Genomic DNA, 141385 nt, shown 5'->3' with positions numbered 1-141385 from the left:
TTAACATAATTTATAATAACTTTAATTTAAATATTATATAGAATAGTGATTCAAATGTAAAAGTAGAGTGATATGGTTTTACGAGAGAAGAAAATGAGAGAGATAATTTAGACCATACATTAATAGCTTAGCACTAAAAACATTTGATGTGGTATGACTGAATAAGAAAATAGAGAAATAACATTAAATACATAGGATAGTACAAAAAATAATAAAGATATATAGTGAAATATTATATAAATTATGTGGGATGATGATTTAACATGCTTGGATTTTAAAAGTTCTAAATTAATAAATTATAAAAATTATAGATAATATAGCATGTTTGCATGACGTTTAATGTAATGATTGTTAGTGGATGATGATGTGGCAACGTACTAGTTGATGCTAATTTGACATCTTTGTAGGTTAAGCTTAAAAGTTAGTGGGTTATAACATTGTAATAAGAGAGGATATCCCTCTGGCCTAAAAAAGACCAATCCTCATTCATTGCTAGGATTAATTCTTTTTACGGAGTAGTACGGTACTATCTCTATATTTTAATGTACGATGACATTGACTTTTTATTAACGTTTATCCATTCGTCTTATTCAATTTTTTTTTACAAATATAAAAATATTAAATAGAATATTTGATGATAAATCAAGTTATAATAAAATAAAAAATAATTACGTATTTTTAGTAAGACGAATGGTCAATCGTATCTTAAAAAATCAATGACGCCTTACATTAAAATACTGAGGAAGTATTAACATCAAGCGACCTCTTACTTGTCATGCGTGAGCCGGCCAGATCATTTGGTACTTTATTTGGAATTTTCATTTGTACCAAGCACAAAACTCTAACATGTTATACACACATAGTTTGCAAAATAACATGAAACCATTTCTTTATTTATTTTTGTTTTTCATAAGCCTCGAAAAATTCCTAGCAATATGGGATTTGAAGGCACTGGGTGGAGCAATGTTCCAACTGTACTTCTCTAATTTGTGGTTGTTTTCTCTGACCGTGAATAAGTCGACGTCTCTGATCCATATGTGATCAGCATAGTTTAAAGATAAGAAACCATTGCATTGGTGGAGTGGACTAAGTTTGTTGGGCCTTAACTTAATTTAGTGGTGCAATTAGTGTTAATTTAAGATTAGACCTGAACATGGTACAGTCGATGTGGGGACCATATTCTTTAGCTTGTGGCATAGTTAGATCTTTTGCCCGTGAGATTGTGTTACTAGCGAGTACACTACTGCAGAAAGTAGTGCTGGTGTCAGTTGGGAAACCCTCGTAGGTGTCGAATTTATCAACCGGTACCACAGAGACGGCACTGATGACCCTAGGTTATTGGTGACGATTCCACAACTGGTACCTTTGAGAGGTACATGAGAAAAAAAAAAGAAAACGGCTCGATGCATCGAATCGAGCCAATGCATCGAGCAAGCATATCCTCGATAGATCCCAAGCTCCAAACCCCCAAACTCATGCATACATGAAATACAATGAATAATCCCCAAACAATCAACACATCTAGATTGAAGATCAACAACAGAACCACAAGAATCAACATCAACCATCACAAGGCAAGAACAGAATCACAAACATATAATACAAATCACTGATTTGAGAACTTCGCCATTGCATGCCCGCCACTGTAGCTCACCGAGGATGGCGCCTGTCGTCACCGGATCCACCCATGCACGTGCGAGCCCCGCTGCTATCGTAGCTCACCGGGGATGGTGCCCGCCGCTGCCATGATAGCTTGCTGAGGAGGGCGCCCACCTACGCTGCCGCTGTACCATTCCCGCTGTCAACGCGGATCTGCCGCGGGAACAGATGCTGACGTCGGATCCGGCCACCCCCGTCTGCTGCTGATGCCGGATCCGGCCACCCCGCCTGCCGCCGACGCCGGATCCAGCCACCCCGTGGCTCGCCTCCGAGAGTAGTGGCATCGCCTTGCCGCCTGCATCCGCCTCCTCGATTGGGGGAGAGAGAGAGAGAGAGAGAGATGAAGTTGCGAGAGAGATGGGCTCGGCCGCTCAGTAGATAGATAAGGCAAATTTAAGTGTGGTAGGTGTGGCTCGGCTCGGCTCCGCTTAAGATGGGTGCCGGTTTTATAAACTGGCACCTATAATAAATTATAGGCGGTTTTTCTTTAGAACTGATACTTATTGTGTCTCGGTTTTTGATTATTTCAACCCGTGCAGGTGGGAAAAAGTTTATAAGTGTCGGTTTTAGCACTTCTGGCATCTATAGTGCCGACATGTACGTTCCTTTTTTTAAGTAGTGGTACACTTTGTTGTAGAAACCTAATATTTTTATTTGCTTGCTGAAATCTCTTTTATCTAAAAAGTGTCGATTGAATCATTTAAAGTTTTATTTTTATATCATGGCATAGGCGCATAGCAAAACGCACGGTCCTGCTAGCTAAGATGGTCAGTGACACTGACATGCATTGTTGGGTCAATTAATTTGTTTGGATCGTTTCATTCATTCATTGGAAAATAGTGTGGACAAAGATATGTACATATAATGATTGAATTAAGCCTGGACAAAAGAGGAAGGCTGAGCACACAAGCTATACCTGTTCTCCTGCCACCATATGGAGACAAGGATATTGATTTTGATTTGCATTGAGGTGCCATGCGAAAGAAGAGATCTCAGATCTGGTGACAGTGTTGAATGGATGAAATGATTGATTCCCTTTAGCAGGTGTCTTAAATTTGTACTGTGTAGTACAATATTTGGACAGTACTATGACAAACCAACGGCATGCTTGTTTATATTACTCCTATATGTTCATAAAATAAATTCCAATCCATGTTTTGACCAGCTATCGTGTGATATTCAATATTGGCATATACGAGATGCCACTACTAGCTAGAACAACTATGGATGCATAAACAGAGATGAATTGTAAATTCTGAGTTGGATCAGCATCCAGATCACTTGTTTAAATTAATTAAGAAACAAGCATAAATTCGTTCTGGCTTTTGCTTCAAGCACTGCATTCATCTATCGACAATCCTTAAAAATCATAAAAAAAAGATTAGTTGTCCCTCTCGCAAGAGGGTAGAGACACTCCTAGCCTCAAGCTTTCAACCATCAACAGTACACCCGGACACTATATTGTCATGAATAATTTAGGAAAATGTTACACGACGATCCTGTTTAGACGGGATAATAACTTAGATGACTATCAAACGATATCTCAGATGCATTACCCGTACGTTCGAACGGGATATCAGCATACCTACCAGATAGTATCATCCTATACATCCGAATGAAATACCATCATGTAGCATTTCTCGTAATTTAACCACATAAATTAGGAGTAGTAGCACCGATTATCATACTTGTCGTATGCGCGTCATTTATCCGTCCTATATGCACCATAGATGCGGGAAATGTAGGCCATATATCATTGGACTTTTGACCTGGAATGGTGGCTAGGAGTAGCTCCAAAACACAGTCCCCATTAATTACTCCCTCCATTCCAAAATATAAGGCATAACCACCTTAATCTAAAGACCAAGAAATAATTATTATTATCTTATAGTTTAGATCATCCTAATAAATACAATACATGCATCCAATAGAATTAGAGAACATGAGAGTGGAGGATTTAAAAAAGGTAATAATTTAATGGAGAATGGTAATAGTTAATTGCCCACACGCATGCATGCCTTATATTATGGAACATCTAAAAAAGAGGTTGTGCCTTATATTATGGAATGGAGGGAGTAATTACTATATTTATGTCATAGCCGTCATGTCCCTTCAACTTTGGAAACCTTATCACACGGCGGCATGCAGTCACCGGGTACAGTACGGGCCATCGATCTGATCTCGTGATTGCGTGACATTCAATGCGGCCCTGGTACACACATGATGCGACGATGCCCGTACTCTCGTACGTGCACTATGCTCGTATTGTCCATGCATGCATCATGCATGGACGACGAAGCGCAGCAACAGCTAGCAAAGTGTGGTCAAATCGAACTATCCGTGAATGCAAACGTTCGTTGCTCCGTGGAGTCGTAGGTCGCGTTATTTTTTCCAAGATGTAGATTAAGATTATTTGTGCCATGCTCTTCAAACGGCTAAACGGTACGTTTCGTGCAAAAATATTTTATATGAAAGTTGCTCTAAGATATCATATTAATATATTTTTCAAGTTTTAATAATTAAAACCCAATCAATCAAACGTTAATATCACATTGTTTTGCTAAAAAAAACTTAATCTTCATTTTTAGAAGAAAAGAACACCACAGTATACTCCTATGTAGATATATGTCACGATGAGAATGGTTAGGATATGGATTGAACCTAAACCGTTTTAAGTGAGTTTGTTGATCCATGGTTTAGTAGGGTCGGTCCACCATGAGTCCATTATATCAATAGGTTATCCATGGATATCTAAATGGATCGGCTACTCTTATTACATGTGGGTAAAACTCGGACCCAAAATTTTTAAACTCGCGTTCACACTATAAAAACTTATCGAATTCAGTTGAATTTTGGTGGGATAATTTATTGCACAGAGAAGCAACTTTGTATAAATTTTGAGCCCTTTATACAAGTGGGGCCCACGATGCATTACTACGACCCAAAAATTCTAGTTATATGTGTGTAAAACTTTTTAAACTCGCGTTCACACTATAAAAACTTATCGAATTCAGTTGAATTTTGGTGGGATAATTTATTGCACAGAGAAGCAACTTTGTATAAATTTTGAGCCCTTTATACAAGTGGGGCCCACGATGCATTACTACGACCCAAAAATTCTAGTTATATGTGTGTAAAACTTTTTAAACTCGCGTTCACACTATAAAAACTTATTGAATTCAGTCGAATTTTGGTGGAATAATTTATTGCACAGAGAAGCAACTTTGTGTAAATTTTGAGCCCTTCATACATGTGGGGCCCACGATGCGTTGCTAAGACCTAAAAATTCTAGTTACATGTAAAACTCGGACCCAATATTTTTAAACTCGCGTTCACACTATAAAAACTTGTTAAATTTAGTTGAATTTTGTAGGAATGAATTATTATATAGCGAAGCAACTTTGTACAAATTTTTGAAATATTTATACATGTGAAGTCATATTGGATCGAACCCCTTGAACCTTAAATTCTAATGGTTTGATCCGTTTGATCCATTTATATTTTTGGAGCGACCCTACAAATCCGTTAGGATAAATTTACAGATATATTTAGTGGATAAATGGATTGACCCTAACCATTCCATCCTGAGATATACGGCTAGCTCGAAAGGACACGGAGGTTAAGTTTATTTATCGATGTGAGAAGGCGTCGTACGTACACCCGTGACGCTGCTGCGTGCTGCGATCTCATAAAACGGCACTGTTTTGCACGTACGCTCCCGTCGGCCGGCCGGTGTGGGATCTAGCTAGCTTGCTCACGTGTGCCTCGCCGGAAATTTCGCTCGGGGGACTTCCGGCTGTGTTGATGAAATGTACGTGCACGCGTGCGACGATCGCAGCGTCGGTACGTACGCTCGGTCCATCATCACGGCCTGCAGGCCAGATGCGACGTAATGCGTGAGATGGCCTCAAAAGCAACAGTTTCAAGTCGACGGTTGCATAGTGCATTCATCAAGCGTCCCTTTCTTTTCCCCTCTCCAAAAGATAGGAATACCATTCAATTGCCCTGTGCACGCACGGGTAAACGGGAGTGACTTCGCATACACGCGTGCATATGGTCCCCGGAATCGGCGATGCAACATCATACGTACGTAGTACTCCCCCTTTTCCATAATAGCTTAATACTACGTACGTACGTATGGAGTATTTTAAAGAGATATGACATATCTTAATAATAGTATTTTAGAGTCTGTTTAGATTTGTGGTATTTTAAAATCCCTATTCATACTCCTATTCATCTAAAATCCCTTATATTTTAAAACTACGTTTGTCTCAAATTAGTTGTCGCTTTGACTTTTTTTCGCAACGTTTGACCATTCGTCTTATTTGAAAAATTAGTGTAAATATAAAAATATAAGTCATACGTAAAGTGTTTTTATAATAAAGCAAGTTACAAATAGAATAAATAATAATTATATATTTTTTAATAAGATGAATGATAAAAAAACTTAAAAGTAACAAGTATTTTGGAACGGGTAGTAAGACGGAGGGAGTACGTAGATGTAGGGAAAATGGATTCTAATTACTCGGATAAACATCTATTCGAGTGATTGAATGATTAAAACAGTTTCCAGTTCGCGGGAGCGATTCGGGCCACGCGCATCCATCCATGGATTGAGCAGGGAACTGCCGGGGCATTAATTCCATGATGGTGTCGGCACGGATTAGATAGCAGCGGCACATGTGACGCGCAGCTAGCTTGTTTGTTTTTGTCGCGTTGGGGCGCCGCTTGCTGCTGCTGCTGCTGCTGCGGTGCCAGATCCGCATACTAGCTGAGACGGCATCGAAATCGTTGTTAATTTCTGGTCCACACGGCAGGTAGTAGTACTACACCGGTGCCCGTTGCGTGCGTCCGTGCCAGCGATCCAACGACCGGGCCAGACACGTCGACAGCGTCGTCAGTACGTGGCAGTACGCACAGCTGCATGAGCCCAGCTGACTACTCCACGGACGGAGGAGTGGAGTATAGTACTACGTACAGTACCTCAATTTGATTGAGCACTCTGACAAAACAAAAACCAACAGTATTATACAGAGAAAACAACAGTCCATTTTCACCTTGGTGATGGAAAGCCACAAGGCTGTAGAACATCGTCTGCAACTGAAGATCGTGAATTAATGAACGAACAGTTTCCTGGCGAAGAATGAATGAAGGTTAGCAGTACCACCGTACTAAAATAAGTATAGCTGTGATATTCGTGTTTAATGTTTCACCGTCCATCTTATTTAAAAAAATAAAAATAATTAGTCATATACAAATTACTATTCATATTTTATCATCTAATAACAATTAAAATATCAATCATAAAAAATTTTCAAATAAGACGATTAGTCAAACATTTGATATGAACAGTGTAAAACTGTGCTTATTTAGGACGGAGTAGAGGCACTAGGCCCGTTAAAGAGCAGCCTAGCCCGACCAAGCAAGCCAGCTTCGACCCAAATAGCCTAAAAAGCCAAAAATACAAATTTAGGGTCTGTTTAAATCCTGTCCTAAAATTTTACACGCTATCACATCAAACGTTTAAACACCTAGATAAAGTATTAAATATAGGCTAAAATATAGCTAATTACACAGATTGCGATTAATTTGCGAGACGAATCTTTTAAACCTAATTGCTCCATGATTTGACAATGTGATGCTACAGTAAATATTTGCTAATAATGGATTAATTAGGCTTAATAAATTTGTCTCGTGGTTTACTGATAGATTCTATAATTATTTTTTTATTAGTGCCTAAACACCCTATACGGCATCCTATATAATATCCGATATGACACGTTAAAACTTTACACCCCTAAATCTAAACACCCCTTAATAACCGTGAAATGCTACTTTTCAAGTTTTTCTAAACTAAACTAACCTGTAGATTTTTTTTCCGCGTTGATTTGTACGGTGTAATATTTTAAATATTGAACCGGGAGTGATATAAAACTCGTGTATCATATTTCCACCGGTAGAGTTGTGACAACATATATTTTAATCTTGGCCAGAAATTATAAAGTTTGGCATATCTATCTTGGCACGATAAGTATAATAATAATAGTAGTAATAATAAAGAAACAGCAGTAATAATAACCTATTTTACGATTTGAATAGTTATCTAGAAAAAGAAACATTTTCACAATGTTGGGTTGCACATCGAGACATAGATACTTTCCACACTTGTCGAGAAGAAACAAGCTAGTGAAATACAATTTCTTTTTCCTTTTGCGAAAACAAAATGAAATACATCACCCTATTGAAAACTAACAGATCAAATGTTACTATTCTCCATACGGCGGAGTGGCGGACCACACCACAGTGGCAAGAGTACAAAGCCTCGCGCTCGCGGTCGATCGATCGGCTCACGTCGCTGCCGCGCGCTGCGGCCCGTGGACGCCCATGATGCCACAATGGTTAGTAGTTCCCACGCTTCACAGAAACACGTACGCGAGACGCAAAAGCCACAAATGGTTCTCAATTCGCCCCCGTCCGTCCCCGTCGCCGCGAAAGCTACAGCGCCGCCCCCCCCCCCCCCCCCCCCCAACAGCCGGTGCTCGCTCGCGCGCGTCAGAGCACGGCACGGCGCGGCGCGACGCGACGACCGCTGCCGCTTCCGTCCGTCGCCCCCGACGATACCGTTCACACGCACAGTGTGGCCGATTCTGTCCGCCTCAGCCAAGCTCTGGCAGCGTCGCGTACGTGTAGCTTTCGTCGTTTCCGCTCGCAATTTGCTCGCCTTTTTCTCGGCGTTCGCTGGGCGCGCGCGCGGCCGATCGTATCATTCCTATCCCATGATGCAACGACCGCGACGCACATGAGAAGAGGGGGGAGGGGGGGGGGGGGGGGGGGATCAGGGGAGGGAGGTGATGGCGATGCGTGGTGCCAAGACGTGTCGTGTGGTGTGGTGCTGTGGTCCAAGCGACCGGTGTGGTGGTGGTGTCCGTGTTCAGTTCTGGGATCAGTACCGGGAGATGGGAGCCATGTGGGGGCCACGAACAAGATGCGGGCTTGGCCAAAAGTTCTTTTGGAGAAAAAACTGTTAGGGCCACATGTAATGTGTACCAAATCGTTACGTACTACGGGTCAGCTTCTAGCTGCTGCAACTTTTTCTAGAATTAGAAACTCCACCAAACAATCTATCTTTTGATTCAAATTCTAGGAAGCTGTAGTTGTATAATCCAGAAAATGAACTAGAAGTCAGAAGCTAGAAACCCAGCTTTTCCAGATTCTCAGAAGCTGGCTACCAACCAGCTGTTTCTCATAATTTTAAGCTCCTCCAAACAGGCTCTATATTGTGCGGGTTGTAAAAACCGTTACAAAGAAAACCATGTTGTCCAGAAGTTTAATATTGTACAAGGTAAAGTTTAAATAAAAAGGTCTTGATAGTTCAAGGTTGAATAAATTTTGGGTAGACTGTTTTCATGCTTTCGGTTATGAAATGTACTACCTCCATCTAAAAAATAAGTTTTAGAGTAGGTAGAATTAAATGTGAAGAGATTGTGATTGATTGAGAAGTGAACGTCTTAAAACTTAAAATTAAATTTGAATACCTTCATCTTACGATGGTTAACCAAACTAAAATTTTTCAGGATGTTTACTTTAACTGAAAAGTAGGACAAGGTTGAATCTAACAATCTATTATATTATTAAAGAAATAGAAAAAGGAACCTTCACGTTCGCTCTGATGGTCTAGAAATTCTCACATTAATTGGAGAAAAAGAAAAAATAGAGTCCATATAGAAATACAATTAGAAAATAGCTGAAATTCGAAATAAAAAAAATAAGGAATATTAGAAGAGGAGACTAGAGTCCATATAGAAATACAATTTAGAAATAGTTGAAATTCGGAATTAAAAAATAAGGAGTATTAAAAGAGGAGACTAGAGTCCATATAGAAATACAATTAAGAAATAACTGAAATTCGGAATTAAAAAATAAGGAATATTAGAAGAGGAGACTAGAGTCCATATAGAAATACAATTAGGAAATAGTTGAAATTCGGAAATAAAAATAAGGAATATTAGAAGTCGAGTATAGAGTCAATATAGAAAAACAATTATAAAATAACTGAAGATCGAAATTAAAAATAAGGAATATTAGAAGTAGAGTATAGAGTCCATATTGAAATACAATTAGGAAATAACTGAAATTTAGAATTAAAAATATGGAATATTAGAAGTAGAGTATAGAGTCCATATAGAAATATAATTAGAAAATAATATAAATTTGAAATTAAAAATAAGAAATATTAGAAGTAGAGTATAGAGTCCATATAGAAATACAATTAAGAAAAAAAATAGAAATTCGGAATTAAAAAATAAGAAATATTAGAAGTAGAGTATAGAGTCCATATAGGAATTTAAAACTAATTAAAATTTGGAATAAAAATAATAAAATTAAAAGTAGAGTTTAGAGTCCGTATAAAAATACAATTTACAAATAACTAAAATTCGAAATTAAGAAAAACATGTGAAGAAGAGTTTAAGGTCAATATAGAATACAATTTAGAAGTAACTGAAATTCGAAATTAAAAATTAAAGAATATTGAAAGATGAATTTAGAGTCCACATAGAAATACAATTATAAATAATAAAAATTCAGAAATAAAAATAAATAATATTGGAAGAAGAGCATAGAGTCTATATAGAAATACAATTTACAGAAAATTTGAATTAAAAAAAGAAATATTAAAAGACGAGTTTAGAGTTCATATAGGAATATATATAATTTACAAATAACTAAAATTTAATATTAAAAATAATTAACAACTAACACATATATAAAATATAATATGAATATTACACATTAGTAGTTTTGTAAAGTTATTGCAAAATTTAAAATTATGTTGTCATTTTAATATATTTGAATAATATAATGAGAAAACTTATATATTATAATATGAGAGAAAATATAATGATGCTAGCCGCGCAATCTGCGCGGACCACCATGCTAGTTCAAAATATACTAAAAAGGTTCATTATAACAATTACTCAAATTTTCATTAAAAAATCTATATAGAAAATTTAAGGATTCGTCATTCCTTATTGTGGTGCTCTTGTGCTCTACTATTCGCAACTTCATGTTTTAGTTTGATATATTATATGGACGAGTAACAAATCCCGAGACGCCTCAAATTTGATCAAATCCTTGTCGCGTTTCAGTTTCTTTACAAGATAGGTGTTCTAGACAAAAAAAAAAATGAAATAATGCTCTTTTAAAATATATATTCCGCTATTGGGTGAACTATTCTACAAAACATGTGGACATGATTTACATGTTTTCTGTCCTCCTAAAAGAATGATTTTTTTTTTTACTTTCACCATCCTTCTCTTTCTTGCATTTGTACACCTTATAATATCACGATACGGCAATACATTTCACAGTCATTGTTGAATTCGCAACACTGTGACCGCAAGAAAAGGAAGCACAATGGAAAAAATACCCGTGGCATGCCTATGTACACCTTTTTTTATTGATCAACAAGCCCTTTCAGCTACAATTATGACAGCTACCACAATAAAAACGAAATACAGCGACTTGCACTAGCAGCCAGTTAAGCCCGAAAACGATACGACAATTATATTGTTTTCACTTTCACCAATCGATCCCTTCCCGCATACTAATGTCGACGGGTCTGACAAACTACAACTCAGCTACACCTACTAAACCTCTCTTATCAACCAAACCAAAAAGCTACTATAGTACTAGTAATAAGACACATAAGCATGCATTTATCCGTAGGTGTGAATGACTTGATTAAGTGTGATTGACTAGGCACGTCACCCTTCAGCCTTTGATCGAGATGACCGAGCTAGAGGAGTACTCCAGCTAGTGACTTGGTGCGTGCCCCCAAAGTCTTTAAACACACGATGGAAAGCTGCGAAAACCACGCAAAATCCACCGTGTGCGGTGCAGAGAAACCGGAACGCGTCCAATCCCGGGTGGACGTGCAAAAGGTGGTCCATGCGTGTGCCTGTCGGAGCTTGTCGATCACACGTCAACATGGTTGATATGCAATCAAAGGTGGTGGAACGACGAGCTATATATTCATTGATTTCATTAGTAGCGTTAGGGGATCGAGTACCTGTCGATGCCAATATATATATTAATATATATATCTATCTCCCCATGTTGATGTGGAAGTATACTTTTCCGTCTGTGATTATTCGCGTCTTGATACTGTATACTGGTGATTAATGCCGTCCTTTTTCTGCTTAACGTGATGGCAACGTGGCAGGGGGAGGCCCCGGAGCATGAGCATGAGTGCTTTAATTTTATAGAATTAGAAAATCCCTACGAGTTGCCCAACTTGAGGTATAACGAGATATACATGACGAAAATAACATAGTTTAGTTGTAGTTTGCATCTATACGGCTATGAGTGTATCGTTATATCATATAGGTAGGTTGTGATATTTCATTGCTACAAATATAGGTTATTCTAAAATAAGATATGTCATTTAGATACTTCTCTTCAACTCCGAACTATTGTGATACAAATAATACAAATAGTTAAAATTAATTTTACAAAAGAAAAGAAGGTGGATTATGGGAGTGTGCGATCTGAATTATTGATTTGGCCATACAGATAGAGACTTATGGATCTGCCATATTAGAATTCACGACCACAGGTGTCTCTGTATCCAATCAACATGTAAGTCCCCTGTCTAGTAAAGGATATGCTGATTCACTTGAGGAGAATATTTTCTATGGGCGTTTCTCTCAAATCAATCTACATAAGCCATGGTTAAATCATTATCTTGTCACGCACAATTTTTTTATTATTGTCAGCATAATCTGTGTGACACGCTCACTTTGTATTCATATGACGGTCATGATAATGTAAAGTCCTAAGCAAATTTTCACCTTGTCTGTATAGCACACTATAAATACGCACATAGTTAAGGACATTATACATTCCCCGCAAAAAAGGAGACATTATATATGCATTTGGGGCACTCTCAAGTGTTTGTATGCTCAGGTAACTTTTGTTGTCTGAATGTTATGTTAGACTAATAATTACACAACATTTTCTTTAAAAATAAATACACTACACAAATAATGGTCAGTTTCACCCTATACACTGGACATGGGTACTTAAAGCTACATCTTAGTCATCAATCCGTAGGCCAGGACATAAGTATAGCGCGAAAGTGACAAAGAAACCACGGAGGTTGAGACACGGCACTGGCATCGCATCCGTCTTTGTCGATCAGTAGATGACATCGATGGGAGGAGCTCTCGTTGTTTTGTACTTCGTATGACTCTGAACAATAATATAGGCCTGACAAAGTGCATACAAAAAACCTGGCAGCCAAGTTGCTTAATTACTTTGTGACATGGACACGACCGACACTTGCGTCGACCGAGAGGTACGGTTGAGTTTGGAGGGAGTAGCTAGCCGATAATAGTCATCACGATCGATTGACTACAACAAATCATCTTATCGAGTGATGAGATGAGGATTAGTGACTTGACGTCTCATCCAAGTTGTCCACCGAATTATTCAAATTAGAGAGAGGCGATCGCATCGTTATCATGATAGTCAATCCTAATCGGTTTGCAGCAACCATCGAATTGATCGCATGAACAGAGATTGAGAGAGAATCAAGTCGATCGTTGCAATGACCACTTCAAGGCCCTTATGGGCAATTCGGGCCTCCCGGGCCAAATCTTTTCATTATGTCCCTTTTACTTAACTATACCGATAAGTGTTAGGGGATGTTTGTTTGATGCCTACACTTGCCATAACTAAGTTTAGGCTAGTTGTGGCATGGTGGCACAAATATGGCTTAGAAATAGTTGGCCACAAGTGTGGCATGCTTAGCTCTAAATTTGAGCGCATGACATGTGGGTCCCAAAGTTAAGAAATTGTGGCATAACACAATTACGGCAGCGAACCAAACACATGCCTAAAAAACTGTGGCATGACTAAAGTGTGGCGTGGCAAAGTATAGTAACCAACCAAACAGCCCCTTAGTATTCCACTATTAAGTCTACAGTTTACCTGTCACCTAGCTCGCTGCTGCATACTTCCTCCATTTGAGAATAAGATTATTTTTTTCGTTTCCCGTTTGTTTTTCATATAAATCTATTTTCTTTAGCAATCATTTAATCATATTTTTTAAAAGTGAGATAAATGAAAGAAATAATTATTGCGATTTGATAAAGTACGATTGTTTCAGTCTTTTAGTTTTGTATTGACTAGGAAAAAAATGCCCGTGCGTTACAACGGGTGAAGGTTATTTTAATGTTATTATTGTTATATGGTAGGTTTAGTTAAAATGATATTCACTGTAGAAATTCGCTTGGATATATATTTTTTCTAGAAAATCATGAGCTGCAATTAGGAGTCCGATCATCTCAATGAAGTTAGCATGCGATATTTTTAAATAGATAATAGTATCTTATACAACTCTTTCCGTATTTCCAAAAGAAGACGAATTTAAAACCCGACTTAAATACAAATCTGTATTTTTAAATCAAACGAATTTAAAAACCGATTCATACACGAATGATGTACCAAAGTATTAATAAAAATATCTTCAATTTTTATAAGAGATGTGCTTCTATACTTCTTAAAAAAAATTTGCACGAAAATCAAAGCACATAAGTGGCTGAGATTAAAAGTGGGTTAACAGTCTAATCCTCATTAGTGAGGGGTACTTTCGTCTTCGTCCATAGAAATTCCAGCCCACGACGATATCGTTCTCTCCTCGTCAGGCAGCGCTGCTGCCCGCTGGTTTCCTCTGCAGCGTAAGCGCCACCCGCGCGCTTCCGCTCCCTACCCCGCTAGACCACCCTAACTAGATCCCATCGATGGATTGATCGATTCGTGGTGATTTGAGTCGGCAGTTCGCTCGCAGCACGATGAGCTAGCGGGAGCTCCAGTGAATAATATGCTGCCCCGGGCCACAATGAAGATCGTCGCCGCCATGCTCAACAAGATCAGCCTCGAGCACGAGGACTATATATATAGCAACGTGAAGGCCACCACCGCCACATCGAGCACACCGCCGTGACGGCAGTAGTCAGGCCACCCCAACGACAGCTGCAGCAGCTTCTCGATCCGGTGCCATGATCTACCACTCATTTAAGGCCAAGTCACAATTCGATTGAACCAAACTTTAAACAGAAGAAATAACACAAAATAATCCTTTTTCTGTCTGCAATCGATTGAACCAAAGTAGCTGCAATGGCAAGTTTGATGTGACTTGTAATGGTGGTGAGCTGTGTAAATTAATGAACGGGGGAGACATGCATGTAGATATATACTGTACTTGTTTATGAGTACTGGCTAGCTGTGAGATGGACAAAATGCATGGAGCGTCGTGCTGCACCGCGTGACAAGAGGAAGACGAGGGCAGAGCGGCGGCGCTGTTTGCAAGAGGAAGCCGGCCGGGCAGCGAGGGGAGGAAGAGGGAGGGGAGGCGGCGAGGCAAGGGAAGCGCGGGCGGTGCTTGCGCGGCTGAGGAGCGACGCTACCCAAGGAGAGAGCATCCCGGACTAGCGGTCGTGGTCGTGGTCGTGGTCGTGGAGGAATCGGCATCGCCATTGGTAATTTGGGGCCTGTTTGGCACAACTCCAGCTCCACCCCTTCTGGAGCTGGAGCTCAGCCAAATAGTTTCAGCTCCACCAGAATTAGGAGTGGAGTTGGGTGGAGCTCTCTCACAAAATGTACTAGAGTTGTGGAGCTGGGTTTAGGCAGCTCCACAACTCCACTCTAGACTCAGCTCCTGGAGTTATATTTAGGAGTTTGAGCTGTACCAAACAGACCCTTGGTATTGCTGCAGAGTTGGACGGGGCTCAAAATTCCATGGACGAAAATACCCCTCGCTAATGAGGAATAGTGTAAATCCCTCTTTTAATCTCAGCCACTGATGTGCTTTGATTTTCGTGCAACTTTTTTTTAAGAAGTATAGAAGCACATCTCTTTTTTAATAGTAGAGATATGTGTGAGATGCATGAAAAATTAGCTTATTTTGAGATAAAGAGAGTAGCCAATATTGGAGTAATACTAAATAATTGGACTATACATAGTATTCACAATCCCTATGTTGGATTAGAATCCGCTCATGAGTGGTTTCATCGGATTCCACGGGATCTGTTGTAAACCAATAAAACCAATGAATTTTGGATAAATTTTGTTAAAAATTAAAATTTAGTTTGATTTTTAAAAATTTTAACTTGAAAATTCGAGTGGTTTTTAACTAGGCGCTACAGATACAACTGAAGAACCCTAGATTAGATTGAAATTTGGGGTTTGTGTTTTGATCCGGTCTAAATAGTCCGGATTATGTAAAATCCGAAGCAGATTTCACTGTAAGGACTTGTTCGGTTTGGAGGAGATTGAGAGGATTGAGGTGTGGAATAAATCCCATCCAATCCTTCTCTCAAGAGAATTAATCGAACAAGGTGTAATTGTGAATATATGGATACCGGAGCACTACTATTTGTGGAACGGCACGGGTGAGGGTGAGTGAACAATTTTGATCGTGGATGATCACGGGGTGGTAGCTGCCTGCGCCACCGAAAAGGCTGGCACCCGCGGCGTGTGGCCGCGCGCGCGCGCGCGCGGGGCTCGACGCCCCACCGCGCAGCGCACGGCACGGCGCACACGCCACCAAACCCATACTACTACATGGTGGCTTTCCTGACGCGCGCGCTGGTGGACGCGCACTGCGTGGGGGGCGGCAGGCCGTGCAGCTAGCCTAACACTCATCAGCGGAGCGGGGGTTCTTATGATTTTATCGTGCCCGTGCATGAGCAAGCGTGCATCTGTCTCTCGATCTCAATGCGGCTTTTGACCCTGACCATCATCTACTCCATCCATCACTACGGGTGATGACCGGAGACGCACGCCTGCCTGCCTGCCTGTGCCGGCCGGCACCCAGATTCCAACTCCATTATCCGGTAGTGCTGCTAGGCTAGCTGTCGTCGCTCGCCGTGCCCCCCCCTTGACGTTGTTGTCGTCGTCGTCGTCTTTGATGCAGCGCTGATTCAGCCCGTCGCATGCTCACATGGCCCCCACAAGTTACCGTCCGTTTTTATACTATCGTGCAAGAAATTAGAGAGAGAGAGAGAGAGAGAGAGAGAGACAGAGACAGAGACAGAGCGTGTGTGTGCGGCCCCAGTTGTTTATATATCCATCCGTGCGTGTTTGGTGTGGCCGGCATGGTTCATGGCGCGCCAGGAAACGTGCAACGCAGGTCCCGGTAGCTAGATGCCACTCCAAGCACTGGAGGACCACAGGTTGCAGATGTCCCGCTGCCGATAAGTTAATAGTGTATTGATTTACTAGGAAACGAGGTTCGCTGTCAGGACGTGATGCTGTGGTCCGCGACCGGCTTCGTGTATAGCTTTTGTCATGAAACAATTAAGCACTGTTAGCTACTAGTAGCTGTATTTTTATGAAATGTGCACTCACTCCACTTTATGAAATGTGCAGACCGTCGTGTGCGCGTACGGCGTACCTGGGATTCCCGGTCCGTATGGAGTATTTTGTGACTTTTCTTTGGAGTTTACCAGCGCAAAGATCCCTAGAGCAAGGTTTTTTTCTCTGTACTAGTATTAAAAAAAACTGAGAAGAGTACACACAGTATGTAATGTTGAGATTATAGGCATATAATGATTTAATCTATTCCATAAATAAATCATGACATTACAGATGAAAACTAGCATGAACGCATCATTAGATCTATACATATAAACTACACAGTATAACATGAACAGATCAAATATGCGCAACATATTGAACACGTACCGAGGTGACGGAAAGACCGGCTGCTTGGTCGAAACTTTTCGCAGGCGTCTACGAAGGCACGAAACACGCGAGCGAAGAGGAAGGCGAGCCGTCGCGAACGAACAGGGAGCAGTCGCGCGAAGCGCTTCCCAAAAACCTGTAGGACGTCGAAGGCAGAGGTTCCGGAGACCTGCTCTCCCGTTCGCCGGTGCACGCCGGCGAGCGAGATGGAGTAGTCTACAAGCGACGGCGCAGTACAGAGTAGGAGGCAAACCCTAGATTGATTTTGCGTGTGTTGCGTGAAGACGGCAGGTCGGTTTATATAGAGAAGGGTCGCTTGACCAGGGCGCCCGCACGATCTCTACTGCGCGTAACCGAACCGGATAAGTCGCGCGTAACTTATCCGGACTCCACGCCGTTTGCACGCACCGAATTTTTCGGACCATTCGACGCGTACGTCGTGCACGCGCGCCGCCTGCCAGGCCAGGTGAGCGAGCGCGCGTGTGTTTCCCCTCTTCTCTCCACCACACATGCTTCAAGTGGCTAGGAGGGCATCCTCCCTTTTAAGGAGGTCCCCCTCTCCTAGAATAAGCAAGGTGGTACTAAACTCCACATGCATGCCATCTCATGAGGTGGGCTTTTATGATTTTCCAAAGAATTAATCTTTGAGTGGGCTAATGCCCATTCATTAATTCCAACATGTAATACTCCTAGTCCTATCACTGCACTACGCATGTCGCAGTTGGAACAGAGCAGGACGAACCATGCGCTGCTGCTCCTCCTGTGCATCGCATCGATCGCATGCCTGTGCCCGCCGCACCGCTCCTACTGGCTAAAAATTCGGCCTGTAGCAGCAGGCGTAGCGCACAGCCTTTTTTACAAACCTTTCCCGGCTCCCCAAACGGCCACTGTTGGTTACTCGCAATTTACTCCTCGCAACAAGCCATCTGAAACAAACCACGCATCAGTCCGGGCAACAGCAAAGCAGCGGCAGCAACAGCAGCAAGCAGCGATAGTATCTGGTCGTCTGCCATCACGCAGACTGTTCATCCTCCTCCCCCCCTACAAACCTGGGCCCTGATGAGCCCCCTCCCTCTTCTCATCACAGAAAAGTGAAAGCGTATCTTTCTCTTTACTACTCTCACCAAACGACAGGGCGAAGCAGAAGTGCATGCACCATGCGTGGATCTGATCTGCCAGCTCTCCTCCTTGGCCCGGCCATTCCGCGCCTTGAGAGACGAGAGTTGCATGGTGGAGTAGGGGGGTGCATATGCCAATGTGATGCCATGCCTTCGACTTGGGCGTTGGCATCGATTGCAATAATATGGGACAGTGCCACAGTGGTACTGGTACGTCGTCTGCAGGGGGGCAGGCATTTGCAGTGTGCCTGTGCCTGTGGGGGGGAAGTACGGATGATCTGATGGCAACCGAAAAGGTTGAGAGAGAAAAGAGAGAGGACCTGGCTGCCAACCTCCTCCTGGGGTTGTGATGTCAAGCAACCTGAGTCCGTGATCCGTGAGCCCTTTTGCTAGTCCATGCTCAAGTCTAACGAGGCAAAAAAAAAAAAAAAACCTGTCGTTAATTGCATCATGTTCCAGGCCTGTGTGAGTTCACTTAAAATGAAGATTAAATACGGAAACATAAAATAAGAAAATTGCAACTCCCCGGTCTCATAGTATTAGAGATTTTGAAGGGATGTCACATCGCATAATTAATTAAATTTGTTTTTAATTTTTTAAACTTAAAATGAATGTATCTTGTATTTTAAAACAACCTATGAGTTTGAAAAGCGTATAACACAAATGAGATAAACTATGTATCTTAATTTTTTAAAAAATAGCCAACGGATGCAATTTTTGTTTAACTAGCCGAATATTCTCTCCCGTCATTAAGCTTATACTCCCAACGTCAAATACTATTAATGACTGAGGCACTACTATTCACTTTGATCTATGATGCATTGCTACAGTTTAAAAAATAATGTAAAATTCGTGTGCTCGGTTTACCAAGTATATTGTTTGGTTAACTAGGCACTGCTCGGAGCATATCCAATAATAATAGCACTCTCTCCGTTTCAAAATGTTTAACACCATTGACTTTTTAGTACGTATTTGACCATTCGTCTTATTTAAAAAATTTAAGTAATTATTTATTTTTTTCATATTATTTGATTTATTTTTAAATATACTTTCATATACACATATAGTTTTACATATTTCACAAATTTTTTTAATAAGACGAACGGTCAAATATTTACTAAAAAGTCAACTTTTTCAAGCATTTTGAAATGTAGGGAGCAGTAGATTTTTTGAATACGACCGTTCATCACGCAATGTAGGAGTATCGATATGTCAATATGTACGGTTATTCCATGTACGTACACAGCATGGACTGGCACGGCGCCGTGCCCTAGCGCTAGCTCACAGAAACAGAGCTCACGACTGGCGAGCTTGGACCATCTAGCGCTGGGTACGACGAGCCAAACAGGAAAACCTGGATTTTTTTTATAAGAAAAACTTATTTTATGATAATCCCCTGAAAAACTTGTTTTAGAAATTAACAATCTTTCTCGACATCAAAGCCATTAATTGGCGTCGACACCCTCGTCACTCCCTATTACCTAAGTCGCTCATATGAAGTGGGTCGATCCAAGGAAACCAATACCGAGGACCTATTTATATTCTTTTTCAAAAATGATTAAAAACTAAAATATTTTCTTACAAATAGACCTCAATGCTAGCCTCCATGATGCTGAGGATCTATTTATAAGAAAAGGTAATTACATAATGGTCCTTCTCAAAAAATATATTACAAATCTGTCCTCGGCTGCTAGGGGGGGTAATGGTGTTGGCACCAATATTTTTGGTGCCGAGACGTTAGACCTTGGTGTCAAGGGTTATTGTCGTTGAGAAATGGACCATTTTCAGAATAAGTTTTTAGAGAAAGGGTTTATTTGTAAAATAAGTTTTAAGAAAGGGTCGAAACATAAAAAATTCAGCAGCGTAAACAGAGAAAGCGCTGGATGCATATGCCCACACGCTGCGCGCCGATGCATGCAGTCGATAGGGCAGCAGCGCTATCCGTACGTACGTTCAGGTTCAGGGACCCTGCTTACTGCGCGCATGCATGATATAGCCGTCCGGACCAACACAGCACGAGCCATGGTCCTGAAAGGCTGAAACTGTGCAATGCAGCTGCCATATGGATGTGTCATGTATATATATGCGGCTGTTAAGCTAGCTGTGCACGACGCGGGCGCATATATACGTGACTCCACACGGCATGTGACACTGTTCACTGGAAGTATGTGGTACGTCTACTGTGATGTGGTCATGGGGCTATAGCTTATGTAAGCTAGCTACTATACTATAGCTCTCTACCCCGACGGCCGTGCATGCGTGTTGCCATTAGACTCGCAGATCTGGCCATGCTTTGCGCGCTACGATCGACTACTAGGAACGTACGCGTACGCAGTAATGCATGCACGACGGGGCACGCAGTACACCAATCCATATATCCATCCATGATGCGTGTGCATGCCTATATTGATCGGTTTGTCCGTGTGTTCTGGTGGACAGCCGCAGGTATACGTACTACTACCTCTATATTTTAATGTATGATGCCGTTGACTTTTTATCTAACGTTTGACCGTTCGTCTTATTCAAAAAAATTTATACAATTATCATTTATTTTATTGTGATTCATCATCAAATGTTTTTTAAACATGATATAAATACTTTCATATTTGTACGAAAAGTTTGAATAAAACGAATGATCAAATGTTGGTCGAAAAGTCAACGGCGTCATATATTAAAATACGGAGGGAGTATGTACGAGAGGGGGATCGGATGTGGGCGGGCTTTAATTTGCGGTAGCTTTCCCAGGCCGGCGGGGCCACCGACCGTGTGATCGAATTCGTGATGTCGTACGTGATCGAATTCATTACGGGCGGGCGCGCGATCAGATCGATCGGTCGGTCGCCGATCGACTCCCCCCGGAGACGTAGGCGCTGACGTACTCGCGCTGCACGTACACCGTACTACTACGTGGTAGCGCCACAGCGCATGATGCATCGCAGTTAGCAGATGACAGTAATACGGCATTACCGCATTAGCATATTGACAATGTCATGGATTACGTACGTAATGCAACGCTAACGCCTACTGGAGCACGGCTGACATATACTGTGTGTTTTTGCATGCAGCTGTGTGCACGGCCAGGCAGGCAGGCCCAGAGGCAGCAGTATATCAGGGTGCAGGCAGGGTGATCACGCGGCTCGCGTGCACGGCTGCTCGAATCTTAATGCGTGTCCCCATGCAATTGCATGCATGGGTAGTAGCTAGTTGGGTACAGCAGCTGCAGCTCGCGCGGGCGCGCGGTCCACCAGCCAGTCCTCCCCGGCGGCCGGCTCGACGGTCAGGGCCGTGCCGGCCGGTCGGTCGGTCGGTGCGAGCCATCAATATAATGGCGCGCGTGGCGACGACGTACAACAACAAGCTGCAGCCTGCGCGCGCGGTGCAGTGTACGTGCGTGGTGGATCGGAGTATCTCGCTAAGCTTCATCGGTGCCAAGACAAGCACGGACTGCGTACGCCGCAGCGCGCGCTGTACGTGCGATGTACGTACGTATAGCTGCCGCTGCTGCTGCTGTCACGGTGGGTAGATTGTCTTTGGATCGTTTTGCACTGCAACTGTGCGTACGGCTGCTTGCTCGGGGTATGTATAGGAGTACTATATATGCTGCTAGTTCAGCTCTGTTACGGAAATTAATCGATCACCGTTCTTGTAGTTCTAGATCTGGAGATGTGCTAGCTAGATCTTCGACGGATCCGTCAACCGTCAGACCTACATGTGGGAGACAAGGGGGGTAAGGTACTACTGTAATGAGGTATGCACGCGCCTGAACTAGTAGTAAACCCAATCCGCCAAAGGTAATTAATCAAAAAGCTGTATTGGCACGGGCAGCACAGAGATGTGGTTAACCACTAAATATTTCCGGGGTCACGACGAGTTAAGAGATCGCTCATCAGACAACGCTAGATCCGGTTATAATGCAAACGCAACGTGCCCATCCATTGAATTCCACGGTCCACTCCTCCCTGGCCATGATTCCGTTGATTAATTTGCGAGGCGTGAGGTGTGGGGGCTGGGAAGACGCTGCACAGTGCTGCGCAGCGTAGGCCTTAGTTTCAGAATCCAGAGAAGTTATTTTCTAAAATCTAAAACTATAACTTCTCAAAATCTGAATTAAAAGATAGGCTGTTTAGGGAGCTTTAGATTCTGAAAGAAGTTGTAATAGCTAGTAGCTCTCCAAACAAACAAGTCCTTAAGCTGCGCATCTCCGTGGCTTACGGCGGCGCCGGTTGAATGAAGCGCTTCGATCGCGTCGACCTCGCGCGCCTAGAAAGTGTCTGGGGCGGGCGCTATGCCATGGACTTCCAGGGAGAAAGCGGCATTTCACCGCTCACCTGTTTCCTACCGAGCGTACTCTGACCGGCTAACAAGAACACGTACATATGTACTGGATCTCAAAAGAAAAAAAGAACACACATACTGCTAGTAGGTAAGGCGTATTATACCAAGATAACAGGCAGGATACACTATTTCTTTTTCCTGAGACGTTTTCATTACACAAGACAAACGCCACACGTACATAAGTATATAACCACCAGTACACACTCTTCCAACACACATATCCTAAATCGGATAAATACTTTGTAAATTAAATTAAAGTGCTCGAAAATTTTATATTTCTTTCAAAATAAAAAAAATCATTCAGATACTATTAATGTAATCACATATCTAGATTTACAAATTTGTAAAGTTAGAAATATCCCTTTCAAAAAAAATTTGCATTTGAAACCGTGTCAAAACAAGCCTGAAACAATAATCCTCTGTCCTATATTAAGTTCATTTTTTACATGCCTTTATTTGTCTCAAAATAAATTCATCTTTTAGTAATCATTGCATTGCATTGGAGATTGTGAAATCAGCTAATAATCATATTGGAAGTAGATAAAGTAAAAAATAATTTCATTAGAATTTGATAAAATAGGTTTTTTTTAGTTTGTACTACCGTGGTTTTATACCAAGTTACTTCCTCCGTCCCATAATATATGGGATTTTTAGTTTTTGTTTGCACTGCTTAACTACTCGTCTTATTCAAAAAATTTGTGTAAATATAAAAAATGAAAAGTTATGCTTAAAGTACTTTGGATAATAAAACAAGTAAAAAAACAATAATTTTAAATTTTTTTGAATAAAACAAGCGATTAAAAAGTACAAACAAAAACTTAAAATCCCTTTTATCGTGGAACGGAGGGAGTAGTCCTTACCGTAGTACTAGTATTTTCACATATTGAATTTTTGTCACGCCTTTTGTGGCTTTGTCCTTCCCAGGAGCGTGTAATACGTGTCTTACCCACAACGCCACTCTTCACAGGCCAGTGAGCCACTGCTTCCCCAACCGTAGGAGCGGCTACATATAAAACGCTCGCCGCCGTTCGCCATTCGTTTCCACGCATCCCTTCCACTGACTCCACTGCTTCTCACCCAACTCGCGCGCGCCATTCCTTGCCTTCTCCGCCCTCTCATCTCATCAAGGAAAGCTCGCGCTCACGCATCGTGTCGCTGGCCATGGCCGTGCAGGCGCAGCGCCTCGCCCAGGCTTTCCCTTACGACCTCCACGCGGCGGCGAGCGGCGGCGCCCTGTTCCTGGACGAGCTCGCCGGCGAGTGCGCGCCGCCCATGGCGGCGGTGGAAGGGATCGGGGGCGCGGTGGTGTTCGGCGGCGACAACGGCGAGTACGGGTTCGTGGAGAGGAAGCGGCCGCGCGTGGTGGCGGGTCTGTTGGAGGACCAGCGCGCGGTCCTGGCGCACGCGATGGCGGCGCCGCTGCAGGGGATCTTGCCCTTCGGGGATGTGGCGGGCAGGGCGGCGTGCGCCGGCGCGGCGTCCACCAGCGGGAGGAGGATGGACGGTGCGGGCGGAATCTCGCAGGGCCTTCTTTCGCAGCTCTACCACCATGGCGTGGAGATCGACGCGCTCGTTCGGCTCGAGGTATGGGAAGAAGGCTTCTCCGTTAACCGTGGACTCCCCTGTTTGTGTTTGGTGAGTGGTGTTTGATCGGCGTCGGTGTTTGGTGGATGTTCGTGCAGGCCGAGCGGATGCGCGCGGGGCTGGAGGAGGCGCAGCGGCGGCACGTCCGGGCGCTGGTGGGGGCCGCGGCGCGCGCCACGACGGGGAGGGTGCGTGCGGCGGAGGCCGAGCTGGAGCGCGCGCGCTGCCGCAACGCGGAGCTGGAGGAGAAGCTCCGCCAGGTGAGCGCGGAGGGGCAGGCGTGGATGGGCGTCGCCAAGAGCCACGAGGCCGTCGCCGCCGGCCTCCGCGCCACGCTCGACCAGCTCCTCCTCCAGTCCCCCTGCGCCGCCGCCGCCGCCGCCTCCGCGGGGGAAGGCGACGCCGAGGACGCCCACTCGTGCTGCTTCGAGACCCCCGCCGCCGCCGCCGATGTCGCGGTCTCCACGGCGACGTCGTGCAAGGCATGCCGTGTCGCGGAGGCGTCCGTGCTGCTGCTCCCGTGCCGCCACCTGTGCCTGTGCGGCGCCTGCGAGGCCGCCGCCGACGCTTGCCCCGTCTGCGCCGCCACCAAGAACGCCTCCGTCCATGTCCTCCTCTCCTGAAGTCACACGAACCACAGCTATGGCGAGACCGAAACCGACCATCCGGCGTCAAGCAAAGCTAACAACAATCATCCTGTCCCAAGTTACATGGAAAATTCATGCCACGGTTCAGTGCATCGGTGATCTCCGGGCCACGCGAGTTTTTGTCGGTGGAAGCAACAGTGTTCGGTGCGGTGGATTGAATGGTTTGATTGCCGATCGATCTCATCTGCCGCAGGTACCGTTGCTTCAAAAGATTTGGCAGCAAGTGGGGGGCAGTCTAAAATGGACCTACTTCTACGAACACAATCCCTGTCCATAATTGGCAGTTTGGCACCGGCGTATAAATGCACTGGTTCACTTGTCGCCGTTGTCCCGGGTTACACGGTTCAGCTGGCAGATTAATTATCTTCAGAGGTGTGGTGTGAACTGTGAAGTGATGGAGGTGTTGTTCTTGAGATGAACAGAGACAACAAAGGGGGTTACAGTTACAGTTACAGTCAGACGAGATGCTATACAAATGAGAAATGACAGCAGCTGATGATGGCCGCTGCAACCCAAAGCTCCACGCATGATGGTCGAAAGTGCGGCGTTTCAGAAATCTGCTTCGGCTGTGTCGGCCACCATCGAAGTTATTCTGAACATAAATTGGTTTGGGTCAAAACTCTGCTTTGCTTTGGAGTGCAGAAAGGGAGTGTAGAGGCGCACTAACGATTAGGGGTCGAGTTGTGCGAGGATCCTGTACAAGAACAGCAGGAGATTTTTGCGCATGGAACATCGAAAATGCCTTGATCAAAGGCATAATTAGAAAGATTGTCTTGTAAAATTGGTCAAAGTTTTTGTTCCAATTCATGTAGCGATGTGTGATCCTGCGGTCCTTCAATCAGCAGGAATTGTTTCTTTTTAATTAAAAAGAATGACGATTCTTATCTGATCAAATCTGATCAAGTGACTATTTGACGTTTTATGCACGCTGTACACTCGGAGCTTTGAACATCTGTGGCATCCCTGGGTTTCACGTTACTTGCGTTAGGTTTCGTCTTGATCTGTCCATCTTTCCGTGCATGATTGCGTTAGTCAAGAATGAATTTTCTCGTGGAGCATTTTAGTACTGTTTCGTGTGCACGTGCTACTCAGTACACCCCATCATGTTTCGTTCTTTAAGCTCTTGTCTGAGAGATTGTAAAAGGGTTGATGAACAAGATACGGATGAGAAGATAGTTTGGTCACTTCCGTGTTCAAGTTGGCAACGCTGATCTGGATTGTATTTGACATTCGAATTAGAATCTTTGCAAGTTTGCAGGATGGGGATGCCATCAGCGTGGTCACTTGAACGGCGGTAGCTGTACCTTTTCTTAGTTTTTGTTTTCTTTCCGCTAGAGTTTCCTAAAAAAAAATACGGTAAGAAAAAAAAAAGAACATGTGGATGTGTTGGTCCGTTTAAATGTGTGATACATGGAAGGGTAAACCTGATCGGTAAAAAATCAATTGACGTACTACGGCGATTCTGACGCGGCCCTCCGGCTGGATTTCCAGTGGACACCATCCAAAGCAATTGGATTTGCCTTGGAGTACATATACTCCAAGTCTCCAATTACCACAAGATCCAACTCTCTTAGCTGAAATAATACCGATCCTGTGCTCCAATAATTGTTATGCCCACGTTGAGACCAAGCAACTGGATGACTGTACCACTACTTCTGGATTACGTGCGTCTTCTCGTCGTTCCTCAAATGCGGCAGCACGGAGGTTGCGTTGGCCCCCCAAACCCCAAGCTTTACCAGTGGTGGTTCGTGATGACTGATGACCGTGTTACGCTTTGACCAACACCCGCCCACCCGCCCGGCACGCCAAGTTGCGGATCGATCGCTCGCCGGCGGCCACCCTCCCTCCCTGCCTCCCGGAGTCCACGGATCCGCACGATGAACCGCGTGTTTTGACCGAGAAACACACGCACGGTCTGAGATGTGATCATCAGGGGTGTGCGCGTGTGTGGCCACTTCGGCTGTCGCGTTCGCCTTCCACGCGTGGAGCGCGGATGGCGCTGCCATGCGACGCAGTGCGCGCAGTGGTCGTCCTGCCTGCAGAGATGTAAAACAGCATGTGACCACGGTGCATGTGGTGGGTGCCGGCCGGCCGAAGACGCCGATAGAGGCGCGAAAGCCGAACGCGTGGGGGAAGGGGAGGGGGAGGGCGACCGTGCTGTATCCCCTGTATGTGCGGTGGAATGGAAATTAAAGTGGTTTGGCTGCCGTTGGCCGGGGCCGGAGTTGCTGACTGCGTGACTGCGCGCATCTGCGTGCGTGACTCTGGGATGATGGGCCTGGTTTTTCGTCGAGGTCTTGACGACTAGGTGCGCTTGGCTTTAGCTTTGACACCGGAATTGTTTGGTGCTACTACCAGAGTACGAGTAGGATCGCTGTTTTTCATTTTCCTTTTGTTTTGTCCTATGTCGTTATTGTATGATGTAGATATATTCATATATATATATATATATATATATATATATATATATATATATATATATATATATATATATATATGGGATGATAATACTGCGTACAAGATTAATTACAAGTGTGTAGTATATAAAGGGGTAGCTACGCATGCATATGCTTTGCAAATTGCGAGGGCTTGTATTTGTGACTTGATTTGGATGCTGACATGCAGCCATATGATATGGGCCATAGGCCATAGCCCATGGGCTATGCTTGCAAGTTTTTCTAGCTTTCCCACTCACAAAAGGCTAGCATTACTAACTGCAGATGTGCTTCGAGTTTATTATTATTATTATTATTATTTTTTACCTCACACAAGCTACACCATCACCAGGATCAAAACGTCCCAAACAGGATCCCATGCTCGATTCCTTTCCGACCCGGCTATATTCATCTCAAGTTGCTATCGGGGAAACAACAATCCCAGTGAGAATTTCTTGCACGAAAAGCGACCAACTTTGAGTCCAGAATAATTCCTCACCAAAACGAACAGGGTGAGAGCTAAATACTTGCAAGTTTGGAACTTAGGATGTGCTACAGACAGCCCACGATCTCAGTTTAGTCTAGTTGTGCGGTTAGCATCGTTCAGATCATTCAACAACCTACTTCAATAGACATTTGCGAAGCTCCCCCTAAAGCAAATTCTAAACACAAGGTTCACAGAGATTTAGGCTCTCTTTGTTTCGGCTCAAGATTATTGTAATATAGATTATTGAACCAAATTACTGTAAAGTGAATTATAATAAACCGATATAAAATAAGCTGTGAGCTGTTTGTTTCTCTGGATTATAAGCTGTTTGTTAGCTGTTAGCCACCCAATAATCTAAAATAAGCACATTTAGAGTGGATTACTAGATTATAGTAATCTGGCTTATAGATTATAATAATCTATCATAATAAGCTATCTATTTTTTCAGCTTATTTCTAATAATTTAGATTATAATAATCCTAAGCTGAATCAAACATGGCCTTACTCACTTCAATGCCGGGGCTCTGTTCATTGCTTTGGTTTAGTTGGCTCAACTACTAATCTTGCATTGCATCCATGCATAAGGATCGGTCAAAAATATACTCGGGCACATAATACAAGGCGTATGAATTGAATTACGAGATACTGACAAAAGACATTCAGTATGTAAATTGAAATCAGATGAATTGTCCGGGGAAAATGGAATGAATAAAATGATAAGAGACCTAGCAGCCTATAAAATGTATACAGAATATACCAATGAACAAATATGGTTTACAATCAACATGGATGTCAGTAATTTCCCTATGGGTATATATTCACAAGGAAGCAATCTCAAATTCTTTCAGTATTATAGTATAACTAATGCTGTATGTACTGTGGTGAGGAGTGCATCCGGCAAACCCATTCAGCGCTTCAAGGAAGAGAACCACAGAGGATTCCACTCTTCAGGGTTCCAAGCTCCAACTATCAGGAGGGGCCAAAAGGCCAAGCAATAAAATCCATGTCCAAAGCAAAGCTCCCGCGTGGTTACTAAAACAATAACCAGTGCTTCTTCCTAGGCTTGTATTTGCTAGGGAGATCTGCAAAGTAATGGGTATTTTCCTCTTATTAGGGAAAGGGATGTATAACAGTACAAGGCACCAAATCTGATAGCGCACTATAAGAAATGAGAAATATTTATTTTTTCTCACCTCGAGCATCATATAGCGAGTTATAGTGAACTTCCGACCAGAAACTTAGCCAAATTTCTGAAAAACACGAAGCTTCAGGGGTTAGCAACAAGCTGATTTTATCCTTTTAGTTATGTTTCCAGTTATGCAATGAGTAAGTTTGCAGTAATCAGGGGATGTGTATAAGCATATGTGCAACAAATCCACATGCAGGGGTATATAAGCTAGAAAACTGCATTATGCAAAATGGCACTGACTGTAATTAGTATTCTCCATGTACATATGCATAAAGTTTTTGTTACTAGTAGAGACAAGGATTTGAACCTTACCTCTCTGTGGTGCCTGATACTGTGGAACAATTTCAACAAAACATGTGTCTCTGAATGATGTTAGAAGGCATATTTTTGCAGCAAACTGCCAAAAGAAGGAAAAACATTAGGCTTCTTTAAGGGTTCATAAAACTATGGCGGTAGTTTGAAGTTGCCAAAGTATAAATTTTAGTGAACACGATGTAAAATGTCAAGTGCTGTACAAAGAGAGTGATAATCATAGAATGATCAGTCAATAAATGATTAACATTATATTTGAATATCCTGTTATAAACAAAAGAACGGACATCTTCAGTTCTGTACAACAGTAAAATGCAACAAATAGTACCAATTATGTACAAATGCTACTGTAACTTTTGTTGGACTGCAGGGAGCTGAGTAAGAATTTAGACGAGAAAAAGGATGATGGCAAAGAAAATAACTAACCTTATCAGCAGCAGCTTGCAATGTGACATGGTCGCCCCATTCACCAGATCTGGAATAGGCAAAATTTCAGTGCCATCATTACAGAAGGCAAAAGGTTCAGGAACTGTTTTAATTGAGGAAGCTAGGTCAGCCTCAGAAGTACATACTTTTTCATCTTCTTGCAATAATGTTTATATTTCATTGGAACATAACCTTCATACAAAGAGTTACATGCCTTGAGCTAGACAAGTAGAAAAACAGCATGGGTAAGAATGCATGTATCTCTAACAGGAGTTTATCAGCATATAACTACAATATATTGATGAAATTTTGTTTCTTCATTCATCACCTGGAGAGAAAAAAATGCAATAACTAGAGCAGAGAATGACAGATTCATTGTGTTACGGCATCTGATAAAGATATTGCAGTTTAAACATATGAGCACAGTAATATAAACTAAAGACCGGTAATTCCAGAAGGTGATCTGCTGTACCTGCTTCACTATTTCCTTTCGAACATGCTTGTGATAATCGGGTGATCGATATAGCTGGTCTGATAGTGCACGGAACTACAAGACAACAAACAACTGTTTCCTTACATAAACACACAAGGAATTAACAATAAGATATAATTCCATTAAGCAAACAAAGCATTAATCAATAAAATTATGAACCTGACAATTGCCATCGCCAGAAACTCTCACTTCATACAAGCCATAAACATTTAGCCTACAAAAAGTATTAAGTGAGGAAACATATTGCTAATCCATCTATTCACTCAAATAAGTTTAACATAGTTCTAAGTTACTTTTATATATAATTACTGAAGAGCATGCATGGGAATGAGGTTTGTTTTAGTATCATTCATGGAATGATAGAAAATGGCTAAAGATTGTGTACATAAGAAAATACAACATTAATTTGGAATGTCAGAAAGGATAGGGTAGTATGTTTTATAGATGGGAAGGACATGATGAGGAATGGCAACTAAGTAAAACCTTGCAAAATTTTAATTTAGCCATGCAGTTTTATCTAGTGTCTTCCTAAAATCCCACATAAAATCCCCAATGTTAAAATAATCATGCTTTAAGCCTTTGCAAAACCAATTCTTGACTATCAATGATTTGCTTGTCCAAACATTTGCCATAAGATTATGCAGGCAAGTGTAGTTATTCAGGATCTGCGAAATGTTAATGCACAAATGATTGTAGAATTAAAATATTTATATGCTAAAAAAATGAAGGCCTAACATTGCAAGAAATAAATGTGAAGAATTAACAGGTAAAGCAAGCGAGATCATTAAAAAAAACCTATCGAGAAGGCGATGATGGTCCATAGTGGCATCACTGTATGTCGGAAAGTATGTGTTTATTCGGGGGACGTGCTGTAAAGGTTCAGAGGAAAAAACAACATCATGTAAGAGGCATGCCTATCAGCTGCATCAACTCAAAAAAATATGAGCACAGCAGAAAAGGAATGGAATACATAAAATAGAGCTTGCATTAATGTATTACAGGAATAGATGTTAAATTCGAGAGCCGCTTGGCCATAGCACCATCTAACTTAGCATATTCTTCCGAAAGAACCATTGCAATCATCCTGTCATCATCAGTCTCGCTCTTCTGACTACTCAGAGAGGTTGAGCTGGACGAGGCACCATCATATGGAAACATGTGCGTCATTTCCAACCTAGAGGTGGAACAGATAATTAATTCAATTTTACAACACAATTAAATGCATTCAACAGAAATAAAGAAACCTAGAAGACCTAAAAACACAAAAGGAAAAACAATTAATCAACTAAGGAAATTGAGAGCCTCTCGCAAAGCGCTAAACTACAGTTTGGATGTGCTAAATTTATCTCATATGTTGGGTACAGGTATTAATTGTTTGCATGATTATTTAATTTTTATAGTAAGCAAACCAGAATATTTTGAATAGAACCCACATTACTACGATATAAATTAAAGCATATTCAGGTTTACTGACAATAACTGCTTAGGCTGCGTTCGAACCTCAAGGTTCCCAACCTCTCTCCCTCGTTTTCTGCGCGCACGCTTTTCAATCTGCTAAACGGTGCGTTTTTTGCAAAAAGTTTCTTTACGAAAGTTGCTTAAAAAAATCAAATTAAACCATTTTTGAAAAAAAATTAGCTAATACTTAATTAATCACGCGCTAATGGACAGCTCCGTTTTCCGTGCGGAGGGGATGGGTTCCCAACCCATCCTATCGAACGCAGCCTTATTATAGATCGTAACATTTTTTTCTTCTCATGCATGTTCATATGCATTAATGACCACCACACTGAATGAAACTTTCCCCGGATAATTCCATCTGCGTTCTCCAGAGTCAGGATAATTGTAGAGATTAACACATATCACCAAGCTAAAGAGTACAAAATCCATTTTCTAGAGCAGAGAAGTACTTGAACTCATATGAGCCACTTAGACCATCACCTGGCAGCAAAGTTTGAGGAACACCAGCCCACATTTACATAGCTCAGGAGGACCAATTCAAAACTACTCGTCCATGTGGACTTACGACGGCTCTCAATTAGACATATCCACCTAGTCCGTGATTCAGTATGCACAATAGGGTTTATTTATCAGGGAATCGAACGGATATCTCATTAGCCAAAACCAGGGGGCGGATGATCCAACTTGGGACATGGGGGGGGGGGGGGGGGGGGGTTTCAGTTGAACCCCCAAACTTTTTGAGGGGGGAACAAACAAACTGTTACTTGCAGTAGTAGTAGTATTAAGGTTAAGGCTCTGAAATTAAGAGGAGAGCTTCTTCCAGATCTAGAAGAGAAAGCTAGGGTTAACGAACGGACCGAACGCAAGCAAATTCCAAGACAAAAGTAGTCCCGGTGGGAGCGAGATGAATCAGAAAGAAAGAGGATGTGGATGGATGCTCACCAGGATCCCCTCCGCTGCTCTGCTCTGCTCGGCAAATGGAGATCGCCGCACCTCTCTCCCTGTTCAGCCCCGCGACGCGTCTTGGCGCAAAGGAGCGAAGCGGAGGAGACGAACGAGACGGGAGAGATTTTTCTTTCTTTTACACCAACGGAAGGGGGAAGATACTCGAGCACTCCACCCTCTTATCTCAAATTCTCAATATTTTTAGTACTACCTCCGTCTCAATTTCGTTGGGGGAACGAAGGAGGGGAATGGAGCAGCGGTTGAGCGGTTTCGTTTTCGCCTTTTCGTGGAGGAGTACGGCTGCGGTGCGGTTTATTTGGTTCGGTCTCTTCCGCGTACACAGCCCACCCAACCAACCCCACTAGGGCCATGTCAACGAGCCCTGTGTTGGAAGATTAGGTTAGAGCTAATTTAGTATCAGGAGTCGAGTGTAGTAAAGTTGTGAAGCTATGTAAACCTAGCTTCACCTCTCTAGTTTATTCTGTAAGATTGCTTAATCTAACTCCATTCCAATTATAGGTGGAGCTGAAACTATTTGCCTAAATTCTAGCTCCAGCTCAAACATGCCTAATAACTTATTCCTCTTAAACTGAACTTTTAGGACAGAAAATGAGTTAAGTTATTAATCTATAATTAGTTATATATTAACTAAATAAAAAATTAAAAATAATTAATATGACTTTCTAAAATAAATTTTATATGGGATTTTTTCATAAAAAATAATATGTAACAATTTGGAAGTGTATGTCTGGTTAAACCAAGAGAGTAGAAGTTGGAAAAAAGGTCGAAATGATTGTATATGACAACAGTATTTATAGAATATGAAGATATAAGGTATACGTGAGATAGTACATTAAGTAGATAGGGGACAAGGATTTTAATAGTGGTTCGGGTCTTAAGATGAGTAATAATCCTACTCTACTTTATATGTATATATCTTTAGCATTCACCACACGCATTACAATAGGGGAGCATATTAGTTATTCTAATTTCTAACCCGCTAACTACGATCAATCTGGCGACTTGATGTCGACGAATAGCGATTGATCTCCTCCTAGCTATTTATCAGTGTGGTTTGTGGCTATGGCTTGGTGATTCGATTTGTCTATGGGTTCTCGTAGTAGTAAGCAACATTGCAACGAAGATCCGAAGACTTTGGCACAATTGTCAGATGGATCGGATTTTTTTGGCGGCGTATGTTAGTTCGAAACTAGTCGATCTAGGCGAAGGCCTCACCGTCGACAATACTAAATTGTTGCTTTCCACAGCGGCAACGTGCTTTGTTGATCTTAACGAATCAAATTGTTGGATGACAATGGTTCCAATCTATAAGGGAATGCACTCAGGTCAGGTCATGTCTCCCAGATCCGAAATCATCGAAGTATCCTTCGCCGGAATATCCACAGCAGCAATGTCTTGATGAAGATTGGGATGATGAGGGTTCTGATCTGGAGGGGAATTCGGAACGTACCCTGGTCAGGTTATATCTCTCAAAACTGAAGTATGGATACGATCCAAATAAACCTTGTAGCGCCCAAATGATACTCTATTTCTTGTTCCTTATCCAAAACACCTTTCATGTATGTGGCTTGATCCCGTATAACACTTAGTATATATATGGTGTACCCTGCTGAGCTTAATGCGTAAGTATTGGGTGTCCCATATTTAGGACACTAACTGCGAGCTTGCAGACAGGCTTGACGATCAACGCAATTCAGCGGTGGGGGCGGTGGGACGTTGATCAGTTGTGGCTGGGATCCATGCCGCGCATTGGGGTGGTGCATTGAAGGACTCATCACTGGACTAAAGTGAGCACCAAGGTTTTAAATCTCTTACTATATAGTTGTTGTAGCTAGCTGTGTGAGAAGGTCTATTTATTTTCTCTCATATATAATTTAGTCACTATTAATTGTTTAATAATTGTTCAAGAGAACTAGTTGGTCCTTAAATGGGATTCCTTTATGTCAAAGCTAGTTGGGCCTTTTTTTTATTACCAATCTAAATGAAAAATTGAAATCGTGGTGGTTTGTTTGTAGTGGAGTACTATAGTAGTACCATTATTTTTCTCATGCATGTTCATATGCATTTATTACTGTATAATACCCTCAATTTATTTTTATTGTTGGTTAGCTCAAAATTAAACTAAACAGCGGCAAACATTTAGAGAAGGAGGTAGTACTAAATGAAGCACTCCTCCGGATAATTCCATCTGCGTTCTCCATGGTCAAGATAAAGTATACAAAACGGCCCTAGACTTCATGCGGACTTTGATTAGGCCGATGTGCGGAGTGTTGAAAGAGCTACGGCCGGCAGGGCCTCAATGTGCACTTCTTGCGAAAGAGGACGACGAACTAGCTAGCTTCTTGAACACCGACGAGCTCTTCCTCCTCTTGATGCTCGCAGGCTTTTGCCTACAGGTGGATTAGCCGTTTGCCTCGGAAGATCATTTTAGACCGCTTGCAAAAAAAAATTTCTAGTACTGAGCCAGCTAGGACAGACGCCGACGCGATGACGCCGGCGTGCTTGTCCTCCACCAGCGCTCTCTCCTCCTCCTTCACTCTCGGGTGATTCGTGTGCTAGTTAGCGTGCCCAGATCGATTGAGTGGGGGTGGCAGTGCGAGTGCGAGTCATGTGCGCTAGAGAGATTGATCGCTAGGGGGCGAGCCTGGAGAGATGCGGTGCGGGGCTGCGGGCCGATGGATCGATCGGTGATAGAGAGCCTAGATTTTTTTTTCACTTTTTGGTCCCTTTTGAAAACTTATTTCACAAATGGATCTTTTGTAAAACTTATCCCAATAATGAACCTTTTTCGCGGCGCCAACATCATAGGCTTCATATATGATATGAGTGGTTTAGCTTCCATGGGGTGGCTAGGGACGCCGTCATGTTAGACCACGGTGCTAATGATGTTACTGTCGCGAAAAAAAGTCTAATTTCAGTTTTTTTAGAGGTCTATTTGTAAAACAAGCTTTCAAAAAGGACTAAGGGCTAGTTCACTTTGTTGCCCAAATAAACCATTTCACATTTGGGTAATAAAACTTTAGCATATTTTGGCATTACCAAAATTTGACAGTGTTGGCTTTATCTGTGTCGATACCTTTGGCAAATTTTGGTAGAGTTTTAAAAGAAGAAGCTTCTACAACTGCTAAAATTTAGTGAGATAATAATGGTTGAAGTGTGTATACTTTATTGTCTTATCAAAATTTAGCAATGCCAACATTTAATAAGATTGGAAGTGTCAACAAACTGAAAATGCCTTGGCATGTGCAAAAGAAAAAAAAATCAGGGCTCAGAGCCCGGGACGCAAGTCATCAAAACCATACAGGGGACGGACGTGATCAAAACGCATACGAGTGCCAACGAAGCCGCGGATCTCTGGACTCTGGACACGACTCCAACTTCCTCCCCAACAGCGCCACACAACCGTAATCTCCTTACAAATAGGGCGTACGTACGTCCGCCCAACCGATATATCCTACCCCTACCCGTTTTGTTTTTCTCTCGCAAAGACACCCAAAACCCTCGACGACAGTACGAGGCACTCGCGAGATCCGCCGACGTCGCATCTAGTTCGGCCGGTGAGTTTTTTCTTTCTCCTTGGATTAGTTAATTAGGTTTTAGAGACTTACATGCATATGCATGCCCTTCTTTTAATTTGGTCTTGATTGGGTTCTTTTGATCGATTACCATATATAAAATCTTCCCTTGATCCACATCTATATACGTACGTGTTTAATTTGGTCCAGATCGATCAGATTTGATAACTTGATCTTTGTACGTAATTAATCGATTGATTGGTACCAATGTATAGTGCAATTTGATAAGTTGAAATTTAATCGATTGAGTGCAGCCTCATAACACCTCTAGAATCGCTGTGATCTGCGTGATCGATCGATCGATCACGCAAACATAATGCTTGCATGAATGCCTTCTTTTTTTTTTTACCTTGTTCTTTAGTTTGCTAATTAACGAATTCTTATCTCGTTGCAGGGAGCCTAATCTAGCTACTAGCTTCTTACCATGGTGACCGGTGGCGCCGTGCCGGCGGCGGCGCCGGTGTGGAAGGGGAAAGTGAAGTCCGTCCCGTCGGGAGATACGGTGGTGATCATGGACACATCCAAGGCGGAGGAGGTCATCCCGCCGCCGGAGATGTCCGTCACGCTGTCGTGCATCATCGCGCCCAGCCTGGTAAGATCTCTGATCGATCGATCGCCAAGGAGGGTATTTCATCAATCTTATATATATCTGTACGTTTGAAGAAAATACAACTTCAAATTATCAATCTTATATATATGTGTGTGTACGTTTGAAGAAAATACAACTTCAAAAACATATTAGAATTTGAGATTTTCTCCGGTCCAACAAAAAGTACCTCAAGGTACTGGTACCTCATGGTACCAAATCGTTTCTGATCGTTGAATCTAACAATGCCCATCCCGTCCAACAAAATCTAACGATTAGAAATAATTTAGTACCGTGAGGTACCGATACCTCGAGATACTTTTTATTGGACCGGAGTAAATCTCATTAGAATTACCTGCCCACGGTAGTTTAGTCATATTAGAATTCATAGGAGTAATAATGTTAATGGACAAGAACATCTCAATTTTGATGATTGGGTAAAAGCTCAAACATTAAAAGAAGGGTAATTTTACCATTCTTAATGAAATTTTTTGGTACCTCGAGCTACTCAGTACCTGGAGATACCAAATTTTATACTAGAAATTATGGTTACCTCTAGTACTACAAATAAGTACTTGGAGGTAGTACCAAAATTTCCGGTGTAATCTTCCTATAAAATTTCTCGTAGAAGAAAGTATGCCGAAGCCCATTGACGCCTCTCGTGTTGTTGAATTGTGGGCCTTCCTTGAGTAATGTCTACAAGGTTTTGGGCTTAATTGGTATCCTCGATCGGCTTGTTAGCTTGTTGCAGCTGGTGCAAATACAGTCATACAAGCTATATATATTGGCTCACATACTACTATTATGTTTATTATGCAATTGCAGGCTCGACGAGGTGGGATGGACGAGCCTTTCGCATGGGAGAGCAGGGAGTACCTGAGGAGGCTCCTCATCGGACAAGACGTCAGGTTTCGAGTAGAATACACTGCTTCTCCCTCGGGCCGCAAATTCGGCATGGTCTTCTTTGCTGAGAAGAATGTCGCTTGCATGGTAGTAGCTGCAGGTCTTGCTAAGGTAAGAACTACTCCATTTTTTTTTCTCTCTCTCTCTCTAGCTAGTTATCGTGTTAATTTGTATCGATTGATGATGATCATGCTCGATTCTGAATTGAGTTTTTTTTTTTTTTTTTTTTGCTTTGGCCGAGATCAGGTGAAAGAGCAAGGGCAGAAGGGAGAAATAAGCCCGTATGTTGCTGAGCTGCTAAGGCTGGAGACGATTGCCAGGGACCAAGGCTTAGGCCGTTGGAGCAAGGTTAGTTCTAGTATTTCGTCTTTTTTGTAACTGTTTGAATGACATGCAAATAACGGGAGGGAAAGTTCTCTCGAGAGTTTAGAATCGTTTCCCGTTTTGTCTTACGACGACACAACATGCGCTGCCGCACCATCATATCTATGATCATATCACTGATGCATATATCTATCTCGTTTTACTTCCAGCTTCCTGGCGCTCTTGAGTCGTCAATAAGAGATCTGCCACCATCGACAATTGGAGATGGCAGATCTTTCGATGCCAAGGGTTTCGTTGCTGAAAACAAAGGGAAGAGCTTGGAAGCCATTGTAGAGCATGTTCGCGATGGAAGTACTATTCGTGTGCACTTGATTCCCAGTTTCCTTTATGTCCAAGTTTACGTTGCTGGCGTCCAGGTATGGAGCTGATGTGTAGCCCCTTTTATATACATTATATGTAATCGTATATGCTACCATGGATGAATGCTAGTTGAGGATAATTAGGACCATGGCAACCTGATTAAAGTTTTATCAACCAACACTAAATATGAGGTGTATATTATTTATTAATCACATGCATTTTCTCCATTCGTTTTATTTATGTTTTCAAGATTTGAACTGTGTATTGATTGCATGCTTCTAATCAGTCTTTGTTCTCACTAGTCTGTATGATATAATAATTATTATGAGAGTTACTTTAGCAAGTAGTATAACACAATTTGTTGATAGTAAGTTTGAGTTATATATATTCTTTTATAGATCCTTTTAATGTTTGTACATCTTGAGCATTATTATATATAAACATGTAAATATACATGAATCTGTTAATGTTAACTGCTTGGATGACGAACTTTGATTTTGTACTATGATCCAGGCCCCATCCATGGGAAGACGAGCAACTCCTCCCCCAAATGCTCAAGCTGGAGTTGGCAATGGCGCAGCAAATGGAGAAGCTTCCGCTACTCCAGCACCAATGGCAGCAGCACAGAAACTATTGGCATCAGCTGACATTTATTCTGAAGTCCCACCAGACAGGTTTGGACAAGAAGCTAAGCACTTCACCGAGACACGGGTGCTTAACAGAGAAGTAAGTTATTATTTTTTCCAGTTTTCATATGTATTGTTACTGTCAATACCATGCTAATTTGTGGGGGTTTATTAGTGTAAACATATTGTAAAAGATATAATTTCTGATCACTATCTTTTTTCCATTTGCCTTTAGGTGCGGATTGTGATGGAGGGTACAGACAATTTCAACAACATATTTGGTTCAGTTTATTATTCTGATGGGGATGTTGTAAAGGACTTGGCACTTGATCTGGTTCAAAATGTATGACGAATATTGTTTCTCCATGTCGTACCACTCAAATTTTCCTTTCACTCCACTTACCAATGTTCTTGTCACATTGTATAGGGACTCGCAAAGTATGTTGAATGGAGTGCAAATGTGCTTGATCCTCAACTTAAGACAAAGTTGAGGAATGCTGATCTTCAGGTTAAGAAGGAACAGTTAAGAATCTGGACTGGATTTAAGCCCCCGGTGACAAACACAAAGCCAATTCACAACCAAAAGTTCACAGGAAAAGTGAGTGGTCTTGACCATCCATTTTTGGACACTAATGATTTTCAAATTTCAATTGCTCATTTTTCTATTAAATTCAATTGAACACATATATTATGGTGTCATTTATTACTATGGAAACGTGAAAGCTCAAGTTCTCTCTAGAGTACATGAAAAAATATGGCCGCCTAGTAATTAGTTTTATCACTTCTGTTTCTCACAATACATTGTGAATTGAATTTGACCTTACATGTTTATGAGAAGATATGTGATACAATAATCTGTAGCATTATGTTAGTCAAAATTTTCAGGAACCATTAATATTGAATCACATGGGAACAAAACATGTCACATGCCCTATAGCTTATTAAAATCACTTCCCGTCTCTTGCTGCAGTACCTTGTAGCAGCTTGCACTTCAGCATGATGATCCATAATATATAATTACTTTTATTTGCAGTTTTTTATATGTACCAATTACTCCTATTCAACTACATCTACCTTATAACTATAAGAAAGAAAATATCAGATTCTGCAGCACAGCAACACAGCTGACCCTGTGAATGGTTGTTTAATTTTCCAGGTGATAGAGGTTGTGAACGGGTACTGCCTAGTCATCGCTGATGACGCTGAACCTTATGGCAGTCCTTCAGCAGAACGCCGAGTTAATCTTTCAAGCATCAGACCCCCCAAGTTTGAAAAGCCTTCAGAAGAGAACAAATCGTCTGAACAATTTGCTCGCATAGCAAAGGAATTCCTGCGCACAAGACTGATTGGAAAACAAGTAAGCACGCTTAATTATAATTACATAACATGCATAATCATCACGAAGCCCCTACAGAATCTTGTTTCCCTTTTAATTATTCAGCGTTATGAACATCACTCTTATTCAAAATTGACCTGATTTTCAGGTCAATGTCTCAATGGAGTACTCGAGGAGGATCAACATTGCAGACGGGCAGATTGCTGGCCCGAGAACTAACTCGACTGAAACCAGAGTTTTGGAGTACGGGTCGGTGTTCCTTCCCAGCTCATCGCATGCTGATGGAGAAACCGCTACTAGCTCGTACAGCAGCAATAATCAGCTCGGGATCAACGTTGCGGCGCTGCTGCTCTCGCGCGGATTGGCCGACATCACCAGGCACCGTGACTACGAGGACAGGTCGCATCACTACGATGCTCTCATAGCTGCCCATGCGCGAGCTGAGAAGACGAAGAAAGGCTACCACTCCAAGAAGGAGTGCCCTCCTATTCATATGACAGATTTGACGAGGGTAAACACTATTTACTCCGTTTTACTCCCTCCATATTTTAATATATGACACCGTTGACTTTTTGTCTAATGTTTGACCATTCATCTTATTCAAAATTTTTATGCAAATATGAAAATATTTATTTCATGCTTAAAGACATTTGATGATGAATAAAGTTATAATAAAATAAATGATAATTACATAAATTTTTTGAATAAAACGAGTGGCCAAACGTTGGATAAAAAGTCAACGGCGTCCAACATTAAAATATGGAGGTAGTATATTATAAGTCGGTTGAATTTTTTTCTAGTTAAATTTTTTAAAATTTGATTAAGTTTATAGAAAAATATAGTGGTATATTTTCGAGACAAAACACACATATTGTCAAATATATTCAGTGTTAGATTTAATGAAACTAATTTGATACTTTATATGTTGCTCAAATTTTTTATAAACTTGATCAAACTTAACAAAGTTTATAATATGAAATGTCAAACGATTTATAATATGAAATGGAGGGAGTACTACGGAAAGTATTTTCGTAGACGGCCCCCTTTTAATTACTTATGCAGGCGGGCCGTTTTAAAGCAACCTTGTCATTTAGAATTTTTAACTTTGTTATTTATGAGCCTTTGCTTATATAACATTTTAAGTGGCCTCCAATTCTGTTTCGACAGGTACCCAAGAAGGCGAAGGAATTCCTTCACTTGTTGCAACGCAGCAGGAGGCATTCTGCCATTGTTGAGTACGTTTTCAGCGGCCATCGTTTCAAAGTGACGATCCCTAAAGAGACTTGCACCATTGCATTTGCGCTTTCTGGTGTTCGGTGCCCCGGTAGAGATGAGCCCTACTCTGATGAGGCCATCACAATGATGAGGAGAAGGATACTGCAACGGAATGTCGAGGTACATATTAATTCTTTATTATGTCCGGTGCTTTAGCTTTTAGCTTTTGTGTTCATTGGTTTGACAAGCTATATAATATTCCCTGTCCTAAAATATAACCATTTTTATCTCGATATGGTCTTCGAGATGCTACTTTGACCAATAATATTTATAAAAGTAAGATGTTTAAATAAAAAGATTTGCATATTATGATTGTTTGTTTAATGGTAAATCTAGTAACATCAAATTTACATGATTGATATTTTTTATTTCTTTACTATTAATAGTCAAAATTAATTTAAAATGTTTAACTTGTCACTATTTAAAAATGCTTATATTTTGGAACAGAGGGAGTAGTATTGATATTTTTTTATTTCTTTGCTATTAATAGTCAAAATTAATTTAAAAAGTTTGACTTGTCACTATTCTAAAAATGCTTATATTTTGGGACGGAGAGAGTAGGTATGTTTTAATTTCTACATAGAAATGAAGCGCAATAATGTCTCTATTTTTTTTTGGAAATTTAACTGACATATTCCTTTTTAATTTATATATTCTGATTTTTTATATTTTATATTTCTTATTTACCATAATTCAAATTTAATTCAGCCCTAAAATTATTGTTTGGAACAAATCTTTTTTATGTTCATTAAATTTATATTTATAATATTGCCTAAAGTCTACCATGCAGGATCCATAACTATAATTGTATATTTATATATAATTAGATAATGAACAAAAACCTAGTATTTAAATTAGGCTACTTTAGTCGCTTAACTTAAAAGAAATCGTTCTATTAACATTTGAACATATTATCTTGCAAAAACTAATTTTTATTCCCACAACCTAGCTAGCATCGCAATATGTACATACTTACAATTTACAATCAACCAACTAAATTAGGGCTGCCATCCTTTTGTTCTGTAATTTGGTTTGAACACTTTCGGATGCAGCACTGCAGGTACATGGTCATGACCTTAATAACAATTCAACAGTAGATATATACTAGTATATGATATATAGTGTAGAAACTAAATCTATACCGTAGTTCAGCAGGAACTCTTCCCTTTCTTTTATGGCTAGAAACTAAATCTATACAGTAGAGTTGAACATTTATAGAATAGAGTTGAAAATTTATAGAATTTTCTATTTATGTGGGAATTAAGCTTTCCTTTACCCACTAATATGTTGGGCCGTTGGGCTCTTTATAGCTGTTTTTTTTCATCCATTAGGATTAATGTTGGGCTCTCCTAGGAGAGCCTTCAATCAGTATAATTAAAATTGTTTTCATTTTCTAAGAATTTTGAATGACTTTGCAGATTGAGATCAACACAGTTGATAGAACTGGAACATTCTTAGGTTCCTTATGGGAATCTAATATCAATGTGGCTTCGGTTCTTTTGGAGGCTGGTCTTGCTAAGATCAGCTCATTTGCAGTGGATAAGATGCCAGATGCTCAGGTTCTCTTAAAGACTGAAAAAATTGCAAAGCAAAAGAAATTGAAGGTTAGACACATCTATTTTTAATAGGTTAAATAAATTTCTTCTAATGCTGGCTCTTTATTATCTCTAAAATAAAAAAAATATGTTAAATCACTTGTTAATTTAAAGGTATGGGAGAACTACGAGGAAGTTGAAGTTTCCAACGTCTCTCTTTATGATAATAAAGAGACTCTAAAGGTTTGTTTGTTGAATTTAATGTTCTATATAGTTAAATGTATCAAAAATACTATGCTAACTCGACTTATTATTTCTTTAAGGTTATTGTCACTGAAGTGCTAGGTGCTGGAATGTTTTATGTCCAAGCACTTGCTGATGAACATGTGGAGTTCGTACGTCATCAGCTTGCTTCTTTAGACATTAAGGATGATCCAGCTGAAGCTTTAGAAGTGAAAGAGCTGGAAACTTCAAAAGAGGTTGCTACTTTGACAAAAGATTTACCTGAAACTTTGGATGCCGAAGACCCATCTTCTGATGTGGCTAAGGATGAATCAGTAACTTCTAAGGATATAGACCCATTACCAGATGATTCAAACACAGCTCCATTTACTCCTATGAAGGGAGAAATGGTGCTTGCATTGTTCCGCTGCGACAATTCATGGAACAGAGCCATGGTAATCTTTTACTTTTTTTTCTTACATATATATAAAATCATGTTGCATCCATTCATGTAAGTATGGCATTATTATAACATAATATGAACACCTACTCTTTTACAGATTATAGGTGAGTGTCAGGGAGTTGAAGGACCTGAGTTTGAAGTATTTTACATTGACTATGGAAACCAAGAACTTGTTCCTCACAGTTGCCTGAGACCTATCAATCTATCCATTTCCTCTATTCCTCCCCTTGCAAAGCTGTGCAGCCTTGCCTTTGTGAAGGTGCCCAGTCTAAATGACTATCTTGGGCAAGAGGCAGCTATGTATCTGAACAGTATCTTGCTTGACAATGGGAGAGAATTTGAGGCTATTGTCGAAGAGCGAGATGCTGCTTCGGGAGGGAAATTGCAGGGTCAGGGAACCGGAGAAATCCTCGGCGTGACTCTACTCGATAGTGAGACCGACAATAGCATCAATGCTGAGATGCTAGAGGTATGCAATTCTAGACAGAGTTTTCACTTAAATGGTATTTATATATTGAAGTTAGTTAATTAGTTCTCGTGGTTGTTTTCACCCCTATCGACCTTTAGCTTATAAGCACACAGAAAAAAAAACTTTATTGTAGACCTGATTTGGGGTTTTTCCATTGCAATTTATTTTTCAATATTTTCTTTTCAATCACGAATAACCTCTTATAATAAGTATATATTGTTAAATTACGTTACATTTGGAATTCACTAACTTTAGCATATAAGATTGTAGGTTGTGTTCACTAACATCTGTTCCTTGACATACTCAAACTCCTGAAATACATGTCTAAGATTTTGTGTTGCTGACTTATTTTAGATTTCTTTTGAAAAAAAAAATCATGTGATAACCATTGTGTATCTCTCCATTTGCAGAGAGGGTATGGTCAACTTGAGAGGAGGAGATGGGACTCGAGGGAGAGGAGGGCAGCCATCAAGAAGCTTGAGGAATTCCAGGAGGTAGCAAGGAAGGAGCAGCTAGGCGTCTGGTGCCCAAAGAATGCAAGGAAGCAGGGCATGGATGACAACGAGTACCCTGTCCTGGCCAGAGCACCACCTCCCCCAAAGAAGGGATATGACCTGATCAAGTTCATTGCGTCCCGGTCCGACTAAGATCAATTCAATGAAGGCCATGTGCCTTGTGTGTTTGTGTTGAAGATGTCATGCATGGAGACAGAACAATTTCCTTAAATCCAATTTCGTTTTTGTTGGTGCATCTCTTGTGATGTCAAACTTTGAGATACTACCTTTCAACCTTTGTAAATAAAACTCACTATTGGACCTATATAACCTAGCTATGTTGTTTCTATGGACTTCTCAGTTATTGGTGGTTCATATATGCGTGTTTGTTTTTGTAATTTGTACTTCAGTTTGGTTAGCTCACTTTCAAGTTGAAACTCATAGCACAAATGAAATGTCTACAGGAAAAAAAAAAGAAAGTGATATTAAATCCTCTGCTGGCTGTGCATGTCATTTGTATATTTTTTTCTTTTTAGAGATGGGTATTTTTACCTAGCCACTACATCCAACTGGATATATGCAGCCTTTTTAAATTGAGATCTTAGCCTATCAAGTAGGGAACTTCGCCCTTAAATAACCTAATCTGAAATTCGCTCATATGTAGATTTGAACTCAGGACTATAGGGTGCTACTCAGGTCACTGCAACCACTAGGCTACATGCCCTTTCACGCATGATAGACCATGAGGACCTTCATCTAAATTAATAATGAGCTTAATGTAGCATGCTTTAATTATCAAGCGGGACTATGCCCATTAAGTTTATGCAGGGGAAAATGCAAGATCTACAACCTCATCTTGTACTCCAGATTTTGGGCCACCGCAATCATGTGTAAACAATCTACACTCTATTTTTCTTTAGAGGTAAACTCATTGTTATGTTCTAAATTTGCACCTGCTGGCCAGCGCAACCAGGTGCGAACAATGAGCCACTCACTTCTATGGAGTCATCAATTTCGTTCTGCTCTGTGAATAGCTACAAAATCACTACAACCAGGAATGATAGTGATATGATGCAAGATATGTTACATCCAACCAAAATCCTTTATATTTAAGGACGGATGGAGTAACAAATATATGATTATGTAATGCACAATTACATCATATCACTCATCTGTTCAAATTCATTATATTAGGATATGTCACATCTAATCTTATATTTAAGGGCGGAGGGTGCAGTAACTTTCTCGATTCATGTTGTGAAGCTCGGGATGCTCACTCAAGAAAATATGCATGTTTCTTTGGCTCCTCCAAAACAGTTCTGTTGCTTTGTCCAAAAAAAAAACACTTGTATTGGCCTAAAACATCTGTGTGTTCAACTTTTAGCCTTAACATCAATAAACACTCCAATTGGTTTTAAATTAAGAATTTGCTAAATTACAGTCGGCAGAAAATTAGGACTAAAATCTTGCATATTTCTCTTTCTGATGACTGGCAGAAGAGGCAGGTGACATCGGCATCTCACATGGTGGGTTGGTGTTGGTAGCGGGGGTAATGTAGACTGAGTGATTAGGAGGTAGGGGTGTCTCTGGTGGCGGGGATCCCTGAAGAGGTCTGGTGGGCCTCAATCGCGTGGTGCAGTGGGGTGGCGGCAATGGAAAGACCTAATATGCGCCTAGGCACACGCTCCCCCTACCCGCGCGTGCGGAGAGAGGGAGGCGGAACGGCGTAGGAGAAGAGTGCAGGTTTCTTTTTTTTTTGTTCCTCTTTGTTTTTTTTAGTTTTTTATACGTACATATACCAGCTTTGTATCCACATGTACTTTTTTATACGTCAATTTTTTTATACATAGAGTTTATATATATACGTTGTATATATATATGTCTGTATATACTTTGTATACATACATATAAACTTTGTATTATGCAATACAAAGTTTATATATATAAGTTGGTAATTTAAAATAAGGGCCTTAAAATAAATCATATGTAGAGCATAGGAGAGAAATATGAAAAAGAGACAAGGTTGACATGTGGATTGCAGTATTTTCTTTTTTTTATTATTAATTTTGGTTTTGTTTATTATTATTTTGTAGTATTTTTTTGATAACTCATGCATTTATTCAAAGGCCAAACGGATAACATGGTACAGGAGTAGATACAGTGCTCAAAGAAGCCCCTCAAGACTGGGCAAAATACTCTCTCCATCCAAAAAAAACTCAACTTCTAGAGTTTGAAATTTGTCCCACAAAAAACCGACTTCTACCATCCTACCTACTCTCAGCACGTAAAATGAGAAGTTTTATCTCTTCAATATTTTTTACCTACCTTCTCTCTTACTACTTTTTTTAATTATTAAGGGCATTTTAGTCATTAAGGGAATTTTTTGTGGGACGGAGGGAGTACACTGTAAGACAACATTTTGCAGAAGAGGACCTAACAAGAAACTGGAAAATCAATCAAGTCCTTTTCCTTTGTTTGCCTTCGCTGTCGATGAAATCCTAAAGCGCAACTCTGGTGGAGAGTAGATCCAGATAAGCCGCAGATGATTAAGCCACCACGAAATCCCAAAAGGGGCCTCACACACATGCAGGTTTGGATGGTGGCAAACCATGGTATGAATTCCAACAGAGCACAAGAAGGTAATCGGCTAAAAGGAATTTCTTCCAAAGATGACAAACAAATCCACTAGACCAGCGAAAAAACAAAGGAAAACATAGCAATCTGCAGCAGAAACCAAGAGGTAAACCTATACGAGGCCTCCGCACAAAGGAGGTTGAAACTATCTCGGTGGAGCTTGAAAACCTCAGACGTCTTGAGAGAGAGATTTGCCGCATGTTGAGAAGAAGGCCGCCATCGTTGGAAGGAGGACACCGGAGAAAGAAAGTAAGACCGGTATTACCTTTGACTCCGGAGGATTGGATGAACCCACAGTGAAGGCGCGTAGTAGACACCTAGCTCCAATGGCGAGTGTCACCGGATCTGAAATCGGCGGAACTCACCGTGATACTAGGACGAGGGAAACTGAATGCCGACAACCACTTCGGGAACCAAAAGACAACAAACAACGACATGGGAACCACGACCATACGCCCATACGGGAAGACCTGACTAGAATTACAACTAATAGTAGGGTAGATGGGTCGAACCTCTCTCCATCCCTTCCAGGGCGGTGAGCCACCGGAGAAGAAGAGAGAGAGAGGGGCCGGAGGAAAGAAAAGAGCACTATAGAGGGGATGCGGAAGAACTCTCGAGAGGAGAGAAGCATGGTGAATAGCATCTCTTTATAATACTTCCTCCATCCCAAAAAACATGACGTTTCACCGCCCCAGCATCATTTTGGAGTATGTTGATGTTATCACTATTAGCTAACGTGGACTCCACATAAGCATTGTCATCGAAAATTACTCTAGTTTGTACTCATGGATGAAATGTAGAAATTTGTAACAAATAGTGAACAATTTTATAATTGAGTGCCCAAAATTGAACCAAGTTAACGGAGCAAATTTAATCTTTCCTTGAAAGAATAACTCAAAAGGAAAAAAAAGCATAGTAACAACCTCATTTTTTCACTTAAGCTTATGGTTATCAGCCAAAATTTAAATTTTCAACCTTAAATTTGAGTTGATTTTGAGGAATTTTCATCGAAGTTTATTTTCCAGCCTTTGCTTTTAAATCGCTAAGAACACGTATATAAAAGTCTTATTCACAAATTATTTTTCGTTTACAAATATGCCGTTTAGCTTATTTTTTTGAACTTCGGCTAATTAATCCCTCTATCTTATATGGATGTGGAGACTTGGGTCATATGTTTCTTTTCTATTTTCTTGAAATTTTTAAATAAAAATTCACCCTCTTTTAATTTATTTATGCATAACAGTACAGTTAGTGCCATTACAATCTATGTCGTGGTGCGGTAAAAAGGTTGAAATTTTGTAACTTGTTGTAGACTTGTAGGGTTTATTTTTTAAAACGTTAAAAACGAAATATTAAAAAGCCAATAAATATTTCTAATGAAATAATCCTTTTTCTTTTTATATACTCCTATATACATATTCGACGATTTTAGCGTTCTTTTTTCGGGTCGTGAGCACAGCGTGGTGGTACTGGTACTCCTATATCGGAGTAGTAGTTCTTTTTTCCTTCCGAGATCTTCCATAGTCACAGCCGGTTGAAGCCCCCATCCGACGTGGCGTCCCCTCTGGCCCAGGCGTCACCAGTCCCACGTGGCGCCACCCCATTGGCCGCCACCACGTCGCGCACCTTCTCATTGGCCGGAACAAGTCACGCCACGCCCGTTTCCTCGGTCGCCCCCCCGCCCCGACGGCCCGATCGACGGATCCCCGCCGTCCGCTACCCCCTCCCCCTCATCCTGGCCGTCCATCCGCTCCAGTTCCGCCTCTTCTTATACCCTCTCCCCCCCCCCCTCTCTTCATCCCCCAAGCCGCGGAGAGAGAGAGAGAGAGAGACAGAGACAGACAGACGCAGCTCTGTTCTTCTTCTCCTCTCTGGAAATTTCTGGATCTCGCGAGAGATCGGGAGGAGGATGGTGGGTGGGCGCGCGCTCCTGCCGCTGCTTCTGCTCTCCGCGCTGCTCGTCCAGATCCGCGCCTCCGATCCGGTAAGCGGCGAGTTCTTTTTTGGTTTCCTTGGTGGAGAATTTGCTTGGAGTGGTGGTTTGGGGGTGAGATTTGTGATGCTTTTTTTTTTGTGTTGGATTTCTGTGTGTGCTTGCAGCTGTTCTACGAGCCGTTCGACGAGAGCTTCGAGGGGAGGTGGGTTCTCTCCGGGAAGGACGACTACAAAGGTATGCTTACCGCCGCATCGAGATCTGTGGGTTTAGCGGGTGTGCTTGGGGGGTTGCAGGGGATGCTGATCTGTTCATGGGATTCTTGCTCTGCTTTGCTTGATTGTAACATGAGACGGTTTGGGTTTGTGCGCATCCTTGCGAGAATGATAAGTGTGTCAATCGCATAGTTCGCATCGAGATCCACAGATGCACACATGGTCGAGATCCAGCAGATGCATTTCATCTTTTGGTAGATCGGATCTAACCAGCTAGCTAATCAGTAGTACTAACATCTGTAGTTTAGGGGACTGTGATTCCGTGAATAGGCTCATGCGATTGCGGCGTCACGATATGCTGGTCTGTGTCGTGGACCCTGTGAGCGTCTGCACACGTCAATTTTTCATGCTGCACTGTTTTTTTTCCCTTAGGTAGTACTAGTACACACAACGCTAATAATCAACTAGCCGTTGCGATGTGGCTTACTTTAATTTTGTTCCTGCTCTTATAGGATTATCGTAAATATGCTTTAACTAAATTGCATTTAAAGTTTGTAGTATATGTTGATCCTGTGGACGTTGCCAGCTTATTTATATATGAGTAGCCTCGCTACCTGTTCCTCGTGAACATATCGTAATGGCACCCGCGTGCTCCCCTGGACAGCATTTTGTGTAATTCCTTCTGTATTGACCTGATGGTACATGAGGTTATTTGAATTTTGAAATGAATAAAGCTGTCATGTATGCTGTTGCCACTTGTGGCGTTTTGTTCTTTCATCTTTACTTCAAAAATTCTCCATATGCTAAGTCGTGAAATTGAAAGGCATGTCTAGCTTGTACAGTTTGCAGTAAACATATCTACTTTTCATTTTATCTGCCAGTGTAAGATTACGCTAATTTTCTACCTCAATTAAAAATTTATGTTTTTTCAATTGGTTCTTTATAGCGCACATAAGATGGCTTAAATGGTGATGTACTTACTGTGGTTTGCAGGTGTATGGAAGCACGAAAAGAGTGATGGACATGAAGACTATGGCCTGCTTGTTAGTGAGAAGGCCAAGAAATATGCCATAATCAAGGAGCTTGATGAGCCTGTTACTTTGAAGGATGGGACTGTTGTCCTGCAGTTTGAAGTGAGGCTTCAGAATGGCCTTGAGTGTGGAGGTGCATATCTTAAGTACATTCGTCCTCAGGATGCTGCATGGGATGCCAAGGAGTTTGATAATGAGACTCCTTACACTATTATGTTTGGTCCTGACAAATGTGGATCAACTAACAAGGTGCATTTCATCCTTAAGCACAAGAACCCCAAGACTGGCAAGTATGTTGAACACCACCTCAAGTTCCCACCTTCTGTCCCATATGATAAGCTCTCTCATGTCTACACGGCTATCTTGAAGCCTGATAATGAGGTGAGAATTTTGGTTGATGGGGAAGAGAAGAAAAAGGCAAACTTCCTTTCTGCTGATGATTTTGAGCCATCACTTATCCCATCCAAGACCATTCCTGATCCTGATGACAAAAAGCCAGAAGACTGGGATGAGAGAGCTAAAATCCCTGATCCAGATGCTGTGAAGCCTGATGACTGGGATGAGGATGCCCCCATGGAAATTGAGGACGAAGAGGCCACAAAGCCAGAGGGGTGGCTGGATGATGAGCCAGAGGAAATTGATGATCCGGAGGCTAACAAGCCTGAAGACTGGGATGATGAGGAGGATGGAGAATGGGAAGCACCAAAGATTGACAACCCCAAGTGTGAAGAGGCTCCTGGTTGTGGTGAGTGGAAGAGGCCGATGAAGCAGAACCCTGCTTACAAGGGCAAGTGGCATGCGCCTCTTATCGACAACCCCAACTACAAAGGAATCTGGAAGCCCCAAGAGATCCCCAACCCTGAGTACTTTGAGCTTGACAAGCCTGACTCTGATCCGATTGCCGCTATTGGGATTGAGATCTGGACGATGCAAGATGGCATCCTGTTTGACAACATTTTGATCGCTGATGATGAGAAGGTTGCCACTTCTATCCTGGAGAAGACTTGGAAGCCCAAGTACGAAGTAGAGAAGGAGAAGGAGAAGGCTGAGGAGGCAGCAGCGGCAGCAGGTGATGGTCTTTCTGAGTTCCAGGTAATATATTCTTCCAATATTCCTCTGCTGTATGTTTGTTAGTTTATCCATCAACATGTAGAATATACTGGCTTCATGTTGTGACTAACTGAGTTGCCATGCACATTGCAGAAGAAGATCTTTGACGTTCTGTACAAACTCGCTGACATTCCATTCTTGGAACCCTACAAGACTAAGATCATTGTAAGAATTTCTATCCTCTGTGACTTCTTTTGTGTTCAAAGCTCTTACGGTGGATTACTAGCTGTTAGGTTTATCCTTCTGGAAGGTGACATCTTACCTTCGTCTTCCCTTCACAGGATGTAATTGAGAAGGGAGAGAAGCAGCCCAACATCACCATTGGAATTCTGGTCTCCATCGTTGTCGTCTTTGTGACTGTGCTCTTCAGGATCCTGTTCGGCGGCAAGAAGCCAGCGGTAAGTTACTCTCCCAACATACATATGCTTCCGCTCTCCTCGTTTGATAGTTAAACAACAATGGCTGATCGTAAGATTTGCATTCCCTAGGCTCCTGTGAAGCCCGTAGCCGAGGTCAAAAAACCAAAGTCTACCGAGTCCGAAGCAGCTGGAAGCAGCGGTGACAAGGAGGACGAGAAGGAAGAGGAAGAGAAGGATGGAGCTGCTGCCCCACGCCGGAGGTCCCGAAGGGAGACATGAGACACAACATAAGCCTTTGATTTTGACGTCTTATCGCGGCCATTTTGGCGGCTGCTTTTTTCCTTTTTCGAGAACTTGGGCTTTTATGTTTTTTGAGTGTATAATAGGAGATTAATGTCGCCTATGCTCCCTGCAGATGATGATTTGGTACCCCTGCTTAAATGGTTAGAACTTCACGGACAGTAGAAGTTAGTCATGTTGGGTTTATTTGTGTGCTGTGCCTGACATATAATCACTTGCTTGATCACCTAGTGATTATTTTCTCGTAGATAGTTGAAACATCAAGAGTCTCTTTCAGAAGTGTGAGGTTCAGTGCAAGCTAGTTATTATCTTTGCTGCATTTCCTATTCTTTTGCTGTGTAAGTTACTACCACTTGCAATTTCCAATCATCATTGCAGCAATAGAAGTTGCGGGCATATTAAGCATCGCAGCAATAGAAATCGCTAGTCTCCGATAGCGTCTTAAAGCGTTGGTTTTCGACTAGCGTCAGAATAGAGAGAAGCGGGCAACAAGAAAGCGGAAGCGGGCTAAGAACGGACTTCAATATCATGAAAGCGGGCTATAGATTTATAGCCAGCTACAGCACGGACGTTAATGTGTTGTGTATATATGAGAGGTAGGATCATATATTAATACCATATGTTAATAGTGTAATATATGCTTATAAATAACTATTAATAGTGTAATATATGCTTATAAATAACTTATAAATAACGACTTATATTGCAGCACAGATGTTAATATGTTGTGTGTATATGAGAGGTAGGACTATATATTAATGGTGTAATATATGCTTATAAATAACTATTGTATAAATGATTGGATAACGAGTTGTTGGATATACTATTAAATATTAAACTTGCTCAAATGGATTGGTGGCTATAAATTAATTGGAGCGAGTTGTTGGATATACTATTAAATAAGCTCTAATGGATTGGTGGTTCGTTGCCTCTATTTTAAATAGGGTATGACATACCTGAATCGGTTCGTTGCCTCTATTTTAAATAGGATACGACATATTTATCCAAATCTTCTGTCTCGTTTACTCAGCGGAGTGATCTCTCTCTTAAATTTCCATTAGAGCAGGTACAATAATAAGCTATAAGTCGACTACAAACTTATACGGAGAAGATAAGAGAGGAGAGAGAAAAGAAGCAGGCTACAGATTTGTAGCCAGCTGCAGCACGAACTCCAAAACGTTGTGTGTGTATGACATGTGTGACCAATTAGTAACGTGTATGTATATTTGTAGCTAACTATTGTATGAATTGGCTATTAAATTGACTATAAATGATTTGGAGCTAGTAGCTGGTTATACTATTAAACTTGTTGTTAAAACAAGTTTAATAGAAGAATAAACTACTGGCTCCAAAATTCGCCAAATCAGCCAAACTATAGCATATGTACAACAACGACCGATAGCATTGTGAGCATACAATTCCCTAAAAAGTTTCTTCTCCTTTTCTAATCTCATATCTAAAATACCAGCACTGTCGATCACAAGAGCAGCATCAGGACGTCGGTGTGAGCCGTATAGAGTGCAAAAGACTAATATTAATGTGGATGTGTCTTGGAACGCGCGAGATGCCGGCGACTAATTAGTCGCTCGCGTACGCTCTCTCTCTAACTTTGACTTCGCCAGCTCAGCATCAAAACTGACGTGGCATTTGTATAGCCTGCTGCTATCGCTCTATTGTACTCACCCTAAGGATAAGGAGAAGTAGACGGTTCGGAACCCATGCTTAAATCCTACTCAAGGTCTACTACGGGTAGCGAGTAATTAACAATTAGAGACAAGGATGAGGAGAAATGACGCATATACGACTGGCATGAGTCACTCGTGATGTTGGTAGTTCAAGTGAATTGTCGTAGTGTAAGGAAAATTGATTGGTTTTCTAAGGAAAATTGATTGGTTTTCTAATTGCTACTTGGCTGGCGTAAGAAAGAAGGATATCACATCATCATTCACTATGTTTCATGAAAAGTACTGATAAATCCTAGATTTCATTATTTTTTTACTCCTAGCTCGATTGTTATTTTATTATTTTTTTCTTTTTACTGCTACTTGATTGTTATTTCATTATTTTTTTTCTTTTTTCATTAATTTTTTTCTTTTTACTCTTAGCTCGATTATTAAAAAATATTAAAAATTATTTAGTAATTCCAGCAACAAAACGCGAAGAAGAATCACCTAGTTTATATTATCATCACTACCGAAATGTCAAAACTAATTCTACTATTGAAATATACCGAGGGTAATTTAGCAATGGCAAAACTGAAATATGTAACGCTTCATCTATAATAACACAACTAATGTTTTCTGAAAAAACACGACAAATTTACAGGTAAAATTTTATGTAGATACTACAATATAACATTATTAACAGTTTTGAAAATTCTTTCATGATATATAATTTCAGTTATAGCCGAAGCCTTGCACTTGAGATTGTACTTTTTACACTTAAGCGCATTTTGGTAAGGAGTGTCAAATTAAATACTACTCTTATCTCTGTTTCGTAAGAATTGATCACCCTGTGCACAGTGCATTATTTATTTTCGAACTTTGATATTACACACACACAAGTACTAAAAATGATGTTATGTTATTAAAGTAAGGTATGTACTAACATAAATAAAAACTTTTGTTCACTTTGGTTTAACGATATAAAGGTAACTAATAGTGTCATAGTTTAAATGGAAAAATTAAAACTGGTTAAATATTAAGAAACGGAAGGTGTATGACAAAACTCAGGTAGCTGGAAAAAAAAAAACTCTTGCCTCCCGATTAACCGTTGCTGTTATTCTGCTTATGATCACTTACAAAGATTGATGTAGTCTATAGAGACATGGTCCTGCCTAATCACATTAAACGGGCTTTAGATACACATGACAAGTTACCCCTTCTGTTTCTTTTCTCCTTTTCTTTTTCTTTATCTCTTTTAGCATTATAGGCCATAGGTTCGTTGCTTCCGACATATTATCTTGCTTGTGTCACCTAGACAATGTCCTGTTCTGTTGATGCCCTGCTCATCTACAAATATGAGAGACTACTACAATGGCAGGCTCCCTTTGCAATGCCATTCCTTCCTAGCTAGCCATTCATTTTCACTGCAAGCAACCCATCGTTCTTCTCTTAAGCCTTCATTTAGACCCTTGTCTATAGCAACCACTCCACAAAAAAAGAAACAAAAACTCATCTATTAGTTCCATTCCATCCACATTAGTTTAGTTCCATTCCATCCACATTAGTTTCTTTCTGTAGTTATTGATGAAAAAACCCCAAAAAAAGTTTTAAAAAATTGGTTTTCTGGTTCTGTTTTGATATCTTTCAAACTGTTCGTTGTTTGTCATTTAGACCCTCGTCTATAGCAACTACTCCAAAAAAAAAAGAACTCGTCTACTAGTTCCATTCCATCCACATTAGTTTCTATCTGTTGTTATTGATGAAAAAAACAAAAAATGTTTTTAAAAATATTGGTTTCTCGGTCCTGTTTTGATAACTTTCAAACTGTTCGTTGTTTGTCATTTAGACCGTTGTCTATATCAACCACTCAAAAAAAAAAAACTCGTCTACTAGTTCCATTCCATCCATATTAGTTTCTATCTGTTGTTATTGATGAAAAAAACAAAAAAAAAGTTTTAAAAAATTGGTTTCCGATCCTGTTTTGATATCTTTCAAACTGTTCGTTGTTTGTACTCTTCTCGAAGTGTAAATTACATTGCCAAATCAGCTTTGCCAGGTAAGTAAGTATCTCTTTTCTTGTTCCACATTCTGCCAGTTTGAAAACTGTGTACCAAAGGATTTATTGCTTCATTTCTTTTCTTTTCTCCATTTTCTCATGAGCATCTAGCAGGAGCTTTTCAAGCGGAGACGAATTATACGAACAAGCCATTATCAGATTGAGGGCTGCTATTACTGTTGTCTTGGTGAAAGAAGCAATTACTATATTTTTTTCCCAAATTGTTCACCGTTCGACGTTTCACCCTAAGGAACAAACAAAGAAGAGGTAATAAACACTATATCATTCAGCAAAAGGAAAAAATGATGCAGTAGTAGGGGCTGTAAACTATCAAAGTTACTTTTACATGCATGAAGCCCCAAGGTGTTGATTGGCTAAGTAGGATGAAAAAACTAAGATGAATGGTGTAGGAAATTTAAACAAGAAAATGTGGCAAAATATGAAGAAAACCTTGCATTTATTGAGAATAACCAAAGGTAGGAAACACAAACCTATATGCTAAAATGGACGCAAATCTTGCATTTTTTCTGTTCTTGTATATTTAATCTAGAACCCATAGGGTGTAATTATGAACTTTCAGGTAGGTAGACGTGGCATGCGCTGACTTGGTTACTCCCTCCGGTCAAAAAGTATTTGATTTTTAGGTTTTTGAAACTTTTGACCATTAAAAGTTTCTTAAATGTTTAGCTTAAAAAGAAAAAAATGTCAACCTTACGAGTATTTGTACACTCATGCATATTCCAATGCACACTAAATATGCTTTCTCAGTTCTTCTATACCTCAACCAAATAATACGTGGAAAAGTATATAGATAGACTACATCAATACAACATCATTGAATTATTCTAGGAGATTATTTCATGATATAAAATACGAAAGAACACAGGTGATAGAATTTTTAGAAGCTGCATTAAATTATGTTTTGGCAAGGAGTGTCTAATTAAATACGAAAGAATTCAGGTAACTACAGGTTGGTTAACACTATGTGTCTAGGTGAGGTAAAAAATATATAACTCTTGCTACACCGGTTAACCATCACAATTATCTTAGTCATAGTCATATTGTTGGGAAAGATTGCTACAAGACATGGCCCGGCTAATCATTAATTGGGCTTTTAATCCTTACAGCAAGTTATCCCCTTTGTTTCTTTTCTTTATTTCCTTAAGCATGCAGAGTACGGTTCTTTGCTTCCGACATACCTGGTCTTTAGCTTTACTTCTGTAGAGAATATCATTCTTTGCTTGCTTGTGCCATCTATAGAAATTCTGTTCATTCCCTGCTCCTCTACAATTATGAGATACTGGTGCAATGGCAGGCTCCCTTGCACTTCCATTCCCACATACTCCAGCTAACTATTCAATCATTCATTTCTCTGCAACCTGCACATCGTTCTTCTCTTACATTTCATTTAAAACCTTGTGCATAGTAACTAGTACAGAAAAAAGGCCAAAGAAAAAAAAAATACATGCCTACTCTAGTACCGTTCAAGGTGTAGAAATTTTGCAAAAAAAAAAAAAAAAAACCCTCCACTTGCAATATTTGTTTTCTCGACTAATGTTGGAATATATAGGAATTTCTAGTTATTTTACCCATCTAGGATTAACAAGTAGAATTCTATACGAGCATCTAATTAGTTAAATTAAGATAAACATGTTGAATGGAGTGATCCTCTTCAATAGATTATTATGCATAATTTTAAGGTTTACAAAATGAAAGAGGGTTCTACATATAAGAAAAGTGTCTATATCTTCCAATGCAAAAATATGTTGTAATCACTTCCCGCGACTAATTCAAATAACTTTTGGTGCATACAGGTCTTGTGGATACCGTGGTTTTCTACCATAAATAATTGTATCTAATGGGACGAACACTTTTCTTCCACAAATGGTGTGAGCGTTTGAAGCATGAAAAATTCTGGTATGTAACTTTCTTGTATGTACATATATACCTTCTCGAGATGTTATCATTAAATTCTCTCCTTCTCTATTTTAGAGAAGCATCGAATGAGTATGAATCAAGTGGCGAAACGTTAATATTTTATAATGTGATGAGCTATTATGATATCTTCTTGTTTTTTACTTTGCTAGCCTAAACTGCATTTTCAAAGCTATTACGGTTAATTCTATAAGGCCTTTCACAGTGCAAGCACCCACCACAAGATGACAGCTAGGATGAAAACCCTCTCTTCACAGTGCAAGCACTGAGTGGGACCCACAAATATCTGCTAGTGGGACCCACAAATCCCCAACTACCCCCAAACCGGCAAATCCCCAAATTTCTCCTCTCCCAAATCCTTCTCCTCCCCCAAATCCCTTCCTCCCTTCGCCGACGCCGGCTCCCCTCCTCCCTCCGCTGGCGCCGGCTCTCCTCTCCTCCGGGCCGGGCGGCGGCGGCGGCGTCCTCCGGCCGTGCGGCGGCGCCCTCGAAGACGGCGGCGCGGCGCGGATCTGGAAGACGGCGGCGGCGGGAAGACGGCCGTGTGGCGGCGCCCTCGACCACCGATGTCGGACGAAGACGACGACGGGAGCAGCGGCAGGGTCGTCGCGACGTGGAGCGGCAACGGCGCCCTCAGGCTTCCCCGGCGGCGCAGCTGAGAGCTCCCCGGCGGCAGCCTCCGGCTCTCCCTGGCGGCGCAGCTACGAGCTCCCCGACGGCGTCGGGTTCCGAGCGATGGTGGTGGCGGCGGCCGATCTGCTCGCGGCGGCATCCGTCGACGCATGAGCTGCGTCGTTCTTTTTTCGTCGTCGAGTGGGCCCTGCGCCTGGTTTTTTGGCCGAGCACCTCGTTCCTTTGTTGAGAAGCGAAGAACCCACCGTAGCTATGGGTCCCACCTTGTTTTCTCTCCACGTAGACATAGCACCCCCTCCACATAGGAGCACTGTGAAGGGCCTAATGCAACTATTTTTCCTACTACAATGCGGACACAGAAGGTAAGTTCATGGGAGTTGATTAGATTATGCAAATCAAACTGTACAGAAAAATTGATCTTCATATTGCCATTTTTTTTTTGTAAAAACTTGTCGCAAATCAAAGATTAATTTTTACATAGATGATTTTAGTTCAAAGATCTTTCCTAAATCACAAGAAACATATTGTTATGACTGCCTGACTGGGCCAAAATAAAGGGCATGTTCACTTTGATGAAAAAAAACCTTACCAAAATTCTGGTAACTTGCCAAATTTTGGCAGGATTTCTTATATAGTTCAAAATTTGGTAGCAAACGAAATGTAGCTATTTTTTTGGTAACTTTAACAAAATTTGATAAGGTTGAAAATACCATCAAAGTGAACAGGCCTGAACTTAATATATAGCCAATAGCCAAGCGAGGCCCCGTGGGTTCACATGATGTCTTTTTTTAAAAAAAAGCTTTTCGTGTTAAATATAATAACATTAGGGACCAAATTGACCCGGTTGAAACTTGAGTGACTAAACAAAGCTTCCCAATTCCCGTACCTTGATTTTAAGAAAAAAAATCGTCACCATTTCAGCGATTTGTCATTTCAGTGTCCTACATTCATTTTTAGGAATCAAGTTATTATACTCCTATATATAACATTGACAACTATAATGTAAAAAAACTACAATAAATATTATAGAACTACAATCAATTGTGAATCTAATAATATGAATCTTCATATAGTTTATCTAAAATATCTCGGTAGTATTTTGAACTGATAGTAAAATTTTAGAGGATTTTTATATTAGGCAGGCAGTAGGCACAACTAATTAGCCTCACAAGCTTTCTTTATTATAAGTTTATAATAACTAATACTCACTGCCAGGGGCGGATCCAATGTGGGTGCAGGGGAACTCAAGTCCCCCCTACACCCATAAGACCCATGGATACCCCCGGAACACCCCTTCAATTTTTTCACCATGAATGATAAACTAAAGGTCCCTAAATGATTGGAGATTGAAGAAACTGTGGAACTGAGCCCCCAATTTTTTTTTGTTCCTGGATCCGCCCCTGCTCACTGCAATTGGACGGCAAATGGGCAAAACCATAATGTATTCATGTGAGATGCGCCCGAGTGCAAAGATCTTTTGATTCAATGCTTGAAATCTACCCACCGATATTAATACATATAGGCTCATCATTAAGTACACTCCCTCCGTCCTAAATTATAAATTTTTATACGATCATCAATAACATACTTTGATCAATATATAATTTATTCTATGTTATGTTTTCAACTAATATGAAATTAGCATAATATGAAATTAGCATCACATTAAAGTACTTCAAAATATAAATATAATAATATAACATACATAATACTTAGCATGAATATAGTTAGTATAATTATTAATCAAAAGCTACTGAGTTTGATTTTCATAAAAGGGGACGCGATTTGGGACGAAGGGAGTATATATGTTCTTGTTTCAAATTCAAATAAGTATACCTTGTCCAAGGGCCTCATTTTTTCGCTTATGTTTATACTTACCAGCCAAAATTTGAATTTTCGACATTAAATTTGGAGTTAGTTTTAGGGTTTTTTTTATCGAAGTTTATTTTTCAGCCTCTAAGAACACGTATATAAAAGTTTTATTCATAAATTATTTTTCATTTGCAAATATGCCGATGCAGAACAAGATCGGATGGATTATTTTTCGTTGGTTGTCCCAAAATCAACGCTAGTGAAAATCCGAGCTTGTACATAGTGTTGTCTTTTGGCCGTATAAGCGCGCGAGTTGGTTTTTTTATATATGCACGTAAAACACATATTACAGTTTATCTTGGACTCATCATAATTATTTTGGGCATAAAAAATGCTATGAGAGGTTCTACTGTATATTTGTAGAATGTAGAATTTGAGTAGCTGGCTCCTTATTACTACTACTACTACCACCACTTTATTATTATTATTATTATTATTATTATTATTATTATTATTATTATTATTATTATTATTATTATTATTATTAAATTAATAGAAAAAGAAGTCACCATGTTCGCTTTTACGGCCTAAAAATTCTCACATTAATCGGAGAAAAAGGGAAAAATAGAGTCAATATAGAAATACAATTTAAAATAGAAAAAATTCGGAATTAAAAAAAGAAATATTCGAAGAGAAGATTAGAGTCCATACAATTTAGAAATAATTACAATTGGAAATTAAAAAAAAAGAATGTTGACAGATAAGTCTATACTCCATATAGAATATAATTTATAAATAACTAAAGTTCGGAACTAAAAATAAGAAATATTGAAGATGAGTTTAGCATCCATATAGAAATACAATTAGAAATAATAGAATTTGGAATTAAAAATAAGAAAAATTGAAAGAGTAGAGTCCATATAGGAATTTACAATTAATTGAAAGTTGGAGTTAAAGAATAATAAAAATTATAAGTAGAGTTTAGAGTCCATATAGAAATATAATTTATAAATAACTAAAATTTATTTTTTTTTTGAAAAAACAAGATTGGGAGAAGAGTCTAGAGTCTATATAGGAATACAATTTATAAATAACTGAAATTAGGAATTAAAAAAATGAGGAGTATTGGAAAAAAAAGTGTAGAGTCAAGTTAGTACATAATTTAAAATTATATTGCCATTTTAATATGTTCTATAATAAAATATGAAATTCTTTAAGCTATTATATGAGAAAAAAATAATAATGCTAGTTGTGCAAATATGCGCGGGTTACCTAGTTATTATTATTTTGTTTACGTAGACAAGGCTGCTAAGCGAGCACACATGCACGAAACGGGCCAACGGACGTACGGTGCTTTGCATATATATATACATATACATATATATATGCATGCAGTGGATATATATATTGCTGAATCATATCTGGCCTGCAGCCGGCCGCACGCATGCATATATGTGAATAGAAAACAGTAAATATCGTTCAGCACTAATAAATCAACTATACTAAATTGCACAGTACTAATTAATTAACTCGCTTCTATCTCGCCAGGCTAGGTGGCTACCGTGACACTGACGAATATTCAAAACTTGCGGATAAATTTGACCGGGATTCTTACGTGCATTGGAATGTTGGGGTTGGGCCGGCAGCTTCCTTCACGCGGGCCATATCAAGGCTCGCTCTGGATGTGTTTCCCCGTAACATACCCTTTGATCAAGTAATCAAGGTGTCGCTGATCAATCCAGAGGAAAAACGAGTGGGAGGAGGAAGCAGCTTCGTCATGAGATTGGAGGCGCAGCTGGTCGCCGCGGTGGCACAGGAGCTGGGGCTGCTCGACCAAGAATACCACAGGCTCAAGCAAAGCATGGAGGAGAAACACTATTTCTCCTGGGGTGATCAGAACGGGTATGATGAGGACATGTATAGGTACTTGTTTAGGAAGATGCCTCCTCGGATCAACGCCACACTGTCCAGTACGAGGTACCTGCTTGTGGTTGAGAACCTGTACGAGCCCATCAAGCCCGGTACTTTCACAAACGAGTTTGGGCTTCCTCCTGCTCCTGGATGGTCAGAGTCTGAATGGGTGGTATCCGCCACCTCCCGAGAAGTCTGTAGCAAGAGCAAGTCAGAAGACGATAGAGTGTATGAGTCATTCTCTGATGATGATATCATGGTTCTTATCATCTCTGCGCTGCACCAATCAGCCAAGGACATCTCCAAGGCAGTGGGGCAGGAGGATGACGTGGAGCACTGGCACCGCGTTGCCCTCCGGTGTTTTCACTATGCCTTGCTTCTGTTTCCTCAACGTCATGAGCCACCTAATGCAGACAAGAACAATGGTGTTAATGTTACCAAAGAAGAGCTTATTCGTCACTGGGCTGCCCAAGGCTTCCTTACTGCTAGCAATTCACCAAGAGCAGCTCAGGAGAACATGATCCACAATATGGGCATCACACACCATGATGATGTATATCAAGTTGGGAACATCATCCTCCAAACATTCCAAGATTATTCATTGCTCAAGTTACCCTTTTCTCCAACAACTGAAACTGACGAGCCTACTGAAACTGCTGCACACTTCTTAGCATATCATTGTCTCATTGTAGAGCATCACACTCAAGACAGAATATTTCATGAGTGGTTGCGGAACAAGATTGGATGGATTAAGCTGGATTGCAAGCAGGGAATGGAGGATCGAGGATGGCATGTTTCAAGAAACTGGCTAAGCAAGGAGGAACCCAATGGTCTGACATCACTTATTCTAAGAGGTTGCTCTAATAAATCAAATTGGTTTACAGAGCTCGACCATGTCTTGCCAAAGCTTCCTAGTCTTCTTGTTCTTGATCTCTCTTATACTCCACTGGAATCAGTCCCTCATTCAGTTTGGTGTCTCCCGAACATTCAATTTCTTTCACTAAGAGGCTGCTATAACCTTACAAATTTATCCAGCTCCTCTAGTAGTGAGAGAACAGCCTCACAAGAAGATAGCAACACAAAGATCAACTTACTCTACCTTGACCTTTCCTATTCAGGTATAAACTCTTTCCAATGTGTCCTTTTTCAGAACATGCCACTTCTTCAAGAGCTTGTGCTAGTCAAATGCGACAATCTTCTGGAGTTACCAACTTCTGTCATTGCATTGTCCAGTCTGATAAAGCTTGAGGTCAGTGGAACTCAAATCAAATATTTCCCAAAGAATATGTTCAAAGATATGCAGAGCATTCAGTCGATCAAGCTCATCGACAACAATAAATTAATGGACGAGATTAGAATAGCTATGCACCCTACTCTAAAGTCATTCTTGCTTATCAATGCACCTCACATAAGGCGCTTGTCACTACAAGGATGTAGAAAGCTAGAGCATGTGGAGTTGAGGTAACTTGGTGCTTTGGAGGAATTGGACTTGTCAGCTACAGCTATCAAGGAGCTCCCAGCAGAGATCCCTAATCTACCTCAGCTTAGGCAATTGCTTCTCATGGGTGTTTCATCCTTGAGTCGGTTTCCTTGGCATAAGCTACAACGATTCCCTGATATGTTTTGCTTGGATTATTGTGCACAAGGAAATGGTAATCATTATGATGATCAAGTTGCAAATATCAAAAAAAATATTGCTCATGTTTGCATAGAAGATTCTAGACTGTTTTACAGCTTCAACGACAACACCAGAGAGTTAGTAGAAGATGGAGCGTATTTCAGAGCTTTCTATGTTCAAATTGCCCCATGCAAGGCCAATATTAGGAGGTTGGAAGATGAACAAGACATGCTGGCCGACAAGCTGACGAAACTAGCAAATAAGAAATCACCTTATGATGATGTGTACCATCATTATATGACGGATGAATTTTCAGTGATATCCATTGCGCCTCCCATTCGCCAAACCAAGCGTCATGTGGAGATGTCTGCAACGAATCGGTATCCCTATGGTTTATGTTCTCTTCTACAAGTTGCCAAATCGATTTCTTTGACGGATGATATTTATGTCTCCTGCCTTACTAATCTGAGCTCCTTTAACAAGTTGGAGGACTGCAAGCTTCGCTCATGCCATCACATGAAGCATGTTTTAGAATATGCATATTCCATGGGGGAATCTCTACAAAATGTTCGAGTGTCTCAGCTCCAAAGTCTAATTCATTTCTACAAACCTTTGGAGTACAGTGATACTTCGAACTTCGATTCCGTGAAGCACCTGCACCTGGAGTACTGCCCAAGACTGGAGCGCATCATGCCACGTGAGTCTGCACTACCAAGCCTCACGACACTCGACATCCTATTCTGCTACAACCTCAAGACAATCTTCTACCAAAAACATCCTTGTGAGCAACCCATCAACTATCAGCTCCCTAGCCTCCAAAGGATGCGCCTCCAGGAGTTGCCACTACTGCAGCACCTCCGCGATGATGTCAACGCCGCCATATCCGCACCGGCGTGGAAGGAGCTCCATGTCCGCGGGTGCTGGAGCCTACGCCGTCTCCCACGCCTCCGCCAAGAACATTCAAGCCAGGTGGTGGAGGTGAGCGGGGAGAGGGCATGGTGGCGGAAGCTCATCTGGGACGACGACTCATCCACCATGCACAGCGCCAGCTATAAATCCAAGCTTCCCCTGCCGTTTGCCTCCTTCAACGAGCGCGCCCCGGTGATGAGCTACCTCAGGTGAATCATGGCCGAGCTCATCAATCCATTCTCAGCTTTCCATGCATCCATGACATGCCACGTGACTTCTCTTGCCATTTTGGCAATGCCCTCTGCTAGCTAGCTCATCTGCCATATATTCACCACGTGCTAGCCAAACACCTACCTTTAATTCAATGCAAAAAAAAAAAAAAAACAAAACAAAAAAAACTTACCTTACTTGATAGTATTCCACCGTACACCCATTCTAGTACCATATATATGCCACATACCATTATATTACCCATCAATACATGCATATTTCACAATGCCCATCCACTGCTTCCATCCATGTATATTGAAAAAAAAAAGAAAACTTTTCTGCGTATTAGTACTAATATATGAGTTCTTTCGTCAGTGTTGATCTGCTTATATATATACATATGGAATATTTAAATAAAAGGTTAGCTTCCTTGATTATGGAGACCAGTCTGTTGGCCATCCATCTAGTGATAGCTAAACCAGTTTGTCATGTGTGAAATTAAGTTTGCTTCCAGATATGATTGGACTATCAGCGTTTTCTGTAGAACGTTACCACTTTAATGTGTGCTTTGTTGTGTGTAAACCATGTAATGTTTGTATGGGGCCTAATATGAGAACCCGTATTTAATTATAAAGAGTGGTGTATAATTATTAATTTGTATGCACATTTGATTGTGGTGATAAAAATACATATCTATTACACGTTCTGTTTCCAAAGCTCATAGCATACTGTAACTATTGTACCATCATTACATAGTCAACTTCTTTCTAGTGTGGAGAGTAGAGATCATGTGAAATCTGTAATAACAACGGCTATGCCATTCTGAATTCTGTAGATCATGTAATTAACTATATTCCCTGAAAGTGACAATGTGGCAAGGCTTCAGTTTTATAAAAGAACAATTTTACGGTCCTTGGGGTGGTACCATGAGGTACCACTTTTTCTATTGCCAAGCTCAATACTAAGCATTTTTCATGTTTTTCTTTTGCTCTTAGTTTATATGCACACACATCACATTTAAATCTATTTTATTTTTTTAAGTCTGCATTGCTAATGTGTATTCCTCAGCTACATATACATTTTTGTCAAAAATTTCATTCATGATACTAAAGATCTTGAAACTCACATTCCTTATACAAATTACTCCTATTTAGAATAAGCCCAGTACTCTATTTCTTGTACAAATATAGAGACATGTACCAACACGCATTGTTCAAAGTTATACATTGCTAACTTGGCAGTGGCAGCTTTGCAACTCACCCAGAATGAAATATCAGGGATGGCTTGATTTTATAAGAGAATTACACATTTTCTGCAAGGAAAATTGCCACATTTTTCCTTAAGCGGAAAGCACACTAGCCCAGACATATTTAGAACTCAGAAGTGCCCGAGGCAAAATTGGAGACTATATATGAGGTATACTGAAAAGAGCATGGAAATTCCTCTAGTAACATGATTGTGCGTTGCTTGCTACAAACACCAAGATTGCCAATCTGTCATGCGGACATCTCCTAATCATGGGAAATTAACAGCTTTGTTATGTTATGTGTCCATGGCAATATTGAATGTCATGTGAAGATTACTTAGCCATGGTAAGCAACATGGCGATGACGAGGGGAGTGGTATTATGGGAAGCACAAACTTGGACAAGCTTACAGCGGCATTTCATCGAGCAATGGATGTGCACAAGCTAGTAACGCACCTGCTGTTTCGCAATCACTCTACGTCAGTTCATCAATGAATCAGACCAGTTGTGTGGTAGCTGACCAGCCTGACGATCCTGCAGAAAATCAACCAAGGGAGTGCGTGGATGAGCGAGAATCATAAACCATGGACAAAGATGAGAAATTAGGTCAGATTTTTTTTTATGGACAAATTGATTAGACTATGTACCCAAAACTATTTTCTGCATTGCTAACTGGATGAGCTAAAGCCACCACTCCGACGAGGAAGCCATAGCCTCGGATGATCCGAAGGCGGAGCAGGCATGAGTGGCTAACGCCGGCGGCATCGCACCGCACCTCGAAGCACGCGCCGCAGCTGAGGCCGTTGTTAAACAGCGCCGCCGTGTTTGTCCTGTATCTCTCTTGGACATTACTCGCTTCGTTTTTTCGACAGTATAAGTTGCTTTGATTTTTTTACCAACTAAACTTTGGTATGTTAAATCATTTTTTTTAAAAAATAGCAATATCTAAAATATCAAACAGTTTTATTAAATCTAGCATTGAATATTGTCGACGTTTGATGTCGTGATTCTGGTATTTGCATAGCTAGTATGGGGATCGTTGGTACTAGGATATATGCGAGATTGAAGTAAAAAAGATAGGGACGAGGATTTTTATACAGGTTCGGACCCCTGAATTGTCAGGTAATAGCCCTACATCCTGTTGGCCGGAGCCGGTCGTTTCTCTTATTCATCATAATCACACCAGTACAATATTTGGAATAGCCTATCTAACTGTTGTCGACTCAGCGGTCTGAAGTTCTGACTCGTAGTCGACAACAGGGCAGTCTTCCTCCTCGAGTTCGTATCCGGCGAGATCAGAGATAGCGCTTTCGTCTCTCCTGACAGTATCCGGAAACACCGTAAGGGACTAGCCGTGCTTATCCCTGAAGTCGATATCCAGCGTCTTGTCTTGGCGTATGTAGGCTTGTATGTTGATCTATTGTTCCGTGTATATTGGCTGTGTCCCCTCTCCTCCTATGGGCCTTGTATTTATACCCATAGGTGTCCCCTTGTCCAAGTAGAACTAGGGAAACCAATATGGACACAATCCGAGTAGTCCTTGTCGTTTCCATGTAGAACTCTACTTGTCTTTCCTTATGCGGAACTCCTCCTATATCCGAAGGTTGTTTCCGTATAAGACATGGTATGTGGTGGGTCCTGCCGAGATTTAGTCAACTACTATTAGGTATGTGGTATACATAACCCTGACAAATATATTTTGATAATATATTTATTTTATTGTAAAATGTTACTATATTTTTTTTCTTTAAACGTGATCAAAATTTGAAAAGTTTGACTAGAAAAATATATCAAAGTTACTTATAATATAAAATGGAGAGATTATAAGAGTGATTTTCTGTAGTAATATTTTCTTTCCTCGTGGGTTACAAACTTTTCTATTTTCTTTAACTTGTTTTGCAGAATCTGAGCCTTTTGACCACAATCACGCATAACACTGACACACTACTCATAGTGAGTATAACAGTTTTATCCTACAACGTCAGCCGGACCAGCGTAACTAAATAATGTTATCATGCCAGTTAGACCGGCGTGGCAGCATTATTTTATCATGCTGGTTAGCTTAGCGTGGTCAAAATGTGTAGTTTTGAGAAGATTTATTTTTAAAACTAAAAATTAAAAAGGTTTAGAAAATACAAAAAAATCGTCACGAATCAACCAAACCAAGGGCATGTCCAGCCCTTACGGAGCGGGAGCCGGGAGCACGGTGGCGGGAGGAAGACGGAGAAGAGGAAGGGGGAAAAAGGTGAGGGAGTGGAAACAACGAGCCGTCCGATCCGTCAGGCCAGGCCGATCGGACGGCTGGCGATCGACGTGCCGTGTTCACACCTGAGCTAATGTGTCCTACGGTTCTCTTCTGCATCCTCCCGCCGCCGCCCATTTCGAACCCTCCGATGGGCACCGACATCGCCGGCGACGGCGAACCCAGCTCGCCCCCGCCCATGCCCGTCCCGGACGGGCTGGACGACAACGGCTTCCCCCTTCCCTCCTCTCCCACTGCCGCCGCCGCCGCCACCAGCTTCGCCGACGACTTCTACCGTAGCGGCACCGACTGGTCCTCCCTGCTCGCCGCCCCCTCGCCGTCGCCGTCGTCCGAGGAGTCCGGGAAGAACAAGCCCGGCGGCTCCCTCGTCCAGAGGAGCCTCTTCCAGGCGTGGGGAATCGACAAGCGGCCGCGGCGGGAGGAGGAGGACGCGGGGGTCGCGGGCGGGGCTGGTGCTGGGGTTGGGGCTTCGTCCGCACCTTCTGGCTCATGGCCCGGGAGGAAGCGGCGGCGAGGAGGCGTGGTGGAGGCCGCGGCGGACAGGAAGCCTCTTGCCTGCCCCTTCTACAAGAAGATTCCCGGTAAAGGCTGTTCTTTCCCAATCCTGTTGTGTTAATTGGCGTGTCTATCTATAAATGTTCCTGAATTCTGTCAAGCAATTCAGATTATTCTAGCAACTAGTTTGTGGGAGCCTGCATTTGTGAATTTGATATCATTATTCGTTTCTTGGTGCAAATGAAGTTGTTACATGTTGAATAAGAATCCGAATTATCACGAAAGAAAATGAGAATCTGAATGTAGTTGTTATAGTGCTATATTTAAATTCCTCGCGGCCTTCTGTTATCTTGAAACTGAAATTGACGAACATAGGAACTCCATTCACGGTGGACGCATTTCGGTATGGAGCGGTTGAGGGTTGCAATGCCTATTTCCTCAGCCATTTTCACCATGATCATTATGGTGGATTAACCAAGAAATGGTGCCATGGTCCTATCTACTGTACTGCCCTAACTGCTCGCTTGGTTAAGATGTGCTTGTCAGTAAATCCCGAGTAAGTCTTTTTTGGGGGTGTACAACCATCCTCTGATCTGTTAGTGGTAGTACAATGTGTTCAAACTGATAGATTGATGTTTGCAGGTATATTTGTCCGTTGGAGCTTGATAAGGAGTATGTTATAGAGGGAGTTTCAGTGACCTTGTTAGAGGCCAACCATTGTCCTGGTGCAGCACTAATTCACTTCCGTCTTGGTGATGGGAAGACATATCTCCATACTGGGGATTTTAGAGCATCAAAATCAATGCAGTTGCATCCACTTCTCCAAAGAGGCCAGATAAATTTGCTTTACCTTGACACAACTTATTGTAATCCAAAATACAAGTGCGTATGCAGCCTTAAGTTTAAGCATTTTCTCATGAATGGTTGCGTTGCTAAACCTCATACTCTTTAGGTTCCCTCCCAAGGAAGATGTTATTGATTTTGCTGTGAGGACAGCTAAAAGATATCTACAGAAGGAACCAAAAACACTCATTGTTGTTGGAGCATATAGCATTGGGAAAGAAAATGTATATCTAGCGATTTCGAAAGCTTTACAGGTACTACATATCTGAGACTTCAGTACGAATTTTTGGAATGAAGTCTTACGAGTTCTTAAAAGAAAAAAAAAATCCTAGTAGGCTCTTTCTTAACAATGTTTCACCTAATGTTGTGCTATGCAATGTGGCCATGTCGGCCTTCTAATTTTCATTCGCAGATAACTCACTTATGTTTATTCTTGAAAGGTTCCTATCTACACTGATGCATCAAGAAGGCGCATTCTTCACTCATTTGGCTGGTCGGATTTATCCAAAACGATATGTTCAGACAGTCAAAGTTCATCACTTCATGTTCTGCCCCTTTCTTCTTTACGACATGAGGTTTGGAAATGATTTTCAAATGAACCCATGGAATTTGTCTAGTAACCTCTCTTACCAGAAAGCTGTTTCCTATTAGAACTTGCAGAAGTATTTGGAGACTCTTAAACAAAGATTTCTAGCTGTGCTGGCTTTTCGACCAACAGGTTTATAATCTTGGGAAGATAAATTTCGTGCAACCGAATTATTGATTACATCATTCTTAGTTTCCATTCAATTGTTTATCAGGTTGGACTTTCTCTGAGGCAACCGGAAATCAGCTTGACCTAATTAAACCTAGCTCCAGGGGCAAAATTACTATCTATGGTAGGATTTGTTAGATTGTGGCATTGTGCAGATAATTCTTTTCTTTTATTACTTTCTTAATGAAAGGCTGATGGCTACTTAAGTTTTTCAGTAAAAATATTTCTTTCTGCTCACCATGGATTTAGTTTCTGGCAATGCAAACTTCAATTATTTATTTGCTGAATTCAAAATCTTATTATTCATGCGTATGCAGGTTTTCCTTTTCTACTTGGATAATAATTAATGTCTTTGTAATATGATCTGTGTACCCTACTAGAGCTTGTGGATTGCAGCCAAAGCTGAAACCCACAAGTGTGTCCTACATTAGAACTTCCTTTTGTTAAGTTTTGAACTTTAAGCTAGGCTCATACTGGGCATGTTGTTTCAGATGCATATTCTAGCTGCAACCTAGTGATTTCTGTATCATATGTGCTAGACAAAATTATCTTTCAGCAATTTCAAATTTATAAAGTAATTTGCTCTGATTCCATGTTTCATTAAACTAATTTGTTATCCTTGTAGGTGTTCCTTATAGCGAGCACTCAAGTTTCAGTGAGCTTAGAGAATTTGTGATGGTAAATTGCCAGATATGATCTTGCATTTTTGTAATCTTTAATTGGATATCTTATAATTATAGGTCTATATTTGTTTGCTAGTTTCTGAGACCCCAAAAGGTAATTCCCACTGTTAATGTTGGGAACGCGGCAAGTCGAGACAAAATGCAAGCGCATTTCCGGGAATGGCTGAAGGGCTTGTGAGAGATGAAGCCTAATCACTTTATCCATGTCAACCTTAGCTGTGGGATATTCAGTGGTACAGTTATATAACCTTCCTGCCATCATAAATGCACATTTCACTAAAATGCTTGTCTTCATTCTTCACTTATTTTTTTCTATTATAACAAATGCCAGTGACACGACGATTGTGCCTCCAGTCCCGAAGTCTGAAGAGCAACCAAGATCTTCAGTGAAGGTGAAGATCGGTATACTCTGTTCTGATGCTGAAAAAGTTAGGAATTTCCAAAGTTGTACTGGTTGTTAAACTCTGTTGTATATATCTCTTCAGTGAAATAGTAACATTACAGACTCCAGTTATTGTTCAACTAAATACATTGCTCTGAAATACTATTTCAACAGGCATCATTGCAAAGCTTGTAGCCACACTGGGTACAGCAGTAAGGTTTCTTAGATGTAGTTGAGATTTAACAGTGCCTTCAGAATTTCATGCACATGTGTGCTTATGGACCCTGTTTTGGTTTCTGTACCTTCACTATCTACCTTCCTTTCTTGCTTTTTATGTGTTTACCTTGATTATGTGGATCAGTAAACTAGAGGGTTATCCTTCTGCTCTCCTCCCCACCCCGCCCTCTGTCTAAAAACACTCTGAGCTCATTCCCAGTTATATGGTCCCTGAGCCTATGAATGAATATCCATTGCTACCCACGGGCATATTGCTAGTGAAGTTATAAAACATGTTCCGTTTAATTTATAATCATGATTATCATTCTAAATATTAAGTACCGATATAAATGTTAACCATTTATGTTTTTTTAGATACTGGAGAAGTGTTTAGAATTTAAGTTGGACTTTAAAAAATATATATATTTTCATTAGTAAGTAAACTGTTGCATACCTAATATAATTTTTTTATAGGATACTTCATTAGTACATCGTCTTAGAAAATAGCACAAATGATCATGAAAAACGCTAAATTAGTGTTTTTAGAAACACAATACAAACGCAGACGCTCACAACACGTGCACACTCATCTCTATGAACGAATACACGCACACCCTATCCTTACAAGCACATTCGGGCACATCCTATCCTTATAAACATATTCAGAAGACTGAGCCGACATATCTTGAAATTGACAAAATCACCATGGGGGCCTCGATGTCGATGGGTACGTTGCCTACCACTGAAAGAACAATTTGCCTACCATTAAAGGAACCTAACCAATTAAGCTACGCTCTAAATTAGTTTGACCGCAAATGCACACAACAAAATCAATTCATCATTGCGCAAAATTTCATTCAGATCTAATTCTACACACAGAGAAATATAAGGTAGAAGAACAGAGAAAATGATAAATCTACTGCCTGCTGAAGTTTGCCTTCACTTATTTTCTTCTAACCTACGAGATTTTTTTTTTCCCAATTCAATCCTTGTGGGATGCTCGATTACATCAAACCATAACATATTACTTCATAACTTTTCATCGCCATTTGCATCGCATTTCAAGCGCATGCATGGGAGTTCACCGGAGGGTGTGTGATGAGTGATGGCCCATAAACAGGGGACATCCCGGATTAGCATGGACAACACACCACCAGTGAGAAGCCCCCTCTACTTCCAATTCTACCGCATCCTCTCAAGTTGGCACACGCCATTTACACAAACCACACTGTACAGAGGCGAAAGAAAACCAAACCTCCCTGCCTGCCCACACTTGAGCTGAAACTACTTATTCAACAAACAAAAAGGCACTTTGCCCTCTCAGCCACATCAGCATCATCAAGAAAACCCATGGTTTATATTAGGCTCATTTTTTTCACACACACACACATATATATATATATATGTATACTTTGATATCAGATCAGATATATCAAATGCCTAGATTTCATATGTGATCCCAACCTTGAGCAGCTGATCTTTGGGAATCGCCAGTGCCCTGTGCCCTTCTGTGAGGTTCTTCCTCAGGAAGGTGTAGATGTAGTTCACCGCGATCCTCTTGAGGATGGACGACTTGGGCCCCGCCGACACGTTGGCCTCGCCCATCAGGTACACCACGCCGCGGCCCACCTCCCTGTCGATCAGCCGCTTCTCCTCCTCCACGTCCATCACCGCCGGCTCGCCGCCCGCCTGGAGCTGGACGCTGGTCGTCCTCCCCGACGACGTCGCCTGGATCGCTTCCTCGCTGTGCACGGCCGAGCTCGTCGACCGCCTCGGCCTCGCCGGCTCGTCGTCGGCGGCATTGTTCTCTGGCAATGCCGGTGGAGCTGCGTCGGCGAGGGCGAACGCGGACTCCTCCTGGATGAACATCTTGAGGCCGTCGACGAGGAAGGCGGCGAACTCCTTGGGCTGCTCGAGGGCGTCGCTGTAGCCGTACCGCGCGACGCAGCGGAACATGCGGTGCTCGCGGGGGCCGACCTGCCGGAACAGGAAGCGCTCCGGCGGCGCGACGTGCGGGATGGGGAGGTGCTTGATGGACATGAAGACGAAGACGGCGTGCACGGAGGGGATCTTGCGGACGAGGCGCGGGAACAGCGGCGGGATGCCCTGGACGAGCTCCGTGTAGAGGAGCCCCACGCCGGGGACCCGCCGCACGCCGTTCTTCTCCAGCAGCGACGTCATCTCCCCCGTCGGGACGATGTGGTCCAGCTCGTACCAGTAGCGCTTCACGTGGACGTAGTGCCACGTCGCCATCATCGTCATCAGCACCATGGCGAAGCAGAACGGGAGGTACCCGCCCTGGACGAACTTGGACAGGATCGACGACAGGTACAACGCCTCCGTGAACCCGAACACGCAGTAGAACAGCAGGATGAACACCAGGTGCTTCTTCCATATCAGCAGCATCACCACCGTCATCAGGTGCGTCGTCACCATGAACGTCATCACCACGCAGATCCCTGCATTCACAGCCATATCAGATCAGATACCGACCGGTTCGACCCAAAAGCTTAAGCTAACGATGAGAAAAAGGACGTTACCGTAGGCGTTGCCGATGTTGGTGGTGGTCCTGAAGGCGATGGTGACGATGATGCTGGCGAGACCCATCATGAAGTTCACCTCGGGGATGTACACCTGGCCCTCGTACTTCTTGGAGGTGTGGATCACCCGAACCCTGGGCATGCACCCGAGAGACAGCGCCTTGGAGAGGATGGCGAACGCGCCGGAGAGCATGGCTTGGCTGGCGATGATGGCGGCGAGGATCGCGACGATGAACGTCGGCCAGAACAGCGGCCCTGCGGTGCAGCAGCAGCAGACGAAGAGGACAGAGTTAGCAGAGCAGAGCAAGTGTCAGTGCTGCTACACTCTACCAAAATTCAGTCAATCTCTGTACTTACCTGGGATGGATTTGTAGAAGGTGTCACTGACATTCTCAGGGAATTTCGTCAGGTACGCGGCTTGCCCGATGTAGCAGAGCGCCACCGATGGGAACAGGATGCAGTTGAAGCTGATCTGCAACAGAAAAAAAAAAAAAGGAAAACGCAGAGCCGTTTCAGAGTTCAGACATCCACGTTGCTACTACAAGGGGTTTCCCTTGCCGCGTTTTGGTGAGGGTTACCGCTACCCAGCGGTATCACAGTTACCGTGAAAAACCGCTGGTTTTAAAAAACTGGGAATGTTACCGCACGTGGTTAGTACGATAATCGTGCGGTAACCTCGCGATATTCAAACCCTGGCTACTACTTCTCAGACAAAGCATATATATACATACCTGCACGGCCCTGATGTTGAAATGGCCCAGGTCAGCAAACATCCCCTCTGTGCCTGTTGCATATGGAATCCCATTAAGGTTTTATTACTTACAGCTAGTCATAATCAGTAAAAATTTACAGGCTACAGGATTAGGAATGGATTCATCTGCAGTTACATTTTTGTAATTTTTGTCAGAAAATGGAAGGTAATAATTAATTAAATTACCTGTGACACAGAGGACGATGCCACCGAGTGAGACCCAGCCCTTCTTGCCGTTCCTCCTGAAGTACTGCACGATGTACCATGGATTGAAGGCTTTGAGGATGGTGATATCGTGGACGACGAGGTTGTACAGCCCGATGCCGGCGATGAGGAGGAACCACACCGAGATGATCGGGGCGAAGCTGTAGCCGACCTTGTCGGTGCCGAACCTCTGGACGGAGAAGAGCATGAACAGGATGGCCACCGAGATCATCACGACTTGCGCTGCAAACACACCACCAGAAAAAATGGACATTTTGAATCATTCAGTGACAAATTCTTGCTTTTTTTTTTGGACATTTTTTTTCAGTTTCACATACTCTGAGTCAAGTTTGGAGCTTTCTCCCTGATCCCACCCACCGCAGAGAGCACTGCAGGCAAAGAAAGAACACACAAGTTGTTGGTACACATAATGTGATAAATGTTGATTAACTGATTCGATCGATTAATGTGTTGATTTGGTGTTTGATTTTTGTTTTTTTTTTTTTTACCGGAGATTGCAGGGGTCAAGGTGCCATCGCCCATGACCATGGAGGTGCCGAGGATGGTGAGGAAGAAGAGCGCCATCTTGGCGGCCCTGCTGCTCTCGAGCTTGTGCTTCACCCACTGCGCCCTCCTCAGCTGCGAGTTGGGCGCCTCGATGCTGTAGTTGGACACCATGGCGTCCTCCGCCTGCTGGTTCGGGATCATCCTGATCTTGGCGTACCGGGAGATGAGCGAGTAGAGCGCGAACGTGCCACCTACACACGCATCAACACCACCACCATGGATTTGATTCTTTCAGAGATTCATTCAGAGATGCAGAGACGATGACGAGGAAGAAGAAGAAGAAGAAGAAGAAGAAGAAGAAGGAGAAGAAGAAGAAGGAGGAGGAGGAGGAGGGTTTCTTGATCGATTTTACCGTCGCCATTGTCGTTAGCGTAGAGGACGATGAAGACGTACTTGAGCATGGGGATGATGATAAGGGTGTAGAGGATGAGGGAGAGGGCGCCGACGAGGTCACCGCTGCTGCCGACGCCGTCGGGGAACGTGCTGGAGTAGACGTACAGCGGCGACGTGCCGATGTCGCCGTAGATGACGCCCACGCTCTGGAACGCCAGGTGCAGCGTGATCGCCCAGCTCACCGCTGACCCGTGGTGCTTCCCGCCGGTCACCTTCTCGGCGTCGCCGAACAGCGAGTCGTGCCGCTTCAGCCTGCTCGCCGTCGCCGTCTGCTCGACGGCGGCCGGCGAGCCCTCGCCCTCCACCTCCAGCGACGACGACATCTCCGGGCACCTTGGAGGCTTAGCTTAGCTTGCTGCTCTTCCTGCAGCCTGCACGGTCAATGGCTCCAATTTCTTAACATCTTTGATTCCGAGGTCGGCGATGGTGTGAAAAACCAAGCAAAATCCTGCATCTTTGTTTACGTTTACAAGAAAGATGGAATCCTTTTTTGCTAAGCAAAGGGAGGAGTAATTAAAATGCTCAAGAAAGGATTGTATTGATTTCATTGGCCTCCTTTGCTGCCTAGTAAATCGGCAGCATAAATGCTATCGATTCTTGGTTCTTTGCTGCCTTTGCAGGCATAATATGGTGATTTATTACTCATATTTTGGTTCATATGGAAGATGCCAAGAACTTACAGGAGAGCCAGCTCATAGTGTATAATTAGTAGGTATTACTATGCTAGTTGTGATGTGTATGTGTCAAAACAACATATTTCAAGGGAACTCTGAATTGCCACTGGTATATGCATAAGCTCTGATGGTTTTAGTAAAACTATTTTTATTAGTAATCTGTAATAATGGAGTTACAAAATTAGCGTGAACCAACTCACTCTTCACAAGAAGTCCAAATGGGCATTTACTGCCTCAGATATACTACTTAAAAAAATAGAGGAGCAGAGAGATACTCTGTTCTAATACTAGTATAATATTCACTCTGTATTTGACCTTCAAGTCACATACACCAACCCTGAGATAGTTGTTGCTTATGGACAAAAAGGATTAGTCTAATAGCAGTCACATCACTCCCCAGATCCCCTTGGGTCATGTACACCCTACCTCACTCAGTTCCAAATGAGACAATAATACTAGTAATAATCTAAACTGGATACAGAAATCACAAACCAACTTCTCTGGATGTAACTTCACTTTCAACCTTAGACACTACTCCCTCTATCTCATAAAAAACCAAACTAATACCAGATGTAATACATTCTAATAATATGAATCTAGATATACATATGTCCAGATTCGTAGTACTAAAATATGTCACATATAATCCTACATTCGTTTTTTATGGAATGGAGGGAGTACTTCTCATGACGTTAGAACCATTAATTTCTACTTAGATACATAGTAGTAAATAATTGCCTGTTTGGAGTTCAAATTTTATCCCACGATACTTATCATTTGATAGTACTATTTTTCAAATCTTAATTTGTGCTAAGCAACCTAGAAAGACAAGTATTGTGAAACGGAGTAAGTATTATATTGCTTGTACATATGAAATGTTTCTTTGGATGTTTGCGTATAAGACTGGAGGCAAAATCTTTGGTTTGATTTGGATTTTAGAAATTAATGCAGATTTGCCCTCTCCCAACACAAATAACTTTGATTGTAATGCAATTTGCCATACACTATGGCTGTGTTTAGTTCCTTCCAAAGTTGGAAGTTTGGGTTGAAATTGATACGATGTGACTAAAAAGTTGTGTGTGTATGACAGGTTGATGTGATAGAAAAGGTTAAAAATTTGAATCTAAAGTTTGTATCTAAACACGGCCTATGTACCAAAAGAAAGAAAGAAAGAAAGAAAGGAAGGAAGGAAGGAAGGAAGAGGGAGCGACAGAGAATGCCAGGAGAACTACAGTTCATGGATCATTTTGCGACAGAGGGCAAATTACAAAGGGTGAGCACTTACGTACCAGCAAGACGACACCAATAACGCCGCGGCCGGCACCAAGAAGCTCAACGAGAGCCGGCGGCCGGCGATCAGCTAGCTTAACCGGCCGGCAGGTACCCAGAAGAAGCTGAAGGAGATACACAAGGCAGCAGGCCAGCAGCAGAGAAGCAGCAACACAGGGAGGAAGAAAAAGAAGCTGTCTGTCTGGCTGGCTCTAGCTCTCTCGCCGGCTGGAGGGAGAAGCTAAGGAGGAGGGCTTCTTTAAATAGAGAGGCTTGCAAACGGCCAAAAGAGAAGCAAGAGAGAAACCGCAGTGCAGGTGCAGAGCCCAACTCTCTGAAGAAGCGAATAAACAAAACGTGGGTTATTATTCAGTGTTGGTTCATTGTAATTATTGAGAGTGTAGTAGCTGCTAGCCACTGTGTGTCAAGGGGGTAGGGGATGGAAAAGACCTGGAAGGGCTTCCTAGTCATCGCCCGCCAGAGACCTTATTTTTGTTTCACTTTCGATTTCTATTGCGTCATCCATATGGAATAATTAGTTTTGACGCAAATTGTGGAATTTTGCCTACAGCTAAAGGCTCTCTCTCGGAGTGGTGTGTCTATCGTAAAATTTGATGGTTTTTACGATGATCTTTAATTACTGATAGAAAGAATCGACCTAAACTTTTAATTTCTTCGCATTGAGTGGACCATGTCTATTTGAAGAACTACTTCAATTCAACTAGCAGTGAAATTTAGAGGGAACTTTTACTGACAGTAGAATTTATTAATCGACAACTCGGATTGTTTCTGCTATTGAAAATGCTGGTAGGGGACTACCGAATGTAAAATTAATATTAACGGGGATTGGAGTCATGATGTAACCTTTTATGTTGGGTTTAGGAAAAGAAGCTAGGATTGGTTTTATGCTTATATTATGGACAAATATTGGCTAGTTTTGGCACGTGTCTAGTGAGAAAGGGTAATCAGATGGTGCAGTGTGAATTCAAACAAAAGGGAGTACTTACCAGTCACCACTTCACTGCAGTCATTGTCATACAAGTATACAACTAAAGACGTGTTTACACCCTACGCTTATAATTTTGTCTTCTTGCATGCTATTAATATAATTCTAAACAATACTGGGGGAAAAGGTATCATGGATCATATTGTCTCATGTCCAAAAAAACATGCGAGGCCTAAATTTGATCTAGTACATGGAGGAAAAAAGAACAAATACAATGCCTCTGAGTACTACAGGATTGGTGAGATGTCAGTTTTTTTTTCATTTCTGATGTGAGGCCTAAATCTAGCGCGTAATAAAGATACTCGTTTCTGAAGTGTTTGTCATGTTCGATAGTCAATTTCCATCTCAATTGGATGTGTTGTTTATAAAATCATTCTTTTGGGAGCGATTAAGTATATTCTCTCGATATCTTCAGGGTATCCAAAATCTTACTGTTGTCTCTTGGCTTCATGAAAGGTTAGACATATACTACATATAATTGTTAATTAATTTAACTTCCCCAGCTCATGCTTGCTTCTGTAAATATATTATTCGTTCAGGTCTCAACCTGCTCCTGAGCAGTTGACAACAGGTCGGTGAGTGTTGGAGTCGTTTAGTCAGCTAAATGTTTTTTAGTCTCATTTACCCTCATCAGGTTTAAATTTTCCAGCTGATCTTTATAAGAATCCATTTGCGCAATACCATGCTTATATTTATCCTTCGATGCATCACATCCATTGATTTTTCTGATCAGGCAGTTTCAAGCGAATACATGTTGATATAAAGCTGTGTGTTGCGAACAAATGTTATTTTACGATGTGAATTTATCCACGTGAATCTGTGGTAAATTTCAGCATTGACTTCTGAATGAGGCTTGCCTAGGCTGTTAGATCCACTCCCCCTAGATCTGAAAGTAAGATATTGTTAAACTTAGGAATGGGAATTTTACAGACTTCAGAACTCTTACAAACATATGATGAGATCATTTAGACGAAAATGACATATATATTTGTGCATAAGAAAGTTTGTGCGAAGTAATTGATTTCATCATGATATACATGTCAAATGTGCATAAAGAACATATCAATTCAGCAATTCCTGCCAAAGGGTGTAGTTGGTTGGAGCGATATTTCTAAACGACATATGGCGATTTAACTTTTGAATGTGTTTGGTTTGTGGGCATGTGTGGATGGGGCGGCTGGAAGAGGCAATATTTCACAAAGATGCTGGATGAGGATATCCACATTTGTTAATCTTGATCATTAGTAATTGATTAGCGATCATTGTTAATTAATAATTATCTTGTCAAAGTTAATGTTGATTACATATAATTAGTCTATTTTGTTGTTAATAGTATAGTTTTGGCTAGAATTAATAATTAACACATGCTATTATTAATTAATAACTGTTAATTATTGTTTTCATTCTATCCCTCCTTATTTATCTAACCAAATAAGAAACTGGATGACCTTATCAATTCAATCAAACAAAAAATTGGATCACTATATTCCTAAAAATATAGACGGCTATATCCTATCCAACCTTGAACACGAACCAAACACACCCTAAAGTTATCTTGATTCGGTTCGTAGAGCAGAATATACCTTAGCATGATTTTATTTTATTTTATTAGGGGATCTCTGCATAAATGTTATTATAAGCAATAGTAAGAATGGCTTTGCTTTGCTCTTCTCAGTAATATGTCATTTGAGCTCCTTGTATCAGCACTTCTCCTGCCTTGCGTTTTAAAAACAAAAGAAAACACTCCTCGCAAAGAAAAGAACACTAATGATGCTACTAAGAGTTGACATTGGAACTTTAGCTCTGACCTTGATATCTTAACTACGACGCACCTTGTCAGAAGAAGTAAACGCAATGATTGATACTATTTTATCATACAGTGACAAGAAAACCATATCCATACTTATCATCCTTTATTTAATTCAAGGTCAGATGAAATGATTGTAATTTTAATTCCATGGAAAATAATTGTCGTTCCAATTTCAAAGACGAAATTAAAGCCAGTCGAAAAGATTATTTGGAACACTGTAGTCTGTAACGTTATTGTCACAAGCACTACACGTAGTCAAGCTATTGTATTTTGTCGCTGCACAACTTGCAGTTGTCTGTCTACTTTTTTGGTTGAATCTGAAGTTAACTTCCTTTCGATTTTCAAGATTGTAACTGAAACTCCACCCTTCAGAGTGATATCAACATTTGAGGCATCCAAGTTTTATTTGCATTATGCCAATAAAAATTCATGCACGGCTCTCTGAAACCGAAAGGCAAGTTCAGAAAACTAGCTAGCTAGCATACCAAAGCTGACTACTGAAAAAAAAAATTCAGAGCAACAAAACAAGTGGGTAACGACAAGAAGGTCCGATGTTCTTTTGCGAGAGCAAGATGGTCTGATGTTTGTTTCTGCCTTTTCTTGCTGCTACAGTAGTCCAGCTTTCACTGCTCAGCACAGCTCCCATGCAAGCATACAGCTAAATGTTTCAATGTGTGCTGTCGAAGTGGCTTGTTTCTTTCTGTTGTTCTGTTCTAGAACAAGTCCTAGCTCAGCATTTACAGTTTTAATTTAGGTTTTGTGGAATTTACTCTTTAGTTTAGTCCCATCAGTAAACAGGTGTCATGAGCTCCATAGTTGGTAGGGAGAGATTCTGCTTGCTGGGGAATATGATCTGATTGATGGCAGCATCAGCACATGAGACACAACTACCATAACCTCCCTTTGTTACCATTATATGTAAATCCACAGATTCCATCGTCTGTCTGGTTGTCCCACTCTTTCTGATCATCATCTCCTCCTGCTCTTTAGGTCACATGTAACCTGAATTTGAGATACTCTCTGCCTGCCTAGTTCCTGTACAACAATATCATCTTTCTTGTCAGGTTTCAGTCACCTTCAGGCTTGGGAGTAACAGCGAAAATGGCTCACATTGATCAAGAATTTTCACCTGTAAAATTAAATTCACAACAGGAGGTAAATTAGTACTGGTAAATGGAAGTATTAGGAGATCACACACGTCTTTCTGCATGTGGGGTGTTCATCTCTGAATCTCCTTGCCCATGCAGAGCAACAGCTTCCACAGAAATGATCAGGCTATGCCCATGTGCAGAGCTTTCCCCAAGTTGCATGGTTTGTTCACCATGAGTTATAAAATGGATTTGTCAACTCTACCACAACTGATGCACATATCCACTGAACCCCGGCTCTTCCTCCATGCCGGTTGGTTCCAGTGATCACATCGCGTCTCGCTGTAATTCTTGTTGCAAAGAAGCCCATTGAACGCGACGCGAAACGATGATCTACAAGGTTGCACATGGTTCCCCCTTATGAAATGTCCGCATAAAGTTGGAACCAAGAGGCGAACCCGGAAATTTATGATGTGGTGAATAAAACAAGATGTACAATGTTACTATATTTGATTACAAGAGGTTGAAATACAAGTAATGCAAATGAAATTTGCCGAAAAAGAAATTATCATTAATCTAAGATAAAAAAAATTGGTAGCTATATGAAATGGAAAAACTATTTTGATCCCTCGAGGGAATGTCCCCTCGTTTATTTAAAAATCATCCAAATATTATGAAAAATTCTTGAAAATTTTGACAACACATATATACTACTCTACAAAATTTTAACTCCAAGCTCAGCTCACGCATTAGGATATAAATAAAAAACAAATTCAGCATACAAATAGTAGTGGTACTATTAACACCTGAATTTATCTTTTTTTTCTCTTACCTTGGGGTCGAATTTGAGCTTGATTTTTGTGTACTAATATATGTCGCTATACTATACATTGTTTTTTTTTAATTTTTTACAGTATTGGATCTGGAAGAAAAATATATGCGGTGAAAATTAAAATCAATTTCCCCATAAAATGAACCAATTAAACCGTCTCGTGCAAATACATGTACGGGGATGGTGACTATAGCCAACTAGCATGCCCCTACTTTCTCTGAAAGACTGAAATCATGAGAGGGACCAATCTCTCAATCTTAGCCGTTGTCTCCATCTGCTCCGGCGAAAGCTTTGACCATATGTGCAACTGTGCACCAATGGAAAACTGATACCGTTCAACTTAGATCGATGGATGCGCATAAAAATTTCTACAGATACGGTTTTTTTTTTCGATTGTTTACTGCAATAATTGGTGTAAGCTTCTGAGAGGAAAGAGCAGACTAGAACAGTGTTACAGCTGTACAAGTAGCGTTCACGTCTCTTTAGAGCAGCATCAAATCACAGTCGCTATAGCGACCTCATACCGCGGTTAAGCTCACGTTGCTAGCTAGCTCTGACCAGCTTAGCATGCAATTGATCTCCTTTTGTTTTAACTCCTTTTCATTTCGACTTGTCTTCGTCTGTACCGATTAGTTCAGGGGTGGATCTACCCATTAGACAGGGTGGGTCGACCGACTCAGCTACGACTCGTGTCGCCCCACACCCTCAAGACCCTCTTACCCTTTTATAGTAGTTATGGGTCATCAAAATTAGGTATAACAAGGTGTGAACACCCAATAGATTCAGGCAGTTATGCAAATAAAACTATTAATACGATATGTGTTATGTTTGATTGCTCTTATCGTGTGAACATCTCTGTTATTCGCTCCATCTGTATTTTAAAGCTACGTCCGCCACTAGATTAGTTTAACCCAGAAATTTAAGATAATAGTTTTCTCTCATACAAGGCCTACTTAACTCTAAATTGTGAAATAGAAGTTGGTTATAATTTTTAATTTAATTATGTGCCCGCCGTAATTTGAATTCGATACTTTAGCTTTAATGCTACGTTGAGTTGCATTCATCGATCAATTTAATCCAAAAACTTAAGAGGATGGAAAAAGATGACAAGTAATGGAATAGCATTGTGGCCTTTGCTTAATAAGCTACTACCAATTATTACAAAGTCCACACATAAACAAACACAACACACACTGATATAATATAAAGAAAACACAAACAAAAAGATACCAACAGAAAATAAAAGAACCTGAATTACTGAATACTATTCAAGAATCTCTATCCGAAATTGACAAAATGATGACAGTTCACTTATACTACTACCCTATGATCGTCGATTGATGTCATCCATCCATGCGTGTTCATATATATGTACATATCAAAAACCCACTTGGTCGGCAGAACATGTAAAGAAATATCCATTATTGAGTTAATTACTGTAATTGGTTGGATTGGCAGGCTGCAAAATCATATCCATCAAGTCAATTACTAATAAATGGGATCTCCATGTTGGAAGACTTTAGTTGGAGACGGAACAATAATGCATCGTACGGCTAAAGTACGTCCAATGGACGAACGGCAAATTGGCTAGTTGTGCAACTGGTCATTAATCACGTATAGCATACTCCATTGTTTCAAAAAAAATAAAAAACGTATAGCTACTCCCTGCATCATCCCAAACTTAATATAGAATGTGACACATTCTAATATTACAAATTTAATTGCTTACTCCGTACAAAAAAAAATTTCAATGTAGGTTTAGATGTGATATAATTTAGTATGATGAATCTAGATACTCAGATTCATTATATTAGGTTATGTCACATCCAATTCTAGATTATGTTTTTTTTAGAACATTGGGAGTAAATTCTTTATACTAGGATGTCACATCTCAATTATACTAGGTTTGATTTTTATAGGAGATGGAGAATGTTTTTTAGTCGGGTCGTACCATTTATATACTCTAGTTGTGATGTTGGTTCTTTTCAGCTTATTATTATTAAAACAGATTATTTGCTTCATATTTTTAAAAATATGTATTTTAAAAATTTCTACTATATTACTTAAACCACTATTTTGAGCTATTATTTATCCTTATAATCAACTAGATAATTAAAAAATAATATGCTTAATAATCCAGTAGTCATCCAGTAAAAAATAGTGAGAGACCTTATGGTTAATTACTTTATGGAAGCCAACAAATTTTAATTTTATCTTTCATCAGAAGGACATTATTTTATATGTCGATCAACATGATCTCCATAACACAATTAGCTTTACCACTACTTGTATTATAATATATTGGTGAACCCAACAAAATTGTTTTTTATGGTAGTTAAATTCAAGAGGAGATTTATTTTATTCCCAATCCAAATATTTAAAACAATGTTGATGCTCAAACCTTTTGCATTTCGGCCTAATTAAGGCGTGCCCAAAATGTGAAGTGTTCTATGGTCAGATGAGTATCCTGACCTCTAATATTCATGTCTAACAATTATTGGACTTATATGTCCACGGTCATTAATTTGGACTTTTGCATGTACATAAATATACCCGCTTCTGGCCTATGGATAACCATGGCTACGTCTACTTTAGAACAGAGATCACGATCGATGTGTACTGCTCAGAGGTAGACACAGCCATGACATGCATCCTGCCTATTTTGGGCTGCATTTACATTACCATGATGGAAGCATTTGACTGTTTTTCTTACTTCATCTGTCACACAACTACAATTAACAGAAAGATCAAGAAAAAGAAATTTAATCACCTTCTCGGTTGTATCAACTCTATATATGCAAGTAATATGATTGGGGTTTAATAGTAGAGGATTTAAAACAAAGCAAATTTGAAGGAGAATGAGGTGTTTGTTAATGCATTCATGCATACACATTTTATATTATAAGACATGGAAAAAAGTTGGTCGTGCCTTATATATTTTGGAAAGAAGAAAGTATCAAAAAATATGTGTAATTATTATTAATTTTTGTTATGATTTGTTTTTATGAAAAGTGTTTTAATCATGACTTATTTTTTTATATTTAAAAAAACTTTTAAATAAAATGAATGATTAAATATGTATTCAGAAATTAACGAGATTACAAATGAAAAGCCGGATAAAGTATTTAATTAGTATTCCCTCCCTTAAAAAAATTGGTGTTTTAATTGTTAGAGACATCTTAAGCAATGGACCAAAAGATGCCCTCTATTAATGTAGAGAGAAAATAAGGAGGAGGAAAAGAGAGTACTAATGATTGGATTACTAAAACGAGAAGAAAAAGATAAGTGGTATTAAGAGATCTGAATCTCACAGTTAAAAGATATTTTCTACGAGACAAATTTACAAAGTAAAAGGACGTTTAGTTTGTTACCAAATATCAAGTCAATCCTATCAAAATATTGACAATGTTGCCAATTTACCTAAATGTTGGCATTACCAAATTTTGATAAGATTCGTTTTGGCACCAATCTAAACAGATCTTATTGTAGATCTTGGATGTCCAAGTACAAAGTTTGATCTGACTAGGGTGTGTCTAGAACGATTTACAATATTAATTATTATATCCATTTTCCATTATAGTGTAGGATTAGCCATCTTCCCCTATTCATTGATCTCTCGGTCAGTTATCCATTATCTTAATTTTAAAAACCTACCTGTTGATCGATCTTGACAATCCGGCCCCAACTAAGAAACTATCAAATAGTTTCTATATTTGCTATGTCATACAAACACTAGGTATAGAAACTATATATCTAATTAGGTGTCTTCAAATTAAATTATCATTCAATCAACTCATTTCTTTCTCCTTTTATCCACTTATTTCCTTATTTTTATTTTTTGCTCTTGTGTAGAAATGGTTTCTTTATGAGAAATAGTTTCATCTTTTTACCTCTCACCTCATTAACTCTCTTGGCACATCAGATTTTTGTTTATGTGACAAATGTATTAAATGCTATAAACACTAGATGATATGGAGGGTTGGGTTGGCCTTAACACGCTAGGTTAACTTGTATAGTTGTATTGGAAGATTTATTTTTTTTTGGGAGGGGAGGAACTTCTATTTGAAGCTGTTAGACGCACTATCAGGATTTAGGTGCTTACTTTAGAAATTAACGAGCTAGACAAATAATTAACGTAGTACTCCCCCGTCTTTAAATATTTGATGTCATTAATTTTTTTAAATATGTTTAACCGTTCGTCTTATTCAAAAAATTTAAGCAATTATTAATTCTTTTCCTATCAGTTGATTTATTGTTAAATATATAACTTTTATGTATTCATATAGTTTTACATATTTTACAAAAGATTTTAATAAGACGAACGGTCAAATATGTTTAAAAAAATCAACTCCATTAAATATTTAGGGACGGAGGGAGCCGTAAGTACTCCTTTCGTCCCATAAAAGTTCAACTAGTACTGGATGTGACACATTATAGTATTGTGAATCTGGACATATCTCTGTTCAGATTCATTGTATTAGAATATATCACATATAATTCTAGATTTGTTTTTTTTTTAACGGATGGAGTAGGTAGTAGTATTAGTAGTAGAGAACAATTTAGTACTAAGTACGTGTCTCTCGCCAGCCGGACACACACCGCGGCGACTTCTCGTGCGCACGCAAGCAAAACAGCCGGCCGGTGCCGGCACTGTTCCTATCCAAGCTATATGCATGCAAATTACTAGTAGTGATCACTAGTAGGAGTATTATTTATACGATCGAGGTGTATATATCCAAATCCCAAATTAATTAAAGCACCTACAGTGCCATGCTGCCATAGTGCCATGAACCATGCATGTACGAGAGAGAATCGCCATATTGACGACGATGCATATACGTACACCACCAAATCGCTCTCCGAGAAAGAAAAATGGTGCCCAAGCTAAATATCATCTCTTGCAACTGGCAGTAGTACTGTAGCTCTCAGGTGGTGTAGTTTTCAGGAAGTTTTTTAGATTTGTTGGACGAGATTATATTATTGGACGGTCCTGGAACGAGGAGACACTGGGTTCTCAGGATCGGTTAGTAGGGAACTAGCTAGGGATCGATATTGGATCGATGGATGGATCTATTTCAGTAAAAAGAGACTGTGTTTTGTCAAAGATTCTATACAAACTGATATCGACAAGCTGTAAAATACCGTATCATAAGCATGCTTTTTTTTAATCTTGTAACCATTAGCCTTTGTTAACTGCACTCACCTCCTCCGAGATGCTCTGTACAAAGTTCTTGTATTTGAAACTGCCTGCAGAAAGTCCGTTTTATCTCTAAAATATATTTACTAAAAAAACACCCCAATATAATATGAAGCCCTCCCTATATGCATATGTTCTATGCTGAGGTACACTTGGAGCATCACTAATAGATGCCAAAATTCCATCCTAAATTTTTTTTTAATGATTTCTAATAAGATTTTTAAAGTATGAATAGATTTATCTCTCCAAGAGATATCTAAAATTTAATTTCTAGTAATAAAAAATAGGTCCACACTAAACTATCAAACAGAAAAAAGAACAAAATCGGCTATGTCCCTCTCCCACACGTCGTTCCCTTCGCATCCCACTTGTGCTATTGGGAGTCGGCGCGTCGCGCTCTCCACTAGCGAAAAAGTGAGAAGAATGGCAAGACAACTACAAATAAGGCATCCGAATTATTTTTTCCTAAAAATCAGGTGTTGTTTCACTGCTCGTAAAAAATTTTCATGTATTTCATGGCCTCCTCTTCATGGAAAGTAGTTAATTACTACTTGAGCTATGAAGGATGCTATTTAATCGATAGCTACAAAAACACACATTAGTACATGTAGCTATTGTCGTTTTGCCGATTTGTTTGTCCTCAATAATTAACTCTCACTAACCGCATCATATAGGGATCAATCAAATCGATAGCAATAAGCCCCGTTTGAAGTGGTTAATATACATAACGCCCTATACCCGGAATAGGAGATTCAATTAAGTGAGATTCCAGAGCTATAATTTGGCCTCTCCCACCATCAATAGATTTAGCCAGAGCATTTATAACACGACCTAAGTATGAAACACAACGGAATCAAAGATTGAAACATTTTTCTCACACATGAAACATCAAATAGATCCTTAAGAATTGAATATGAAAATGTGAAAACACCATTAAAATACGCAGTGCAACATTTCGATCTAACATAAAGAAATAGGACATTTCGATCTAACATAAAGAAATAGGACATTTCGATCTAACTATGTCTGAGTCTATTTTGTCTTAATGTTTCTTTGTGCTAGATTTAACACAAATAAATGTTTTTTTTCCTGAAAAGTTGACTTTATTTTGGGATTAGAAGCCTATTAGGACATTTATTTGGGATTAGAAGCCAAATATATGACATTTGTTATAGTGATGCCCTTAATTATATTTGTCTCTCATAAGATTTGAGATAATATCGTGCAGGAGTATGTAAAGGCTTATTTGAATTGGAGCCGAATTTTGCAATATCAATTTTTTTTCAACTTTAATAGTAATAGCATACATAGGAATGTTCGGTCTGATATCATATTTTTTTTCCTAAATTAATACCAAATTTTGTAGGGCAAAAATTGGCAGCAATCCAAAGTGACCCTAATTTTTGTCTGACCGAAAATACCATATAGGTGTAGCCAATTATTTCGGCAGACCAACCAAAACTGGAGCGAAAGCCTCCGCGATCGATCATCGAATCACGTCGCCGGTCATAGACAGCGACCGCGACATATCCCTGCTGTTCGTTCCAACCGGTGCAAACCAGTAGCGTTGCGTTGCGTTCCGTTGCCAGTCAGTTTCTTCGATCCGCGGCATCCGATCCGAGGCGCGCGCGGCCGCACCGGAGGAGCCAAAAAAAAAAAAAAAAAACGGGCCCGTTGCACGCTAGTACACGCCGCGCTGGGACGATGGGATTGTTGAGCCGAGCCAACCCAACCAACTAACCCGGTCAGCGCACGGGCGCCGACGCCGTCATCGTCCGCAAGTCGCAACAATAATTGAGCTGCGTGCGTGCGGGCGCCGGGGGCCGGCCGGGAAGAATCTTCTTCTGGTCTCGTTGCCTCCGCCCGCGTGTCCACTTCTTCCACTCCTCTCGTACGTCGTCCGCCCGCACGCACGCCGCGCACGCGCGCCGTTGAAAATGGAGTACTACAAGCGTTTCTTTCCTCCCCCCGCGCGGCCGCGCCCGTTTTCGCTGGCGATGACGAGTGCTGAACAGGTTGGGAATTTCGACGGCCCATGGAAAAACGTGGGGCGGGGGAGGAAGGCCTTAGTGCAGGTAAAAATGGGCCTCGTCAAGCCCTCAACCGCCTTCGCTCCTGCTGCTTTTCTCGCTACAGTTTCCCCTCGAGAAACCGGATTCTGCAATTCTAGAGTTGGTTTGGTTGGAAGCCCTGTCCAAAAAAAAAAAAAACATTTCCAAAAGACGTAAACCAAATTTATAAGCCCTTTGTATTTCAATTCCTCTCGTTCAAATTATGGTCAATCCCCAAAGATCGTATCGCTGCGGCACGAGTAGTAAGTAGTAGTATAGGTTTTATCGCCAACCTCTCTTCGTTTCTTGTAGACGTTTCTCTCGTTCCCTTAGAATCACCGTGCCAGCCTCGATTCTGTTAATCCAAAACCATATCTTGTACTGGTACTAAGCATAGTGAGCAGTACAATACTCTCTTTGTCTCTAAATAAGTATGGTTTTGTTCCTAAATAAATGTAGCTTTAGCTAGTCATATTTAAAAAGAGATTAAAAAGGCTATTATACCGTTTATTATATTAATATGGAGAGAAAACAAGGAGAATGAAGGTTTAGTGACTAAAAATGAGAAGAAAGAAAAGATAGATAGTATTAAAGAGTATAGTGGATCACTTTAAAACTATACTCTTTTAGTTACAAATTCTTATGGATTAAAACTACATTTATTTAGTGAAACTTCACAGGCAGAACTCAGAATCATTACAATATATGCTAATTTCAGGACATACTTGGATGAGGAGCGGTTGATGAGATAGATGCACTAGCAGGATTCAGTTTGTGTTTTGGTACAAAATTTAGATGTCAAAAGTGTTTATGTGCTTGTTCGGTTGCCCTAGCTGCCGCAGCCGCTATTGCCTGCCATAGGAATTGTGAGTTTGGCATTATAGGTATTGGCTACTTTGCAGTCGCATCTGATTTTACCGAATAGATCGATCCTGTATTTTAAAATTGATGGAGTACTGATTAATACTTGTCACTTACTAGTAGTATTAATCAGTAGTATTCAGTTACAGTACTCAAATACATTTGTTCTTGGACCATGTCAAGCACTTTCTTAAACAGAAGATGCCAATCAGCTGGGCCTTGTAGTTTTCTACAAGTCAAATTAATCGCAGTAATAAATCAAGCATTCTGTCCCCATTGTCCGTAATGAGTGATTAAAAAACAGCAATGATGTTCTGATGCACTGAACTCACTTCATTCTTTTGGCTATCAATCAATAATTCTTTGAAACATTCTCAAAATAGGATTTTATTTAAAGAAATATATTTGCACAAACTACATTGTGAACTATTACAAATCGCTCCGGCTATCTAAAGATACTACTCCCTCCGTCCAATTTTAAACGCAACGATGAGTTTCCGTGTCCAATTTTAATTGTCTGTCCTATTTGATTTTTTTTTACCAAATTAAAAAGCATAAGTCACGCTCTCACGTATAAAGTACTATTCATGTTTTATCACCTAATAACAATAAAAATGCTAATCATACAAAATTTTAAATAAGAGGGATGATTAATAAAAATGCTAATCATACAAAATTTCAAATAAGAGAAATGATTAAAGTTGGACACAAAAACAAACTTACAGCTACGCTTAAAATAGGCTTAAAATAGAACGGAGGGAGTACTATACACTCATTTGTACAGTGTATATATATAATGTGTAACTTGGAATCACCATTCACATTCCTTACCTTGAAGCCATTAAGAATCACTGTAGCACGTCATCACAGTACTGACACTCATACTACACATTATGTTGCGCTGTTATCACTCGACTTTAAATTAGAGCAAGTTAAATGGTATAGCCAACTACTAGCTGCAATTCATCTACTAATGTAATAGTTTATTCATACAATAGTTACATACTACACTATTAATACCTAGTCCCACCTATCATAGACACACTGCGTCTTGGAGTCCGTGCTACAGCTGGTTACAAATCTGTAGTCCGCTGCTCTTCTCTCTCCTGATTTATCTTCTTAAAATATATTTGCAGCTGGCTTATAGCCTGCTATTGTACCTACTCTTAAGCGCGCTCTCTCTCTCTGCATGAACGGCTGAGAAATAATCGCAAAAGTCATGGGTAATGTGCTACTCGTACATCATGACTGCTTGGCTGACGTCGTTGTTGCAGAATCCGGTAGCAGTGGGTTGGTTGCTTGCGACTTTGTGCCATAATTATATATATTTCTCCACTAATTAAACTAACATTACGTCACATCAGAAACAAGGCAAGTCACCTGAGAGAAAGCCCATGTTTTGCCGGATTAATAAACTGCCCAAATTGAAGAAAGGTGGCAGATTCTTTGTTCCTCATTTTTTATGTTATCGCCGAAGTAATTTGGGTGATCGAGAGAAAAAAAAATATAATTAAGCTCTGGCTTTCGAAGTTTCAAAACGGCTTTATTCGCCTTCTGTTTCAAGTTAATTACCGCATTTAAATTGATGTGTCATCTTCTGGGATAAGGTCCAAGGAAATGTTGAAAAGAAATGGGACTTTTGTAGTTATCCTGGGAAATTGTGAAATCAGATTGATTTGAATAGGATGAATCAGATAGGTGCGACAGCCTTAAGAAAATGGAAGAAACAGTACATGGAAAAAAAAAACTAGCTTGTTTGGCTTGGTCCTAAATTTATCTTACTGTATGCTAGTTTTTTTTTTCGTTCAATAAAATCATCAACTTTTAAAATTTGGCTCCATATAAAATTGCGGGGAAACCTGCCAGTTCTATATATTTGAATGAAAGTTGATTTTTCTTTAAACCGTCTTGTCTTTATTCATCTACCTATAGTATTAGTCCCAAAAAATATATTTACAATTATTCAGTTCAAAAAAAAAACTTTGAAAAACACACAGCAGATTGATATCCACCCCTAACTATATCTGTTCGGATATTCTATTTCATTATCTTTAAAAAAAGCTATATATATCTACATATACACACTGGTGACTAAATTGGTAAAAAACAAAAGATTTGTAATAATTAATACTAGCGTGATTAAATAGTCCCAACAGATGGAGGCTTTGTGTTGTGCTAAAATTCAACCGGCGACCAGTTTACCACTGGTAACGTGTCTCCTTCATTATCAAAATAGTTGGTACACCCAGTTTTATGCAATCAGCTCAAAAATATCTCACGATATTAATGATTTCCTCATTAACACCCAAAATTTATATTTGTTTGTTTCCTTCACTCCTCTCCAATTATCTCTTTCCTTTCTTACACTAATATCATTAGGGTTTCCTATATTTGAGGTTTAGAGATATAAATGATGACCATATTTACCCTCCTCCCCTGCATGTTACCCTCTCATGATGGTAAGGGTTTGTTTTTCATTCATACGGCAAAAGATATTGGCCGACGATTAAAACTATAGGTGAGAAAATTTCGCGTCAACTAGTTTTGCTATATGTAACTTTATGCAACTAGCTCAAGATCATTACCTCATACATGTATTTCTTATTGTTATTTCTCTCTACGAAGATGCATATTTTTTTTTCTGCATATGGGAGATGATGCTTGCAGTTACTACTACATGCAAGGGCATTTTAATTTGGATAAGTAGTAAAAAAAATCCCACGTTTCTCCCAGAATACACTTGGTATCAGATGTATTATTTCTATCCATAATAATGTCAATATTGCTACTGTTCGGTGTTGTTTCTATTGTCGATACAACCACCAGCCTATTTACACGTAGTCTTTTGACATATCCACAAGACCACAACTAACATAGCTACATATTAGTACATTGTACATATACTACTAGCTCATCATATTGTTTACTACTATATAAAATATCCCAAAGTAAATATCTTATCTAATATTTTCTACCGACAGGGGTAGATCTACAGTACAAGTGCCGATGTCCGGTAGCACCGATGACTTTCGGCAAAACTTATAGTAAAACTGCTTATCCATGTATTATAACACCATGATCTAGGTATGATTAGCATACTATGACACCTATAGACACGTTATGACACCAGCGAATCAATGTTCTGGATCCCCCACTGTCTACCGATGTAGTCATGTGATGACGTAAAAACAGGAAAAAAAATGCTCTTTCTAAAACTCATTTCCTTGGCAAACGCATATCCACCTAGTCTTTTGCATGCAAAACGAAACACAAACAAAACTAGTAAGAAATTTTTTTTAAAAAAGGAGAATGCATGTCATCACTGACATGTGGACCCAATGAAAATGAGCCCCACCTATCAGCGACCCATGTACCTCTAATTTTACGTCAGAGGACTCCAAGGTATGGTAGAAAAAAACACCCAAAAACCCCCTAGGCCCTAGCAGCACAAACGTCCAATGGTTACCTGCCGGCCGTCCCTTCAACCACCAACAAACCACCCTCCTCTCAAAACCCCCCATAAATATTGCGAACAAAAAAAAACAAAACCAAAACAAACCACACCAAAAAGCAAAGGAAAGTGAAAGCAAAGCACCCAAAAAACCCAAAAAAAAAAAAACCCCACTCCTACCACAACACAACACTACAACACTACACTAACGCTCACACACACTAGGCTCCAACACCAACCCAAAGCTCTCTCGAAAGCGAACAAAACAAACGCCCACACACACACGGTGACACGCACCCCGACGCCCCCCCTCCCCTTTGCTTCTCCGCCTCCGCCTCCGCCTCCCTCCTCACGCACGCCAAAAAATTTCCCTCTTTTCCTCATTCTCCGCCTCCCTATAATCTCAATCCACCACCACCGTCCTTCTCGCTCTCGCTCTCGCTCTCGCTCTCGCTGCTGCTCCTGCAGGTCCCCCAATCCCGTGGGCGTGGGGGGGTGTTCGGGGTTCTTGCTTTGCTGGGATGGTCGACGCCTAGGTGTTTTGCTTTGCTTTGCTTTTGCTAGGGTTCTTGAGGGGGGGGGGGGGGGGTGGCCCGGGGCTTCTCCAAACATGGTGCTGCGGCGCTTCGCGTGGCCGTACGGCGGCCAGCGGGCCTCCTTCTGCGGCAGCTTCACCGGGTGGGTTTGGGATTGAGGGGAAAAAGGATCGATCTTGGGCAGGGGGGGTTGAGGGAAAGGCGGGATCTTTCCTTTTTCTATTTTTTCGGGTTGATGTTTTGCTGCGGGAAATGCTGAATTTCTTTGTTTTCTGCGCTTGTGCTGCGTGGTTTTTTTGTGTTTGGGCGCAGGTGGAGGGAGTGCCCCATGGGGCTCGTCGGGGCCGAGTTCCAGGTGGTGTTCGATCTGCCCCCCGGGGTTTATCAGGTGCGCGCCCTTCCAGCCGAATTCCCCGGATTCGGGCTACTCCTTCGTTTCGATTATGCGTTTTTGTTTATGCCATGTTTTCTTTACACCGGTTGTGGTATGGGTGTGCTAGGCTTGCTAGCTCTTGATTGTGTGTTTGTGCCTGATGAGTGTGTAGATTGCTTGGGGTTGGGATCGAATTACGCTAATTCGCGATAGATTAGTGCGCCGATTCTGTTTTGATATCTTTGATGTGTGACTGTTTTGTCGGAAGCGCGTTTGGGCGGCAATGCATCCAAATGTTAGTTGGTAGTTGCCGTCGATGGCCGCCGAGGTGTGCTCACGCAATGCATTGGAGCTTATAATGCGTGGCGGGGACTGGTGTCCCTTCCACAGATAGGAGGTAGTGTGGTTGGTTTCTTGGAGTGACCTATTTTATGCATAGCAGCTGTACCAATCGACCTTGGGTAATACGCTTAATGGTTAAACCCTGAATTGTGCGCGGTATCAAGTGCCGTTGAGTGTTGATGACTAGGGTTTATGTGGCCTTATCCCCTTACTGACTATTTCCATTAAATGTATTACCTCATGACCGCCGTAAGAAATCCTCTCGTTAGATTCAGTGATGTACATATGTGTTGACATGATTGATGTCTTATTCGGTAAAATATGTACTCATTTTTTCATCATTCTATGCCCTGTGCACCAACAGATTGAATAGTGCTTTAGAAAACCATGTACTCCTACGAGGTAGTACAAGGAAGTCAACTAAATGGATGTATGCCACATTTTTACTTTGGTACTTCCATGACTAGCTATGGTCTTTTTTTCTTTTGACTGAAATTGAACTCATTACAGAGCTCTATGCAAGCAAAGGACATTATCTGGGACTTTGAGGGGAAGGAAGCCCTCCCCCCTATGAATATTGAAATGTTGACCACCTGAAAAAGAGAAAAATAGAGGCTTGGTTTGACTGCTTGTCTTGGCTGTACCGTTAATTAGCTTTCACACATGTAGCTTTGCAGTTTGACTTATATGATAACCGTTAAATTAGCTTTCACACATGTGGCTTTACAGTTTGACTTAAATGATAACCGCAAGAATTCAAATAGCATAGCTTTTGCATGATAGAGTTTGTCCTATTTGATAAGCAGAACTCTATGTTTTCAATTTAGTCCATAGGAAAACTAGTCGTTAAGTCTTACAGCATTCTTTTCAATTTAGTCCGTAGGAAAACTAGTCGTTAAGTCTTACAGCATTCTTGTACAGTAGGAACATGCCTAGTATGTGGGGACCAGGTTGCCCTCCCCTGTTTCCATAGTTCCAGACAATAACTTGTAGGCGTTACATGATGGCTGCTGCACATTTGATTGTCCATACAGTTGCGGCATCAAAATTGTCCTCTAATGCCATCATAATGAGTCATGAAGGCACATGAATACAAATAGATCTGTTTTAGGTTCCCACATCTCCAGTTATTCGTATTTCAAAAGATTGATTTATTATATTTTTTTCCTCAAAACATATGATTTGCTGCATTTATGCCAGTTTCCCCATATTGTTTATCTTCCTTTTATCTACTTTCTTAATTAGGACTCCTTCATTTTGTTATATTTTTTCGATATCTTCCGAATTCTTATCTACTACATCTGTCCCATGATATAAGGGGTACTAGGTTTCCTTGAAGTGGTTAAGGGGGAAGGAAAAAGACTTTGATGCTCTTTATTAAATGAGGGGTTTGTGGGAAGTGAGAAGGTGGTTGGCATAAAATGTGAAGAAAATTGAATGAAGGATGATTGATGGGACAAGGAGCACTTGAAAGCCCTTGTATTTAGGGACAAAATTTGAATCCTTGTATCACTTATATTATGGAACCGAGGGAGTAGCAATCAATACAGTGTTCTTTTTGTCTAAAAAAAATCAATAGCGATAGATATCAGAAATTTTCATAATCATGTTGGATTTTGTATTTTGGATGTTTGTAGACGTCATTTAATTCTGGAAATGTAGCCAAGCATGACGTGCCTGATATATTACTGCTAGAGTATAATGCACTTTCCAAGTATTTGGTGTTACACCATGCACTTCTATAGAGAATCCACTCACTCTTTATTGGACACTCTATTGCTTATGGCCACTGTGTGATTGCTTGTTTCTGTTGTTATGTTAGCTTTAGCAAACAACTTGTACACTTCTAGTATCAAATTATGTGAAGATAGTCGATTTCTATACCAGTGCCCTGCTATTTGTATACAACTTTCTTGTGCTTAGTGTTTTGCTTTCAATACATTGATGTGTTCATTTGGTGTCACATAGTACCGGTTTTTGGTTGATGGTGTCTGGCGATGTGATGAGACGAAACCTTGTGTACGGGATGAATATGGGTTGATTAGCAATGAAGTTCTTGTGGATAATACACATCCGGTTGTACAGCCAGAAACTTCCATCAGAGTAGTGAGTATGGATGAGGGTACTATACTGACAACAGTATGTATCAAAGTTTCATTTGTAATTTTGTGTATTTTATTTATGCTACCTAATAACTAATAGTCTGTTATGCATTATTTCCAATTATCTCAAGCAGATGCCCCCAGATCAGTTATCTCAAAACTCAGGCGTGCAGATAGCAATTTTCCGCCATCGAGTCTCTGAGATATTATTACATAATACCATATATGATGTTGTTCCTGTTTCTAGCAAGGTTAGATTATTCTTTTGTAGTTAGCACTTTCGTTTAGGCCATATCAATTATAACATTTGGTATATGCATTTCAGATAGCAGTTTTGGATGCTCGTCTTCCTGTCAAGCAAGCCTTTAAAATCATGCATGATGAGGTATGTCTTTGCAGGACTATGCATTTATTTTCTTTCTTCTTTTTTTACTTCCTGCTGTTTGCATATTCATTAAAATTTCCTATGTTTGTTTATCATGTTATTGAATAATTGCAATATTTGTTTATTTATATGTTGGGAGCGATCGATTTGTTTCTTCATTTTACAATCAAACAAGAATTTCGAGCAGAACAAATTTATTTTTTGTTGACTAATAACTAACACCATTGTTTCCATCAAAGAAAAACACTGCTAAATAAGCAAAATTTTCTGGTAAATTATCATTTGTCCTTGCATATTCATGTATGTAGGTAGTCCAAAAATTTTGATTGCTCCTTGTGTGATCAAATACTGTAAGAATTCATCGTAATTTCACTTCTCTTGTTTTAGGGTCTTTCTTTGGTTCCTCTTTGGGATGATCAGCAGCAAACCGTAACAGGCATGCTAACCGCATCCGATTTTGTATTAATTTTGAGAAAGGTGAGACTAAATTGTTGTGTTTCTCCTTCGATAAGCACTTTTACATTGTTTATCAATTCTTGGGTCTGCAGTTGCAGAGAAACATTCGAACTCTTGGCCATGAGGAACTTGAAATGCATTCAGTGTCTGCTTGGAAAGAAGCAAAATTGCAGTTTTATGGGGGACCTGATGTTGCTGCCATTCAGAGAAGGCCATTAATTCATGTATATCTGCATCTATTTCCCAGATATCGTTCATTTGATTTGCTGTCTAAATATTACTCATGGATATTACAGAAAAAACGGTGGATATTATAAAATCAGGTTTACAATGACCTTAATAAATATTTCCTTCATCATTTCCTCAAATTGTATGTCATAGTGATAGTGATATGCTGTTGTGCATCAAGGCTGACATACGGATAACTCCTGTATTTTACGTATGATATGTGATTGTACATTTCATTGTTGAGATTCATTCAGCTAAAATAAAGGCCACTTTGGATATGAGGGGTTGGGCCTTTGGTTATTCAAGATCAAATCCCTATGTCTAATAAGACCATAACAGTGTGTTTTAATCTTCTGTATTGATATAAGTTCAACATTGATGGGATTACCTATTCATTTCATTTATTTGAACATTTCTATTTTCTAGTAATTGATCCATTATTTTCCTCTTATGTTTCTTCAGGTTAAGGATTCAGATAATTTAAGGGATGTGGCATTGGCTATAATTAGAAATGAAATATCTTCAGTTCCTATCTTTAAGCCCTCAACGGATTCATCAGGGATGCCTTTGCTTGGTCTTGCAACCCTTCCAGGGATTGTGAAATGTACGGATCATTTTTAATAATACTACAACTGTTCATTCTGACAGCTAAATTGATCCGAGCCTCAAATTAAGCTCACTTTTATCTTGATGCTGTATTTAGTTATTTGCTCAAAGCTGCAAGAACAGCCTGAAGGGTACTCATTTCTGCAAAACCAGATTGTCAGTATGCCTATTGGTACATGGTCACCACATACTGGCAAGGCAAGCAATAGACAGCTTAGAACTTCGCGACCAAGCACTCCTCTAAATTCATGCCTGGATTTGCTGCTTGAAGGTAACATGTAATTGATATTTAAAATGCATTGTTTTTTCTTGAATAATATTTAAAATGCATAGAATTATACTATTCTCCCTACCGATTTTTAAGAACATATCAGTGACATTGTAATTGTTGGCCACAATCAATCAGTTAGTTCTTTCTAGGATTACATTTTTTAATTCCACATTAAAGACATGAAATAAATTATCTTACTTGACATGCAAATGCTAGGTAAGGTTATCAGTTATGGACTGCCCTATGGCAGTACCATTAGTTTTCATCTTTTACAATCCAAACCGAGAAATCTTGAAGCTTTGCTTGTAATAATCAGATTTCTAAAGTCAGCATATCATAAAGACAGAAAACTGATGCATATGGAATTAGGAATGCTTGATACACACACAAGAGAACCTTTTGTTGTGATGAGCAAGAACACTTTCTTGAATGCCTATTTTTTCTACAGATTATCTCTAAATTATATCCCCTTGAAATATCTATGCTTCCTTCATTGATAACATACTACAAAGAATTTGGAGTAAACCTACACCTCCAGAGTCTGAAATTCTTGTTGTACTACTTAGTAGCTTAAACTGTACTACCTCTATACTGTCTGATATACCAAATGTCATGTCAGAGATGTTTGTCGTCATATTTAATGTGGCAGCAGTATAGCAGCTGACTTATTTGGCATTTGCACACTGAAGTCTGCATTTTGAAGGAATATAAGATTATGGGACAACCTAATTCTACGCAAATAATATTCCTGTTCTGATATGATTAGTTCTATCATTGTTACTTCACTGCCTAATTTAGAAAATGGCACAGTTCAGTTGGATAATTTAGTGCTTGCGGTGGCAACATTACTTTACATTTGAAGGCCGTTGAAAGGACTTGTAACTCAAAAGTTATTGACTAATATTAAGCTTTGATTTGAGATAAACTCTTACTAAGCATACGCACACGAGAATGTGCATTAACACTTTGTTCCTAGTTTGTTAATGCCCGTTTAAGGCTTTAACCTTGTTTTGTTTTGAATTGCATATGCTATTGCTTAACTTGGTCCAGTAATATTTAGAAATAATGTTTTACACCATTTTAACTATTGTGTTGCTTGACTTGCTTATTTTCCCACCTGCAGATAGAGTAAGCTCAATTCCTATAGTTGACGATAATGGCGCTCTCCTTGATGTCTACTCGCTCAGGTTTGATACATAACCATTTTCTTTTGCCATGCTGGTATGCTGTTTTATTCTTTCAAATCGATAGAACCAATTTACCTTTTGTTCAGTGGTGCGGTTCACATGATGCCATTAGTTTGAACTATCATTTTTGGTTGCTCACTGGAATTGAATTTCGAGTCTATTTGTTTCCACAGTGATATCATGGCTCTAGGCAAGAATGATGTCTACACTCGTATTGAGCTTGAACAGGTGACGGTGGAGCATGTAAGTCCCTACTCTTTTCAATTGTACTCACTACCTTATCTAACATGTATGTAAATAAGGAGACCTGCATATTAATTTTGATGATCATAAAAATGTGTGGAGAGTTTTGGAAAGTGGAAACCTTTTTGGGGCGAAAAATGTAACTGTGCTTCAGGCGGAAGCGGGTCTGTTTTTGCCCCAAATAGGTACTCCCTCCATTTCATATTGTAAGACACTTTGACTTTTTTCTAAGTCAAGCTTCTTCAAGTTTAACCAAGTTTACAGAAAAAATATAGCAAAATTTTCGACTCCAAACAAACATACTATCAAAATATAGTCAGTGTTATATTTAATGAAACTAATTTGGTGTTGTAAGAGTTGCTACATTTTTCTATAACTTGATCATACTTATAGAAGTTTGACTTTCAAAAAGTCAAACAGTCTTATAATCCAAATTCTGAGGTTTGGAAACCTGACCAGTTTCAGTCTTTCTATCTGGTTGCTGGTGCTCTGACCCTGGCTGTGTGTTAGATAAATAGCTAGCAAAAGGCTTTTCTGTTTAGAGATGTGCTGTTTATCAAATCTGAAGGAAAAACAAAACAAGCAAGCTACAATATTCCAATTCTCTTTAGCGCTTTCCAATTTTGTGTCCATTCCAATTCACTTTGTATGTTTTCATTTCTGTATGACATGCATTTAGTGTTTGCATTTAGACATAACTTATTTGGATCCTTTTTTAGATACTATAATTCCACCCAATCTTTCACACTTTAGGCCTTGGAGCTGCAATACCAGGTGAATGGCCGAAGACACTGTCATACCTGCTTGAGCACTAGTACCTTCCTGGAGGTTTTGGAGCAATTGTCAGCTCCAGGTACTTCTTTATGCAATACATGTGAATCCGCTGTGCATCATTACAGGAAACCGATAAATCATATATTTGTAATCTAATTTGAATTTGAGTTGTGACAATCTTTGTGTCTTTGCAGGGGTGCGGCGAGTCGTCGTTATTGAACCAAGGAGCAGATTTGTGCAAGGAATAATCTCATTGAGGGACGCATTTACATTTCTCATTGGATAACATTTGTGTAGCCAGCCATTCCATACATGAAAAAGGTGGTTGTATTTGATTGGAACAAAATAAAAGGAAAAAAAAAGTTATTTCAGCATGTGTGTGAGTAGGTTGCAATTTAAAATGCCATGAACTATGCGAAATTGAATTATCTTTACAGAAACAACAGACAGTGCCTCAGGAGGAAAAAGAAAGCTGGACCAGGTCTGAATCCACTACCTTCTCTCCAAGGGTGCCTCAGTGTTCAAAGCTCAAAGTGATTAGATATTGCCTAAAAGTATTACTTCCTCCGTTTTAAAATGTATGATGCCGATGGCTTTTCGCATAATGTTCCACCGTTTGTTTTATTCAAAAATCTAGTATAAATATGTAAAAATAGCATAATGTTTCACCATTCGTTTTATTCAAAAATTCGTTTTATTCAAACATCTAGTATAAATATGTAAAAATATAAGTTAAGGTTATAGTTTTTTATGATAAAACAAGTCATAATAAAATAATTGATCAAATATTAAGCAAAAAGTTAGTGGTGTCATGCATTTTGGGATGGAGGATGTAACTTCTGGCTCTCTGTCTTATCTAAGAGCTGCAGGACTTTCAGAAAAGTATGTCTAGGCCAGGATGCTTGTTTAGAGATTGATAGACTGGCTACGGATAAACAGTCATCAGATTTTGCCTGGAACTACAGCGACTCTGCTACCATCAGTTGCTGTCTTGCTGCTCATATCCCCATGCTTTCAGCATGCACAAATGCTGTGCCCAGCAGAACAGAGTGCGAGAATTTGCCATTACTATTCTCAATGAGATCAAGCTATATGGGCAGCAGCAACTTTGGTTGATTGAAATTGTCGAAGTGAGAGGTTGGTTGATACCTCGGTAGGCTTGCCATTGCAATCCTGCCAATCTTCAGAGACAATCAGCTCAGCATCTTGATACCATCTTTGAGCTCCATTGCAATCGAACTCCGACCATTTCATCCATCGATCTCCGAACCCTCGCGACATCCTCCCATCTACCAGCATCAGCGTAGATGCCAGCCATGGCGGAGTACACCCCACCGTCGTCAGGGTTCAGCTCCAGCAAACGCCGGGCAGCAACCTCGGCGAACTCCACGTTGTTCCCGTGCATTCTGCAGCCAGCGAGTATGCCTCCCCAGACATACGTGTCCGCCTCCATTGGCATGCTCGAGATCATTTCCATTGCCTCGTCGATCAGCCCGGCTCGGCCAAGGAGGTCAGCCATGCATCCGTAGTGCTTCAGCTCTCGAGGAACGCCATGGTTGTTCTGCATCTCGTAGAAGATCCTCCTCGCCGTGTCCACGAGGCCGGCGTGGCTGCAGCCGATCAGCACGCCGAGGAACGTGGTCCCGTCTGGCCGGAACCCTTCGACGAGCATCCGGTCGAAGTAGTCCAGCGCCACCGTGCCATGGCCGTGCATCGCCAGCCCGACGATGAGCGCGTTCCAGGTGAACACGTTCTTCTCCGGGCACGCGTCGAACACCTCGCGCGCAACCTCGACGCGCCCGCACTTGGCGTAGAGATCGACGATCCCTGTGCACAGGTACACGTTGGGGCGGGGCCTGGTCCGCCTCACGTACTCGTGCACCTCCTGGCCCTTGTCCAGCGCGCCGAGCTGCGCGCAGCACGAGAGCACGGCGGCGAGCGCGACGTCGTCGGGCCGGTACCCTTCCCGCCTCATCCTGTCGAACAGCCACACCGCCTTCTCCAGCCGCCCGGCCTTGGCGCACCCGGCGACCACCGTGCCCCACGACACGGCGTCCCGCTCGGGCATCCCCTCGAACACCCTCACGGCGAGCCCCAGCCGCCCGGCCTTGACGTACCCGTGCACCAGCGCGTTGTGCGAGACGACGTCGGGGGCGCGCATTCCGTCGAACACCCTGCGCGCGGAGTCCGGGAGCGCGCTCCTGGCGTAGAGGGAGATGAGCGCGTTGGAGACGTGCGGGAACGGGAGGAGGTTGCGGGTGACGGCGACGGCGTGCAGCGAGAGCGCGAGCGGGAGGTGGCGTCCGGCCGACGCGGCGGCGGCGGCGGAGACGGCGAGGGGGAGGGTGTGGCGGGTGGGCGGCACGGAGAGGCGGAGGGAGGAGCGGAAGAGGAGGAGGAGGTGGATGGGCGCGCGCGGCCACGACGCGAGGTGGCGGGCGTAGGCGAGGATGAGGAGGGCGTGCGGGTGGTGCGGCGGGGCGGGGACGGTGAGGTGGCCGGCGACGGCGGCGAGCGCGTGCGCGGCGAGGACGAGGCGGCGGCGAGGGAGGCGGCGGTGATGGTGGAGGAGGAGGCGGGGGAGGGAGTCGTACGGCGGAGGGAGGGGGAGGGGTGGGTTGGGAGTTGGCGCCATTTTTCGTTTTTTTTTTTTTTTTTTGGAGGGAAGAGGTGATGATGAGCGTTTGAATGTGGTTGTCGCCCAAAATGGGTTATTATCAAGATTCATTTGATTTTTTTGAACTAATCGAATAGAATAGTTTATGTCAGATTTTCAGATATCAACGGTTGAGAAAGGGATGGTCGAAGTAAAAAAAAAAAAGTACACCTGACATAGCCTGCATAGAGGAGTGATGTCCCGATGCATTTACCTTTTTCTTTTCCTAATACATCAATATCAATCTCCTCCTCTATGATATGTAATATTTTTTTTCCATCATACGAATTTATGAAGCGACAACGATCAGAACGCGAATTTACAGCCAGAAGGTAATGATTGTTTTCTAGCATTTTAATGGAAGCGGTCATCGAATGGGGGTTTGTTGGCCGTGTAACTCGCATTTTATTTGGGTCTTATTTAAATGAAGGTGTGAAAAAACTTCCGCGACTCAGTCAACTACTCCATCCATTCTAAAAGATAAGTATTTTTGAACTCTGACATAGTATTCGAGATGCTATTTTGACCAATAATATTTATAAAAGTAGGATGTTTTAAATAAAAAGTTACATATTATGATAGTTTGTTTAATGATAAATCTAGTGACGTCAATTTTACATGATTGATCTTTTTTAACTTTTTTCTATTAATAGTCAAAGTTAAAAATGTTTGATTTATCACTATGCTAAAAATGATTATATTTTGGGACAGATGAAGTAGATAAGAGGTTAGCCTTACATCTTCCTCTCTCTTTCGTTTACATCTTCCTCTCTCTTTCGTGTGGTGGTAAAGCATCAAGTTTAAGGGCACATTTGGAACAAAGAAAAATGTAGAGGAATTTTGGAGGGATTGAAATCCCTTGGAATTTTTTTATAGGAATATTTGAGAAAAACTGACATCAAGCTAGAATATTCATGTTTTCTCTTCCTTGTAACACAAAGTTCCTTTGTTTGTTTGGTGCTAGAAAAAAAATACTATTTGTAAAATTTTGTGGATTATTTCCTGTAAGATTGGTTATAACATGATATCCTATTCCTGTGATTTTCTTGCTTCTATGACTACGGAGTGGTTTGGCCAAGCTAAGGGCATGTCCAATCCTAAATCAATGCAACAGATGTACTGGGCCACAGTCCAGCATATGGATTAATTTGGGTTCAGTTCAGTCAGTGTTTTGCAGTATGGATCAATTTGGTTCGGTTCAGTATGTGTTGTGCTGTCTGGAGAAACCATTTGCGCAGGGACTAGCACAATTGAAAAAACAAGAAAAAAAAAGCTTTGAGTTTGACGAACCTTCGTAATACGGTAAACCGCCATATTAATAATTATTCGATTGTGAAAAATAGATTATATTTTGCAGTTATTTTTATATATTACAACTTTCAATAGAGTTCTATTGGGAATTTGAGATATGTGAGATCAAGCATGGAATTCAATTTACTCATTTATATTGAGTATCCGTTCCTCTTCTTTCTTCACTAGGATCGATTCCATGCATAGAGCATAGGACTGTTAGCTAATTTATGGTTGCAGGTACGCATTGCTGAGTTTATGAAAAAAGTTAGTTCGAACAAATGAACCTTTTAGTAATCTATTCTCTCTCTTCTCTTGATTCGAATAATGAACTACAGTGGAGATGGCCTAAAGCTTGGTCGATCCAAGCTTTGTCAGAGGCCAATTCAAAGAACCTAACGGCGTACTTGGCACTCATTTAAAATTCTAATTCAAAGCTGATGTTGAATTTTAGACTTTAAATTTAGGATTAGTTTTATGGATTTTTTTTTGTCAATTTTGTTGCTCGACTTCTTTCCTCCGTCTTAAAATGTTGCTATTTAGGATGAGATTTGACACATCCTATGACAACGAATCTCGACATGCCTTTGTTCAGATTCGTTATCATAGGATTGGTCAAATCCCATCCTAGATAGCAATATTTTGGGATGGAGGAAATATATGATTGCTAAGGAGCAGGATCAATCTCGTCAGACTCTATTGTATCAATACATACGAGGCAAACTTTGTCGGAATTAAGATAGCGTGATCTCACGTGAAATCTCGCCAAGAGAAATTGAAATTTTAACAGATTTTATTTAATTCTGACCCAATTTTGATCCAAATGTAACGAAATATGATTGAATCCCAAATTTTTGGACGGTATAAAACTATCTCGCGAGGATCTGAGATAAAAAAAAATTAGTGAAATATCGGTGAAATCTCACCGAAAAAGTTATCTGTGACAAATTAAGAAATCTTCCTAAAATTATTTCAAAATTTTAAATCACTCCGGATTACAATATAAAGGAGCTGAGCTTTAGACAAACCTCTTTTATTCCCGCTTTACGGATGCCCTATGGAAGTGTGGCACCACGCATATCGTACGACCAGGATCCATCAACAATGACAGAGACGGAATCAATCATCCAACAACTTCAACAAAAGCAACCAACAAATGCCCTCCTAGTACCAAATTACTAATTCCTTCCTCTCAAAATAGATTCAATTTTTCTCCTTATATTACCCTAAAATAAATACATTTTTAGTAATCGTTATATCAAAAGTTTGTAAAAAGCAGAAGATAAATATATTAGGGGTAGATAAATTAATAATTGCATTGAGATTTGATAAAGCTAAGATATTTTAGTGCTTTTAATATATGTAAGAGATGAGTGAAAAATAAACTTATTTTAGAACGGAAGGAAGCACTGATCAGCACGGTTTTTAATTCGCACCAACACCAGGCGTGCAAATGTACATATGTCCAATCAAAAGATGTACATGTACACATCCTGTAGCAGGATTAAACCGAAACTCAATGTGTCTTGCCGTAGAAGAGAGAGAGCATATATGCATCGTACATATTTTCGTACGCACAGGGACGGACACGGGAGATAACGACGTGACACTGCGCGTGACTCGACCATTCCGTTCGTCCTTGCGATCTAAGGCCCCTTTGATTCAAATGAAATATATAGTAGTTTTAGAGGATTTTATTTCAATAGGAATTTTTTCTATAAAATCCTTTGAATCAAAGGAATAAACCCTATGGAATCATATGAAATTCCTATGGAATGCCTCTTCTGATATAAATTTTGGAGGAATTTTAACAAGAGGTAGAACCTCATGGAAAAAATCCTTTGAGTCTTTATCTCTCCTCAAATTTCTGTGTTTTTCCTGTGGTCCAATCAAACAGTCATTCCAACATTTTTCCTGTATTTTGCAATCCTCTATTTTATACTTACATTCCTGTCAGAATTCTATGTTTTTCCTATTCCTCCGTTTTTTCATTCCTGTGATTCAAAGGGGTCCTAAATAGTGAACTTATACTTATATTCGCTTCTAGTTTCTTGTTTTTTTTTTTGCTTTTTTGACGCTTAGGGCATCACCAATGCATATTTACAACTAGTAAATAAGGTGGGACCTACTAAAAGTAGGTATTTGTTGTTAAAAGTTCCACAATATATAACTAGTAATAAGGTGGGTCCCAAGCCAATAGCATGAAGAGAGAGGGATGAGGATCAATACATGCCAAAAGAATCAATGTTTTTTTTACTCTTTACTACTAGGTTGTAGTAGGTATTTACTGGTTCCACGATGCTTTCTATCTGGTATGAATATTAAAATATTATCTATTACCTAGTTTGGGAGCACATTGTGAATGCCCTTAGCCGCTTGGGCTTATAGGAGAAGACGATACTCAATAATAATTATCGCATGGATCGATCGGGTTTATTTGATTTTTGTAGAAAAATATTATAGAAAGAAAGTTTTTGCAAAAAAAATTGCATCATTTAACGCGCCGCTTAAGAAATGTACCTACGATAATCTACTCATGCTCCCTCTGTTATTTAGTGAACATCAAGGATAAGGGGAAACAGTCTCTTTTCCAGTCGCTTCATTGGCTTGGTTTCTTGTCCTAAGGAGCTGATTGTTTGGAAATGTTCTGATTCTCGTGTGTTATGTATAGAGTTTGAATCCTAATTACTCCCTTTTTAGAATTGGATATGGTTATTAAGAAAGTAGATAGAAATGAATGGTGGAGGATTGTAATTGAATGAGTAGTGGAGGTAGGTGGGAAAAGTAAATGGTGGAGGGTTGTAATTTGTTGGGAAGAGAATGTTGGTGGAGAAGTTATATTTTGGGACAAATCTCAAGTGTTAAAAGTTGTTATATTTTGGGACGGAGGGAGTAAGAATATTTACATCTAAGAACAGAGAGAGTAGCTAGACAAAAAATATGGTCTTAATCTTTGTTTGATTGGGCATTCTATAAATCGAGAAAATATATTAGTGTATAGTTAATTGAGTATTAATTACATAAATTTTAAAACAAATTTATTCAATTTTAAAAAGGAATTTTTATATAGAAAGTTTTTCAGTTCAAACTCAGTTCTTAGGGCTTATTTTGGAGAAATTTTAACATATAGGAATAGAAAAACTAGGAATGCTTACATATTTTAAAATTTTCCAAGAGATTTGAGTGGACGGAAAATTTTCTATTTTTTTTCTGAACGTCTTATAGGAAAAAAATTCCATTGGTTTTTCTACACTAATATTCATAGTTCCCTACAAACCGAATAGCATGCACTTTTCAAATTCTCTGTTTTTTCCCCTCAGCATTCAAAACGAGCGCCGTGACTCTGAACCATGAGGATGTGATCCGGCAACGAACCATGCCAGGGACGACGACGAAAGCCGAGAGAGAGAGAGAGAGAGGCTGTCATGGCGCCGGGTTTCATCTTTCAAACGGGGCATTGAATTAAGTCGACGATCCCGAACCGTGCAGACGTGATCCCTGCACCAAATTAATCCCACCTTAATCAGCACGTCAAAACGTTATAAACGTATGCACTACTTCATCATCATCTTTAATTAATTCGATCTCTCCGGGACTATCTATCTCCATTTCTCTCCAAGGCGAGCTCGCTCCTCACTCGATCGCCGTGTCGCCGTTCATCCTGACTAGCTTCACTTCAGAAAGCTGCATATATATACAAAGGTTAATTTCTACTCTTTCCCTTGATGCTAGCTAGCTAGCTTTCGATCGGATTATATATATAGATCATCAATATATATCACCATCATATCTTTGTTTAGTTACCTGGCTCGGTTAATGTCGCTTTTTTTTGATATATTGTACTCGTGTTTTTCTTCAAAAAATAGCTTGGCGGATCTTTGATTTTTGAATGGAGTTTTATTTTGCTGTAGCTCTCTCGGCTCTGATCGTCTCTAGCTAATTGGTATCCAGACGGTAAAGAATATGATATGAAGAAAAGTAAGTTAATTTCGAACAGGCTAGCTATAAAATGTAGACTAATAGAAATAGAGGTATTCTCAAAAGAAAATAGAGATAGAGGAGTCGGTTCGAGTTTCACAAACTATGATCTGCATTTCCGAGACCTCGCCTTTTTCCTGAGAAAGCAGAAACTCATTTCTTGCAAAAAAACATCGATCTTTTTTTTTTACCCTTAGAGATTTTTTCTACTTTTCATTCATCAGTAGTCTAAAATTTTCTCATCTAGTCATCTAAATGACATGCAAAATGCTAACCAGAAAATTTCACCTCTAGTATGTAGATATGTGCTTTTTTTTTTTTGCCAAAATTCCATTCATCCCTAAGTTTGAATATTTTCCTGTCTTCTGAAGTACCATCAAATATTTTTTTTGTCTATGTTAGCACAATTATTTTAAGTTAATTTATCTAATGTAGACAGACATTTTCACATGAGCAGTTAGATTTTCATTCAAATGATAAGAAAAGGTGTCTGAAAAGATTTTGTTCACATGGTAATAAATAGACAGCCCTTTTGTTAAATTAATATGTCACCAACTACAATTTTAGACAAAAAAAATGTGATACCAATTAACTAGAAGCTTAGAGTTATACATATACTCATTTTGCTATCTTATTTCACTATACTTTTCATCGAGTTTGTAAGAAAAAACATATCAACAATTAAGTACAACACTAAATTAGTTTATACTTTTTTTTAGAAATGCTGCTATAATTTTTTTTATAAATTCACATATTTAAACTTAGAATAAATTTAACATATAACAAACATAGAACAGCTTACAATATGAAACATAGTGATAATGAGGGAGAGATGCATTGATTGAGGTTAGAGAGTAAGAGTGTGTTCTTTTGAAAAAGATAGGATGAGAAAATATATAGTGTTTCACGCGCAAGTTTTTCGTACTACTAAACAATTTTTTTTAAAAAAATATATATTGAAAAGTTGCTTAAAAATAATATTAATATATTTTTTAAGTTTAAAATAATTGATACTCATTGATCATACGTTGCGTATCTTTTCAGTCTTGTTATTTCCTCCCCTCTCAAACACAGCTTAATAATTAATTAATTACATACACATAGATTTGATGGCTTTGGTGAATTCGAATTTTTTAATTTGTAAGGTATAGTTTATATTCGCATGCTTCATCTTCTCAGATGCCGACGCTGATCATCACCGTGGACCTGCAGTGCTGCCGCTGCAACATCAAGATCCAGAAAGTCCTCTGCTGCATGCAAGGTCACCCTCTTCTTCTCCGATCGATCAGGGTTCAACCTGTTGTTTTCGGTATTTGTATTGGAGGGTGCTGATACGACGATATTTTCTAAATTTAGAAAATTTGGTTCCGAAATTTTGAACAGAATATAAGTCAAAGTTAAACAAATATTGCTAAATTTACAAAAAAAATTAAAAATTTTTGACCGAAATAATATCGTATTGGAGGGTCCGATATGACCGTTTTCGGAAATTTCGGTCCGAAATTTGCAACCCTGTCTCCGATCGATCATATATCATTTCTCTCATAGCTATGGCTATCATGTACCCAGCTGAAATTATAATTGCGCAGAGCGAGGCGAGTTGGAGATCGAGAAGATCGTGTACGAGAAGGACACGGTGGTGGTGTCCGGCCCCTTCGACGCCGAGAAGCTCTCCTGCAAGCTGTGGTGCAAGGCCGGCAAGATCATCAAGGACATCAAGATCAAGCCGCCGGAAGAGAAGAAGAAGCCCGAACCCAAGCCCGATGAGAAGAAGCCCGATCCCAAGCCCAAGCCCGACCCATGCAAGCTCATACCATTCCCGTACCCTTACGTGTACCCGCCGCCGCCGCCGTGCGGCGGCTGCGCCACCCCGCACTGCTGCGACTGCCACCCCAAGCCACCTCCGCCGGCGCCGGCGCCAGCGAAGCCAGCGTGCGGCTGCCCGGCTTGGTCGTCGCCGTGCCACTGCTACCCGCCGCCGGCCATGCCGCCGTACCCGCCGGTGCTCGTCTGCGACGAGGGCCCGCAGTACGGCGCCTGCGCCGTCATGTAGCCAGCGCTGGTCATCTCCTTCCCCGTTCATATATCCGTCCATGAATGTGTTCTTGAAAGTCTCACCGGACGTTTGTTATTATGAAGTTCATCACTTTGGGCTTTGATTGGGTGTGGGAGGATTGCTTATGTTTTTTAAGATGATGGAAATTAATATTACTCCATGTATTTAGAGAATGCTTTTATGTGATAATGTTAAGGAAATAAATAATTGAGCTTAGTAGTATTAAGACAATGCTTTATGTGAAGGCAATAAATAATTGGGTGTAGTATTATCCTGAAGTCCTGAACTGTGAAACATACCTCAGGTATAGAGCTGGAGGCCTAAAATTTACCGCTCATGTTGAGTATATACTCTTTCCGTCCACAAATATAAGGGAAACTATTCTAATCCCTCGAGGGATGTTCCCTCGTTTGCTTAAAAACCATCTAAACGATTATGAAAAATTCTGGAAAAATTTGACAACATCCATACAACACATATATGCAACTCCACAAAATAACTCAACTCACACGTCGAGATATAAAAAAGACAAATTCAGCGTATGAATAGTATACTGTTTATATCTAAATTTGTCTTTTTTGTTTCTCGATGTGTAGATCGAATTTGAACATGAATTTTGATGGACTTGTAGGTATCATTATACTCTATGTTGTCAATTTTTTTTAGAATTTTTCACAACTATTTGCATCAAATTTGAAAGAAAAAGGTATACGAGGGGATATCCCCTCGAGGGATTAGAATCCACTCCCCAAATATAAATAAGCATTTTTAAGAGTTTTTGCAGCAATTAAATTTGAGGTAAAGTTATTTTGATGTCCCTAAAGGTTAGGGCTGGATGGAAAACTCGTGGCTCGTTAGGTCGCTCGGCTCGGCTCAGCTCATTTCATTTTCCTAATGAGCCGAGCTGGCATTTTAGCTTGTTAGAGATAACGAGCCAGCTCGAGCTGGCTCGCGAGCCTTAACGAGCTGGGGTAGCTAGCACATGCTGTTGTGGATTTGTGGCCCATATGTGTTTGAAGGCCCATATGTGGCTTGAAGGCCCACTTGTGACCCTAGCTCTACTCCCAAAACCCTAGCTCTACTCCCTATCCCCAATCCCTACCCAAGCCGCCGCCAGCCCTTAACGCTCGCGCCTCTTCTCCCCAGCGCCGCCGCCGCCGCTTGCGCCTCTCCTCCCCGACGCCGATGCGGCCGGCCGTGGACGCCGCTCCTCCCCGGCGCCCACGCGGCCGTGGAGGCCGCTGCCGTGGACACCGCCGCCCGCGCCTCTCTTCCCGGCGCCGACGCGGCCGGCTGTGGACGCCGCCGCCCGCGCCGCTCCTCCCCGGTGCCCACGCGGCCGTGGACGCCGCCGCCCGTGCCGCTCCTCCCTGGCGCCCACGCGGCCGTGGAAGCCGCCGGCCGCGCCGCTCCTCCCGGCGCACCTCCTCGGCTCCTCCCCTTGGTCCCTTTCTCTCTTGTCTCTAAAGCTCACGAGCTAATGTTCCCTTTCTCTCTTGTCTCCAAAGCTCACGAGCTAATTAAACGAGCTAGCTCGAGCTTGCAGACGAGCCGAGCCGAGCTTGGTTTCTAGCTCGTTAGGATAACGAGCTAGAGCCGAGCTCTAGCTCGTTATCCTAACGAGCCAGATCGAGCTGAGCCGAGCCAGCTCAATATCCATCCCTACTGAAGGTTTACTTTATTGGAAATATCACGCCTATTGACATAAGAGCATGCCCAATGCACCAACATGTATCTGAGCGGGGTCCCCAGCGCAGCCTCGTGTAGGGATTTGAGCAAGCCGCGGGTAGCTCCCACGGGTCACAATGACCCTGGCGCAATTTTAAGCGCAACAACAAATTAAAGTCATGCTTCGAGTAACCGTGATATGCAGCACTTGTTGCTTGACGACTCGCCCACAATTTTCTCTTCCCCCACATTTTAGACCGCTCGGCCTTTGTGTGGCAGACTTGGTCATAGTTGGCCCAACCTTTCTTTGGACCATGCGACCTGAGTCCCCGGTCCATTTGCTCATGCCCTTACAATAAATGCATGGATATGTAAGTGATGATTTTGGATAGTAAATTAAGGTAATACTCTAGAAATACTTATGTTTGTAAATAAATATTAATATCTAGAAATACTAATAGTGTTTGTTGACAGGAAGAGTACATATTACAAGTACTTGGCGACTGTGCCTATCAAGTGTCAATGTCAAAAACAGTTCGAGGGATAACTCACAAGATTGTTAGGTCGAAAATTTTCAGTTAGGATACCGCCGACCGCATAAGTATTCTCTTGCAATAAAGCAGCTAAGAACTGTTTCGTAGTACAATGATGATACTATATATATCCATTATAACCGCAGGATAGGACAACCAGGTGTTATTGATGGATGCTGTGTGTAAACTCCTATGTCTTGTGTTAAAATCATGCTCATGAGAATATTTAGGGACTGAATAGATGATATACACACACATATTTTGATGTGCTTGGTAATCCAAGGATCGAAATAACCCGGCAATGATATTGATGTATTCTAGCTTGGAGCCTATTATCGATGATCTTGAGATTCTCTTGAAAGAAGGTGTAGAAACTTGGGATGCGCATGGTCAGGAGAATTTCAAACTACGAGTTCTATTGTTTTGTACCATTGATGAGTCTATTGTTCTGCACCATTGATGACTATCCTAAAGAATAAGTCTATTTTCCCCCCTCAACTCTTTGTGTTGTGTCATATATAGCTGGAAGTAAGTCTATTTTGTATTCCTCTTCTCTTTGGGCCTTGTCCTATATGGTTGATTAAGTCTATTTTGGGTCCCTCTACTATTTTTTTCGATCGTGCTGTGCCAGGCTGGCCCACTGTGCCCGACTCGTGCCGTGCTTAGGCCGGGCCATCGGGCCTCGGGCCTTATGGCCATCTATAAATGAAGTTATAATTAAATCTCGGTTTCTAGATGATGCTTTATGTGAAGACAATAAATGATAATTAAGTGTAATATAATGTCTTTTTTAAACATCGTAGTGAAGTCCCATTTCTAGTACGTAATGGATCGAAATGGGGAGGGACTGCTTCTCTTTTAGAAAAAAATGTAAAATTGAGATGAGCTTTTATAAGACATGTAAGGCCATATGTCTAGTGTAAGTATGATGCTAGCAAGCACATTTTAGCATCTTAAAATAAAAAGCAAGCACATTAATATTTTAGGAGTTAGCATGGATGCAATACAGTAGAAGAGGAGATGCCAACAAAAAAGAATATGGAAAATTTGTTTCATATCATCAAAAGTTCCTGAGTTTTGCTTTATACCATCAGTGTTTGTGGTGTACTTTAACACCATCCAAAGTTTGCTCCGTTACCTATCTACTCCACAAAATGTGCTTGCTAGCATGGATGAAAAAGTAACGGAAACAAACAGTTGTGGTATACTCCTAAGTAATCCTAAGTAGCCATCGGATTCAATACTTTATTCTCAATCGTCCTTCTAGTCTATTCCCAATTATATGGGTTTGACCCGTTACAACGTACGGGCATGTTACTAGCGTAAGGAAAGAGATGGTTTCTGAAAGAGTTTTTTTTCCAACAGTCCTACCCAATCTATAGCCACTAGACAAGAAAGCGAAAGCTAAACCCATATTTATTACCGTAATGTTGCAAACTTAATATTACCTGCAATAGACAGGCCCTAACATGGTTTCAGGACCACAAACCAGAGCTCTAAAATTCCGAGCACATGTTCAGAATATATATACATTTTTAATTCCCTTCTATACTACTCCAACTTACCTCTATGGAGGTAAGAGGCTAAAATTGAAACTAGATAACTGAATGTTCTTATATTTTTCATAATAAAAATATAATTGCTCCTTTCATTTATTACTTATATCACAACATGTAGCCATATGAGCCAAAACTGTATTAGCCATATTTTAGCGAATAAGGCTCAATGCGATTCTGTGTCTGAGCTCTGGCCTGAAAATTCTTGTAACTTTATCTCACATATGGTGTGTGAGGAAGCTTCTCATGAGTAATATATTCCCTATTTTCCCGCAAAAAAAAACTTATATCACAACAAAAATGGAAAAGACCAACACTGAGTATTGTAGAAGCTAGTACTTTTGGCAAATGTGCCCGAAGATCCCCAAAACAGTTTGTGGCATAATTCAGAAGATTGTTAGCTCAGAAATCATTTCAGACTAGGATATTGCCGACACATCAGAGTTCTCGTGTAATCAAGAAGCAAGGAACTGTACAGTGCAGTGATGATATACAACTATAGGAGAGGACGAACTGATACTGACGGATGCTGTGTGTAAAATATCTCTGTAAAATCAGGAATATTGGGAGACTGATTGGATGATAGGTCTATACGGTCACAATCATCTCGTTAAACACACTTTTCATTAAAGAGGAATTACCAAATACAGTAATTGATTCGACGGTGCCGCGAGAAATGTGCTATATATAAATGCTCACCTATATTCGGGCAGATTAGTTAATTTCAGGAATTTTCCACAGAGAAAGCTAAATGAGTGCTAAATGAGTCGCATTGCGTACTACTACAAGGGTCCAAACAGAAATTGACATCTGAAATTAGCTTTTCTTAAGATAACAATGATATTTTTTTTATTGAAGCACAAGGTGTGCCTGAAATCGAATTCTGAAAGATATTCTTATTTTTCAGAGGAAAATGTACACTGGTACCATTCTGAAAGCTAATTGAGAGATGACAAGGCGTGAGAAGGACCAAACTGTCCTATATACATGTGGTCATTTTCCATCTCTTGCAATAGGTTATCAAGACCCCTCCTGAAACATGGACCGTCCAGATGCGATCCGACGGACGAAAAAAACCAATGGCAGAATATTTCAGGCTCTGGCATATCCAAACATAAATAAGTAACATAAGGTTCAGCTCTGCTCCATCCATGCATCGCCTCCATTATTCATGCTTCGATTCTCCATGCTTTCCTCTCCTGCTCATTGGTAACATTCGGCAAATTTGACAGGTGAGCTCAGTATTTTAAATCTTAATGTAGTACTTTGGTGTGCTAATCCTTGCTCTGTTCAAAAGAGAATTCTGGTTTCTTTGCTATTTTGAAAAGAGAATTTTCGTTACAGGACTTCAACTTCCATAATACTTTTTTTTATAATTAAGGCATGATATATATCTTCTTTCTGAATTCCACGGGAATTGCACTTTTTCCTGAGAAATTTGTAAAGAGCATGCCTGTTAATTGCAAGGGGCCCCTAACTCTGTTATGAGAAAAGAGAACTATATAAGATGCTCAATAAGCACCTCTTTTTTTTTTTTTTGTTAACTGACCAAAGCCTGTCTATCTGCATTTTTTTTTTGTTTTTTGTTTTTCTTGTGTGCAGATGGGTATATTGGTCATCTTGGTGGACCTGCAATGCTGCCGCTGCGATGCCAAGATCAGGAAGGTCCTGGGCTGCCTTGAAGGTATAATAAATTCTGCCCGAATCGTCCATGTTTGATTGAATTTTCAAGGCTAATCAGCAGTGTTCCTGCTCAATTGGGAGCAAAACCTCTGTTAAAAAGGGTGTGTTTGAATGAATATAATTGAATATGAACGCAGAGGAGTACTGCATCGAGAAGGTGGAGTACGACGTGAAGAACAACAGAGTGATCGTGCGCGGGAAGTTCGACCCGGAGAAGCTGTGCAAGAAGATCTGGTGCAAGGCCGGCAAGATCATCAAGGAGATCCTCATCGTCGACGTCTGGCCGCCGCCCTGCAAGCCTCCGCCGTGCGAGAAGCCTCCGGAGGACTGCAAGCCCAAGCCCTGCCATTGCTGCAGCTGCGAGGAGCCCAAGCCCAAGCCCAAGCCCAAGCCCTGCCACTGCGAGAAGCCCAAGCCCTGTCACTGCGAGAAGCCCAAGCCATGCGAGAAGCCGCCGCCGGAGAAGCCGCCGCCGAAGCCGGAGTGCAAGCTGGTGCCGTACCCTTACCCGGTGCCGTACCCGTACGCCGGGCAGTGGTGCTGCCCAAAGCCTGAGCCGCCGAAGCCGCCGCCGGAGCCACCGAAGGAGCCGGAGCCGCCGAAGCCGTGCGGGTGCTCGCACGCCTTCGTGTGCGTCTGCAAGCCGGCGCCGCCGCCGCCGCCGCCGTGCGGGTGCTCGGGGGGCCACGGGAACTGCGGCTGCGGCATCAGGCCGTGGCCGCCGCAGGTGTGGCCGCCGCCGCCCGTCTGCCCGCCGCCGCCGTGGTGCTACACCGAGGACAACGCCAACGCCTGCTCCATCATGTGATGGCCGGCCGGCGGCCGGCGTCGATCACGATCATCTCTGCTGCTTAATTTCCTTGCTTGCTACTACCTCTGCTCCTTTCCTTGCCTCGGAAATCGGAATAAATTAAACACGAGGCTGATCGATGTGTTTGTAATTAATCCATGGTGTTTGTGTTGTGGGCTGTATAATAATTAATTACAGTATGTTCATGTAAATTTGTTTGTTTGTTTGTTTATGTTGTTCGATATGTATAATTATGTACAATAATTAATCGTGGAGAGGCTCACTAAACTCATAAACTGTAGAGTATCTTGGCTGTAAAAGTGTGGCAATTTATCTTTTTCTTGTGTTAGCATTGGCTACAAATAGTTTTTGGCCGTCTTTTCTCTTCGTTTCTCCCCTTCTTTATGAGATTAATTGTGTGCTGACCTAGATCAAATTATAGCGCGCTGACCTAGTTTTATTGTAACTGCTCTTATGGATGTCTGCTAACACCATCAAACATGATTACCGTGGTATATTTGTCTTAATTACTACTAACTAGGACTACCTAGGGGCACCCTTGCATATGTTTTTTTTTCGAACGACCAGATAGATTTGAGTCATTTGACTAGCGTTATATTAATAGGAGGGAAAAAAAATACAAAGTACAAATATCCAACAGGCCGAGAAAAGAGAAAAAAAAACTGTATGTGCCTATGTGCAAACAAGATTGCACGAAGCTCTCCTCACTCCTCATGGCAACATTCTCCCAATGTGTTTAGCATCGAAAATACCCCACCAACCTCGTCTTGGATGTGACTGGTCATTTGGTGTATTGTCGCCTCCTTTTCCCTCTGAAGATTCTTACGTTCCATTCCTTCCAAATTTCCTAGGCGATGAGCAAGAAAAGAGATCTGAGCCCTTTTTGTTTAGTTACTTCCAAGTCGCTTGTTCCTTGTGTCCACCAATGCAAGAGGTTTCTACTGTCATTCCATTTCAGAATAAGCCAATTGAGAACTCCAAACCAGATTTACTTCGAAACCAGGCATTCGAACATAAGGTGGTCGACAGTTTCGAGATTCCGGATTAGCAGAGTTATTTGGTTTGAGAGTCACATTCCTACAACCAATAGAAAACCATCCTATGGACCATTTAGATAGTGTCCTAGTATTTGCTTTTATATTTGCTATAAATATTCTTCCTTTATTGTTTTTGGAGTTCACAAACTTAATAATCAAACTTTGTGATTTTTTAATTTCCATTAACGAATTCAAGGAACCACCTTTATCTCTCATCTTCATTGCACACTACTGATTTCTTTCATCCTTAGGGACATATGGTTGATACGGAGACTGTTTTTCTATCATTATCTAAAAAAAATCTAAGGGGCATATATATATTGTGTTTTCTCTCATTCATGCATTTCGCACTTTTCCCTATTCGTGAAATACCATTTCCCACATGAGTGCAATGTTTCTTCTAGACCTATTTTCGAAATAAATAAAATAAATAAATTCTCTACCTCCAACACTACTGTGGTTCAAAGATACCCTGTTTTTTTTTCTCTTAGCAGTAGACAGTCATAACGTAGGTTACCTATCTATGGGTAGGTTCGAAAGAGCAATATTATATATATAAAAAGAAAGCAAGTGATTACCAATCTGTGTCCATCCTTAACAAAAACATGCCCAGGTTCATGATCATGACTCATGAAAAATCATCATGCTCGATGAGAGCACAATTATTGATTTATTAAGGATCGATGTATGGATGGATAGGCTATGTAGGCTAGTGGTTGTGGTTGGCAAGCAGGCTGAGAGAGAGAGAGAGAGAGAGAGAGAGATGGAAGAGAAGAGCTTGCTATGTTTCAGACTTCAGATCAGTGTGGTGATGTGGTCCTAAGACAATATCCTGAACTTATTCAGGACCATACACAATATTTCCATCATATGTATCCATTTAATCCATGTGCATATATATCAAGCCAATGATGGTATGTATGGTCAGTTTGACAAGTGGTGTTGGATTTTAATTTGGACACTGTTGAGTTGAGGCACAAACCAATCCACCATGTACTAGTACTATACAAGGATCCTGAGCCCTATCATCTTTATCGTCATCTTGTGCGGTTCTTGCTTGGAAATTGCAATGAACGATCTAATTGTGTCATAACCGAAGCACAGTTGGCTGAATAACAGCTACATCCTAACTAATCCTATCTGTGGAGTAGGTAGCTCTCGCAATTTCCGTACAGGGATGTACAATAACTCTACTCCCTTTTGCGATTGCACGAGTACTTCAGTTGGTAGTTAGAAGCTAGAAAACACCTAATTTAAAGAGAAAAATGAAGGAATGCTTTTCTTTGGTTGGCTAAAGAGCACCGGCTGATTTGGAGTTTACAAAATGAGAAATGAAGGAATATTGAAGGATTCAATTAGCCCGGCAAGAAATTTCTAACAAAAATAGCTAACTTTTTAGTTCAGACTAACTGGAAAAGTAGCTATATTTTTATAACAGAGGAAATACATGATAGTAACATAAGTATATTAGATTTTCTAGAGCGGCACGGACAGTCCCTATCTTAGCTTTACCTTCCTTGACTTAGAAACTACCTGCATCGGTTCATCCACTGCATCCTTGATGGGACTGAAAATCACGTAAACATCACATGACACCCGAGATGTCACACAAGAAAAACAACCAACTTTAACGGTTAACCATGTTGACTTAAAAAAAACAGCCACACCAGTACAAAGAGAAGCGTCGGTTTTTATATTCATAAAATGTGTCGGGATTGTAGCGAGAAGACAAAAGGAGTATTTCTTTTCTCTTACAGAATAACTTTTTTTTAAAAAAAAAGAAAAGTATAACTACTAATTGTTGATATTGCTCTAGCTAGCATACATGTATGCTGCAGCACAGTACACACACATGGGTTAGCTGGCCCAACATCGCTGACAGTCAGTATTCGCTGAGCTTTCCTTCCTTTGTTCCTTCTGTCACCTCGTTTTCAGCCCTCGCCCAATCCGATCTCGACTCGCTACCAACTCGAGCAGCAGTACTCCGGCGATCAAGATGGATGCATCCGCCGGAGGAGAAGGCGCGGCTATCTGGGGTTGACGTCGAGCGCACAGGGACGCGAGAGGACCAATGCAACTCGCCCTCTGCATCGATGGGAACCTGCTGGTTTTTTGGATTTTGCATGTTATTGCATCTCTCTAGCTAGCTTGGCAAATGCACAAGAGGACAGCTATTTGATAGGCATGCCTACTCGATTAATTTGTCTGGGAATCTCTCGCGAGCTCTCCGTGCTGAAACTTTTTAGCACGATTCGATCGATCGTGCTGAAATTTTCTAGGGATGCAAGCGGGACGGACAAGTGGGTTTTTTACCGGCTTATCTCACTTCTAGTTTATTTTTCTCTTTTAAATTTTTAAATTTTGTACTAAAGAGCATGTAGCCTAGTGGTTATAGTGACTTGAGTAGTATCCCAAGGTCTTGAGTTCAAATCTCCTATGGAGCGAATTTCAGATTGGGTTATTTGCGGGGCTAAGTTCCACTGGTGGAGAAACCATCTTTGATCGGTCGACCCAAATCTACAATAGTCCCAAAACCAGGACTAAAAATCGGTTTATAAGAACAATTCTTCCTTCCTCTCTTCTTTGGAGAAACCATCTTTGATCGGTCGATCCAAATCTACAATAGTCCCAAAACCGGGACTAAAAATCAACTCTTCATTCCTCTCTTCTTTTTGGATCGAGTGGGCCGGCCGGGCGGTGCGGCGGCACGGCGGCGGCGCGCCGGGCCGCGCGGCGGGGCGGCGGCCGGCGCGGAGGGCCCTGGGGCGGCGGCCTGCATGGCAGCGGGTGGCGGCGCGCAGGACCGCACAGCGGCGGGCCGGCTGGCGCGGAGAGGAGGCAGCAGCGGCCGGCCGAGCGGCGCCTCTGTGGTTTCTTTTTTTTTCTTTAAGAATTTGTGATTTATTGCATGATCCTGTGATGTATTTGATTTGTGTGCGATGTGAACTTGTGATGTATTTGCGATGAATTTTGTAGAACTTGTGATGTAATTTGATTTGTGTAATTTTTTTTAGGATTTGCGATGTATTTGATTTATGTGTATAAGTAACTTAAAGATTTGGATGTTACTTTGATTTGGGATTTGGGGATATGCATGCCACTTGATTCAGGAGAAAAAAAAAAGAAAGAGGACCATCTGTACTGCTGTTATTCTCTCTTTAGTCCCGGTTGGTAACTCCAACCGGGACTAAAGATCCCTATATTTAGTCCCGGTTGGTGTTACCAACCGGGACTGAAGATCGATCTTTAGTCCCGGTTATTTCACCCGGGACTAAAGATAGCGATCTTTAGTCCCGGATTTGTAGTCCCGGTTGAACAACCGAGACTAAAAGGGGTGTTACGAACCGGGACTAAAAAACACTTCTCCACCAGTGTTCCCTATTTCAATGGCTGTATATATCCGGTTGGATGTAGAAGCCGGGTAAAAAATACCCTTCTCTAAAAAAAATGTAAGAAATAAACTAGCAATCGGGTTTTTATGCGAGTAGCGGGACTATCCACTCGCATCCCTAAAATTTTCTTCTACTCCCTCCTCAGTCGCTTAGATATTTTTCTCTAGTCAAATATTTTCAGGTTTGATCAGATTTATAGAAAAAAATATAATAATAATTCCAATACAAAACAAATATATTATGAAAATATATTCAATGTTAAATTTAATAAATTAATTTGATTTTATAGATATTGCTGAATTTTTCTATAATTTAGTTTAAATTTGACTATGAAAAAATGAAAGTTTTTTTTTCTTGTCCACGAATGGAGATGATCGGATCAGTAGCTGCCACGGCCACGAGCCCAAAGAGGCTACGACAGCTGCTTGATTGTCTGGATCCGAATATAAGATTTTATTTTTTTAATACAATCGGTAAGTCGCCAATTTTCATTTAATAGAGAAGAGGTAAACCATGAAAAAAAGTAAGCATTTATAAGTTTTGAGGCCACGGCCTTAGCAACCAAATAACAATTGCACTGTCAGCCAGGCAGCAAGATGCCTCACGCCCGCTAGGCTTCACATTTTTACTTTCTCCTTTATCTTAGAGAGTAAATTTAAGGCCGGCACCTTCTTGTGTTGGAAAGTCCTCCGGTTTCTCCCATTTAATATTTCCCATGCCACCAGTAAGGTTAGAGGGCGCAGTGCCTGGCACTCCTCTCGTGTTTACTGTAGCCTCGCACCACTCATATATCATCGAGGCCGGTTTCCAAATTAAGTGAAGGCCTTAGATGGTCGCAGGCCGTCCAACATGCAATTTCGTGCCGTTCGGCTAGCCTCTGATCACTAATCTATCCAAAGTCCAAACTCTATTTTGGAGGATCAATCAGGTAAAGTCTTGCACTAGCGTGGCGCCTAGGGCTTTTTACACCAGAACTGAACGCTTGCATTTGCAACACTCGACAGATTTTAATAACTGTTATTATTCTCAGTCATTCACGAAATTTTGTTTTTTACTGGGTTATTAGTACTCCCTCAGTCCCAAAATAAGCGCAACCATGAGTTTCCGTGTCCAATTTTTATCTTCCGTCTTATTTGAAATTTTTTTATGATTAGTATTTTTATTGTTATTAGATTATAAAACATAAATACATATGTTTTTGCATTTTTTTAAAAAAATATTAAATAAGACGAACGATTAAAGTTGGACACGAAAACTCATATCTGCGCTTATTTTAGAACGGAGGGAGTAATTTACTTCGCCTTGTTTTCTTTTACAGAGGCCCAAGGAACAGAAAACCCGAGATGGGCCGAACCTTGGCGCATCAGCCCAAAGCGAGCGTGCAGCAGCTCAGCTCGCGGTCTGCGATGACGATGCTAGATTGGGTGGGCCACAGTCAATTAGGCCCAATATAGATTGTCAGTTAGCAAAAGTTAGAATTGGGCTATAAAACACTAGACCCGAACTAAACAAAAACGCATGTATGATGTTTATGTCACCAACGATTTTGCTACAGATTTTTTTTTAAAAAAATCAAATATAAGTACAATATAATTAATGTAATTATTTTGGAACTTGTAGTGCAAATACAACGATTCAACCACTTGAGATTGTTGTACTTCGTGGAGAAGACACCGGAGATGAAGCCGAATGTCATCCAACTTTGAAAAAAGAACTAACAAAAAATTCGTCACCAAACGAGACAGCGAACTCGCGACTGCGCGAGAGTTCGCTTTCCCCCTCAAGCGATTTCGTGCGAGCTAGGAATGCTATCATGTTGCCTTTTTTTTTTTAATTACACAGTACAACGTAGGCACTCACAACGCATGTACACTTATCTCTATGAAGACACGCATGCGAACCCTACGCCTATGAAAACTGGGCCGGCCATCCTGGCATGTACACTCACCCCTATATGAAGGCACGCACGCACGCACGCGAACCCTACCCCTATGAAGATTGGGCCGGCCATCCTGGAGATTGATGAAGTCACCATAGACACATCGCTATCGACAGGTACGTCGCCTACCACTGAAAGCACATAGCCGTTAAATCCTGAAAAATTCGCTCACATGGGGAGTTAAACCCAAGATATGCTACTGAGACTCTTGTAACCACTAGGCTATAAGTCCTCTCGCCTATCATGTTGCCAACTTGCTTGCTCTGCCATGCATCGTACTCACTCCGATTTATATTATAAGACGTTTGATTTTTTTTCTTAGTTAAATTCCTTTAGATTTGACTAAATTAATAAAAAAATAGCAGCATTTAAAACACTAAATTAGTTTCATCGAATACATTTTCAATATGCTTTTTTATTGGAAATGTTAGTATTTTTTAAAAAAAATTTGGTCAAATTTAAAGAAAGTTCGATTAGGAAAAAAATCAAATGACTTATAATACGAAATGGGGAGGGAGTATATATTTTGATAATATATTTGACATGCAAGAATGCCTTTTACGTCTTGCTGTCGCGGCCATAGATACGCGTACTGACGGAAGAAAAGCTACGACCTCAGGTCACGGCTGTGACAGCTTGCGCCAGTTTGGTTCGGAACAATTTGAGAGGATTAGGGGTAGAATCGCTTAAGATTGGGGAAGAACAGAGAGAAGCAGAGGGTTATGGGGATCTTTGTAGTTCTCGGGAGTTAAATTATACTCCCTCCTTCCGTTTGACGCTGTTGACTTTTTTAAACATGTTTAATCATTCATCTTATTTGAAAATTTTTGTGAAATATGGAAAACTATATGTATACATAAAAATATATTTAACAATGAATCAAATGATAGAAAAGGAATTAATAATTACTTAATTTTTTTAATAAGACAAACGGTTAAACATATTTGAAAAGTCAACGGCGTCAAAACATTTAGAGATGGAGGTAGTACTACCAGTTTTCATAGTTAAAGCTGTCAATATATTCAGTATTGCGATCGAGTGATAGGAATCAGATTGGACATATAATCGAGGGAGTCCAACCAGACTTCTTTTCCACATTATTTTTCAAATATATACATGGCCCCACAACCGGCCCAACAGAACACCACATACTCACACTCTGCCTAGTAAAGTCTAACAATGGTCCTCCGACAACGAATATCATGAACAGAGCATGACACCTCAGCATTTTTTACCTTTCCTCTTCGTCTCCGCACGCGCGGACCCAATACATAAAGCTTTACTCACATCCGCTGCTCCCCATCGCGCCCCCATTCTCTTTCGCCTCCGGTGGCAGATCGACGATGGGTATACTGGTCATCTCGGCCGACCTGAAATGCTGCCGCTGCAAGGAGAAGCTCTCCAAAATCCTCTGTAGCCTGAGAGGTAAGTGCAAATTTATAAATTCTGCTTTTATTTCCGAATTCAACTGCAAATATATATGGACTATGATCCATAGCTAGCTTGCTAGCTTAATTATGTTTTCTGTCTCCCCCAATGCATTGTAAATAAGAGAAATTTTGTGGTACTCGAAAGAGTATAGGTACAAAGTTTTACATAGAAAACATGATAGCTCATTATACTTTTTTTAAGTATTGTAAAATTATGATGTAAATAATGTTGTTTTCTTGTTTTGTTTGATGTGTGATCTGTTGCGCGTGCAGACAAGTATGGCATCGAGAAGACGGAGTACGAGGACAAGGACGACAGGGTGATCGTCCGCGGCAACTTCCCCACCGACAAGCTCCGCAGCGTCATCTGGTGCAAGGCCGGCCGCAAGCTCATCCGGGACATCACCGTCGTTGACGTATGGCCGCCGCCGCCGCCGCCGCCGAAGAAGCCGGAGACAGCTGGTGGCACTACTCCTGCTCCCGCCGTTGCGAATCCTCCGCCCGCCGCAACGGTCGCCGCTACGCCGCCCAAAGTTGATGGCGCCGGTAATAAGGGGGAGAAGCAGCCGAAGACGACGACGCCACCGCCGCCGCCGCCGCCGGTGCCGCTGCCGTACCCGTGGCCGCCGTGCTACTACCCCCCGATGCAGCATTGCCAGACCTCCTCCACTACGTGGACGGGGAGCTGCCCGACGCAGTGCCACTGCTGCCCCAAGCCGCCGCCGCCGGAGACGAAGACGAAGGCGTGCGAGTACTGCTCGCGCGACCACTGCCACGGCGGCTGCAAGATCACCCCGCCGCCGCCGCCGCCGAGCCGATGCGGCGGCTGTGACCACGCGGACTGTGGCGGCTGGTGCGGCGGCCAGCCGCCGATCAACTGCCCGCCGCCGCCGCCGCCGAGCCGGTGCGGCGGCTGTGGCCACGGCGACTGTGGCGGCTGGTGCGGCGGCCACAGGCCGCCGATCAACTGCCCGGCGCCGCCGCCGCCGTGCTGCCAGCAGCAGCCGTGGGGCGGAGGCTGTCAGTACGACGAGAACGCGTGCTCCGTCATGTGATTTTTGAGCGGTAATTAATTTGCCTCGGAAATCGGAATGAATAAATTAACGCACGACGTTGATGTTAATCCGGCGTTGTGTCCGTGGCGCTCTGTGGTGTGTAAATCTAAGTGAGTTGAATATCATTACAACACATTCATTATTAGTATTGTGGCAGCCAACTGCCTACAAGAATAATGTTTGTGCATAAAAATTAAAACCATGTAGTTTCTTGTCTATATTTGACATGTGTAATTAGTTTGTTCTGTATGTTTGGCACGTATATGTAATTTGTTTTGTCTATAATTGACATATTTCATATGTAATTAAAGTCGAATATAATTATCTCTTTTCTCTATTTCTTCTTTTGGACTCTAAACATCAGCCCTTATGCTACGTTATATTTAGACTTTGAGGAGCTTGAGATCTTAAAAAGCAACTATTTGGAATATGAAAAGGTTGTGTTTCCTATATTCTGTTTTTTTCTTACGTCACTATATATTCTTATAATTTGGATCTGTTTGGCAGGGCTCTAGCTTTCAACACCATATCTCTTAATTCCGGAGCTGAATCAAACACTTTCAACTCAACCTAAAATGAGAATGAAGCTGGGTAAAATGATCTGAAAAAATGAACTAGAAGAGTGGAGCTGTGTTCGGGTCTCTTCATAATTTCACTCTAGACTTTGTTCTTGGAGTTAAATTTAAGAATTGCAGCCTTATCAAATAAACCTAAGAATCTAAATTCTTTGGAGAGCCCAAAATTGTAGAAGTTGTAGTTGCTACAGTCTCTTAAACATTGCCTTACTAACTGGTCAACCATTTCTCATTGGCACATATATTTACCAGTGCAACTACATATATACTATATCTGTGTGTCCTTTTTATTTTAATTAAATTATAATAAAATCGATTCTAGAAAAGGCTAACGAATTGTACAAAAATCAACTTGCTAGATATGAATTCATTTTGAGTAAAAACAACTGGCGCATTCCGAGCAATTTTGTACTGCTCCCACTAAATGAGCTTTATATATCCCTTATCAAAAACTACAGAGATTTAATTTAGCCGTACAGCAATGCATACTCTCCAAACTCCACCCAATCTCCACTAACAGATAGCAGCTTTGTTTAACAGTAGGTAAGGCATGCATAGAGTGGTTGATAACATCACAATGTCACATTGATCTGAACAAAACAAGGGCAGATTCAGAGAAAAGATCAGTCTGAAACAACAAGTGGATCACCAAATGGTTGTCCATCCTACTTTATGTTTAAACCTAGATTAGGACTAATCATCAGTCATGAGGATCAATTCGCAAATGCCTAATTATGCTAGGACCGATGGACAGATAATCTCTACATTGTGTAGGTTAGTGGTGGCCAGGTCGATCAGTAGCGGGCAAGCTAAGATCAAACCAAATTAAACACACTGCATAGTGTCGTCATTTTGAGGGTAACTAGTGTTTATTTTGGACCCACACTACTTTTAGTTGCTGATATATGCCTCAACTCCAATCATGCGAGCACTATATGTATGAATGATTAGTAGGTAAGTAAGAGTTCTTCGGTGTGATGCATGCTTGGATTGACAATTATATTTTTTAGACTAATTATATTATTCAGTCTTTCTCTAACTGTACAGATGGAATACTGACCGGGATGCAACTATATATATGTAGGAAAGTCCGAGTGGGTGATGGTCCAATGGAAGGGTTAGTGCATAGCATCTATGAAACACACCTAGGACAAACAACTTTCTGACATGCTACAGGTTGGCGTCTGGGTTAGAAAATTTCGAAAGCACATCTATCTTGATGTCTTAACAAATTAATTCATGTTTGAGTTATATATGTATGGATTGGGTGCACCAGAAGCACTACCAACAACAGAGATCTAAGATACTAACGCGCATGCTGCAATTTGTGAGACCTAAGCAACAAAGTCGAACCGAATTTTATTTCAACTTTGCTAACTAACTGATGAAGGCTATTAATTTGATCCAACTATATTGAGCACATGGACTGCAGGAAGAAAGGAAGCTGCATGAGCTATATAGAAAGAAGGGGAGGCCTAGCTACAAGAGAAAATTATCTTTATAGTGATGCAATCCTCGCCAAGTCCGAAATGCCTTTGGCTGGGAAACTGTTTTGATCTCTCGAGAAAATGTCTCCTTGTTTGTTTAAAAACCATTCAAATAGTTAGAAACAACATTTAAAAAATTGACAACATATCTATATAGCAATGTATAAAATTATAGGTGCAAATTCAACTTACACATTAAGATATATAAAAAATGATAAATTTAGCATATGAATAGTAGTGATACTATTATACCTGAATTTATCTTTTTTCTCTCAATATATAGGTCAAAATTGAACACGATTTTCGGTGGAGTGATAGATATCGCTGCACTCTATATTGTCAATGTTTTTCAAAATAATTTATAACTATTTGCGTTGAGTTAAAAAAAAGTACACGAAGGGACATCTCCTTGAAGGGTTGGCTGCTAGTCTGCGCCTTAATGGTCGATGCTCTCTTTGAACATGACATACCCAGAGCTTTTTGAAAAGAGGAAAATGATCTAGGAAAGACTACACTATGCATCGAAGCTCGAAAACATTAGCCATTCACAAAATTCAACAAAAATAGTTAACATTTATGTCAATATTGCAACCTTCGATAATCATATTATCACATTCTAAAGCCAGGGTGGCTTGCCTTACTACACATTCCTAGTGTGTCAATAAGCTAACCATTTTATCCATGTCATTGTTCTGCCCTCCTCCAAGCTTGTGCTTGGTTGTTAATTAGTACCACCATCACCACCTCTAACTCCAATCTATCGCTAGTCCGATATATGTGGTGCCCTAAAACACCTAATGAGTTCCACCAAGTATGAAGCAATTAATACAAAGGACGTATACTCGGTGGCATGAGCTAACTAGAGACTAGGGAATCTAAACAAGGGAAAAGGGAAGGAAGATAACAAAAAAAAAAGTAAGTGGGCGATTCATAGTGCCAATGCGCGGTAGAGGGAGGTGGTGCATGGGAGCCCTGGACAACGATGGCTGAAGGGTCATGGAGGAGAGTGGGAAGGCTAGTGTAGGGTTAGAGTCTATAGAGCTACATGACCATTAATTAGAGCAACCCAAGCTATCGAAAAGTGGTTTACATTCAAGAAAAATAGAGTAGTTAGCAAATATATTATGAAAAAGAATAGTTGAATGCATGATTGCTAACTAATTTCATAGAAACACTTATTTTATTAGCGAATTCATGATAGCCAATAACATGCCACGTTCAATGTTGCGTGAGTTCCACTACTGATAACGTAAATCGACTGCGTAAGCCGATATACGTAGCTAGATATCTGGGAAGGTCGATTTTACGATTTCTCGCAGCGAAAAGCTATCTTGCATGATTCGCACCAAACAAAGTTATCAAGAAAAAATCAATCTTGAGAAAAATACATATAACTACAAGAAAACCATTAGCCAACTAGAAGATTAAGAACCCAAAGAGGACAAGGCGTGACAAGGACCAAACTGTCCTATATACCAACCTGCAGTCCCTTTTCCATCTCTTTGCTGTCGGCACCGCAGAGACGCGATCGGACGGTCGAGAGAAACACGACTTCAGCCTTGTGAGAGCCCTCATACGAATATTACCCCGAAAAACAGCATAAGTAACGGCAATAGGGTTCAGTTCTGCTGCTCCATCTCCTCCATTTCTAACTAACCAGCTTTCTCTCTTCCTAGCTTGCTCCCCTGCTCGATCACTGGCAGTGACTGATCACAATGGCTATACTCGTGATCACGGTTAACATGCAATGCTGCCGCTGCAAAGAGAAGATCGACAAGATCCTCAACTGCCTGAGATGTATATATGCACCTAACTTGATTCTTCTTTTTAATTTCGGTTTCTGAAACTGCAACTCTGCAAACTAAGAGCAAGAGTTTCTGAATTCTTTTTCTGAATGTACGTACATGTGTTGATTTGTCTGTCTGATCGATGGATGATTCGATGCAGGTAAGCATTGCATCGAGAAGATCGAGTACGAGGGCGAGAAGGTGATCGTCCGGGGAGGCTTCTGCGCGGAGGAGCTCCGCAAGTGCATCTGGCGCAAGGCCGGATGCAAGGTCATCGTCAGCATCGTCATCGTCGAGGTGTGGCCGCCGCCAAAGCCGAAGCCGGTGGAGGTCAACGTCAGCGTCAAGACCGAGGTCACCGCGGAGGCCAAGGCCGCCGCCGAGGCGGCCGCCAGGGCCGCCGTCGCCGTCGTCATCAAGGAGAGGGGGCTGCAGCAGCACTGCGGCGGCAAGCCGCCGGGGTGCAAGATGGTGCCGTTCCCGTACCCGGTGCCATACCCCGTGCCCTGCAAGTGCTGCCCGCCACCGCCGCCGCCGCCATGCCCGCAGCGGCCCTGCTCGCCGCCGCCGTGCCCCCGGCCGCCGCCTCCATGCCCGCAGCGGTCCTGCTCGCCGCCGCCGTGCCCGCGGCCCTGCTCGCCGCCGCCGTGTCCGCGGCCGCCGTGCCCGCCGCCGCCGCAGCATTTCTGCCAGCAGCGGCACTGCTCGTCGCAGTGGGGCGGCAGCTGCAACTGCAACGTGAACGTCATGGTGTGCGAGCAGGAGGTTGGTCCATGCTCCGTCATGTGATCGATCGATCGATCGGACAGTACAGTCTGAATTGAAATCGGAATAAACGCCACACGCCGATGTTTATATATGGCGAAATTTGGTACGAGACATGCATCCTAGATTGATTTGTGGTATCTGATGTAGGGCGCTTTAGAAATGTGGTTTTGCCATAGCACACTCTGGATTTGGTGGTAATTTTCTAAAAAATAAGCCAGTTTGAACTCAACAAATTTGTTTGAATTCAGCTTTTTTTTCCAGTTTTTTTATTGAAATTTCCATTCTATCTCAATCGTCTACAAAAAAAAAATCTTCAATAAAGCTGGATTGAGCATGCAATTTGAAATGAGTGTAAAAGCATCCTTTTTTGAAATTAAATTCTCTAGCAGTTGAAGCCAAAAATGATAAAATAATGGTCATAGTGTTTTTAGCAAATTATCACCAAACCGGAGTGTCCAATGGCAAAAGACAATGTTTCTGGAGTGTCTAAGGTAAATGGCCACAAATCTATGATGCATGTACTGTAGTAAATTTTACCATGTTTATTCTGGCATTGTTTGTGTGGACTGGTGGTGGTGGTGTGCTCTGTATACTGCGTGGAATATGGTCACAAAATCATACAGTGCCAGCTAGCCAAAACTGTGTACAAGAATCTTTGTGTTAAATCTTGTAATTTCTTGTCTATATATATTACATATGCATGCAATTGGTTGTGTAAATTTGACATGTATTTTGTCCAATGTGATGAATTATCAACCAATGCATCAATAAGAGGCAAGAGTACTTTAACTTCCTCATGCCATGGGGATTATTTGGAAGTCAAAAACCATAAAATTTATTTGTTAAGTTGTCAACAGTGCTAATTTACTTGAATTTTACTCGTGCTACAATAATCACATTGAAAATCCACAAAATCAGGCAAGCCTATATATGCTCTCCTCCCCTTCCCTTCGCCATTGTTTAAAAGAATTTCGAAGGATTACAATCCTTAAGAAAATTAAAGAAAATAAAGAGTACGATTAGACAATAACATGCCCGATTCAACATTGCATGAGTTCCACTGCTGATTACATTGGCAGATTACGTAGGTGATATGTAACTACATATATATCTGGGAGGTCAATTTCACGATCATGTGAGTTCCACTTGCTTTTGATTGCATAGGCCGATTATGTAGGCCGATATATGTAACTGTACATATATCTGGGAGATCAATTTTCACGATTGTGTGAGTTTCACGGTTGATTACATAGGCTGATTACGTAGGCCGATATACGTAACAACATACCTGGGAGGTCGATTTCATGATTTATTTTTTTTACAGTGAAAGCTATCTTGCATGATTTGCACTAAAAGAAAGTTCTCAACAAAAAGGATCAATTGTGAATAAAATATATGCAATAATAAAGAAAACCATCAGCCAACTATGAGAATGGAGATATAAGAAATTAAAGAGGACAGGGCGTGAAAAGGATCGAACTGTCCTATGTACCAACTGCAGTCCCTTTTCCATCTCTCTTTGCTGTCGGCACCGTAGAGGCACGATCGATCGGACGGACCAAACGCGAGGCCTTCAGCCTCAATAAATAACTCGATAGGGTTCAGCTCTGCTGCTCCATCATATCTCCTCCATAATTCTAACCACCATCTCGATCAAGCAACGATGGCTATACTTGTGATCACGGTGAACATGCAATGCTGCCGCTGCAAGGAGAAGATCGACAAGATCCTCAACTGCCTCAGATGTATACTACACACCCAACTTGATTCGATCTCCTTTTAATTTCTGTTTCTGAAACTGCATCTCTGCAAACTAAGATCAAGAGTTTCTGAATTCTTTTTCTGAATGTACCTGTGTTGATTTGTCTGTCTGTCTGATCGATGCAGGCAAGCATTGCATCGAGAAGATCGAGTACGAGGGCGAGAAGGTGATCGTCCGGGGGAGCTTCTGCGCGGAGGAGCTCCGCACGTGCATCTGGCGCAAGGCCGGATGCAAGATCATCGTCAGCATCGTCATCGTCGAGGTGTGGCCGCCGCCGCCGCCGGCGGTCACCGTCAATGTCAAGGCCGACGTCACCGCCACGGCCGTCGCCGCGGCGGAGGCGGCGGCGAAGGCCACCGCGGAGGCCTTCATCATGGTGGAGAGGGAGCACTGCAACAAGCAGCCGCCGGCGTGCAAGATGGTGCCGTACCCGTACCCGGTGCCCTACCCGGTGCCGTGCAAGCCTAAGCCGTGCTGCGGCGGCGACGGCTGCGGCGGCGGCTGCGTGCGTCCGCCGCCTCCACCGCCGCGGTGCAAGTGCGGCGGCCACGGCTGCGACGGCGGCTGCGTGCGTCCGCCGCCGCGGTGCAAGTGCGGCGTCGACGGCTGCGGCGGCGGCTGTTCAGGAGGACACGGCGGGGAATGCGGGGGCGGCGGCTGCAAGAAGCCCTGCTGTTCGCCGCCGCCGCCGCCGTGCCCGTGGCAGCCCGTCTGCCCGCCGCCGCCCTGCGGCGGCGGCGGCTACGTCGTCTATGAGCAGCCGGACGGATGCTCCGTCATGTGATCGAACAGCTGCCGTACGTGCCTCGGTAATCGGAATAATTAAACGCGTTAATTACTTATGTCTGGTGTGGTATTCTTTTCTTAATTAAATCATGTAATTTTATTAATTGTCTATATCACTACACATGTAATTTGTTGGGTGTATACAGTATACATGTATGTAATTTGTTGTCTATATTTGACATGTATATATTTTGCTCAACCAGTTCCAGCTAAGAGGCAAGAGTTATGCTGAAGCCAACAGCCCTAAAATTTATTTGCTAACGCGGGAAAAAGTGCTAAATTTACTTAAATTTTACTCAAACTACAATAGTTGCAAATAAAAATAAAATCAGGGGAGGGCAAGCTTATGCTCGATCACCTCCCCAGGCTCTCCCACCGCCACTTTTTTTAAGGGTTTCGATGGTTTACAATTCTATAGAAAGGGTTTTGACCCAAAAAAATCACCAGCCTGTGTAGTTTAGGATGGGGGTCTTTGGAAATTATTTTGCATTCACTTTTAATGAATATATGTCAATATGAATTATGTTCTAATACAATTACACTCATTATGTTCAGCTATGTCATATCTACTGATAGGGTCTCCAGTGAACCCGCTCGATTGGTCAGTTGCGATGTTGCTTGTGCTGCAACCGAGAATTCAATAATCCTGACTCTAGTGTTTTCCCTACTCCACTACTCATCCCATTAATATATATTTGGAGCAATTTTGAACTGAACCCACTCAAACGTGCTTAATTAATTTCCCCCCAACTCTTATTTTCAAACTGAAGAGGTTTGGCTATACAGAGCCAACACGTACACGCTCCAAACTCCACTCAATTTCCACTCAACATATATATAGCCATTTCATTTAACTATAGGGGAAGGCTGGCATAGTGTTGCTGTTAACCTCACATGCACTATTGACATGAATAAACCAGGGGCGGATTTAGAAAGTCCATCGATCCCTGAAACAAGAAATGGATTACATACCAGGCTAGCCAATTGTTAGTGATCAAAACCACCTACCTTTTTGTTGAGCCTAGCTAGCTAGATTAAATAATGACTTCCATGACTCATTCTACAGCCAATTAGAAACATTCTGTTAATGAAGGATGGATGAATTAGTTAGGTCGGTAGCTAGTATGAGGCTATCTCGTCCTTGCCTCTTGTCTGATTTCTTGGCTGGGGAACATATCAACCAACACACAGCGCATGTTGTCACCTTTTTTAGGGAATTTATAAACTGTGAAAAAAAGGAAGGGCATGCATGCCTGCCGCCAATCATGCTAGCACTAATCATTATTAGTAGCTGATTAGGAGTCCTGTATGATATGTGATGCTTGCATGCATTAATCAGTTGCGTAGCTAGGATTTATAGTAAAGGTGGTCCATCTATATGTAATAGGTCAATTAGAAGGATGGTACATTATATAATTTTTATTATAGTATTAACTAGCATATATATATATATATACTATAGTTTTAATCTTGATTAAATTTTTAGGTGGTTCATGATCCACAGTGCCACCTATAGCTAGTTACGCCACATTAACCATTATAGTTGGTGATCAGCTATTCAGTCTTTTTCTCTAATAAATATGCAATGGTGACAGGGATGCGACTATATACCAATACCGTACGTGTTCAAGTGGATGACGTTGCACTAGCGATAAGGTTAATTAACACAGCATCAGTGAACAACCTCGGACAAAGAACATTTTACTCACATGCAACGGGTTAGTGCCTCTGAGTATTTTTTTTAAAAAAAAGTATTTTGATGTCTTAACAAAAATCAGCTCGATCGATCGGAGTTATGGATCCAGTGCACCCAAAACACTACCATAAGAAAATTTTAACTACTGTAGTGAGCAATGTTGCAAATTTTGCACATTTCTTCAAGATATATACGAACGGAGAGAGAGCTTGGTGAAGCAACGAGCATGTGCCTGCGATATACTTCGTATATGGTTGTGGCAGCAAATGACAAGTAGGATAGAAAAAAAAACATCTACCTTTACATTTTAAATCAAATAATATATTCAATGTGAACCAAAAGTTGTACCCATCAAACGAATTCAAGTGATATGGTTAACACGTCGGGTATCACACCTAAGGTTGTACACATCGAATGAGTTCAAGTCATACGGTTGACACGTCAGGTATGGTATCACACCTAAGGTTGTACCCATCAAACGAGTTCAAGTCATATGGCTGATCCATCGGGTTTCACACCTAAGGTTTCACACATGTCGGATCTCACACCTAATGTCCAGCCTTCTTGTGTATAAGTTGTCACGTTCGATTTATAAATGTATCAGATTGACATTCATAAATATGTCAGTTTTGTACAAGTTATTTTTGTTACACATTGTCACGTTATTTCGTACAAGTCAGTAATTTTGAACAAGTTGTCACGTTATTTTCCACTTAGAACAAGGCTAATAATACAGTCGACCTGCTGGCTATAAGGTTCTTTATAGCCTTCTCTCAGCCTACCCATATAATAGTTAGCTCTTCACAATTAATATAGGGCATACTTGTCTCTCTCACAGAGTTTCTTGGTTCTTGTGTCCAAGCCGGCTGTAAGTTTACAGCCCGCTTCTCCTCTCTCTCATCTCTTCTTTCCTCCAACTCAGCATTTAACCGGTTTATAGCCTACTATTATACTTGCTCTTACACTGTTCTAACGCACGATCTCTTTTTTTAGAACATGTAACGCATGAATCGAGAGGCCCATACACACCTCGCACACGACAATATACAAAGCGTTGTAACCCAAAAACAAGGCGTGGTCAAGAGCTCAACCTCCAATGCTTTGCCACAGCTTGACAATAATAAAAATTATAGGAACGTGTGCTAACAATATTGATTCAGGCCCTATTTAGATCCACCCAAAATTTTTCACCCCGTCACATCTAACGTTTAACACCTGCATGAAGTATTAAATATAGGTTAAAAAATAATTAATTGCACAGATTACGACTAATTTGCGAGACGAATCTTTTAAGCCTAATTGCTCCATGATTTGACAATATGGTGCTACAGTAAACGTTTGCTAATGTCGGATTAATTAGGCTTAATCAATTTGTCTCGCAGTTTACTGACGGATTCTGTAATTAGTTTTTTTATTAGTGCCCAAACACCACATGCGACATCCTATAGCGACACGCCAAAACTTTACCTAGATCTAAACACCCCCTCACTAAGCAATAGGTGCACCAGTTGGCGCGCTTTTGTTTATAGCCCATGCTATTCATCTAGGGTTCAATTTTTCAGTTTTGATAATTCTTTTGGGGTACCGATACGACTGAAATTTTGGAATTTTTTTGTTATTTTGGTCCAAAATTATTTGAATTTTTAACAAAATTTGGCCAATATCACAAAAACTTGCAAAAATAAAAAAATAGGGCAAAATAATTTCATATCAAGGGTCCGATGGACCTGAAATTTCTAAAATTTTGAAGATTTTGACCGAAACTTTGAAACCTATATATGTTCATCTATAACATATAAATTTGTATAGTTTTATATGAGTTAGTTGTTTTGTATAGTTGTATATACGTTACCTCATCTTCAGATGTAAAGTCCGATGATATATGGTGGTCCAAAGTAAAATTATAGTAATAAAACTAATATGGCCCAAAGTGAAATTACTTTTTATTTATAATAGAATTGTTTTTACATCACCAACCTTCATGGTTTACCATCTCGATTGGCTAGCGGATTTCGAGCCCTAGAAGACATTGATTTTTTTTTCCTTTTTGCTAAATTCGAATGGATTTTTGACAAATTTCTAGTAAAACTGTTTGAGATGCACGTTTCGAGCTGAATAATTATCTGAAAATCGCATGCTAAAATTTCATAAAGTTTAACTTAAATATATCCAAAACGACACTTTCTTTTTCCTGAGGAATTAAATCTTAATTAAGTTGCAGCATGTCCATACAACAATGTTCATGAAAGAAAATCATATTACCTTTGTCCCACTTTAACTACAGTTGTATGTTTCTATGTCTAACGTTTAACTATCCGTCTTATTTAAAAAAAATTATGATTTTTTTTAAAATTGTCACATATAAAGTATTATCCATGTTTTATCATCTAATAACAACAAAATAATTATTATAATTTTTTTAAATAAGACGGACGGTAAAACGTTCAACATAAACAGTGTAAAAATATGATCTTTTTAGGACGGAGATAGTAATATATGAAATGACAAAAGTAAAACAGAGTATAACATCAAAGAAACTTATTATAGAGAACAAGAAGATACGAGGAAGCCAAGGGACAAGAAGATACGAGGAAGACCAAGCTATCCTCTACACAGTAAACAATCGTTTTCTGTCTCTTACGTGTACCTTACAATACCCATCGTTGAAACAGGAAGTCAGGAACCCTAGAGCTGCTGACGGACAAAACTCTCTGCATCACCATTAATTCGGAAGGATTCAATGTATCCAAACATAATATAAGTACCCCAAGTGTTCACCTCTCTTCTGCTTCATCTCCTCCATTTCGATCTTCCCCATACTCATCTTCCGTTTCAGCATTCAAATAATTAAGGTGAGATTAACACAAGTCCCAGACTTTTCATTTAACTTATAATACTATAGTTGCCATATATAGTACTTGGTCTATATGGTAATTAATCCTTGTGCTGACCTGATCAATGTCGACACTGATCAAGTTTTCCTAGAATTGTATAGGCATGCACTAGTTTTCAATCCAATAACTTAATTAATTAGATTTTTGTTTTCGAACACGAGGCTTGCGCATCGATATATTAGATGAAAAATAACTAAGATTAATTTCATGCATGCATGATCAGCGTACCTCTTGCTTAATTTACTCTACTTTAGATCAAGTTTAAACTGATACGGGTGTCTAAGTTTGTATTTAGGGGTGCACACATGGTGAAAATCGGTGAGGTATAGCTAAATTTTTTTTTTAACCGGGTTTCTAGGCACCCTCTCCCACACTCTACCTCTGCCCCTGTTTCCATCGATCTAGAAGTGATTTGTTTCTTGAATTTTCTGAAAAAAAAATGATCTTCTTGTTGTAAAGTTAATTAATCCTGCAAAACTCGCGTGTTCTAGACGTGCTTAATAACTCGGCTGGAGTAAAACCTGCATATATTACTAGCATATGTTGTCTATTATCTAAAGATCTTAATTCTGCATGTTGTACATGTGTAATCTGCAGATGGGGGCGTCTATACTGGTCATCACGGTAGACCTGAAATGCTGCCGCTGCAGGGCGAAGATCACCAAGGTCCTGGACTGCCTCAAAGGTATATATAAACTAACTAATTTCTGCATGAAAGTGAAACCGACCTTAATATAAGTCGAAACCAATATTGAGAATTTTTTCAGGTTCCAAACTATAATAGCACATATACCAGCCAGGTTGATTTTGTGGCGTGGACGAGTGGTTTAATTCATTTGATTGTTTCTTATCGTGCATGAAATTGTGTTACGAACTGATCAATAATTTTGAGGGGAGTCGATCAATGTTGAATTTTACCGTTCTCGAGACAGTATCTCGATGTACCTAAATTTTACACTATTTTTTTATACATTATCTAGAGGTACCAATTTTACACTAGAAAATAAAATATCTGAAAGCAAGGGACATAGCTACATATATTTAGGGGTGCCCAGGAACCGGATCAGAAATTTTTGTAGCTACAGCTTATCTATTTTCATCATATATATATCCCATCAATCCAAACCAATACACCCCTATCAAGCTAATTAAATTCGATCCAAACCTGAGTAAAGCAAGCGAGTATAACCCCCATCATTTTATTCTACTTCCACCCCTGCTTCTAGTATAGATTCTAAAGAATGATAAAATGACCTTTCATCATTATACTTCCTACATATTTTAATGTATGACGCTGTTAACTTTTTGACCAATATTTAACCATTTGTCTTATTAAAAAAATTATGCAATTATCATTTATTTTATTTTATTGTGACTTGATTTATTATCAAATGTTATTTAAGCACGATATAAGTATTTTTACATTTGAAAAAAAATGAATAAAATGAATGGTCAAACATTGACCATAAAAGTGAACGGTGTTATACGTTAAAATACCAAGGGAGTATTTATTTTTAAAAATGTGTGCGATCGATGCAGCGGAGTACTGCATTGAGAAGACGGAGTTCGAGGAGAAGGACGACAAGGTGATCGTGCGCGGCAACTTCGACGCCGGCTGCCTCCGCAACAAGATCTACTGCAAGGCCGGCGCCAAGGTCGTCAAGGACATCAAGACCGTCGACGCCTGGCCGCCGCCGGAGAAGAAGGACGAGAAATCACCGGTGTGCAAGCTGGTGCCGTTCCCGGTGCCGTACCCAGCGCCGCCGCCGCCGGCGGCGTGCTACCCGCCCAGTACCCAGCAGTGCTACCACTGCTGCCCCGCGCCGCCGCCGCCGCCGCCGAAGCCGAAGCCGTGCGAGTGCACCCACTGCGGCGGCCACGGAGGCGGCTGCAACGAACCTGCAGTCCCGCCGTGCGGCGGCGCGTGTTCGATCAGCGACGGCGGCGCCTGTGGCGCCAGCTACAAGCCGCCGCCGGCGATCTGGCCGCCGCAGCCTAGCTTCTACTACTACCCGCCGCCGCTGTGCGGGGGATACAAGTTCGCCTGCGAGGAGAACTCCGACGTGTGCGCCATCATGTGAGACGAAATTAATTAAGCTGCTGTTTGCTT

General features: G+C 40.9%; 13 protein-coding genes and 2 pseudogenes across 19 annotated transcripts in view; 12 read left to right on the top strand and 3 right to left on the bottom strand.

The window, feature by feature from the left end:
- The first annotated feature begins 23863 nt into the window (after nucleotides 1–23863).
- Nucleotides 23864–25871, top strand: LOC127772110 (BOI-related E3 ubiquitin-protein ligase 1-like). Its single transcript, XM_052298097.1, has 2 exons — nucleotides 23864–24443; nucleotides 24542–25871. The coding sequence occupies exons 1-2, from the start codon at nucleotides 24021–24023 to the stop codon at nucleotides 25064–25066; spliced, it is 948 nt and encodes a 315-aa protein (XP_052154057.1). The 5' UTR covers nucleotides 23864–24020; the 3' UTR covers nucleotides 25067–25871.
- A 2784-nt stretch (nucleotides 25872–28655) lies between these two features.
- On the bottom strand, nucleotides 28656–33133 carry LOC127772104 (OVARIAN TUMOR DOMAIN-containing deubiquitinating enzyme 12). The gene is made up of 10 exons (XM_052298091.1): nucleotides 32836–33133; nucleotides 31432–31606; nucleotides 31228–31301; nucleotides 30592–30646; nucleotides 30412–30486; nucleotides 30086–30159; nucleotides 29940–29988; nucleotides 29514–29598; nucleotides 29206–29262; nucleotides 28656–29094 (listed from the first exon to the last, which is right to left on the bottom strand). The coding sequence occupies exons 2-10, from the start codon at nucleotides 31597–31599 to the stop codon at nucleotides 29045–29047; spliced, it is 687 nt and encodes a 228-aa protein (XP_052154051.1). The 5' UTR covers nucleotides 31600–31606; nucleotides 32836–33133; the 3' UTR covers nucleotides 28656–29044.
- Nucleotides 33134–36240: 3107 nt separating this feature from the next.
- LOC127770031 (ribonuclease TUDOR 1-like) lies at nucleotides 36241–45488 on the top strand. Of its 2 annotated transcripts, none has more exons than XM_052295697.1 (16): nucleotides 36241–36416; nucleotides 36829–37026; nucleotides 37846–38034; nucleotides 38170–38271; nucleotides 38457–38663; nucleotides 39121–39333; nucleotides 39469–39576; nucleotides 39661–39831; nucleotides 40390–40590; nucleotides 40718–41080; nucleotides 41737–41964; nucleotides 43263–43448; nucleotides 43554–43622; nucleotides 43703–44056; nucleotides 44162–44533; nucleotides 44944–45488. In XM_052295697.1, the coding sequence occupies exons 2-16, from the start codon at nucleotides 36859–36861 to the stop codon at nucleotides 45178–45180; spliced, it is 3168 nt and encodes a 1055-aa protein (XP_052151657.1). In that variant the 5' UTR covers nucleotides 36241–36416; nucleotides 36829–36858; the 3' UTR covers nucleotides 45181–45488. The 2 variants fall into 2 exon arrangements, with proteins under 2 accessions (XP_052151657.1, XP_052151659.1); XM_052295699.1 differs by lacking the exon at nucleotides 36241–36416 and adding an exon at nucleotides 36492–36562.
- A 3973-nt stretch (nucleotides 45489–49461) lies between these two features.
- LOC127770485 (calnexin homolog) lies at nucleotides 49462–52928 on the top strand. Its single transcript, XM_052296223.1, has 6 exons — nucleotides 49462–49645; nucleotides 49762–49831; nucleotides 50803–51932; nucleotides 52044–52115; nucleotides 52232–52348; nucleotides 52439–52928. Exons 1-6 carry the CDS (start codon nucleotides 49571–49573, stop codon nucleotides 52586–52588), a joined length of 1614 nt encoding a protein of 537 aa, XP_052152183.1. The 5' UTR covers nucleotides 49462–49570; the 3' UTR covers nucleotides 52589–52928.
- Nucleotides 52929–55707: 2779 nt separating this feature from the next.
- On the top strand, nucleotides 55708–65642 carry LOC127770077 (uncharacterized; annotated as a pseudogene).
- A 3184-nt stretch (nucleotides 65643–68826) lies between these two features.
- On the top strand, nucleotides 68827–72445 carry LOC127769852 (DNA cross-link repair protein SNM1). Of its 2 annotated transcripts, none has more exons than XM_052295512.1 (10): nucleotides 68827–69447; nucleotides 69737–69917; nucleotides 70004–70243; nucleotides 70314–70458; nucleotides 70645–70779; nucleotides 70865–70922; nucleotides 71005–71082; nucleotides 71584–71636; nucleotides 71718–71874; nucleotides 71973–72445. In XM_052295512.1, exons 1-9 carry the CDS (start codon nucleotides 68940–68942, stop codon nucleotides 71817–71819), a joined length of 1500 nt encoding a protein of 499 aa, XP_052151472.1. In that variant the 5' UTR covers nucleotides 68827–68939; the 3' UTR covers nucleotides 71820–71874; nucleotides 71973–72445. The 2 variants fall into 2 exon arrangements, with proteins under 2 accessions (XP_052151472.1, XP_052151471.1); XM_052295511.1 differs by having other exon boundaries at nucleotides 70856–70922; nucleotides 71973–72444.
- Nucleotides 72446–73069: 624 nt separating this feature from the next.
- On the bottom strand, nucleotides 73070–78882 carry LOC127771418 (potassium transporter 1). 2 transcript variants are annotated; one of them, XM_052297331.1, is made up of 9 exons: nucleotides 78654–78882; nucleotides 76654–77065; nucleotides 76244–76492; nucleotides 76073–76123; nucleotides 75717–75977; nucleotides 75511–75563; nucleotides 75137–75251; nucleotides 74780–75034; nucleotides 73070–74698 (listed from the first exon to the last, which is right to left on the bottom strand). In XM_052297331.1, the coding sequence occupies exons 2-9, from the start codon at nucleotides 77015–77017 to the stop codon at nucleotides 73680–73682; spliced, it is 2367 nt and encodes a 788-aa protein (XP_052153291.1). In that variant the 5' UTR covers nucleotides 77018–77065; nucleotides 78654–78882; the 3' UTR covers nucleotides 73070–73679. The 2 variants fall into 2 exon arrangements, with proteins under 2 accessions (XP_052153291.1, XP_052153290.1); XM_052297330.1 differs by having other exon boundaries at nucleotides 78658–78882.
- Nucleotides 78883–95197: 16315 nt separating this feature from the next.
- On the top strand, nucleotides 95198–102810 carry LOC127770682 (sucrose nonfermenting 4-like protein). 2 transcript variants are annotated; one of them, XM_052296492.1, is made up of 13 exons: nucleotides 95198–95611; nucleotides 95782–95857; nucleotides 98153–98323; nucleotides 98418–98537; nucleotides 98612–98671; nucleotides 99059–99148; nucleotides 99220–99351; nucleotides 99818–99959; nucleotides 100059–100232; nucleotides 101356–101419; nucleotides 101593–101662; nucleotides 102416–102515; nucleotides 102631–102810. In XM_052296492.1, exons 1-13 carry the CDS (start codon nucleotides 95544–95546, stop codon nucleotides 102720–102722), a joined length of 1359 nt encoding a protein of 452 aa, XP_052152452.1. In that variant the 5' UTR covers nucleotides 95198–95543; the 3' UTR covers nucleotides 102723–102810. The 2 variants fall into 2 exon arrangements, with proteins under 2 accessions (XP_052152452.1, XP_052152453.1); XM_052296493.1 differs by having other exon boundaries at nucleotides 95199–95611; nucleotides 98421–98537.
- An 824-nt stretch (nucleotides 102811–103634) lies between these two features.
- Nucleotides 103635–104597, bottom strand: LOC127770827 (pentatricopeptide repeat-containing protein At5g61800). The gene has a single exon (XM_052296614.1). It carries the CDS (start codon nucleotides 104595–104597, stop codon nucleotides 103635–103637), a length of 963 nt encoding a protein of 320 aa, XP_052152574.1.
- Nucleotides 104598–109912: 5315 nt separating this feature from the next.
- On the top strand, nucleotides 109913–112673 carry LOC127771833 (protein PYRICULARIA ORYZAE RESISTANCE 21-like). 2 transcript variants are annotated; one of them, XM_052297775.1, is made up of 3 exons: nucleotides 109913–110084; nucleotides 111540–111621; nucleotides 111950–112673. In XM_052297775.1, exons 2-3 carry the CDS (start codon nucleotides 111540–111542, stop codon nucleotides 112411–112413), a joined length of 546 nt encoding a protein of 181 aa, XP_052153735.1. In that variant the 5' UTR covers nucleotides 109913–110084; the 3' UTR covers nucleotides 112414–112673. The 2 variants fall into 2 exon arrangements, with proteins under 2 accessions (XP_052153735.1, XP_052153736.1); XM_052297776.1 differs by lacking the exon at nucleotides 109913–110084 and adding an exon at nucleotides 110292–110360.
- Nucleotides 112674–117239: 4566 nt separating this feature from the next.
- Nucleotides 117240–118995, top strand: LOC127769496 (protein PYRICULARIA ORYZAE RESISTANCE 21). The gene is made up of 3 exons (XM_052295084.1): nucleotides 117240–117405; nucleotides 117776–117857; nucleotides 117994–118995. The coding sequence occupies exons 2-3, from the start codon at nucleotides 117776–117778 to the stop codon at nucleotides 118662–118664; spliced, it is 753 nt and encodes a 250-aa protein (XP_052151044.1). The 5' UTR covers nucleotides 117240–117405; the 3' UTR covers nucleotides 118665–118995.
- Nucleotides 118996–126324: 7329 nt separating this feature from the next.
- Nucleotides 126325–127857, top strand: LOC127771766 (protein PYRICULARIA ORYZAE RESISTANCE 21-like). Its single transcript, XM_052297700.1, has 2 exons — nucleotides 126325–126460; nucleotides 126739–127857. The coding sequence occupies exons 1-2, from the start codon at nucleotides 126379–126381 to the stop codon at nucleotides 127518–127520; spliced, it is 864 nt and encodes a 287-aa protein (XP_052153660.1). The 5' UTR covers nucleotides 126325–126378; the 3' UTR covers nucleotides 127521–127857.
- A 3246-nt stretch (nucleotides 127858–131103) lies between these two features.
- On the top strand, nucleotides 131104–132905 carry LOC127771777 (protein PYRICULARIA ORYZAE RESISTANCE 21-like; annotated as a pseudogene).
- Nucleotides 132906–133755: 850 nt separating this feature from the next.
- On the top strand, nucleotides 133756–134889 carry LOC127771944 (protein PYRICULARIA ORYZAE RESISTANCE 21-like). The gene is made up of 2 exons (XM_052297898.1): nucleotides 133756–133882; nucleotides 134025–134889. The coding sequence occupies exons 1-2, from the start codon at nucleotides 133801–133803 to the stop codon at nucleotides 134681–134683; spliced, it is 741 nt and encodes a 246-aa protein (XP_052153858.1). The 5' UTR covers nucleotides 133756–133800; the 3' UTR covers nucleotides 134684–134889.
- A 4299-nt stretch (nucleotides 134890–139188) lies between these two features.
- Nucleotides 139189–141385, top strand: part of LOC127769992 (protein PYRICULARIA ORYZAE RESISTANCE 21-like) — a 16120-nt gene continuing 13923 nt past the window's right edge. Inside the window, exons 1-3 of one of the 2 annotated variants that reach the window (XM_052295658.1) lie at nucleotides 139189–139233; nucleotides 139873–139960; nucleotides 140815–141385. The exon at nucleotides 140815–141385 is cut by the window's right edge and continues 321 nt beyond it. In XM_052295658.1, coding sequence (XP_052151618.1) covers nucleotides 139873–139960; nucleotides 140815–141356 — 630 coding nt within the window. In that variant the 5' untranslated portion in view covers nucleotides 139189–139233 and the 3' untranslated portion in view covers nucleotides 141357–141385. The remainder of the gene's footprint in view (nucleotides 139234–139872; nucleotides 139961–140814) is intronic. The other variant, XM_052295656.1, reaches the window with a different exon arrangement.

The sequence above is a fragment of the Oryza glaberrima genome, chromosome 4 (genome assembly GCF_000147395.1).
Source record: "Oryza glaberrima chromosome 4, OglaRS2, whole genome shotgun sequence".
Taxonomy (NCBI): Eukaryota; Viridiplantae; Streptophyta; class Magnoliopsida; order Poales; family Poaceae; genus Oryza; species Oryza glaberrima.
Note: the sequence above shows the minus strand (reverse complement) of the source record. Positions and strands in the feature narration are given on the sequence as shown.

What these genes read in the sequence shown, in the direction of transcription:
- LOC127771766 (XM_052297700.1), top strand. Translation starts at nt 126,379, where the DNA reads ATGGGTATACTGGTCATCTCGGCCGACCTGAAATGCTGCCGCTGCAAG. An exon ending in AATCCTCTGTAGCCTGAGAG is followed by an intron (nt 126,461 to 126,738) that starts GTAAGTGCAAAT and finishes TTGCGCGTGCAG; the next exon opens with ACAAGTATGGCATCGAGAAG.
- LOC127769496 (XM_052295084.1), top strand. Translation starts at nt 117,776, where the DNA reads ATGGGTATATTGGTCATCTTGGTGGACCTGCAATGCTGCCGCTGCGAT. An exon ending in GGTCCTGGGCTGCCTTGAAG is followed by an intron (nt 117,858 to 117,993) that starts GTATAATAAATT and finishes ATATGAACGCAG; the next exon opens with AGGAGTACTGCATCGAGAAG.
- LOC127771418 (XM_052297331.1), bottom strand. Translation starts at nt 77,017, where the DNA reads ATGTCGTCGTCGCTGGAGGTGGAGGGCGAGGGCTCGCCGGCCGCCGTC. An exon ending in AGCTCCAAACTTGACTCAGA is followed by an intron (nt 75,978 to 76,072) that starts GTATGTGAAACT and finishes GTGTGTTTGCAG; the next exon opens with CGCAAGTCGTGATGATCTCG. An exon ending in CTTCTACAAATCCATCCCAG is followed by an intron (nt 75,035 to 75,136) that starts GTAAGTACAGAG and finishes GCTGCACCGCAG; the next exon opens with GGCCGCTGTTCTGGCCGACG.
- LOC127770827 (XM_052296614.1), bottom strand. Translation starts at nt 104,597, where the DNA reads ATGCGCGCCCCCGACGTCGTCTCGCACAACGCGCTGGTGCACGGGTAC.
- LOC127772110 (XM_052298097.1), top strand. Translation starts at nt 24,021, where the DNA reads ATGGCCGTGCAGGCGCAGCGCCTCGCCCAGGCTTTCCCTTACGACCTC. An exon ending in ACGCGCTCGTTCGGCTCGAG is followed by an intron (nt 24,444 to 24,541) that starts GTATGGGAAGAA and finishes ATGTTCGTGCAG; the next exon opens with GCCGAGCGGATGCGCGCGGG.
- LOC127770031 (XM_052295697.1), top strand. Translation starts at nt 36,859, where the DNA reads ATGGTGACCGGTGGCGCCGTGCCGGCGGCGGCGCCGGTGTGGAAGGGG. An exon ending in GCTTAGGCCGTTGGAGCAAG is followed by an intron (nt 38,272 to 38,456) that starts GTTAGTTCTAGT and finishes TTTTACTTCCAG; the next exon opens with CTTCCTGGCGCTCTTGAGTC. An exon ending in ATTCATGGAACAGAGCCATG is followed by an intron (nt 44,057 to 44,161) that starts GTAATCTTTTAC and finishes ACTCTTTTACAG; the next exon opens with ATTATAGGTGAGTGTCAGGG.
- LOC127770682 (XM_052296492.1), top strand. Translation starts at nt 95,544, where the DNA reads ATGGTGCTGCGGCGCTTCGCGTGGCCGTACGGCGGCCAGCGGGCCTCC. An exon ending in TTGTATTAATTTTGAGAAAG is followed by an intron (nt 99,149 to 99,219) that starts GTGAGACTAAAT and finishes TTGGGTCTGCAG; the next exon opens with TTGCAGAGAAACATTCGAAC. An exon ending in CTTGATGTCTACTCGCTCAG is followed by an intron (nt 101,420 to 101,592) that starts GTTTGATACATA and finishes TTGTTTCCACAG; the next exon opens with TGATATCATGGCTCTAGGCA.
- LOC127770485 (XM_052296223.1), top strand. Translation starts at nt 49,571, where the DNA reads ATGGTGGGTGGGCGCGCGCTCCTGCCGCTGCTTCTGCTCTCCGCGCTG. An exon ending in AGATCCGCGCCTCCGATCCG is followed by an intron (nt 49,646 to 49,761) that starts GTAAGCGGCGAG and finishes GTGTGCTTGCAG; the next exon opens with CTGTTCTACGAGCCGTTCGA. An exon ending in CCTACAAGACTAAGATCATT is followed by an intron (nt 52,116 to 52,231) that starts GTAAGAATTTCT and finishes TTCCCTTCACAG; the next exon opens with GATGTAATTGAGAAGGGAGA.
- LOC127771944 (XM_052297898.1), top strand. Translation starts at nt 133,801, where the DNA reads ATGGCTATACTTGTGATCACGGTGAACATGCAATGCTGCCGCTGCAAG. An exon ending in GATCCTCAACTGCCTCAGAT is followed by an intron (nt 133,883 to 134,024) that starts GTATACTACACA and finishes TGATCGATGCAG; the next exon opens with GCAAGCATTGCATCGAGAAG.
- LOC127772104 (XM_052298091.1), bottom strand. Translation starts at nt 31,599, where the DNA reads ATGACGCACATGTTTCCATATGATGGTGCCTCGTCCAGCTCAACCTCT. An exon ending in CATCATCGCCTTCTCGATAG is followed by an intron (nt 30,647 to 31,227) that starts GTTTTTTTTAAT and finishes TACTTTTTGTAG; the next exon opens with GCTAAATGTTTATGGCTTGT. An exon ending in CTGGCGATGGCAATTGTCAG is followed by an intron (nt 30,487 to 30,591) that starts GTTCATAATTTT and finishes GTTGTCTTGTAG; the next exon opens with TTCCGTGCACTATCAGACCA.
- LOC127771833 (XM_052297775.1), top strand. Translation starts at nt 111,540, where the DNA reads ATGCCGACGCTGATCATCACCGTGGACCTGCAGTGCTGCCGCTGCAAC. An exon ending in AGTCCTCTGCTGCATGCAAG is followed by an intron (nt 111,622 to 111,949) that starts GTCACCCTCTTC and finishes ATAATTGCGCAG; the next exon opens with AGCGAGGCGAGTTGGAGATC.
- LOC127769852 (XM_052295511.1), top strand. Translation starts at nt 68,940, where the DNA reads ATGTGTCCTACGGTTCTCTTCTGCATCCTCCCGCCGCCGCCCATTTCG. An exon ending in TTTCTTCTTTACGACATGAG is followed by an intron (nt 70,780 to 70,855) that starts GTTTGGAAATGA and finishes GTTTCCTATTAG; the next exon opens with AACTTGCAGAAGTATTTGGA. An exon ending in AGCTTAGAGAATTTGTGATG is followed by an intron (nt 71,637 to 71,717) that starts GTAAATTGCCAG and finishes TTTGTTTGCTAG; the next exon opens with TTTCTGAGACCCCAAAAGGT.